Source organism: Chroicocephalus ridibundus, chromosome 15 (genome assembly GCF_963924245.1).
Source record: "Chroicocephalus ridibundus chromosome 15, bChrRid1.1, whole genome shotgun sequence".
NCBI classification, from domain to species: Eukaryota; Metazoa; Chordata; class Aves; order Charadriiformes; family Laridae; genus Chroicocephalus; species Chroicocephalus ridibundus.
The window spans coordinates 232,296-353,704 of record NC_086298.1 but is presented as its reverse complement, the minus strand read 5'-3'; the positions used below and the strand labels follow the sequence as shown (position 1 = coordinate 353,704).

General features: G+C 50.7%; 5 protein-coding genes across 13 annotated transcripts; 3 read left to right on the top strand and 2 right to left on the bottom strand.

Annotated features, from left to right (window-relative positions):
* The first annotated feature begins 1,423 nt into the window (after window positions 1-1,423).
* MAN1B1 (mannosidase alpha class 1B member 1) lies at window positions 1,424-23,112 on the top strand. The gene is made up of 13 exons (XM_063352628.1): window positions 1,424-1,658; window positions 3,970-4,078; window positions 4,724-4,860; window positions 5,905-6,065; window positions 7,777-7,886; window positions 9,676-9,861; window positions 12,138-12,286; window positions 12,928-13,116; window positions 14,102-14,292; window positions 15,711-15,831; window positions 18,751-18,948; window positions 19,239-19,370; window positions 20,226-23,112. The coding sequence occupies exons 1-13, from the start codon at window positions 1,527-1,529 to the stop codon at window positions 20,427-20,429; spliced, it is 2,019 nt and encodes a 672-aa protein (XP_063208698.1). The 5' UTR covers window positions 1,424-1,526; the 3' UTR covers window positions 20,430-23,112.
* A 3,640-nt stretch (window positions 23,113-26,752) lies between these two features.
* On the bottom strand, window positions 26,753-50,872 carry DPP7 (dipeptidyl peptidase 7). Its single transcript, XM_063352630.1, has 13 exons — window positions 50,717-50,872; window positions 50,451-50,564; window positions 46,562-46,701; window positions 45,778-45,941; window positions 43,865-44,000; window positions 40,646-40,727; window positions 38,819-38,985; window positions 37,578-37,638; window positions 28,938-29,056; window positions 28,700-28,856; window positions 28,321-28,385; window positions 27,452-27,522; window positions 26,753-26,939 (listed from the first exon to the last, which is right to left on the bottom strand). The coding sequence occupies exons 1-13, from the start codon at window positions 50,787-50,789 to the stop codon at window positions 26,798-26,800; spliced, it is 1,491 nt and encodes a 496-aa protein (XP_063208700.1). The 5' UTR covers window positions 50,790-50,872; the 3' UTR covers window positions 26,753-26,797.
* Window positions 30,079-37,568, top strand: LOC134523598 (kelch-like protein 9). The gene is made up of 4 exons (XM_063352642.1): window positions 30,079-31,113; window positions 32,417-32,669; window positions 34,505-34,665; window positions 36,350-37,568. Exons 1-4 carry the CDS (start codon window positions 30,079-30,081, stop codon window positions 36,746-36,748), a joined length of 1,848 nt encoding a protein of 615 aa, XP_063208712.1. The 3' UTR covers window positions 36,749-37,568.
* On the top strand, window positions 50,053-113,352 carry LOC134523595 (dual specificity testis-specific protein kinase 2-like). Of its 9 annotated transcripts, XM_063352634.1 has the most exons (12): window positions 61,189-61,300; window positions 64,762-64,868; window positions 65,658-65,793; window positions 78,433-78,632; window positions 83,152-83,273; window positions 83,426-83,474; window positions 84,208-84,357; window positions 86,360-86,533; window positions 87,131-87,214; window positions 88,304-88,390; window positions 110,426-110,534; window positions 110,662-113,352. In XM_063352634.1, the coding sequence occupies exons 4-12, from the start codon at window positions 78,444-78,446 to the stop codon at window positions 110,733-110,735; spliced, it is 1,038 nt and encodes a 345-aa protein (XP_063208704.1). In that variant the 5' UTR covers window positions 61,189-61,300; window positions 64,762-64,868; window positions 65,658-65,793; window positions 78,433-78,443; the 3' UTR covers window positions 110,736-113,352. The 9 variants fall into 9 exon arrangements, with proteins under 9 accessions (XP_063208701.1, XP_063208702.1, XP_063208710.1 ...); XM_063352637.1 differs by lacking the exons at window positions 61,189-61,300; window positions 64,762-64,868 and adding an exon at window positions 51,359-51,550; XM_063352639.1 differs by lacking the exon at window positions 65,658-65,793.
* Window positions 96,617-105,488, bottom strand: LOC134523597 (ficolin-2-like). Its single transcript, XM_063352641.1, has 9 exons — window positions 105,374-105,488; window positions 104,393-104,506; window positions 103,611-103,664; window positions 101,974-102,009; window positions 100,614-100,649; window positions 99,025-99,152; window positions 98,492-98,621; window positions 97,804-97,938; window positions 96,617-96,907 (listed from the first exon to the last, which is right to left on the bottom strand). The coding sequence occupies exons 1-9, from the start codon at window positions 105,450-105,452 to the stop codon at window positions 96,660-96,662; spliced, it is 960 nt and encodes a 319-aa protein (XP_063208711.1). The 5' UTR covers window positions 105,453-105,488; the 3' UTR covers window positions 96,617-96,659.
* Window positions 113,353-121,409: the final 8,057 nt, after the last annotated feature.

Genomic DNA, 121,409 nt, shown 5'->3' with positions numbered 1-121,409 from the left:
AAACAACAGTCCCTGAACGTGTGTGTACATCACCAAACAGCGCTCTTCCCTATTCCTCTGCGCCCACTGATGACGTCCCTCCGCCGCCCCAGTGAAGATGCAGAGAACTGTTGGCACAGGCAGTGACAAAGGGCTGGGGGTCACTGGAGAAGCGGGTGAGGGAAGGAATTGTGTGGGACGAGTGGATGCTGCTGAGTACCAAAATTCAGTGCTAGATCTTAGGGGTTTATTTACACAACCCCTTAAGTTGCTTTTCACTCGCTCACACACATCCTCTCACGAATTTCAGTTGTCTGCTCTCAGGCCTGTGTTCCCGTGTTGTCTGCCCGGGACCGTGTGTGTGTGATGCGGAGGAAGAGGGATGCCGGCTGCCAAATGTGTCTCTGTGGTTCTCACTGGCAGGTGGCAATGACACTGGGCAGCTCTTCTCTGTCCTCTTGGAGTCCACATTGTTTGGGGTTTTCCTTGGCTGTGCTCACCTTCCTGGCGGCAGTGTCTGTAGTGCATCCTCCTTTTGTCGGGGCACAGTGTCGTCTGCTGCCTGGCTGGTGCTTTGGCCTTACCAGCGCGGTTCTCCAGGCTGGTGGGAGCCGCACCTTCCCGAGCTCGACCGATGGGAGCGCGCAGGCCCTTCTGTTAATTGTCATTGAGCTGTTTTCCCCAATGACCTCTCACACGCACGTTTCCATTTATGTTTCTTTCAGGCCAATATTTCTGTGGCTGATCTCTATGTTATAATCTCACAACACAGAGGAAAAGTGATCGCTCCCAGCGTCTCCTTACACCTCATTTACTGTGCGGGTGGTGAGCCCCTGGCCCAGGTTGCCCAGAGAAGCTGTGGCTGCCCCATCCCTGGAGGGGTTCAAGGCCAGGTTGGACGGGGCTTGGAGCAACCTGGGCTGGTGGGGGGTGTCCCTGCCCAGGGCAGGGGGGTTGGAACTAGATGCTCTTTAAGGTCCCTTCCAACCCAAACCATTCTATGATTTCCCACAAGGGCCAGTAAAGTCCTTGCTGGGCAGGGACTGGCTCTGTGGTGAGAGTAGGTAAAGTGAGGGCCAGCAAAGGGAAAGAGCGAAAGAAATTCAGCCCTGAACCACCCCCCGCTCCCCGAGGTGCCGGCGCCAGGAGGACTGGTGGCTTTGCTCCGGCTCGGACCAGGCCCACACCGACGGCAGCGTCCCCCCGTGTCGTCGGCGGGTGCGCGGTGCGGGGCCCCCGCGGCACTAGCGCTGCATGAGGCGGTGAGGGCCACGGCTGCCGCTTCCCCGCCCGCGGTGCGGAGGACGATCCCCCGCGCTCCCGCCGGGCCTGGCTCCCCGCGGCGGGGCCGGCGCCCCCCGCGGCCGCCGTTGCTAAGGCGCGGCGCGGCTGTTGCTAGGGGCGCCATAGAGCCCCGGAAGTACTCTCGGGCCAGAGTGGCACCCGGAAGCGGCCGCTCCGTCGCGCTCTGTGCTGGCCGGCGCGGGATGATGGTGGCCGGCGCGCAGGGCGGCGGACGGGCGGGCTGCGGCTCCTGAGGCGCCGCCATGTACTCGGCTGCCGCCGCCGCCTCGCCGCCGCGACGGGACTTCATTTCCGTCACCCTCAGCCCAGAGGAGGCGGTGGGGGCCGGCGGCTACAATAACAGCAAGGCGTGGAGGCGGCGCTCCTGCTGGCGGGTGAGGGCGGGCTGCGGGCCGTGCGGGCACCCGGGGGCTCCGGGCCGTGAGGGGAGGACGCGGCCTGGAGCGGGTGGGGAAGCTGTGCGGCAGTGACGGGTACCCCCGAGCTGGGTGCGAGGTACCTGGCACTGAGGGAGCGCTGTTGGGCTGGGAGAGCCGGGCTGTGGGGAGAGGGGGATGAGGGATGGCCCTGGGTGCAACTGGGGTGTGTGCTGGGGTCGTGGCTTGGCACCCCCCGTTCCCAGCTAGAGAGGGGGCCCAAGCCGCGGGCCCTCGCCGATGGGGAGGGGTGGCCCCGGGCTGGGGGTTCTGCTTTTGGCTGCCTTCGGGTGGCAGCTACCCACCTGAGAGGGGTTTGTGGAGTGCAGGCTACTTCAGGGTGCTGCCAGCCATATCTTAATTTTGTGAGCAAAGCTGGGGTGGGGGGATGCGGAGTGCATTCGAGGGGAATCTTGGCCTCTAGTAGTGGGCATTTTTGGGGCGGCACTGTGCTCTCTGGGCAGGGGCGGGGTGGGGATTTGGTCTTAGTCCCTTTGCCCTTTTTTATGGCTTCAAGGAGGAGCCCTGTCCTCTGCCCTGGCACAGTAAAGGGAACGGTTCTGCTTTCTGTGGGAAGGCTGAGTGTGAGAAGAGGGGTCTCCAGCAGAGCTGTGTGGAAGTGACCTTCGCGTCTGCTTGGCAGTAGGGAGTGGGCAGGCAGCTTTACTGGGGGTGGGAGTCTTGGGCTGGAGAGGCAGGGTGCGAAAGCGTGGGTCAAAGGGACAAGATAACCCTTGTAGATAGGAGATGAGGTGTAGCCACCTATAGAGGCTTTACAGGTGGTCAGATGAAGCGTATGAAGAACTTGTTTAGGGACGCTGTACGGCAGCTTCTCCCTTACTAACAGATAGGGAAATGTGGGGACAGGGCACAAGATATTTCACCCTTCCTTTTATCCTTATTCTTTGTCAGAAAAAAAAAAAAAGTAAGATGGTGGTGAATGCCCTCGTGTATTCTTGAGCCTTATTCCTACCCATCCCAAGACACCACAGTCAATGCCTCTTTTCCCATTCTACCCTGAGGAAACACAGGGCTGCTGGGTTTCAACCATCCTTCGGCAGCAGGGAGATGATGATGCGGTTGGCTGTGCAGGTGGAGCCAAAGGTGAAGGAGTGGGATCAGCATCTTGCGGTGTGCATAGGGAAGGGTGTACGGGATTGCTGTACAGGGTTACTGTACTGTCAGCGGTGTGGGAGGAAAACAGGAACCGCGTGCTGGGGCTCGGCAGTGTGGGCACATTGACAGTTCTTCACTGAAACATTTGCAGCCTCTGGTTGTTATTAAGAGGATGAGGGCTATGGGAAGTGTAGAGAGGTTTGTGGGAAACTGCAGGTTGTTCCCAAGTGTAGCACTGGCACTGAGGCGCCCTCTCTGTACACCCAAACAAGTAATTAGAAGCAAAATGCTGCTATGGTGAATTTTGGTAGGACTGCTAGAAAACTAAAAAAAGTGATCATTTAGCAGTTAATGTTTAACTGCAACTGCTTTCTCTCCAAATGGAGGAAGCTTCTCTCTCAGGTTAATAGAGCATTTGCTGTCTGACTTTTAGTGATTTTGTTCTATATACTTCAGTTTTAAAAACACATTTTTGCCCAGGACTAAACTTGAAAAGACTGAGGTTTTGTCTTGTTTGTTGTTCTGTTGGTTTACTTAATTTTCATGTTGCTGTGGGTTGGTGACTTTTATTTGTGGTGGCAGGAACTATTCTGTGTGACAGTTCCACATGTGCTAGTCAGAAGCGGGATGCCCGGCTTTTCTTGTCCAGTGACCAATACTTAGCTTATTTTGAGCTTTTCTTTTTTGCTGCAGTAACATTTTTAGTTTTTCTACCACTTTCTTCTATTTCTTATGTTGCATGTGTGTTCTGCAGTACCTCCCCAGTCAGAAGGGAGGAAAGAGGCCCTTGATTTTTTTCCCAGTTGACATCTGGGCAGATGCACAGGTCAGCCAGCGAAGGTTGCGATGAAAGTCAGTGCACAGTAGTGCTCTTTGGGAATCTCAGCACTTGGCAGTCTGAGGTTCTTGCAGCAAGTGTCTCTGATGTTTCTCTCAGCCTGCTGTGCCATATGCCAGCATGGTATGTTTCTATTTTCTCTGTCATCAAAGAAAATAAGCATTGGATATCTGCAGTTGGAAACAGAGGGTAAAATTAAACCTACTCGGTTCTGTGTTTCTTGCGCTGAATGAACTGGTAAGAGTTTATTTTTGACTGAGTAGGCTCTTAATGTCATGCTAAATGTTCTTCCTTTTCCTATTTTCTCTCCTAAAGAAATGGAAGCAGCTGTCTCGACTACAGAGGAGCGTAATTCTCTTCCTGTTTGCCTTCTTGGCAGTCTGTGGAGTCATTTCATACACAAGCATGGGGGAACCGTGGAAAAGTATGTGTTCTGTATAGCTCAGAATTACTGGATTGCGGTGTTCTATTTAAGAAGTTGTTCTAATTCTTATAACTAGTTTTAATTTTTATTGACAATGATGGGGTTTGTTCACTGAAGCGCAGTTGTGAGGTGATTTTATGTGACATGTTTCAACGACTTGTTTCTGCTTAATCAGAACTATTTTTCATATGCCTTTTTGTTATTTATCTTGACTAGAGCAACAGTTTGTTCTAGTTGATTAAGATTTGGAGACTGTGGGATTTTTTTGTTGTGTTTGTCTGTAGATATTGGTAACCTAAACCTAAACAGTAGAATAAGGTAATCCTCTCTTGGTTTTCATTGTCCATCAGATTAGAAATTCTAATAATTCTACAATATGAAGGCACATGTAACTGTGATATTATCTTACTGCCTGTATTGAGAAGCTAAAATAATACCAATTTTAAAAAAGCATGTGCCTTTTAGCAGGCACGTTGTATATTAGGGAGGTCGTTAATACCAAAAGGAGCTTTCTTTCTAACAATTAGTGTCTGTTTATCAGTGTTTTGGAGGTGCATCTAGTATATGAACGCAGCAAACTGTTATAAATTTCTAGATGGAGCCTAAACTGTTGATTCCTTGTGCTGAGATGTTTTGCGTGTCTAGGTCTAACAAACAAATCATTGGATGATCAGAGAACGGAACCAGGAATTCCTGGATTAAAGCTGGCAAATCCAGCTGTTCTACCAGCACCCCAGAAAGCCGATGCCAACCTTGGAGACTACCCAGAGCTTTCACCACAGGTACTATGAGAAGAAATGAATTTTATAAAGCTCCCAAAGAGTTTGTGAAAGCTGCAAATAGCACTTGGTTCCAACAGTTGTTGAGGAGAAAGGAGTTACAACTTGCCATAAAAGTCTGCTCTGGGTGGAATGCTCTTCTCTCAGGAAGGGCTTTGGTATAGTATTTCTTGGCTTTACCTTTTTTATTTAAGTGTTCAGTATACTATTTCTTAATCACGGATTAGGAGTGCCAGGACTTTAGGTCATGGTGACCTCTTACTTGAGGCTTCACTTTCCTGCTATGATTAATTTGTTTGGACTTGGAGTACTCTGGATGTCAGTCTTGCGGTTGTGAGGAGCCTAAATAGAGTCGTGCCTGAATACGAGCTGAAGGATACGGTCAGTGTCACACTGAATTGGAGTAGCTTTTAAAATAGAAGCAAACAAACAGATGTTACTAGATTTTGAAGGGTTACATTTGTGGGGGAAGCGACAGGAGAGAAACATGAACTGACTGTGTACATTAGTGGAATAGAGGAATACTGGTTACTGTACATACGCCTATGTTGCATCTCCAGTTTATGAATAGGGAATTTTGTATTAAATCTTTCCCTCATTGTGCACAAATGTACATGCATTACTGCATAGTAATTCTTGGTATTACCTAACTCTGGCATTGTGTAAGCTTTTTTTTTTTTTTGCATGCTTTTTGCTAATTCTAGCAAAAATTTGCTGTGCCTAGTAAAATGGAATCCAATATCTTTACAGTCCTTTGGCAGCATCTTGTGTTAAATTACTGTTTGGTATCAGTAGAGGTAGTTTAAAAGTAATTTATCAATGTCAACTTAAAAACTGTATAACTTTACCAAATGTTTAAAACAAACAAAAACCCAAGGTCTTTAAGCGTACCTTCCATTCAGGGCAGAACTTGCATGCTGATACGGTATCGAAATAAGATTTATCTGAAGTTATGTTTAACACTGGAATTCTGTTGATTTATGGTTTGAAATTTTACCATCTCTGCAACGTACCAAGCACTTTTTTTTTTTTCCTTTATTTTCTCAGAAGCTGCCAAAACTGCCTCATGTTCGGCGTGGTCCTTCCAATCTTCAGATCAAGCCACCACGGAGGGATGTGAGGCTGAAGACCCGACATGGTACCAGCAGGGTCGTAGAAGAGCCGGTCCAGGCTGATAAAGAAGAGAAAACGGAGAAATCCGTTATCAGGTAGAAACGTTTTCAGCAAGTTACAGTGCTCCCCCCCGAGATCCACTGCATGTTGGAGTGAAAATTGTAAGGGCTTTTTGCTGTCTGTGCCTGAGGTTGATTTATTTCTTTGCATATATTTGTTCTCAGGTCTGGCCTGACAGCTGTTGATGTTCCTAGGCCAATTTATTTAATTTCGGGGAATGTGCGGCTTTTCTGTTTTTACTGTTTTCATCATAGAACTGTAGAGGCTTTTGGAGCCCTGCAAGGCTGTCTGTATTTCTAATGTGCTTAGACACTTAATGGTCAGGAGAATTCTCAGTATCTGTAGGTTTCTGCTGTTTGTTTTGTAGTAAATATTAAAGTACCAGTATCAATGCAATAATGCTGTCACAAGTGTCTTTGTCCTGGGCCGGACTTGGAAAATTATACCAGCGTCGGCGTTGGTTAGGGCTATGATGCCACTAAACACACTAAGCCCCAACTGAACTGGCAGAAGCCATAGACGCGTATGTAGTTGTGTGCACGTTTACTCCTTTCTTCTAAAAGATTAATCATACAGTTCAAAGACCCCTTTTGCAGACATAGTAGTATCTTTTATGGAGGGTCTATGCTGCTGTTTTTATATCTATACGAAGTTATTCCCTAATTGACTGAAATATTTTGATTTGGGAATTACTGAAGGGATGTGACTTGGATATAGAAAAGACTGCTACAAGTTCAGCAGAGGTTTTAAGATTTGGAACATTAGGCTTGAGTTGTTTTTTCGTGTTTGTGTCCTTTTCAGCACCAGCACAGCTGAGCTGATCGTAGCATCAGAGCTGTGCCTGCATCACCATTTTGGCTGTTGGTATTATCTGAAATCTCTCAGAATGACTTGAAATGTTTTATTCCTGTGCGTCCGCTATAACTTGTAGAGTTAAATGGGTGGTAACAGGAAAACTTAGGAGAGCAGTGAAAGCATAGTGAAGACTAGTTTACAAATTTAAAGAATAAAAGTAAGAGATGAAATGATGGGATTTACGTAAGTCATAAGGTATGCTGACTCTAAACAATATAAACTTTTAAAGGTCCTGTTAGCCTGGTTCCCTTAGGGGGCATACCATGAACTCAGAGGCGACATATCTGTACATTAAACAACATGGTTGAGATTGTTTGATCTTGGGATGAACTTGGCTTGACTTGAAGTCCATTCTGGAAGACTTCTCCTTCAGGAGATTCTTAATAAAAACCTGTAAAAACTGATTTATACGTCTGTGGTGGCAGGGAAGACTTGCATACCCCTTGGTAGTAAAGCAGGTACTTTAAGTGTTTAGTCCTGTGTGCTTACTCGTGATTTTTTAATGATCATTTGTGTGGTACTGTTTGGTGTTAGAGGCTCCTATGATCATTTTGGAACTGGTAGATAAAAAATACTTTTAATGCAGCATTCTCAGGTGTTTTAGTTATTTTTAGAAGTTTTTCTTAAATTCCATTGCCAAGATATTTAATGAAATTCCAGAAGCGTGTATGACATTTCTTAATCCAGTAAAATTTCTCTGATGAAAAGTACTCTCTTTGAACAGAAAAATTATCTAGTGCACAACATAGTTATTTTGATCTTTGATACAAAATCCAGCTCCCGTCTTATCGAAGTATTGTGAGAAAAAGGAAATGTAGAGATAAGTCTCCTTCATTTGCATGACTCTCTGTGATCAAATTAAGTCTTAATTACAATCCCTTGTATTTGCAGCTGGAGAGGAGCAGTGATAGAACCTGACCAAAGCACCGAACCTCCATCTAGTAAAATAAAGGAACCAGAAAAACCTTCATCTGTGGAAGATGTAGACCAGAAGGAACCAGGTAAAAGTACAGATAATAATACCTGTCTTTCTGTTCGCTTTCATAGTTGAAGTTGTGCAGTTCCTCCCCACACAGTTCTATTTTATTTATTATTTATTTTAATTAAAGGAAACTAAAAGCGTACGAAATATTGTTTACCTAGAATATCCAAGCCTTTCAGTGTCCTTATTCCACCATGACAGCCTTCACGCTTATTAGACTTCAGAATTTTCACTGAATTTCAGTCTCAGTTTTCAGTATTTAATAAACTTATGTGATGTGTCCAACGCCATGGCAGGAAACGGTTTGCAGTGGCTGTAACGGCCGGGTACTGTGTCAGTGGGTTGCAGAGCGTATGTTATATGCGCTGTTCCTCGCAGCTCGTTGCTGCCTCTGTCCTCTCCTAAAGTGCACGTGTCTGCTTCTGGAAAATGCATTGCGTGTCCTCTCTTAGGTGCTACATGAAATATTATCGGGACTGTAACTACCTGTCGTGGTTTTGGCCGGGTTGGCCAATGACAAGATGACAGATGCTCTCCCCCACCTCTTTCTCCAAGGAGAGGAAGAAGAGAGATAAAGTGACTTATGAGTTTTGAAAAAAACTAAACTACTCAAATGAAATAATAATAAAATAAAAAGGAAATAATGAAATAGATGCAATATCTACAAATATACACAAAACCATATTAAGCTCCCAGGGAGATGTCACTGGCAGGCACTAGGGAAGTTCCAGACTGGACTCAGTGACAAATAGGAAGGCAGACATTCCCATCTTTTCTCTGGGAAAGGGATAGTCTGAAGAGAAAGGGCTTGAAAGGGACAACTTCCTTTTTCAGCAGTGTTTTTCCTTTTGTTCTGCAAATACAGGGAAAGTGACTTCCTCCCTGAATTAAACTGAGTTATTTTTAAGGCTCCCCAGAAAGCTGTAGAAGTTGTTCTTGCAGTTGCTGTCCTTGTGGAGTAAAGAACCTGTTGTCCTGCTTTCTGGGATCATACCAGGAAGTTCTGATATGATAAAGGCGGCATATTACAATGTGATGTATTTGGCTTTTGCTAGCTTAATATATATGGGGTTGGTTATGCCGCTTGGTGCTTCCCACTCTAGAAATCTTGGTTTGTTTATAATTTTGCAAAATTTTAGCTAATGGGCTTGAAATTTTTCATGTTAGATGTGTAACGTAAGCTCAACTTTATGGCAAACAGCAAGCAAAAGTATCAATAGAGCTGTGGAAAAAGACATGGCTTTCCAAAAAGATGGAAAATGTAATTTTTCTTCCTTTTTCATATTAAATGAAAAGTTCAAAAGAAATAATTTTGTATAACTGATTTTAAATTTAGCAGAAAGCAATGAATAAGACAGGGAAGATGAAGAAAAAATGGTATGTGGTAAATTAGCCAAGGATTGTATTGTTAAGCATTATGCATTCAGCAGCTGAATTACAGTTGATTTGAGCAATCTTAATTCTGGTATTTCCTGACTTTCAGGTCTTTGAGCTTTAGTGATACTTATCTAACAACTGTGCCTGTGATTATTTTAATGTTTTATTTGCAGAAGTGACTTTTTTTTTTTTTGCCAGGGAGAGATCTGTTTTTGCCAGGGAGAGACTGGTGGAAACAGAAACACTGACTGGTTGTTCTGCAGAGGAAAGGCTGTCCTGAAAAGAATGACCTGAGGATGGTTTTTCCATTACACTGATCATTTAGTTTGGAAGAAAGTTTATTTGGGGTAGAACGCAGCAAAATGGGGCTTGGTGTAGCTGCGTAACTCCCCTGCAGAAGTCTTGAGCAAGGCGCTGTTTTCCTCTTGCAGTGCCCATAAACGAACGTCAGATGGCTGTGATAGAAGCATTCCGCCATGCCTGGAAAGGATACAAGGATTTTGCCTGGGGCCATGACGAGCTGAAACCTTTGTCCAAGTCCTACAGCGAGTGGTTTGGACTTGGGCTTACCTTAATTGATGCCTTGGATACCATGTGGATTTTAGGCTTAAAAGAAGGTAAATTTTTTTTCCTCATCCATTTTTTCCCCTCTAAAATAATTCCTTATTTTCTCTTCAGGCAGTTCAGTTCAGAGTTCTTTGAGGGAAACATTATTACACGTGGCCAGTAAGTTTAGTTTTCATGTGAGGCTAAATATGCATAGATATATATAAATAGTATGTATAAAAATAAATATAAAATACCCCAGCTATATTAAAGGACACCATTTTTCTTGGAATAGAATTTTGAGCCAGAAAAATATACTCTGCTGTTACATATAATGATGGATATATCTGCTAGAAACTGAGGAATGTATTAAGAAACTGCCTGATTTTTGTTTCTGTGCTAAAACCCTAGTGCTCTTTATGCCATTATATGGCCACTGTACGCCTTCCACCTTGCTTAATCAGTATTTAAGAGTTTGTAGGGTTTTTTGGTGGTGCTTTTTTTTTTTTTCAATGGTATTCAAAAATTTCCGAAACTGTATCTATTTAACCTTGGTAGATAGCCACCTTAGTAAACTTTTATCAATCTTGCAGGTTTTTGTGTCAAGGTAGGAGGAACAGAGCTGCTAGTAAGGGGACAATAAACAGTCTTTAATGGTTTCGTCTCTTCTGCCTTTGAAGTTTGTGTAAATTATTAAGTCAAACAAAAACTCCATATCACGCATTTGCAGTTCTAGGCCTGAGCAGTCCATCTTGAAGTTTCATCAAGCTGACAGTATGCTGTTTTTTTTTTTTCATAAAACATTAATTGTTAACTGCATAGAGCTTTTAAAATAAATTATTAGTAATTTAGATATGTTGAAAATGAGTTCTCGGTGCAGTCGTCTTCATATTTTATAGCAGTTCTTTTGCTGATTCCCTTAGAAAGCTCCTGGGGTTTCTTCTGAATAGCAAATGTTATACAAATTAAAGTTCTGTTTGAGGTTGCCAATATTTCATACAAGCTGATGGATGCTAAGGCTTCTGTGAAAGCGGGCCTTACCTCTTCTGTTGTACTGCTTGTCGCTGTTTGGCCTCAGACGGCAACAAAAGAACCGCATGCCGCTCGCTCGGGCTTTCCCAATACGGGAAGAATCAGAAGAAAAAGGCCAAACTAGTGGGTTGAGACAAAGGCAGTTTAACAGAACAGCAAAGTGAACAAGAAAAACAACAATAACACGGATGGAGGAATGTACAAACACGATTACAGTCCCACCGCTCACCAACCGGACCCGGGACGCTCCAGCCCGATCCAAGCGGGGACCTCCTGCCCCCTCCCCCGGCAGCTCCCGGCTCCAGCCTGGACATGGCTCCCATGGCATGGAATACCTGTGTCCCTGCCGGAGCCTGCGGAGAATTAATCCTATCCCTGCTGGAACCACGACACTGTTCGATGGCACTAAGTTCTGACGGCCGAGATTTTTCCGTTTTTCTTCTCAGTCTTCCCAACATCGAGATGCTTTTTTTTTTTTTCTCGTGAGGATTGAGAAACATCCTTTTGCTTTAGAGTTAGTCTCCTGTGGAATACCTTCCATTTCTGGGAAACTGGTTGCTCTTCCAGGAACTCCTGCTTGTCAGCAGGCACAGAAGGTGTGAGGTTCAAGTTGGCTCGTGTCCCTGACAGCGAAGGCTGAGCTAACTCACAGGCACCGTGGAGTTAGACCCTCTGCAAAAGCAATCATTGAGTTATGCTGCTGCTAAGGTGGCTGGTGAATCTGAAATGGCTGTTTTTACATTCCTGTTCAATTAGTAGTGTGATAAACAACGGGTTTTGTTTCTGGGGAAAAAATTGTGGACTGTTGGGATTTCATAGATTAAGTGCTGGAGTAGGAGGCAGGCTCCCCGGGACATTGCTGGACTGATGGCTATTAACTGAAAATGTTACCTGTTTTCTTCATGGATAACAGCTTTGGTTTAAAAAGATTTAATTAAAAAGCTCAGAAGGTTCTTGTGGAAGTGTGACTAATGTCTGATAAGTCAAATGCAAATGAATGGAATTAAAAGGTCTCCATTTCTGGACTACTTTAATAAAGAATTCCTCAATTTCTTCTTTTTTAGACTATTGGGAACCTTTTATTTTGCTGGGCGTTTCTGTGTGTATGCATCAGTGGTGCGTGCTGCATAAGAATTAAGCCAAGGGTAGTCAGACTGCTCCCAGCATATACTCTTCATTTTAGTTTTCCACCTAAAATTATGATCTTTGTGGACAGATATAAGTAACTGCCATGGCTATACGGAGTCCTGATGTCTAGTCTAGCTGTTGGGATATGCCAGAAGTTCATAACTGAACTACCTTTTATACTTTGCAGAGTTTGAAGAAGCAAGAAAATGGGTAGCGAACGACTTAGTATTTGATAAAAATGTGGATGTGAACCTCTTTGAGAGCACTATTCGTATCCTGGGGGGCTTGCTGAGCACCTACCATCTCTCCGGAGACAGCCTCTTCTTGGAAAAAGCTGTGAGTGACTACTCTTACAAATGAAATCGGATTATGTATTCCATATTGGACAAAGTTGAGGGAAGATCCATCAGGAAGTTAAATGCTGATGTTTTTTAATAGTTTCATGTTGGAAGTGGTGGGAAAGGGATTTACCATTAATCTCTTAAGCCTGTGCTTCTGTTTGCTCTCTGGATAACCTCAGAGCCCTGCTGTGCCTTATCAGGTATTCTTTTATGTCTGTTCTTCTGTTGGTGAAGAGCTGGCCATAATAAAGTTCATGAAACAAAAAAGGAAAGAAATGGTTGGCAAAGAGGAATAGTTGCCTTTTGTCACCCTTTCTATGTGTCTTAATAGCACCAGCCACCTCCTTAGATGCGCTAGATGCAGTCAATGAGTTCAGAATTGCATCACGTCGCGTAGGGACTGGAGCCATAAAGGCGGCATGCAATAGTAGTAACGAAGCAGAAACTCTGTACTCATGTATAAATCTGTGACCCTTTTTAATTCTTCGCTTTCTTGCACCATCTAAAACGAAGCTGCTGTTCACTCTTTTTCTGTCTGCTTGGTGAAAGAAAATCTGAAGGGATGTGCGTGTGTGTGTATATATTTATTTTTTGGTTTGCTTGTTGTTTTGTCCTGTGCGTTTGGGTTTTCTTTAGAAAGAAATTGGGAACAGGCTTATGCCAGCATTCAAGACGCCCTCCAAGATACCATATTCCGATGTCAACATTGGCCGGGGCACTGCACATCCACCTCGTTGGACATCTGACAGCACCGTGGCCGAGGTGACCAGTATTCAGCTGGAGTTTAGGGAGCTCTCTCGTCTCACCGGCGATGAGAAATTCCAGGTATGGCACTACCAGTCGATGTTTTTCTGTTTTTCTGCTTTTATGGCACTACCAGTGACTCTCCATCAACACACGCCGTCTCTCTAGTCTCTAAGTGACATTAAATGAGTTGTGAAACTCTAGATGAGGGAAGGAAAAGAAAGTAATTCCAATTATTTTCTTAAATACCAAAAAGTAGTAGTGAAGGTGAATAATTATTTTCCCCCTCAAAAACAGCTTTTGATTTAAAAAAAACCCAACCGAACCAAACCCTGTCCTCCCCCAATCCCCCAGTTTTATTATTGACATTTTTGTTTGACACTATGTTATCAGATTTTGAAAAAAGTATTAAGCTAAACAGGGGACTGTGAAACTGCGCCTTACTTTCATGTTGTTAGAATTCTGTTTGTGGTTTCTTGATGCCATTATCTGAACACAGAGAACAAAACCTTGCTGTTGCCCTCCAAGGAACTGAAACGTGGCTCACTAGAGAAGGATCTGACAGCAGGTCACAGTGTGAGGAGAAGTTAGTTGAAATAAACATAATTCCACAGAAAAGAGTATTTTCTACTCCTCTTCTTGTTTGGAGAAGTTGTTTTATTGTTTTAAACTGTATTCACAGCTGAAAGTTTTGAAGAGTGTAGTTAAATAAAGAAGTTTTAGCTATTGCGTGATTCGTGTAGTTATTTTAGCTGGACTTCTACTTTGCAAATATGAGTAAGTCAGATCATGGTCCCCTGCCATGGTACTGGCTTTTGAGTGGCCTTACTTGAAGGAAAGGAAATAGCTATAATTATTTCAGCGTACTTAAATGTACCCAGAACATCATGTTTTGAGAGTCAGAAAGCTTGAAATCCTGTATTTAATATAATGCACGAGCTGAACTTGATGTCCGTGCTGCTAATTTGAGGATGGATAAATATTTGTTATCGACCTGAAGCTACTAGCCACGGTTTTGCCCATCATTTATACCTGTAACTTATGTTTGCTATTTTCTTTCTTTTAGAAAGCTGTAGATGAGGTGATGAAGCACGTTCACACCCTCTCAGGGAAAAATGACGGACTAGTGCCTATGTTCATAAACACCAACAGCGGGCAGTTCACTCACTTGGGTGTCTATACTCTGGGAGCCAGAGCTGACAGCTACTATGAGTATTTGCTCAAGCAATGGATTCAGGGTGGGAAAAAAGAAAACGAGTAAGTGCTTTCCACTTCTCATACCGATGTGAAAATTACGTGAGCTGTAAAACTTTCTGTTGTAGTTTGCTGCATAAAGAAAAATAATTTATGTGCCCAACAGCGAGCTGAAAATATCACTGTTTTTAAAAGCAGGCTAAGCAAGCTGTGTGGTAATTCCATGTAAAAACAGCATGAGGTTGGGCTTAGTCTCCAAACTTCTCTTCCTCAGAAAACCTTTCTTCCTCAGCACATCAGATGTGAGGAGCGTTGCAGACAGAAGAGACTTAAGTCTTTGCGGTAGATACGGAGCATAATTAGACACTTCAGAAATAGTGATGATACTTCATTTCACCATCGATGTCTGTCCCCTCTGGGTTTGTTAAGGAAAGGTGAATCCTACAAGATGGTTGAGGTGGGAGATTTAGTTCATAAGGAATAACCGTTCTTGGAAAGAAGGACAGACTGAGTTTGATGTTTGTGTAGAATTTGCCTTAAGTCTCTTACATAAGTTTCTCTTATCTGCACTGGTTAAGTGGAAGAGAATGTTTGCAAGGAGCAGAGGAATTAGAGATGTTAGAAAAGAAGGTTTCCTCCAAAACAAGACAAAAAAATCCAAGCAGCTTTTGTCCGCTTATAAGCTAATTGCGTTGGACCTGTTCATGTCGAGGGGTTTAATGCATACAGTGACAGTGTGCCTCGCTGAGGCGTTTCTTTACATCAGAGCAGGCGCGTCTCTGCAGAGAGAGTTTGCGTGACTGCGTTTTCCAAGCCATACTTCACTGTGAATGGAGAACCGTTGCCTTTGGGACCGTGAACGATGGCATTTTGTGAGCCTCAAAATGAAATTATTCAAGGGGGTTTTTTCCACCACAAAGTACTTTAAAACAAGGGAATGGCCAATTAAATGCTGTGAAACAATGTTTCACAATAAGAGTGCTCAAACATTGGAAAAGATTGCGCAAAGTCATTGAATCTCCACCTTTGGATGGAGATAATACCATACCTCTGGATGGAGTTACTATAAAATTGCTCAGATTTTGATTAAAGTTCCTCAGGCAACCTGATCTAGTTGAATCTGCTTCAGAGCAGAGGGTTGAGGTAAAGACCTGCAAGAGGTCCTTATGAACCTACGTTTTCTGTGATTTGAACTACCGTACTTCTAAGGATTCCTGAAATAAAACTGGTTACTGCCTAGAAACAGAGTTGGTGTTTTCTGTAACGCTTAAATTCAGCTACATGGTACAATATTGCTACGTGGTAGCCACGACTAATTAACGTGCAGTTGATGGTGACAGAGGTATTTTTGTCAGTTTTCACATTTGATTAAATGTTGTTCTTTAGGCTGAAATAACAGCCTCCAAAAGGATTGTGCTGAACATCAGCTACGTTTCTTGCTGTGTGTATGGGAGCCAACTGGGAATTATTTCAATTCACAGGCTGTTGGAAGACTACATGAGAGCCATAGAAGGAGTGAAAAAGCATCTTCTTAAGAGATCACAACCCAAGAAGCTTACTTTTGTAGGAGAGCTTGCTCATGGCCATTTCAGTGCCAAGATGGTAAGAAGTACAACTGCATTTAAAAAAACAACCACAAACCAGAAAAATCACCACCACACTGCGCCCCCCCACAGATGCTGGTCCATATGTGGACCAGCAAATGCTAAGCTCCTGTGCTGTCTTTCCCGCTTCCCCCCTCCAAAGAAAAAAAATATCAAACCAACAAAAAACCCCAACAAAACAAACAACAACAAAAAACAAGACTGAGAAAGCCAAGACTCTACATATATAGCCAGCGCGGTGGCAGTACTGAGTAACTAGTTTATAGATACTAGTCACCTGTGCAAACCAGGGGCCTTCTATTTAAGTCACTTGAGTAAATTCATTTATGTTCCTGCAAGACTGAACATTTTGGTGCTGGAGCCAAATTTTCTTTCTCTTTTTCTTTTTTTTTTTTTCTTCGTTTTGGGCATAAAATTCCAGTGCCTGAAACTGTCGAGGCACTGCCTATTTTATATATTATTTATCTTCCGTAATTCCAAAATATATGTGGACGCTTGCTCACCTGGCTTTTCAGAGTCGCCTTCAGAAGAAGCAAGTGACATAATATTGTGTTACTGGGTCTACAAAAAACAAATCTGGTAATTTTGGAGGGTGCTGTCCATTCATGACATTTATTTCTTTTCCTACACGTAGGGTTAGTGAGTAAAACACTGTAGGGAAGATTGATTGAGCTTAACTCCCTGCTCTTCATTTGTGCATTTGTACTCTTTAACGTGTATTTTAAGATCTTTCAGTTACATATCTCATGCAAGCGTGTGTGGCCTTTTTGTGTGTTTGTTTTTTTTTTTGTTTAAGCTTAGTGCTGTATTATCATAGAATCACAGAATGGTTTGGGGTGGAAGGGACCTTAAAGCTCATCCAGTGCCACCCCCTGCCCTGGGCAGGGACACCTCCCACCAGCCCAGGTTGCTCCAAGCCCCGTCCAACCTGGCCTTGAACCCCTCCAGGGATGGGGCAGCCACAGCTTCTCTGGGCAACCTGGGCCAGGGGCTCACTGCCCTCACAGCCAAGAATTTCTTCCTCAGATCTCATCTCAATCTCCCCTCTTTCAGTTTAAAACCGTTCCCCCTTGTCCTGTCGCCGCGGTCCCTGATGAAGAGTCCCTCCCACGTACGTTATTAATACATGTGTAGCCTTACACATACTTTTTCAATACCTGAAGTGAGCTTTAGTGAATTCTTTGACCTGTTTGGTTACTTCTTGTAGCATTTTTGAGATGATCAGCTCTGGTTTTCAGTGTGTGCTTCTTGCATCTGAATTTCCCAAAGGCCCCCCAGACCTGCTGTGAGTGAGGCTGGAGTCTGGGTTTTGGGTAGAGGGGGGCTCCCCCATCCCAAGATATGACAGAATTGAATTCAGACAAATAGTTGTGGCTTAGGTTTCTGTATGTGTCAGTAAACTTGCTTCTATTCCGGGGAGTCGTTTTTGGTATTTAATTAATTATGAAAGGCCTGACAGGTACCCCGGCCAACTGGAAAAGTGAGGGATGTTCATCTCCTTTGTCTGTGCTGACCTTCACCACCCTCAACCATTTCCTTTAGGACTGGGCAAAGCTTTTAAAGGTCCATACGGGTGCTGCTTGTGCACCAGAGTGTTTTTATTATGTTTTTTGGGTGATGATACCTGAGCTTTGATTCTGAATGGTAAGAATAAACTGAAATTCCATCTGTGACATTAATCTGTGTTCTTACCTTCACAATATCAGTGGTGGATCAGCCCCTGAAGGGGGACAATCAATCTAGTATTTTTAATTGAATTTTGTTGGAGATGAATTTTGGTCATTTTTTACAATCTGTTTTCTGATGTTTTTGACTTTTGATGATCGAGCTTTCTTGGAAAGTTAACTAAATTAATCTTGATTGTTTACAGATGTTGCACAGTTCTTGAAGTAATAGCGCACTTCCTTTGAACAAACTGTTTGCTGTAGCTAGCAACAGCTAAGACAGAAATGTCCCTGCAGTCCTTTCATTGCTGGTTCTGTGTCTTGGGAAAGCAACCAGGAATGTTCTCCCCACCGTCACCCTCAGGTGCCCCTCTTCCATATGTACACGAAGAGCCGGAGATGTTTTGTTCAGGGTGCCTGGTGTCTGTGGCCTTCAGCCGGCTGTAAACACGAGAGTAAGTCTAGGAGAGCCTGCGGAGGCAATTTGAGCCAGCTGTATCCCAGGCTCTGGAGAAATGGTGCTCCTGCATCTTTAGTGCCCTATAGACTTGAGGGGTAATAGATTTTTGTTACCCAAATAACAAAGTTGCAAGAAAGGGGCAAGCTTTCAGGCAGAAGTATGCTTGGAAGCTTATCTGCGTTTTCCAGTTCTACCAGTGGATCTAATGATCTCTGCAGATGTTGTCTCTCGTACAGCGATGCTAAGGTGATTATTTCAGAAGGATGAAAATCTTCATCTGACCTCTCCGCTTCTCCAAAGCTTTGTTTTCTGTGGCTGACTCCCACCTCTGTTCCATTTTAAGTTTAAAATCAAGTTCAGATGATCAGTTTGTCCCTTACGTTGTCCCTTTAGGTGTCTCTGTTGAGAAACCTTGAGGTGATTCTGCCTGCCCCTCTCCGTGAGCTGGTATCAAACGTACACTTCTGGGAAACCAAAAGACACTCTCTTCCCCCTTGCCCTGTCCTGAGACCTTTTTTTTCAGACACTTGACATAAAAAGCACACAGTCTTGTACGTTTTCCAAATTAGTGGTGTCCCTGTAATAGTGCTGCCTGCCTCATGCTGCATGACATCAGACTATTAAAAGGTTATCCTCGAGTTCTTGGTACCTTAAATGTGTTTTGAAGAAGAGAAAGAAGCGGGGGGGAAGCAGAGACACATACATAGGGACACAGAGGCGCACACACACGCACACAAATACCCGTATTTATTTTTCCCCCCCCCCCCCCAGTAATAGTTGTCTTGTCTTGCAGGATCACTTGGTTTGCTTTTTGCCTGGTACTTTGGCACTGGGAGCTCACAATGGATTGACTGCTGATCATATGAAACTGGCTGAAGCCCTTATAGAAACCTGTTACCAGATGTACGCTCAGGTAGAGACGGGCCTGAGTCCGGAGATTGTACACTTCAATCTTCACGCACAAAAGGGCCACAAAGATGTGGAAATCAAGGTGAACAGCTAGCTGGCCTGAACCGTAATTTGATTATTCTTCTGTTTCTCTGTTCTGCTGGATGTTGGTGATGTGCTCTGTTGTGGAGCAGCTTGTTCTTTTGCTGCCTCGCTTTCTAGGTGTACCCTAGCCTTTGTTTTTAATTACCCCTCTAGTGTATTTAGAAGCTGAGATATGCATAATAAGCTCTCTGGGGTAGACGTAGATGGGAATAACTTTTTGTCTTCCTGCACGTTTCCTTGAGGAAATTCCCTGTCTGAATTTTTCTTGCCTTTTTTTTTCTCTTATAGCCTGCAGACAGGCACAACTTACTGCGACCGGAAACTGTGGAAAGCCTTTTTTATATGTACAGATTCACCGGTGATAAGAAATACCAAGACTGGGGCTGGGAAATCTTGCAGAACTTCAATAAGTACACACGGGTAAGGTCAGCTTGTCATGACCTTGTTTCGGTCAGGACCGTATTGGCTCACTTGCCCTCTAGCAAGAACTTTGGAAACCTGCTGTCTTGGAAGAGTCATCAAATACCTGTGGGGAAATTCATCAGAACAAACAGAAAAGTTCAGTTCATGCAGTGCCTTATGGGTTGCGATACGCTACTTGGTACTTCCAGGGAAAGGACTTGTATTGCATTGATTAAAATGCAGAAGTTGTGTGCAGATTGCTAAAGTGTCTCTGTGTCTTCTTGGAAGCTGTAAGATCTGCTACGACCTTCTTAGAGTTCAGAAGCTGAGAAGGACCTGGCTGGATGGAAAGAACCCTTTGGTTGAAGTTGCAAAAAAAAAAAAAAAAATTGCCACAAAATGGCATTATCATTTTAATAGAGGGGTTTTTGTATTCATTCTGACTCCAGTGCTGCCGGAGATATCACTCCGATATGCTGTAAAAGTGTGGCCGAGATGCCAGTGGTCATGAAATATCCATGGTCTGTTCGTAAGAGAACAAGCATGGTACTTTGATGAATTCTCATGTAGAATTTGCACTAGTTACTTTCCGTACCTTTGTCCAGAAACTTCAAGAGGATGTTCTTTGTGATACCTCTTTAAAGTAAGCATAAATAGACATTTTGCTTCATTTTATCCTTATGGTTTCTTTTAAAATGCCATGAGATTTTCTTTCATAACGGGAGTTTTATGTGTAAATGAAAAACATGCCGATCTGTTTCTTGGCACTTATTTTCTCCAAGTGCATCTGGATGATAAGAAGTGAAAATAATTTATTTTAGATTATCGAAATATACCAAATTTCTGCTTTTTTTTTTTTTTTTTTTGTCACAGGTTCCTACAGGTGGTTATACTTCCATTAACAACGTCCAGAATCCCAGTAATCCGGAGCCACGAGATAAGATGGAGAGCTTCTTCCTTGGGGAAACACTCAAATACATGTTTCTGCTGTTTTCAGATGACATAGACTTAATCAACCTTGACAAATACGTATTTAACACGGAAGCTCATCCACTCCCTATCTGGGCACCAGCATAGACTGGGTGCCAGTCGACCTTCCAATGGTGGCGTTTTTATCTTCGAGTCACTTTACTTTTCAGGGTTTGAGGAGAGATGCTGTATTGCACCTTTTTTGGCTTAAAAGAAACAAAACCTTTGGGAAAGCATCTCTGGTTTGCAGAAGTCATGTCAGTCTTAAATCTAATCCCTGGTTCGGGGATGGACAAGCTGTGCCATACTGAGCTGCTTTTCCTGGTATTGATGATGAGGTTTGGAGAATAATTGTAGCGTGGACCATGACATCCACTGGGCTCTGGTGAACCAGAACTCACTCGTGTCAGTCTTACTAAACGCTCATTAAATATCGGGAACGCAGCACGTTGTCTTACAGCACGGGATTGTCCCTGGAGATGAGGAATAAGCCTACAGGTTTCTGGTTTACTCTGGATTCGCTGAAACACTCGGTTACGGCGCCATCCGTTGTAAGAACGTGTAGTGTTTCAGGTGGGAAGTGGAGCAAACAGAGAACTGTAACGTTGTCCCAGGTAGAAGCAAAGCTGTCAGTATTGCTACTGATACTCTGATCTCATTCCAGACTGCCGAGCGATGCTGCATCACGGTAGGAGAAGGAAGTGGCAGCAAAGCCTCTGTTGTACCGTGTCTTAGTTTTATAGAGCACTTTGAACAATCTGTTCGAGCTGTGGCTGAAATGAACGATGGAAAAGAATTTGCTGCTGGTTTGGCTCAAAGTGGTATATAATTTTGTAGAGGTATTGCGGTTTTTTAACTTATCTGCAGGAATGCAGGAGATAATGTGAAACGCAAGCGAAACTACACGTGCATTTTATATATTATTTGCATCAGTTAGACTCAGGTATTCTGACTGAAAGCTGCTTTCTGAGGTTGGGCACTGGGAAAGCTTGTGAGCACGTATGGTATAATTCTGAGTCAGTCTCCTTCTGTCCCCTCCTGTCCAAGTACTGCATTGTAAGATGTTTGTTGATTCAAAACAAGCTTACAGCTGTATACAGCAAAGTTCACGCTATTCATCGTAGTTTAGACCGTGGAGAAATTGTCAATTTTTTCTTTTTCCTTGGGAGTACCTTGGATGGAAGTATTTTCATTAGTAGTATTAAAAGCAGACGGTCTAAATGTATTACAACAATTCCTGGTCCCAATACAATTAGTGAAATCCGTTCAGTCGCTGAAGACGAAGCAGACCCAGGGTCTTTTTTAAGAGTCTTACAGGAATATCGGGATCTTTAATTTTTATATGCGCAAATAGATTTTAAACCGTGAATTTGGAAACCAGCTTTCTGTAGTGCTTTTCCGTTGGGTTTTGTAGCTACTTGGACAGTCGTGTAGTTACAGATCAGTTCTCAGAAATGTCCTTGTTTGTATTTCCTAAAGAGGTTGTTGTCCCCAAAATGTCATTTCCCCTTACGTTAATGGGAGCGGCGGGAAGTGCACAGGTGCGTGGTAGCGACTGAGGTACAGGGCCCTCTACATCTAGGGCTGTTAAATGGGACTAATTAATTCTGACTGTAATGGTTAATTTTCCAGTGGCTGAGAGGGGTTTGTGTATTTTATATTATTTGTAACCTTTGATTTGTAAATTAAGATTCATCTTTATTTGTTGTATGCTGATCAGTTCTGTTTGCTGGAGTCAGAATTTACCCTTGGGACCACCGTGTAAGTCTCTTAAAGAACATTTATCATTCCATGGACTAACGATGGCTTATGGAAATGGAGAAATTCTACCGATTATTTAAATGCACCTTTTTCGGTCATCACAGGGATCCTGGGATTTGCGAGACATTACAAGTTTGTGCAGAATGTTAATGTTCCTCCAGTTCACGTGCCACCAGTAACTCTGGAAATTAGTTTCTCGCTGGCGTGCAGCGGAGTCCGGTCGCTGCAGCCTTTGTCTGCACAACTGATTTGCTCCTAAGACTTTTGTTTTCTTTGACATACCAGCGAAGAAAGAAAATGCTGTTGAAACGTGGGAGCAAACACCTTCAGTGGTTTTGTTTGTGGAGCAGGTTCGTGTGACTGAGGAGCTGAGCTCTGGCTAAAAGCTGGAGGCTTAAAACTGGAGATTAAAAAAGAAAAAGAAAAGAAAAAGAAAAATTCAGCGAGGCTACGCGGGCCCTGCTGACTTACATTCCTTTGGCCTTGTGCCTTTGATTGAAGCCAGTATTGAACCCTTAATTAATAACTCTGCTACGGGTTGTAAAACTTCCAGAGTTTGGTGTTTGGCAGTGCTACTGAGGAAACAAAGAGATTTATTAGAAAGTGGGATACGTAACGCACGCTCAACATCAGTCTTCTGTTTTTGAAGTCTTAATGTAATCGACTCTGCAAACGGGACTGTGGGAGTCTTTTTTTTTGTCTTTTTTTTTTTTTTTTCCTTATGATTGGCTTGAGAGTAATGATCCATTTCATCGTGAGTTAAAGGAAGGAGAGAAAAATAAATCATCACTTTCCCAAACACGTTTTTGTCTTTCAGCTGAGCCTCTCGGTCCAACTGGTTTCTTTTCTGCCTAATTCTTCCTGGGAAACTGAATCTCTGCAAAGTGCGGCTTTGCTGTCCTCATCCTTGAAGTCAGAGTTCAGACTGTTCAGTTCGCTCTGCCTCCGAGAACAAATGCTTGTTTCGGACTCCTGTGTAACATGTGAAATGGCACAAACCTACATAATTTGATAAAAGCTCATCCGCTTCTTCCTGTTCTTTTGCAAAGGTCACTATAATTACGTATTTATTTTTACTTCCTTAACATAATACGTTGTCAGATGAGCCTCTGAGCTTCACAGCCCCTCTCAATTCCGCTACGTGCTCCCCCGGCACGGCAGAAGCTTTGCATGTCTTTGAGTTTTCTTTTGAGCACTTTGTGGTTCTTTGAGCCAAAGCCGTACCTGCGGGGTCTGTGATCCGTTGCGGGGTGTCAGCGTGCTGGTAGACTGCTGCTACGCTTCTGACGCTGCAGGCGAACGCGGTGGAAAGGCCGTCTCTTCAGCCAGTGATTGTGTCCTTTTGCAGAAAGAGCTGCCTTGGTTTCTCTCTGAGCTTGAGTGCCTTCCCTAATTCAACTACAACCCCCCGGCCCCACGCGGCTGCCCTGGTCACGGCCGCTTTCGTACAGAAACAGGAATGGGGTGGGCACGGCCGGGGAGCGCTGCGCAGCTGGAGGCCGGGGAAGTCTCGCGCTCGGCTTTAAGCCACAGCTCAGAAAAATAATACGTACCTGATTGCTCGCAGAAAATTCAGTAGATGGAGGGGGCTGGAGTCTGATCTCTCAACTTCTGGAGAACTGAAGTCTTGCTGCAGGTCTTAGAAACTGGCAGTTTTGCAGGGTCTATGGTACTGGCTGACAGGGGCCCCTCCGTGTCTCACGTGGCTTTCCGTTACCAAGATTTTCAGCGTGAGGTGCCAACCCCGCATACAAAGGGCGAAAGAATCCGCTTTGTTTCCTGTTCTACACCCGTGTGCCGTGGCAGTGATGAGGGATGCAGACAGGATAGGTTTTTGCAGCTAACGCGTTTACACAGTTTTGTGCATTTCTCCTGCCCTTTAGGACTGCATCCCTTCAGCTGTGCACTCCTAGAAATAACCCCACGGGCAGTTCAGCTCCTGTTTTCCAGTGCCACGCTCAATGTATTTAACAAGACCAGTAAAAGTGACGTGTCGGGGTAGCTCCATGATGCTGTCTGGCAAGCTTGTTGCTTCGACAGAAGGGTTAAGAGTTTCCCGGCTTTGGAGTCGGAAGGAGTGCCCTGGGTGATTTCTGTCTCTCAAGTATTGCTAGAACTTACTGTCAAAGGCTGGAGGCCTCAGGTTCCGCTGAAAACCAACCCTGAGTTCTTCAGAAATGAATCACTTGTGCTTGCCAGGAAAACCTGCTGCTTTGCATGCCCAGTTTTCAAGCTCTGACTTAAAGGCATGTGACCAGAAAGATGTTTCTTAATGTTTCGTGCAATGGTCCCATCTTGGTCGCGCTCCTCATGCTGGTGTGGGATGACAGACCAGATAAGTCTTTTCTCAACAACCCCACTGGTACGGGCCTTAAGCCAGCACGGGGGCTCCGTCCATGGATGGTGCTCTGGGTCACTTGCTCTCTGCTTGCACTCCATTCTCCGTTGGTGTTCCCTGACGTTCAGCCCCGAGCAGTTGGTCCTGCCATGAGCTGCCGCTGTTGGGCTCTTCCCTTCAGCTCAGGGAGCACCACACAACCAAAGTTTTCCGCTTAGATCCCGTTCTTCCTTGCCCGAGGCTTCAAAACGTTATGGGCGTTGGTGGCACTGGCTTCAGACTTTGCCACAGTTTCTGATGCCTGTTTTTGTAATTATTTTTAGGGCCGCTCATCTGTCATCTGTGTGGAAGATGATCCATCCGTGATCCATCTATGTATAGCTTGTTTATCCCTTTGACATAACCTCTGAAAGCCTTTAGTTTATCCTTCCATGTAAATCAAACCATTTGTGTGTCTCAAACTACGTGGATTCCTTTGGGGCACGTACTATCTGTAAGAGGAAAATAAGACATCGGTGACGTCCGCTGTAAGAGAACTAAAGAACTCTTACCCTTCGGGAAGGTCCAGAGACACCTGGGCCTCTGTTCACTCAGGCACAAAACAAGCCATCGGCCAAAGGCGGTAACTTGCAGATCACTTTCCAAAAGCCTCGCACTGAGCTGCTTTACTGCCCTGGTGGGTTGGTGCAGTTGGGGCTCCTGCGTGCGGGGAGCTAAGGATGCCGTTAGAAAGGTAATAAACGCAGGAGGTAAATGCCCCCTCTCTGCAGGCACAGCCACCGCTGGCAGCTTTTTTGTACTGTGGTGCTCGTCCTGGATGATTGCCGGGGTACGGCAAATCTAAATTCAGAAAAGTCGTGGGGTTCTGCGAGCGTGGAGGGTGGAGACCAGCTTCTGGCACCTCAGTAAGGCAGGAAGCGGCAGCGTTGCCCTAAGCCGCAGTTTCAACAACAACCCCGAGGCCTGACTTGAGTGTGAGCAAAAGGGCGTTGACGTTTTCATGAGCACAAACGGGGACGATACGGGGCTTACTGAGGCCGTAGTTCCACTAACAGCCTGAAAGGGTATTCCTTGGGGGGCTGGGGTTTGACTAGTCGTGGCTTCCATATGTTGTCCTTCATCTGTGCATACCTGAGAGCAGATAAATGGACTTTGTCCGTTCCTGCTCTTCCCCGCACCCCTCGGCAGGCCGGGGGGGGAGCAGAAGCTTTGGCCTTTTGTACTCCCTTTGGTACAGGGAAGAGGAAAGTGGGTCATACGCAAAACCCCCTTTTGTCCCCCCTGAATATTGTGAAATAACCTCAGTGACTGATACTGTAGCTCCGGGAACCAACCCCACGGTGACGGCAGGGAGGGCCCAGCGGCGCAAACGCTGCACACAAGGCGTTATGTTTGAGCAGCGTAACAGCCGGGGAAGCAACGCCGAGACTTCGCCTGGGTAGGCAACGTAAGCCTTTGATCACCCTGGAGGCTTCTCCTCTAACTCATAAAATCCCTGTAAATGGATCAACTGAGGCGTCCAATTGATTACCAGGACTTAGTATTTTTGCACTTACGCTGGTATTTATTCGTACGTAGTAATTCCAGTAGGCCAGAACGCACCTGTTCATGGGCAAAGATGAGTTTACTCCACCTGGGAAGGGGAGAAGTATCCTGTTTTAGCTTCTTTGGTTATACTACCAAGCCACGAAATTATATCACACGCTTTAATAAACTTGTACTTTATTTTAAAAAGATGTGATGCTGTCTCAAGTGGAAGCGTGCTTGACTGGTCACTAACATGCAGCTCTCGAGTGACAGCAGGATTACTTTGTGTAGACCGGGATTACTTTGTGTAGATCTCCAGCTCGACAAGTGGAGATCTCTTGTGCAAATTCGAAACAAAACAAACAAAGAACCCAAACCCACCGCCCTGGATGAGGCTGACATACAACCGGTCTACTAGTGGAGTACGACCCTGTGTAAGTCATGACTATACCTCTGCTTTTCCACTAGTCACCCAGTATTTACTCTTTGTCTAAAAATAATTTAGCTTCAACCTTCAGGTGCCTCCTGCAACCACACTGTTCAGGACGGTGACGATTCTTGGACACTCAGACAAGCTTTTATTATTTCCACCTTTTTTAATGCCTTCTCATTCCGAGCAGGTGAGCACAAAATCCATACAATGCGATTTTGGCTTCAGTCAGTGATTTGGCCATTTGCTTTTCTTTTGACGCTTCATCAGGGGTGGGTGGGACACTTCAGAAAGGTGAATTTCCACCGTCGTGACAGAGGAGAGGACACTTCCTCAAGCGGCGCGGGCAGAGCTCAGCAGGCTGCTGTCGCTGTGTGTCCCGGTGGCAGCCTCACACCCCCGCTGCAGGGACGGACGTGATCACAGCCACGCGCCCGCTGGAGCTCCCGAGCGCTTCTCCCCTGCTCCTTCCATCCCCGCAGATTTCACCCAGCCGTTGATGATGCTGGCTTCCAGCCTGCGCGCCGCGGTGACGGATGGGGGGTCAGCTGGATTGTGTCCGCTAGAGAAAGCAGAGCAGCGGGACGCGTCAGCGGGCAGCAGCCCCGTGCCTCTTGCACAGGGAAAGCCAAGCCAGGGAACCGAAGGACAGCGATGGTGTTTTGTACTTGGAAAACAAGTCACAGTGTCGTCCCCACCAGGAGGCTGGGAGGCATCGGTGGCTGCTGCCCCCTCTGCTCCGGGCCTGGGCTGATGGCTAATGCCAAGAGACACTGGACTACTTCACGTGACTGATCGCTACAGGCTGTCACACGCTTGTGCCAATGCTCGTGCAAGAACAAGTTCTAATGGAAGTCCCAGAGCTTAGTGCTGCGTTCTGCACAGCACGGCTTCCCTGAAGGCTGCGAGAGCCCTGCGCGGGGGAGAAGGTTGCTCTTCCGTGGTTACGCTGCGCCAGGCTGGTGTCCGGTCTGCCTTAAGTGAAGTATCTCCTGATTCTTTCGGCTGTGGCTAGCTAAGATCAAACAGCCAAGGCAGTGGGATTTTGTCAGCTAAAGGAGATTCAGTACTTACCGGAGATCTAGGTGATGAGCGCCTCCTTTAATGGTCAGGGCAATTAGTGAAGGACTGAGGCTGCTGTTTATCTGGAAGAAGGAGCAGAGACAAACTCTCACCACGTTACCAGGCGGAACCGGACATGGGTTCTGAGAGCTGGAAGATGAGCTGGGCAGGACTGAGGAAAAGCACAGGAAGAGCTCCGTGCTATGGTGGATATCGCGTGGGTGGCCATCAGCCCTAATGAGCCAAACCCCCTGCCTCAAACGAAGCGAAGGCTTCCCCCAAGACGAAAGCTGTCAGCCCGTTCCAGTACAGGCGGTTGGAAGTAACAGGCTCCTTTGAGCCCGTGCCCCCCGAGCGGCCGGTTCCTTTTGCAGCTGGGATTGCCAAGGAACTCCTGCGTTACAATCGGGAGCTAAACTACCTCAAAGCCCAGTTTTAAGTGTTTAAGTTTTTAACTAAAGCTCTGCCGCCCTTCTGAAGTTTTGTTCAATCTAAGCCAAAATATGCCCCAAGTGGCTGCTTACAGCGACCACTTGGTCTCACACAGCGTGCGGAGACTGGAAACGGCAAGGAGCGCTTGGCTGTCAGCACTGGGACCTCCCCTCGACACGGAGACGCGGCAGGTCGTGGTTCGGAGCCTGGCTGTTGGGCAGGGAGGCTCCTGCTCTGTCTGCGCTGCTGCAGCAGCGTTCCCGGCTGATGGACTCCAGTCAGGGCATCTGTTGTTAATATCCTGAGGCTCCCGGAGGGTTCACATAAACCAGCCGCTTGCAGAAACTAAAACGGGCTAAAGATGAATCACCCGTGCTGCTCGGAGAGGGAGAGGGGAGGTGTGGCACCTGGAAAGGCTGTGCTCGGGCTGCGGGAGTGCACGTGCTTACCCCACCTCCGGCCCACGGGTCCAGGTCTCCATTTGAAAAAATGATGTTGCTTGCACTTTTCAGGTCTGAAATTCAGAGAGATAATGTTTGAGAGGCCTCTTTCCTGCCCGTTTACCCAAACGTGTTTCCCACTACAGCAAACATGGACAAGTACAGAAATCACACAAGAATAAAAGAAATTCTCGGCAGTTTTTAGGATTTCCACTTTTGTCTCAAGGAGGCACAGAAAGGCCTGTTTGGTTCAAGTCAGCACAAGGCTGTGACTTTCTGCCGGGGCTTAGAGCGCTGTGCCTGTCCCCACGGAGCTCAGCTGGGCAGAGGGGGGACGGGCAGCCAATTACAGGGTAACGCAAGGGGACGAGCAGCCGGCACGACTCACCTCCTCCCCAAAAGTTTGTCTGCAGCCAGCGTGCTCGCGGCTTCACGCGCCATTTGCTCCAACAGTACTGCTCTCGCATGGCCTCTGTGAAGGGCATCGCAGGGAACATGTCAGTCACGTTGTTGCTGTTGAAAGTTAAGTTGATCTCGGTGCAAACCTGAGAGGTACAAGAGCTGTCGTGGGGCAGGGGTGTAACCAGGGCAGCAGCTGAAACCTCTTGGTGCCACCAACACCTTACCTGGTAGTCCCAGGCCTCGGCGTCCAAGCCAATGCCGCAGCCCGTAGGGTCGGCACAGGACTGGTACAGCTGGTATATGTCGTAGCACTGTGCCGAGCCGGAGGAGTTGTAAAACACCCCTGCCAGGTGGAAACACAGCGCAAAGCCAACCCGTCAGTACCTCTCCGCTGTCTCACCCACCGCCTCCCGCACAAGCCTCGTGGCCAAGACCCAGCAGAGGGGTAGCCATCCCAGCTGGGCAAGTGGGCTGGGGCAGAGCTAGCAGGGTCTGCACCAGCGTTCGATAACGATCCCAACTCTATGCCACAGCTTTCACGTGGTCTCAAGCCCGGCTGCAGGATATCCTTTGCTTCTGCTGCATCCATGGGGAGGAAGAGGCTCCCGGGCGCTCCCTGCTCGTGCCAAAAGCCAAGCAACTGGCTCACTAGCCCTTGGAGAGCCGCAGCCTCCGATCCCCAAGGCCCCCAGGAGCAGGCTGTGTACAGGACGTTAGCTGGATGCTTCAAACCGAACGGGACACGATTGCTAAGACCTTCCCACCCCCTCCCTGAAAGTCGCTGTTGTCTGAATCCATCAGAGGGCCAAGGCTGGCTGGTCACAGGCAGGATTTTGTTTGACCGTTGTTGAAGAAGGGAAAGACAGCGTGTGCAGGCTTGCCCAGATGAAAGAGCACCTGACCAGGCGGCCCAGTGAAGCGTAGCCGGGTAGCTGCCCAGGAATGAGCTGCTTTTTGTGTGGATGGGTAGTTACCAGATAGCGAGGAGGAGGAATGCGGCTACGCCCGTGGCCATCCGCTGCTGCCAGTGTCACAGCCCGCAGGCAAAATCCACAAACACTGCGGGTTTTGTGCAATAACCAGCTCCAACGGCTCCGCTTGCAAACGGCCCCCGGCGGCTCCGCGAGGCAGGCAGCGCGCGGTGCCTGCAAAGCACCAGGCAGAGGCCGTGGAGGAGGGAGGCTGCTGCAGCCACCGGCTTCTGGATGGCTCTGTGGCGTGGGCAGCACAGCCACGGCCCCCCTGAAGTATGAAGCCACCGGTTCGGCTGCGGACGCCTGCCCAGGAGATGGACTGAGCGCGTGCGGCGGAGAGTCCGGGGGCTACGCCGCATTCAGAGCAAGGCTGCTCGGCTTGCAGGCCGGCATGGCCAGGCTCGTGTCGGACACCTACCTGGCGAAACTCCTGGAAGGGCTCAGCAGCCTTCGCTCGCAGAGCGCACTGTGCGACGTGACACTGGAGGCGGAAGGGGTCTGCTTTCCAGCCCACAAGATCATTTTAGCCTCAGCAAGTAACTACTGCAAGATCCTGTTTGTTGGAAATTTGGCAAGAGCGGGGAGCCGGGATGGTAATGTCCGGCTGAAAGCCGTCAGCGCTGCCGGGCTGAGGAATGTTCTCAACTTCATTTACTCCAACAAACTAGACCTCTCATTACAGAATATTGAGGAGACCTTCAAAGCCGCAGAAACCCTCCTGGTTCGGGAGGTGATCAAGCTGTGCTTTTGCTTTCTGGAGGGTTGCTTGAACTGTGAGAACTGCATGGATGTTCTTAACATTGCTAAAAAACTCGGCCCAGCAGAGTTGAGACAGAAAGCCATGCGCTACGTAGGGCAGCACTGCCAACAGATCCTGGCTGATCCTCGGCGCTTGAAAGACCTGGACCGAGGAACCCTTTGTGAAATTTTAGACAGGACCGACAGTGAGGGATACAGCGAGCTGGAGCTGCTCAGGGCCGCCGTCAGCTGGCTGCAGCACGACCACGCGCGGCTGAAAGATGCAGCAGATATTTTAAGGCGCATAAGATTCCCTCTCATTCCTTTACAGGATCTGCACAGATACGTCCAAGAAATGCCTCTTATGAGGCTGGATTCAGGCTGCCACAGATACCTGCAGGAGGCTCTGAATTACCACTCCCAGCCGTACGCGCAGCCAGTCCTGCAGACCCAGAGCACGAGCCTCCGCTCCGGTTCCGCCGTGCTGCTCGTCACTGGTGGCAGAACCACCAACAACTGCGTCTCCAGAGAGATGTGGGCTGCGGACCAGAGCTGCAGCACCTGGCACAAGGTCGGCAACCTCTGCGTGCCCGTGTACAACCACTGCGTCGCCATCATCAATGACTTCCTCTTTGTCATCGGGGGACAGTGCAAATTTGATCCCACAGGAAAGCAGCCATCAAATGAGGTAAGACACGAGAAGCCTTTAGCCTCGGAACAACATCTGGGTGAGGGAGGGAGGGAGAAAGGGAGTCATTCCTCTTGCCCACCACAGCTCTCCCACCTCTGCATATTTCTTAGGGCTCTGTGCAGTACTGAAGGCCCTGGGGAAAACAGCTTCCAAACCCTCTGGGAAGCAATCAGGTCCTGCCCTGGTCTCACCTTGCTCCCGCTCTAAATTGTCATCCTAATCCGTACACAGCTTCCACAGGGTGGGTTCAGCCACGTCCACATCACTCAATCAAGCAACCCCACGAGTGCTGCCCCCGTCCCCGTTGCTGCCGCCATGGGACTCACGCTGGGGAGGCACGGCTGAAGCCTACCGCTTCGCTTGAGAACGGCTCCTTCCTTGGTTTTGCCCTTGAAAGGCATACCTGCTTCAGCTCCCAGGACCTTCCCCTTCTGCCGGGAGAGTAAAAAGACTTGTGCAGGGTTTTATGTTTCCCTAGACGGCTTCAGTGAGCTTGCTAGAAACACCAGCATGTTTTTCTTTCCCATGCTCCCAGGGGGCTTATTTCCGTGTGGTGTTTAGTTCGACACTGCCACTGCAAACAGCCGCTCCCTTCCACCGCCTTGGAGGCCGGAGGCAGCTCCGCAGCAGCGCAGCAGAGGACGCGGGAGCAGCAGGGACGGGGCGCTGGCTGCTGGGCTACAGCCCAAGCCCGGCACTCACCCCATGTGGTTCTGCAGATGCTGACCTGGGCTTCCTCCCCGGGACTGACAAAACAAGCTTGGGGAGGTATTTACTGCTGAGGAAGATGGGGGTGAAAGCCCAACCTTAGCAGAGGTGCTGTGCCCCTGCGGTGATGCCGCCATGGACGAGAGGAGGGGAAGCCACTCCTGCCTTCTCCTGGGCAAAAGCAGCAGGCAAAGCTCAGCTGCTCCCTTTACGACACACTCAAACAGCAGCAGAGATGCAAAACGTGCTTGTTTAAATCCCACTGAAACAGTTTTCAGCTGACACACGCAAGCTAGTGTTTGCAACAAAGGTATTTCATTAAGCCAACTTGTTTCACCTCCTGCTTGCTCTAAACTGAGAGCGCAACCTCTTCCCAGAGCTCCAGACCCGCAGAAAGGCCTAATCCAGCCTCCAGCTCCACCAGGGAGGCACTGCTGCATCAGCTGGCGGGCACTAGAAGTCGAGCCTGTCTAGGTCTGAATATAAAACCTTCTTCAGACCAGGGAGAACGTTTATCGGCTCCTGAAGCCACAGGAGACACAAGCAGGCCAACTGCCCTGCGCTAACCATCACCCATCTGCTGCGATCCTAGGTTTTCCGATTTGATCCCCGCAACGCTTCCTGGCTCCAGGTCGCCAGCATGCTGGAGAGGCGGACACGCTTCCACGCGGATGTGCTGTCTGATCGCATCCTTGCCGTGGGTGGCGGGACGCTGCTGGGGGCCCTGACCTGCACGGTGGAATCGTACCAGCCTGCCGACAACAAGTGGGAGTTCACGGCTCCGTTCCCCACACCTATTGCTGACCACGCAGGCACAACCCACAAGGGAATCCTCTACGTTTCAGGTGACAGAGCTAGTAGAAAGCAGCATATTTTCACATAGTGTCATTGATTGTTGCTGGCATGTTAACGTCACAGGCTAAGCCTGCACCCGCCCCAGTAACACCCACGGCTCCGGCGTCCCTTTCCTGCTGTGTTAGCGCAGCCTCACTGCCCTCCTGAATGGCAGGAGTTCTTTTCTTTCCCAAGACATCAACGGTGACATCATCTCCTTGCAATCCACACCCCTGCTCGCCTCTGACCTTGCAATCCTGGCTGAATCCCAAAGCTTTGCTGCCTGAAAAGGTAAAGCAGGAGCGGGCAGCCGTGGTGTCGGGGATGGGATTAAACCCCGGTATTAATCTGAATGGACGGTGTGGGACTAAACCCCACTGCGCGGCTTTGTTCGTCGGTACAAAAAGAAGTATCGTGCAGGCTCTTACCCTCTGATCCCGCACAGCTCTTGCCCTACGAGGGATCCCGTCTTTCCAGGGATCGTTGCTAGATTGCGCAGGACGTTGAACAATAAAGCAGCATGGGTTTAAGCACATCAGGAAACTGCTGTAGGATCTTTAGCTTTTGCAGCTACTAATTTGGACTTAAAAGTTAACCTTTGGTTTGTCCTAGGGAAAGAACTGTGCTGTTTGTGTTACTGCCTCTGCAGTTAAAAGCCCTGGGCCAGCCTACCAACGCCGGAGGCTCCCTGCTTTGAAAACCAGCTACGGCCAGCTGGGATCACTCTACTCGTCCAGCACGGACTAACTTCAACCGCACAGCGGCACTTCTCTGTGCTGGACCGTGCACGCGAGCCCCCAGGGGCCGGGCGGGCTGTCCTACCCAGACGCGTGCCCGCTGAGGGCAGGGCTGGCCCCCGCTGGCAGCACAGATGGATAATGGGTTCCCTGGGGCAAGGGCTGAGGCTCAGGGGCAAGTCCCTGCTTTGACCCAGCTGGCCCACGGCACCTCTGTTGGTCTCTCTGTTGGAGAGCAAGGACAAATTGCCTCACGGAGCTTCACACACCCACACCCCAGGGTGACTTGGGCTGGATAACGCCGTAGCCCTTGGGTACAAGACCTTACCTACCTATAATAATCATTTTGTTCTGAATTAGTGGGGTAACGGCAAATTTGCTGTGGCCGGCCTACAGCCCTGCCCAAGCAAACTGAAAAATTATGCCCATTACTTCAGTACCAGATTTAGACACAAGTTCCACGCAGACAAAGCGTCCGCACCCAGGTGAGCTGGGGCTTATGGCCAACCTGAGATACCACCTCCCGTGTTGGCAAAGACTTTCTGCAGGCTGGGATCCAGCGGGCAGGCAGCTGGAGGCGCCTACCCCCCCCCAGCAGCACCCTCCTGCTGCACGGGGCTTCTCATAATGCACCCCTGCAACACTCAAGTGAGTGCTTCACCAGGAGAAAAAGCTGCCACCAGCACTGGCAGATGGGCTCTGACCTTCTGTCAAAAAGCCAAAGTTCAAAGAGCTTTGAACGCTTTTCTTTCAAGCCACCATGTTGTGACTGCGCATTCTGGAAGCAGATTCCCTAGTTAAAGCTGTTCCTGGTTACGCTCGAAATACTCCCAGAGCTTCACTCCAAAATCTTCTGTGGAAAACTGTTTACAGAAGGAGCTGGAACTGGTTTGGAGTTTATTATTTTTTTTTTTCTTTAAAATACCTAAGAAGCTCAGGTTTTAAATTTCACACCGCATCACCTCTGCAGAACGGTGTGAAATTTTAAAGCTGAGCTTCTTAGGTATTTTAAAGGCAAAAAAGATCAGCTCTGCTAATGTTTGCAGAAGGTTTGCTGGGTGTCAGAGAGGATGATGGATAGATTTTCAAGACTTCTGTTTTCCTTGTAGGGGGCTTCTCAGGGGGTAAAACCTTACGAGACACTTACAGCTACCTCCCTCGCCTCCGACGCTGGATTGGCAACAGTGCCATGGCTTTTACCCGCTGTGATCACGGGATGGCTACAGTCAGGGACAGGATCTTTTGCATTGGAGGAAGGACACTAAAAGGAGTAAGTTCATTTGCTCTTATAATCCCAAATGTGCTGCAAAATGGTGTCTCTACATTGCCAGGCTCTGAGTGTTTTATTCCGACAGGTTGACCAGTAACTTCATTATTTTTGGCCTCTTAGCTGACCGGCACAGTCAGCAAGTCAGGCCAATAAGCGTATGAAAACGTGCCTGCCGTTACAGCTGTGCACGTCGCAAGCTGCCCTGTTACCACACTCCATTTGCTAAAGTACAAAGGCTGTTCAAAGGGTTGTTTTTTTTTTTTTTAATAAAGAAAACATGGTGGAGGTGCAGCCTGCTGGCACGGGAAAACCTGAGTGTAAAACTAGTCACGTACTTGCCCCAACACACTGATTCCCCTTGTTCGAGCTGAAAAGGGGCGCAACACTGGCAGACGGGAGGAGGAACGGACTGCAGGGAGGACGCTGGCCTAGATTTTAGGAAAGACGGAATGCAAATGAATTCTCTTCAAACCTGTATTTCCCATCTCGGAAAGAGGAGGGAAAGCACTGCCCAGCCTCCTGGGGAAGAGACCTGACCATGACTGAAAGACTCGCTCTAGCAGAATCCCATTCCCTGAAGCCAAGAGAACTGAGTTTTCCAAGATCATTCATCAATTCCCATTTGAAAGTGTAAAGACTCAGGGCCTGGCCCCATTTTACCACGATGGGTACGGTTTCTTTCGAAGGAACGCATGGGCATCTCAGAGTACTTAATTGCTCACTGAGGAAAGGATAGAAATCTATAAAGAGAAACTGCACATCCAGGCGGACATCAAATTCATCCAGATGACACAAACTCAGTTGTGGTCCACAATCCGATGCAATATAGCCCTCTTTAGATGGGTTCCTTCGTAATGTGTTAAATATCTAGAGAGCAGGCAGGACTTGGGCTATGCCAGTCCCAGCAGGTCCCTGTGGCACCTTGCTCAGCTCGCTCCTCTGATTTTCCAAGAAGGAAAAAGCTCCTTTAAAGCCATGACATTCTGGTGTTTTATTCAGTTTCTTTTGAGGCTCTGCTAAATTGCTAAATGCGGTCAAAAATCTGGCACCTCGAGCACCGTGGTATTCAAACAGGAGTTTGGGGCCCCTCTGTACAGGAGGGACACTGAGGTGCTGGAGCGTGTCCAGAGGAGAGCGACCAGGCTGGTGAGGGGTCTGGAGACCAGGGCATGTGAGGAGAGGCTGAGGGAGCTGGGCACGTTTAGCTTGGAGAAGAGGAGGCTGAGGGGAGACCCCATTGCCCTCTACAGCTACCTGGAAGGAGGGTGCAGAGAGGTGGGGGTTGGGCTCTTCTCCCAGGTGAATAATGACAGGACCAGAGGAAATGGTCTGAAGCTGCGTCAGGGGAGGTTTAGGTTAGATATGAGGAAGAATGACTTTACTGAAAGAGTGGTCAGACACTGGGACAGCCTGCCCAGGGAGGGGGTTGAGTCACCATCCCTAGAGGTGTTTAAGAAACGTGTAGATGTGGCACTTGAGGGCACGCTCTAGTGGCAGAGATTGTAGGGTTTTTTGTGTGTGTATGGTTGGACTCGATGATCTCAAAGGTCCTTTCCAACCATGAAGATTCTATGAGTCTATGAAACACTGGTTTCCTTTATCGTCAACCAAGCGAGCCTGACATGACAGTGACGCCCACTCGAGGTGTGATACAATGGGTGAGTGTTGGTCTGGTTCTTTGCAGGCAGAGGAATGGATTCACGTCAGTGAGACGGAGTGTTATTGTCCTGGAAGCAACCAGTGGACAACGCTAACGCTATCCCCGTTCAGCTGCTGCCAGTTCAGCGTCACAGCCCACCACACTACGCTCTACCTCACAGGAGGTGCGTCACTGCAGCACATGCAGAAAGAAGACAGTGTTTTCCTGTATGACACAGAGGGCCGGGCATGGAAGAAAGCCAGTCCCCTGCCTAAAGCTCTGGTGGATCATGCCTCTTGCATGATTAAACTGTCCCAAGTGAACGTAGCTGGTGAGACGAGGAGAGGCATAAAGTGCTCCCCCACAGGCAGAAGGAAGAAATCTACTCTCAGCTTGTTCATCACAAAGAAACAAGAGTCCCACTTTGCCTCAGAAAAGAAGTAGGATGTGAATAAGTCAAGCAGATCTGACAGTGTTTGCCCACAGTGTAGTATTTTAACAACTCTTCCAGTTGCCAGCCGAACATCTCTAGCAGTGATATGGAATTGGTACATTTTTGACTTGGTGTTATTATGGTGACATGCATAATCTGCAAAAAAAGAATTAGTTCCCAATCCTACTAAGCTACATCAAACCCATAAGAATTCCTTAAATCAATTTTTTGTCATTAAGAACCTGTTTTTCTGAATAATGACCAATGTAGAACTTATTTTCCATGAGCAACTTCAGAGATTTTATGAGGAAGTCTTCAAAAGAGCTTTGAATTCCATCTCTAGTAATTTCCTTACGAACACTGCTGGCTCACAAATTAAGTACTGACAGAGACACATATACGCAATGTATTTAAAACTGTCTTGACACTGGATTAAGACCATAGGGCACTGCGATGACAACCTTGTCCTCAACAAGCAGACCAGAAAACTTTCTTCAGTGAACATGCATTGAACCCGTGACTGCTTGAGCCAGAGTATGGGTAAACTTTTAGAAAGGAACCAAGTATCTTAGAAGTCCACATCTCACAGAGAGTCAATGGGCTAAGGGGCTGGAATGGACAAAAAACCTGACGAGGATAAGTTTGGAAAGGTGTGAGAATGAATCCATGGCCACCATGGATACCCTGATGGACAGAGCCAATATGGGGCAAACCGTCCCAGTGGGAGTCATACCAGGTGCCACGATCCACAACCCACACAGCAATGCGACAGCTCTACTTACAGGTGCTTCTAGAAAACAGGGCGCTAAATAAAAGACGAAATGGATACTGTTAACTCACCGACAAGAGCAGCCAGGCCTTGAATTGGGTCTGTGTGGGCAAGGATTTGTTCGCAGCCAACCTGGATGAGACACATTACAGGCAAATTGCAGACAGGATCGTTAACAGTCTCTGCTCTGTGGAATGGCTAAGCTGGAAGATTCACTAAAATTACCACGTAGACATTTTATGGTTCAGCAGCTTTCCAAGGGCTTAATGGTTTTTGGGGTATTTTTCCTCCCTTCTAGCAACAAAATACATAGGAACAAGGAGACAGGGCTAGGACAAGTTAAGCGGCTGTGCAGAGGCTGCAGTGATACACTGCAAGGAGCTCCTTCCTCCTACAATCAGAATATTTCAATGCCCTCCTCAAGGGCCGGGGGCGGGGGGGCGTAGAATAATTATTTCCTTTTTACAGGTTGTTAAACAGACCCTAGAAGGGAACTGGATGCCCAGTGGAGCCAGAGACAGCCCCTCCTGAGTCCCAGTACAGCGTAGCCTGTATGACATGCGCAGCACGCGTGTCGCTCCAGGTAGGACCCGAACCACAAACGCCGCAAGGCAAATGAAGTGGGGTCGGCGTGGTGTGCTGCAGCGCAGCAGAGAACAGCAGCACCACGCTGACGGCACGCCAGGAGGAACCAAGGATTGCAGCAGCAACTGGTGATCTGGGATCAACGCTGGGATCCTTCCAAAGCAGCTGCTGTCTCAGAAGTCTCTGCCCCTGAGGACCAGGTCCCTTTCCCACACTTCCCCATCTCTGACTCTCCGGAAAGTTTAGAGGTTCTCCAGTCCCAACAGCAGAAGACATTTCTCTGCGTTATACTCTGAGGTGCATCATCTCCCTGGGCAATACTCAGAAAGGAGCCTGATTTTTAGGTCTCCCTTCTCACCCACCAAGAAAAAAAAAATCTATGAAAGTGTGTTGAAGTGGGCTACAACAAAATTACATTTTTTTAAAAGCTACAGGCTTTTAGTGTTTAAAAGCTGAAGTCAACAAGCTTGCACAGGTCTTTGTGTCTAAGGTAAAGGCAGAGCAGGGCAGAAGTGGCTCCAGCAAACCCTCCCTGACGAGCCTTACAGCACTTCAAACACTGCATTCGCCCTCACAGAGTTTAAAGTGTGTAGATTTACTGCCAGGGTGGATGGGCTGCAACATCCACCGCTACTTGCCCCTGTCACCATCACCGATGGCGTGTGCTTGACAGTGCACCGAAGTGCACGGCAGAAATTGCAACTCTCACCTGTGTCCTGGTACTCACCTTCACTGGATTGGCAGGGAGGTGACCCATGAAATCGGTTTTGTAAGGGTAGTCCATCATGGCCATCATGGTGAAGGCATTTCTAGCAAACCCAAAAAGCTGGTAAACATCCTCCTTGTTAGAGATCTTATTGCATGTGGCCATTTTCCTGCTAATTTCATCGAAGGCTGCAGAAAGAAGGAAAATTGAAAGACACAAACTTCAACAGGTGCAAATAATACCAGCCTTCAGCGTCTTCTTTCACTCAGAAGTAAGACGATGCTGTAACACGCAGATGAGGTTTCTAGTGGGAAGGACACATCACATCTAAATTTACACACAGGTAGATGTTCAGACACAGCCTTCCTGTGCAGCTTCACGCTGCCGTGTGGCCCATGGTCCCCAGCTGCCCCTCGCAGAGCTGCTGACACCTCCCTGGGGAGCCCAGAGGAGTCAGCACCCACCGCGACAGCAGCAGTCCCGGCTGGCACAGCGAGAGGAGCAGCTTGGTACGAGCCCGTCCTCGCCGGTGCCCTGCCTGGCTCCCTCCCTGGGCTCTGCTGTGCCCCCCAGGGCAGCCCCCCCGGCAAGCTCTCATGTAGGAGAGCAGGGTCCAGCATGCAGGTCCCGGTGGGATTAAACAGCTGGAAGAACTGTCAGGGAAAAAAACAACCAACCAAACCAACAAAAGAGCGAGTTCCTTGGGAGCTGGGTGCATTTGCAGTAAGAATTGCCAGTGGGAATAGTCCTCACAGAGTTACAAGGGGCTCCCGAGACGAGCCTTCAAACTTCAGTGTGACGCCGAGAGGTCAGCTGGAGTCAGGAAATCCAAATTTGAAGAGATCCCTTCAAGATGCACTCATATATCTTTGCTTTTCTACTGGGGAATGCTGCTGCTTTTCTTTTCATCCTCCGCGTTTTGGCGTCACAGTTCCTGTCTGTCCCTATCGTACTCCACAAGCCGCCCACCGCAGCCCGGCTGTCCTTACTTGGAAGCCCAAGGCCAGCAACCTGCCTCTGGATACTCACTTGAGAGCCTAAGCCTTAAATATGACCACCTTATCCACCCCACTGCAGTAAGTGTGGCCCAGGCAGACCTTGAGGATCTTGGCTATTTAACGGTAACATTTGTCCTGCTGTCACCCAAAGCTAAGTGGGATTTTGGACCCCTGGCCCCTCTGGGCGATTCCAGGACGAGCTCCTGCAGCGAGGCAGGAGGCACACAGCCCCTGAGGGGCAGCACCACAGGCCAAGCCAAGCCTTGAGACAGACCAAGAACCCACCACAGCTCCTCCAACACCATGCAGGGCTCCCAGGAGATGCTGCATCGGCCCACGATATCTGCTCGGAGGCATTGCAGACATCTTCACCAGTCTCTGTCCTTGGCTTCACCTGACTGCCCAAGGTTGGAGATGAAAGAGACTGTGATGGCTGCTTCAAAACCTAGATTGCCTTCCAAATACTTCTCAGTTGTCATATGGTGTGGGTGCTGAGGACAGGCATCTGGTGAAGCACGAGGCTTTACAAGCATAAAATGCAGGTGTTTTGCACCTGCAGGTGTTTTGACACTTTGGGTGTAGAAAAGAGAGTTTCATTAACACCGTTCCAGCCCCCATATAGATACTTTCGTTTTGGTGTTGGTTACTATCTTTAATGCCAACTGAAACTGTTCATTAAATCAAAAATCAATCGTGTAAGCAGGAAGAGGCAGCCAGGTGGGCATTTGCATTGATTTAGCTGAACAACTGAAGACCTAGCTGAAGTAAAACTGAATCAGGTCTTTTCCAGGCCGTGGGGACTGCCTGCTGGCTGCCCTTGGGAACCGTCTGCAGGGCTGTCTCTCCTTACCTCCACTCAGGCACAGATCTTTAATCTGCTGGAAGGCTTTGCGGACAGCTGTGACGCAGCCAGGGCTGGACTTCTGAAAATCCTGAAGGGACAGAAAAGACACAGGATTACGGTTGCGCAGAGGAGACGCATGTGGAGGCTGCACTGGTAAGAACTGCCAGAAGTACCGGGAGATGAGAGGGGTTACTGGCCCACTGGTCAGAACCTCATCTGCGTCTCCAGGAGCAGTGATACCGGTGCTTCTGCCTTGTCCCCCAGACAATCAGCACACCCCAGCAGAAGCCTGCACAGGTCAGTCCAAGCAGCAACTGTTTCACCAGCTCTCGCTGAGATGAGCTGTTAAGACAAAACACTTCGCACTTAGTGGAGCCATTAGACTGAACATGAAGCAGCGAGGAGACACGTGCCTTGGCCAGCAAATGGGAAGAGGCTGCCAGGCTGCTTGGCCTAAAAAAATTTTGTTGTGCCTCTTTTTTTTTTCCAGACACACCATAGATTTCTTCCAACTCCACTTTGTCTATGAGAAGGAGTCATGGAGAAGTGAGTTATGCATGGGGGCAGAGCACCGGTTTGGGAACCAAGACCTGCTTTACTTCTTAAGCCTGCCAGCGACCTGCCGGGTGACCAAGGCGGCCGTGTCCTTTTTCTTGGAAAAAAACATCACCGATGCTGCAAAAGCATCCTGGCTTGTATCAGGAACAGCGTGGCCAGCAGGGGCAGGGAAGGGATGGTGCCTCTGGACTGGGCACTGGTGAGGCCTCACCTCGAGTGCTGTGTCCAGTTCTGGGCCCCGCTGTACAAGAGGGACATTGAGGTGCTGGAGCGTGTCCAGAGGAGAGCGACCAGGCTGGTGAGGGGTCTGGAGACCAGGGCATGTGAGGAGAGGCTGAGGGAGCTGGGCACGTTTAGCTTGGAGAAGAGGAGGCTGAGGGGAGACCCCATTGCCCTCTACAGCTACCTGGAAGGAGGGTGGAGAGAGGTGGGTGTTGGGCTCTTCTCCCAGGGGAATAATGACAGGACCAGAGGAAATGGGCTGAAGCTGCGGCAGGGGAGGTTGAGATTAGATATGAGGAAGAATTACTTTACTGAAAGAGTGGTCAGGCACTGGAACAGCCTGCCCAGGGAGGTGGTGGAGTCACCATCCCTAGAGGTGTTTAAGAAACATCTAGATGTGGCACTTCAGGGCATGCTCTAGTGGCAGGGATTTGTAGGGGTTTAGTTTTTTGTGTGTGTGTGTATGGTTGGACTCGATGATCTCAAAGGTCCTTTCCAACCATGAAGATTCTATGATTCTATGAAAAATAGATTTGGGACCTTTCTTTTATTCCTAACTCTGCCTTTTTGTCTGATAGTTAGGCTTAGAGAAATCACTACGGAATTTTCCACAGTTTACCTGGGCACCCCTTTAGGGGTTCCAAATCTCCTTCTGGATGTGCTTATTGATCTTCATCTACTAATGGCTCTAATGGGAGCGTGGAGACAGATCAGCCTGGGACAGAGAAGCAGGTCTGCTCTGGCTGCTGTGATGGCCGAGCTCCCCACTGGGCAATGCTGGACTGCTGCAGGGCACTCCCGGCACGCTGGGGAACACCACCCATTCCAGTTCACCCCCACAAAGCCTTACGGACCCGGGAACAGCTCAGCTGAGCTGGTGCGGAAGCAGAGGCAGGAGGCATTACAGCCATTCCAAGGAAAGCTGTTGCCCCTCCAGGCTGCCAGCTTTACTCTTGAATCACACCGAATTCAGCTGTCTAAACTGACCCAAGCTGACGGCCCGAACAGCCCCTGCATCGGTCACCTAATGGGAAGCAGGGATGTGGCTGCGCGTGTCGTACTCACACAGGGGCATTCTGCCCGACCGCGTCATACCTAAATGCCTTCTGCAAAACCAACTTTCTGCCCTCTGCTCGCTTCCCCTGTGAGCTGGAGGCTTACGAAGGAAGCTGGAAAAGCTCACTAAAAGTCACAGAGAAAGCTGCTTCAAGACAATGCTCTCTGACTCACGGGAGGAGAGCGCTCCCGCAATGATTCATGAAAGGTTTGCGTCTTCATTAGTATTAACAGCTCTCAGGGGTGTTCTCTCACCAAGAGGAGCAATTGAATTCAGATTTCAGATGCACAGATTGCTTTTATGCAAATACACTGAAGGGGGAAGGAATTACTTTGAGAACAACAAAGTGCTTGCTTAGAATCTCAGCCCAGAGGACGACTTACTGCTGCAGAGAGAATATATTTTAAAATTAATTGGAAAGTTTTTCACATGAAAAGGTCAAAGCCCTAGTTCCATGGGTGTGTAGTGACTCACAGCATATTCACAGCCGAAGCAAGTCAGAGCTATCAGCTGCACAGGCTTCTGAGAAGGAATTACTTTCAATCAGGGAAGAATTCCCACTGCAAGGCCCGTTAGATGATTGTGGTATTACATTTTTTGTTTTAAAATGTATGATTTTATGTCTTTTATTCTCTTACACACTTAAAATTTCATTTCAATGCATTTATTGTGGTTATTTTCATATGATAGACTTTTCTTTACACTTACCAGTAATGCCATCTGTCCTGTAAGTCTCTGCATTGAAATAAGGTTCTCATATATGTCAATAACAGCAAAAAGACCAGTGCTACCAGGTAGTACATTTCTTTCCTTATAAACTAAATGTAAGTCAGTTCTAAGCAATACCACCTTCCTATAGGTCCTATGTCCTCAAAATGTGAAAGCTACATTTAAATTTTGGTTTTAAGTGAGCCCAGGACACCTTGCGTATTTTTAGTTTAGCTCTTCATTGAAACGCGACCATCACAGGATTAAGGAGCTGCTGTGAACCACTGATATCAATGCAAAATACAGCATCTGGGGAGAGGATTTGAAGAATAAATTATCCAAAGGGTGTTGGTCCAGGCACAAAGGAAAACTTTCAGGCTGTAATATGGTTAAGTCACCAGAAATGGGCAAGTGAATCCTTAGTGCTACTAAAGGTGCTGGAACCGAGCTGTGTTGCTCAGCAGAGCAGCACCTTTGGCCCTGAGCTGCCACAGCCAAGGCAGTGCCCAGCCATCATGTCTGCAGCTGCTGCTTTTCCTTACAGGTTCCCATTTAATTGCATTCCCTGCCCAGCACTGATGCTGTGAAGACAGCTGTCTGTTTAAATACATAGAAAAAACAAAAAAATCCAGCCTCATTAAAGAAAGAAAATACTGCTCCTGGAAAGAGCGTATACTTACTGCTGTTACATCTCTGAAGAACTGGGTAGGGTCTCCAAGCCCAGCCACAGACAACAGAGGAGCACTGGCAGCTAATGCTCCGGCCACAATGTTTGGGTATTTCATCCTCATGTAAGCGCTCAGCATTCCTCCATAGCTGCCGCAGCATAAACAAAAGGGTTACTTCCTCTAACAGGCAGCTTATAAACACCGCAACTCAACATTTCAGGCGAGCATTCACAGGCTTACCTAACCCAAGGCAACAAGAAGCTTAGGGATATCTAGTACATGCCATCTTCACGTAAAAAGACCCAGTTACGGTCAAGGAGGCGGCACACAATGTGTTCTTACCGGCCTTTTCCCCAAATGCTCACACCAGCTCTGGTGGGAACACAGCAGCCCAGTTTGCTTCTGCAGCCAAATGGAAACCCTGCCTCAATATTTAACTCTGCACCATCCTGAGTGTGTCCTGACAGCTTCAGTGCAAAACCAAGTGGGGCACAAGTGAAGCGGTCACTATTCAATGGGGGAAGTAGCCACATTTTACATACAGGATGATAAAGTCTAGCTAGGCTCTTAGCAAAGGGTGTCCTTGTACACTACAGAACCTGCAGCCCTCTCTAGTGCTGGGAAGTGGAGAGTATTCTCCCCGGGCACCCCAAATAGCAGCTGCATAGATGATCAGCACAGATCTAGGGAAGGGGAGACATTAACAAATACCACAATAAAACTCAAAGCCACCTTGGTAGCTTCAGTGCCAGGGCCACAATCTGCAGATATATCAAGGGTTGCTAGATAAAGCCATGGTGACAAAAGTTATTCATACGCTGATGTTTGTGGAGTTACTCTGAGGTCACTCCCGGGGCTGTGACACCCCCAAAACGCAGGTAACACCCGGTGTGACACCAAGCTTGCAGGTATTCAAGTTTCCCTCCCCACAACCTCAAGTGGTTGCAGTAAATACCGGTCCCACATCACCCACATGGAAAGCAACACGCATTTCCCTAACCCTGGTCTTGGAAGCTGGCATTAGCTGAAACCTTGCCACAAGTTTGGCAAAGTTATAAGCAAGAGAAGAGGCTTTGTTTCCTCCCATGGGAAACGCTGTGCTGCTCCATCCCTGCCCTATTTCAGCGTTCTTCACGTGGTTTAGCGCTGCTCAGGGCTGTGGCAGACTGAACTGTGATTTTGATTTACACACACATGTCTAACATGCAGCCCAGCCAGCAGATTCTGCCGAATCTCTCTCCCACCTCCCCGCCCCAGGACAGTTCCTGGCCCTTTTTACACTAGCCGTGGCCTGACAGTCACACTACAAACACCCCTGAGATCAACAGTCCAGCCATCACCGCAGCGAGCTGGAAACTTAACAACTGTCAGGTCAAATGCTTCTTAGCTCACTGCAGCTGAATTAGAAGCCTGGTACTTGGTGGGAGCTTTTTAAAGGGAAGCATCCCTCTACTGGAAGCGTGGGGAGCCATTCAAGAGACAAGAACATCACATCAACACAGCTCTGAGCTGCAACAGAGCAAGTGCTTTGGGGACGGAGCTGCTAAGAAGCCAGGAGCAACCAAGCAGCAGGTGCAGAGCAGAATTACAAAGGAGCCTACAATGAAAACGGCTGGATGTTGCAGGAGCAATTTCCTATTTTCTGCAGTTCTGTCTGACTCATACACTTAAGATACCTAGAAACATCCAGTCAGCGGTGCTTCTCCAAAGCAATCACAAATCCAGACTAACTCTTGATGGGATATCTGACTGGGACCTGGTGATGAGCTCTTGGGAACTCATGCACAGGCACATCTGCTCTCTATCAAAGATAGCTTAAAGCTCTGCCTTTAAGACTTACTTGAGAGACAAACAGATCTGTGAGAACAGCACAACTCTGGCTGGGAAAGGATGCAGAGAAGGGAAGGAGCACACAAAACCTTTACCTGCCTCCAAAAGCAATGACAGGGCAGTCCGCAGCACCATATTGCTGCTTAAGCTCAGTAATTAGCACTGCGTAGTCAGCGAGGGCTTGTTCCACAGTAAGCAGACCAGTCTTCTTCAGCTGCGTTGACTCAAGTCCAAATGGAAGAGACTTGCCATAGTACCTCTGAAAGGAAAGAGATATGCTGCAGAAATGCTGGTGTCAAGGTCTGGTTCTTCTCACTCCAGAACTGGGATAAGCGTGCACAAACGGGAAACGGTAACAGAGCACGTGGGGTCCTCTAACTTGTTCATAACTGAGGAAGTGCCTGGTCTCCTTCACCTGATAAACAGAGACCTTCAGGACATATCCTGTAGAGGATTGGCAGTCCATCACAAGCTACTTCAGTGGGTGCCAAGTGGGCCCTCAGCACGTATCTCTCTCCTGAAACCCCCAAGTAGAAAAGGGAACAGGGTAATCTCTTCATGCATAAGTTGTGGAACAGAAGATTTATTAGAGTGGTGTGGCCTGTGGAAACTACTTACAAAAGCTCTGCTCTAAGGCAAATACACCATGGCATAGGTTTTACTGAAACAGTAGTCTGTATCCAGGACTGCTGGCAGGCACAGTAAAAAAAGATTTAGAAGCCAAGGTTAAGTAAAGAAGAGCTGCTACCACGAGGAGAAAGCTTACAGCAGGTATAGCTCAGCTTCAAGAGATATTATTTCTCGACCTGCAGAAAGCTGAATTTGGTAATCCTGAACAGAACAAGACTCTGTAGCATGCATAATGACTAAAATACTCACATGCTCAGCAAAAATCACAAGTGCTTGCTGTTCCTCTGCTAATTCAAATATGAAGTCAGAGTTCTGAGCAAAAGTCCAGATGTCACCTTCATTGCCAGTATAGAAGAAGATGGGTCCAAATCCTTTGTTCCAGAACTTTTCTGAGTGAGACAATTGACAGAAGCAAATTTGAAAAAAAAAAACCAAAATAACAAAACAACATATGAGCATGAAATGACTACTTTTGGTAAGTCTGGGCAGGAACTTAACAAGGAATAACTCTGTGAACAGGCTGAGCTGGGGCATAAAGGTATTAGAAAGGCCAGGCTACAGAAATCTCTCATTTGAGCAGGGGTGAAAAGAGCTTCCATGAGATCAGCACATGGCCTGGAACTTCTGCTTCTGCCAGAAAAATCCCTAAAATCTCAGTTCTGCAAAGCATTTGGAAACACCTACCCGCCAAAAGAGCGGTTTCTGATTTATATACCCTCGTCCCAAGCAGATTTATATATTATATAAATATTATACATTATATTTATATACACAACTGATCCCAAAACACTTGCACAGATCACTTTTCCCACAAATATAGATGTTAGGGAATTTCCTGCATCTTTCTGCTGCTCCTGCTGTGACGTATAGCATAGAGCCAAGCTGTAAATCACATACCATAGAATGGTGTGGGTGGGAAAGGACCTGCAAAGATCATCCAGTTCAATCCCCCTTCTGTAGGCAGGGACACCTCCCACCAGCCCAGGTTGCTCCAAGCCCCGTCCAACCTGGCCTTGAACCCCTCCAGGGATGGGGCAGCCACAGCTTCTCTGGGCAACCTGGGCCAGGGGCTCACCACCCTCATAATAAAAAATTTCTTCCTTAAATCCAATCCAAATCCACCCTCTTCAAGTTTGAAACTGTTGCCCCTTGTCCTGTCACTGCAGGGCCTGGTAAAAAATCTCTCTCCATCCTTCTTATAAGCCCCCTATGTATATTGAAAGGCTGCAATACGGTCTCCCCGGAGCCTTCTCTTCTCCAGGCTGAACCCCCCCCAGCTCTCTCAGCCTGTCCCCACAGCAGAGGGGCTCCAGCCCTCCCAGCATCTCCGGGGCCTCCTCTGGCCCCGCTCCAGCAGCTCCGTGTCCTTCTGCTGTTGGTGTCCCAGCAGAAGGTGGTGGTGGGGGTCTGCTCTCCCCCCCTGCCCCTGCAGGGGGGTCTCCCAGAGCGGAGCAGAGGGGCAGAATCCCCCCCTCGCCCTGCTGCCCACGCTGCTGGGGATGAGCCCAGGAGATGCTGGTGCTGATATGACGATATACATTATATGTGTAACACACGCACATCTCTCTCTCATATATCATATACAAATACGTGATGATATATGAAGATGATGTGCTTCATCCTCCAATTTGTTTATAACTGAAGGCAAATTGAGACTGGTGGGACAAGCTGACCCTTGATGTCAAGACTTGCTTGTCTAACAAACATTTGCTTTAATGCCTGCTTGACTTTAACAAACATTTGATTTTAGCTTAGTCTTAAATTACACAGGAATTAAAAGGGATAATAAATAGCTTTCTTCAACAACAGACCTCAGACCATCAGTAAAGTGTTGATTTCAACACACTGCCACATGACCCAAAGGGACCCTCCAACAGTGGCTGTCCTACAGGTGCCGCTGCAGCACGTCACATGGGGCCATTTACACTAACAGAGGGGCCTGGATTTAGTCCTTGGCATTCTCAACACGGACTTGCCAAAGCAGGATTTGGCTTGGAAATGGGTTTGAAGCCTTTCATTTAGCAAAACCACTGCTCTTTGTTAACAAAGAGGCTGATTCTCTTTCTGTGTTGCATTTGCTGTGGGTACCAGGTGGGAAACTCAAGTGCTATCTTTACTCTGGCTTTTCTTCTGACGTGCTTTGTGGCTCCTGGAGCAATCGACCATTCACAGGAGCCAAAACCAAACCAGACAGGTTGCTTAAGAGGATATCTATTTTTAAACTGAAATCCTGGGCAGCTGCCAGTTAAACTCAAGACAGTCAGATGCCTGGTTGTGAAATAACAGTCTCCTTCAAGTTCTCGCTGATAATCTGAAAAGTCTCACATTGCACAAGCAGTAGAGGGGAAAGGAACTACTCACAGGAATTTTGAGTAAGAAACTCAAACTGCTGGTTTGTAAACCAGCAGGAATGCACTGTTAATATTTCGTTTCTCACAAATATTATTCAGCTCTGCTCAGGACACGCAGATAAAACACTTCAAAAAGAAAACAAATAAAAATTACACAATGCTTTAAACCAGGTGATCCCAAAGTTCTGTTCAAAAAGGGCCACTTAATTAGTGAAATTTCAGCCTTGGGTGTGCTATCAAAATTCAGTGGTGTTCCTATATCTTTGGGCTGAAGTGATCCATGAATTCACACTTGGTGAAATGTATATAACACATATGACTGGGTGCAGGTGCTGAACAAGCCGCAGAGCAACAGGTGATGTGAAGAAGACGAGGTGCTGCATAGGAAGCCCCAGAGGCAGGCGGTGTGTGAGGCAGGTGCCAGGCTGGGCAGCGCTCTGGGCTGGCGCGATTCACAGCTACACCTTTGCTCTCTCCCTGCAAATCTCTCCTTGAGTCCTCCAAGCAGGCAGGACTGAAAAACATGTGATGCTAGTTATTGAAATTGCTGCCTTTTAGTCACATGCTGTTTAGAAAAGCCTCCTCTCTCTGACTGTCTGTTGCACAGAAGATAACTCATTATCTGGCTAGAAAGGAAGACGCTGCCAGACTCCTTGCTGGAAGCCCCCATTGTTCAGCACAGCTTAAGCTATCTAAAGTTGCAGGGGTTCAAACAACACAAAACACTGACCCAAGAGGAGTTATCTTCACTCGTAAGAACAATGGGTGCAGAGTGCAATGTTTGGGTCACTATTTGTTTTTTCTGCTGCATTTGGAGCACCGAGTGGCACTTGTAAGAGACACCGTGGTCCACTGACAACATGCGTGCTCAGAGCCAGCCCTGGTGGAAGCCTAACGCAGCTGCTGTTCTAGTCAACTCCTGCTCCTGAAAGGCCAATCCCCACCCCCGCACCCCACACCGAACTGAAAGGAAGAGGAGGAGGAGGATACGGACAACACCAGGGGGAATGACTGGCTGATAAGGGGCTGACAATCAGCTCAAACTGACTCCTGGCTGCTCCTGTTGTGGTTTCAGTTGGGATAGAGTTAACTTTTTTATTAGCAGCTGGTAAAGTGCTATGTTTTGGATTTGGGATGAGAAAATACTTTTGACAGCACACTGGTGTTTTCAGTTGTTGCTGGGCAGTCAAGGCCTTTTCTGCCTCTCACCAGCGAGGGCTGGGGGTGCCCAGAAAGCTGGGAGGGGACACGGCCGGGACAGCTGCCCCCAGCTGCCCAAAGGCTGTCCCACGCCGTGGAGCATCGTGCTCGGCATGGAAAGCTGGGGGAAGGAGAAGAGGAGAAGGAAGGGGGGGTCGTTCGGAGGGATGGCATTTGTCTTCCCAAGTCACCGTTGCGCATGATGGAGCCCGGCTTTCCTGGAGATGGCTGAACACCTGCCTGCGATGGGGAGCAGTGAGTGAATGTCTTGTTTTGCTTTCCTTGTGCACAGCTCTTGCCTTCCCTGTTAAACTGTCTTAATCTCAACCCACGAGGTTTTTTTTCTCCGTTTTACCCTTCTGATTATGTCGTCCTCCCCCTCCAGCCCCGGGGGAGTGAGCGAGCAGCTGCGTGGTTCTCGCTGCCAGCTGGGGTTAAACCACACCAGCCCAGCCCCCCGAGCACTACGCAGAGCGGCTCTGCCCTGCACAGGGCCGGTTAAAGCTTAAGCAGACAGAAACTCAGCCCTGGGCCACAGCAGGGCCCTGCCGCGGCCGGGCCGGGCCGCAGCACACCCCAGCGCCTACCTGAGACCAGGTACCGCTGCGGGAAGGTCTCGTTGCCGCACGTCTCGAAGCTGAAGTGGTCCCGCACCTGCGGGAAGAACCGCTCCGCCAGGCCGGGCCCCGCTGCCCGGGCAGCTGGAGGAGGGAGCGTCAGCGCCAGGAAAACCGGGGGCCCAGCCCGGCCCTGGCAACTGGGGCCCAGGGGAAGCCGGGGCACCCGCCCAGCGCTCCCCAGGCCGGCGGGGGGCGCCGGCTCAGTTGGGAGGGGTCCCGCCCGGGGCACCCACCGGGAGCAGCAGCGGCCGGCGGCGGCAGCAGCAGCAGCGGGAAGAGGAGCAGGAGCGGCAGCAGCGTTCCCATGGCAACCCGCCGGCTCGCGCCTCCGCTCCACGCGCACCAAGCCGTCCTCCCGCGTGGGAACCCCAGGCGGCTGGTCACGTGATCCTAGGGCCGTGCGCATCACGTGGCGGCTTGCCTCTCCCTCACGTGACCGCGCGAGCGCCATGTCTGCCGGGGCAGCGCCATGTTGGTTGGGGGGGTTGCCGTCCCCGCACGGCCCGGGGGTGCTGCCGGCGGGGCTGAGGCGGGAGGGGCCGGGAGTCGCCTGCCGCGCCCCGTGGAGGGTGCGGGGGGTCGGGGTAGGAGCCTTGGCGCTGAGGCGGGGCCGGTGGTGGTGCCGGGCGGTGGCCTGTGCGCCTCCCCCCGAGGGGACAGCCTTGCCGCTGGCTTCTGCTTGTCAGAGCCCTGCAGCGTTTGCCTCTTGGCGCTGAAGCGGTGCGGGCCTTCGCAAGGACAAGTGGTGGCACCCCCGGTCCCCTCAGTGATGCGTTTGCATGAGAAGGAAGAGCTGGGGAGGAGGGAAAGCCCAGCCCAGGCAGCACCCGGGGGCCATGGCGGCTCAGCAGCCGGGGAGGTGCGGGAGGGGGAGGATCCACCTCGGCTGAGGAGCGGTGGGTGAGGGAGCAGCAGAGGGGAGGAGGCCTGGAGAACGCCCCTCACTTTCCGCATGAGGGTATAAGTGTGTGACAAGAGCCGAGCGTGTCCCTGTGGTGGTCGTGGACTGGTGAGCCACTGGTTGGGCATACTGGGGAGAGAGGGAGCTTACGCTACTCTGAGAGCAAGTAAGGAGCCGTGTGAAATCGTTTAGTGCGTGGTTTCCTCTAGGTTTTTGGTTTCAGAGGGAGGCCGCAGCAGATACCCCAAAGGGCCTGGAGCCCTGAAGGAAAAGGGGAATGGAGAAAGTCGCGTTGCAAACTAGGCAGGGCTGAACTGGCTGGTGTGGCTGTAAGTAAACTCTGCAGTACCTGTGATCTAGCTTGATCTTGTTACGCCAAGCGCTGTATAAAAATGCAAAAAAAGACGTGGTTTTACCCCAAAGGGTCAGTACATTGTCAGCTTATTCAGAATGTTGCAGAGACTTTACAAGATGTCTGTGAATGTCATAGAAGTTTATATTTTATAAAGGAAGGGTTTTAGTTCACAGAAGAGCGAAGGAGCTGTTATAGGAAGAAGATTTAAAGGGTGCGGTCATACGTGGGAAGCTGCAGCAGCAGCAGCATTCTCAGGTCTGCTGTGACCATCTGCAACCGCACGGTGGCAACCACAGCGCGGGAGCTCGGTCCGGTTCAGGCGGTACGAGGTAGGGAAGCCGGTGGAAGTCATGTCTGGCCCGTCCTGGCGTGATGAGAGAAGAGCACCAGGCTCCGAGGATGCTCTGGCCAGCGCTTCTCTCGGGCTGATTTTTGTACTCGGGTTCCCGCCTGAGGAGGTACAGAGATCCTGCCAGCTTCTTGTCCGAAACCTGCATAAGATTTATCCCTGATAGATTGGTCACTTGATTGAAAACGTGTTTTTTTTATACATTAGGACTTAAACAGTGTTATGCTTTCTTTATGAATTTAATAGAATAAAAATATATTCCGAGGAGTTCTGAGCAGTATTTCAATTACTTTATTTTTCAATTAATTTCCTGCACTCCCGGGTTTGTGCTTTCAGTAAAGTGTCATTCTAATTAAGACTTTGAAATCCCTGATTTTTGGGGGACTCTTGTTTTTAAGACTGTTTTGGCTTGATATTCCTGAGCAGGTTTATTTCTGCAAAGGATGAGGCTCAAGCAACTTTCCACCTCCCCAGAGAGGAGGAGGCTGTGACATAAGAAGCTCTTCTACTTCCTAAACCACTGGATAGTCTTCAGATCTGTTAGTTTAAAATGTGAACTGATACAAAGGAAACAAAACACATTGGCAGATACTTGTTTGCTTTTGCAGTGAAGAGGAAAGGCTGGAACTGGTCCTTGGAGCGGGTCCTGTGGGAGTTCAGCGTGAAGGCTGTGCTGCACGCAGCAGGATTAAGATCTTATTTTTAGACTACTGCTTATCTAAATTCTGTCCCAAAGAGCTTTGCAGAGTTAGGCTACAAGTAATGCCTATGAGGGGTGTAATCCAGGGCTTTCAGGTAAGAAGAAAGGATTTGTACTCGGTGCCAAGCTTTATGAAGAGGTGAGGGAAATCCATGAGGTGACATGGGCAAAGATCTTCATCCTGGGCTGAGGAAAAGGGTTTTTTCCCCAAAGCCTTTTGTGTAAACCAATCCTAAGAAAATAACGCCTCTAAAAAGGCTCTTAATATCTTCAGAAATGAGGATACTTGCTGGTGGATGGGACAAAGAGCCAGAGCTTTCCAAGATGTGAAAAGAGAAAGTAAGTCTGGTTTTGTCGCTCCCCTGTCAATAATATTAAACTCTCATGAAGACAGTAAACTGAGAAGGCAAGTCTCTCTCTGGTGGTACCTTCAGACTGTCAGCCCTGGGCAGCTCCAGCTGGACAAGCTCCTTCGATCTCCCTTGCTCGGATCCTTGGCCTTGGTGGGATAAAAGAGCAGGGAGTGGTTGGAGTGACCTCTGGACCCGAACAGTGCGGTCCTGTATTTATAGATGGCTGCATTTACATTTTTGTCTATTAATTTAAAATTCTGTAAATCCTCCTTCGATCTGCGTATAGTCAATTATAAACAGCCTTGCACATAGTAATTGTGTAACTTCAGTTTCCCTCTTCGGAGGAAGAGGGTTCTGTGTATCTTTGTTTACAAAAAATCCCAGAGCACCTTTGAGATCAAGCAATACCTATTACAGCCTGAGAGGCGTCCCCGGTATGCCTGCGTCACTGCTCGGCTCGGGGGCTCTGTGGGGCGGCTGTTGGGATTTGGCTCCATGGGTGGAAACTCAGCTCCCTGGTGAGCCACGGCTGAGACCGAGGGCTGTTGGTGCTCACCCGCGTAGTTCCCTGAGCGATGGCCAGATGGGAGTGCAGCCTCATTGAGTCCTCCGCCTGCTGCGGTGGTTCCCGGCAGAGCTGCCTGCCTCCCCTTCCCTGTGCTCCTCTGGCTGCTTGCTGTGACAGCGTGGAACAGCATCAAGACTTGGAGCAGCCTTGCTGAGAGACGACACAGTGTTATTTGCCTGCTGCCCCCTCTCCCTTGCTTTTACCTGTCAGCCTGGGAGCCTCCCCTGGGACAAAAAAATGCAGCTTTATTTTGGAAGAGGTCCCTGTGCTTCAGCGTGTGGAGCAAATGGAGGAAAATACAGAAGGTGGTCAAGGTTTCAAAAAGATGAGTGTCGGAGGTTGGCCTGTGTATTGCAGTGGTGGTGGGAAGCTGGCCCTGGAATTGCAGCAAGGCCAAGGTCACCTGGCCACTTGGTCTTGTGTGTGCCCAGGTCGGGGCTAGGAGAAGGGGGCACCGTCATGGTGCTCATCGTGGTCCGTGCCAGGCACGGCTTTGTGCTGTTCGGAAAAGGGCAGGACCAGGAAGATAAGCAGCTGAAAAATACATTTCCTTTCCTCCTGTTGAATTAATCCTCTGAGGGATTGGTCTTCAGGTCTGGCTCACAGGACCATTGGTGCGGAGGCTGATACCAGCAGAGGGTGGAGGGCAGGGGGAAGGTGCGGCCGTGCCTTCGAGCAGCAGCTGGATGTCTTCCGGCTTGCAGAAATGGTGTAGCCCAGGAAAATGCTGTGGGGCAGGTCTCTTAGCTGGCTGAGGATGTGATCATAGAATCATAGAATCTTCATGGTTGGAAAGGACCTTTGAGATCATCGAGTCCAACCAAACAACCTACAATCTCTGCCACTAGAGCATGCCCCGAAGTACCAAATCTAGATGTTTCTTAAACACCTCCAGGGATGGTGACTCAACCCCCTCCCCAGGCAGGCTGTTCCAGTGCCTGACCACTCTTTCAGTAAAGTCATTCTTCCTCATATCTATCCTAAACCTCCCCTGACGCAGCATCAGCCCATTTCCTCGGGTCCTGTCATTATTCACCTGGGAGAAGAGGCCAACCCCCACCTCTCTCCACCCTCCTTTCAGGTAGCTGTAGAGGGCAATGGGGTCTCCCCTCAGCCTCCTCTTCTCCAAGCTAAACGTGCCCAGCTCCCTCAGCCTCTCCTCACATGCCCTGGTCTCCAGACCCCTCACCAGCCTGGTCGCTCTCCTCTGGACACGCTCCGGCACTTCAGTGTCCCTCTTGTACATGTGATGTGGAAGGCTGCAGTGTCTGCCTGGGAGAAGGCCTCCCTGGAGAGGTTGTGCTTACCCTAATCTTTTTTAGGCCTGGTGGTTGTCAGAGGAAAGGTTTCACCTTGTCTTTTGCTGCTCCTATCCCTGTATCCACTGGGTGGATGTTCCCCGGGCCGTGCTAGCTGCTGCTTTGAGCCAGAGCTCGGCTCGGCGGCACTTGGAGGCACAAAGAAACCCTGTCCCCGAGGAGTGCGGGGAGCTGGGGGTGGCGCGGTGTGACGCAGGAGGCAGCATGCGCTTTGTGCCAGCCGGGTGACCAAGGGCAAACGTCAATCCAGCTGCAGGCTTGCCAAAGCAGAGCGCGCGTGCACTGTGCAAAGTGGCATTACAGCACCAGTCTCCTGATCAGATGCTTCAGGAGGTCAGGTTTAGTGGGACCGTGACCTTCAGGAGGCTGAAGGAGTGACGTGGCTGCGCTGCTGCTGCCAGAGAGCTGGGGGCTGGGCCTGGCAGAGCCTGGCCAGGGATGAGGAGCCTCCGCTGGCTGGAGATGCTGTGAGCGGAGCGCTGGGGTGCACCAGATCTGCCAGTGGCACTTGGTGGCTGGCTGCTGCTGGGACCCGCAGCTCCACCCAGGCAGGAGTGTGCATGAACTAGAGGGACCACCCGGCTGCTGCGCGGCCTGGGGAAGGTGTCGGTGAGAGTGCTGGTGAGGGGCTCTGACCCCACAAAACGCACTTTCATCACTGGCTTTTCTCAGCTTGAGCAATCTGCGCGCTTCTGGCGGGTGTTCATTGCTCCGAATTTACTCTGTAAGTGATGACTCCAAATCCAGTTGAGGCACCCCGTGGGGCACGGTTGGGCGGTGTGTGACAGATTCAGTACCACTTGGCTGCTGTGTCTTGCAGGAGGGCACAGTCTGCCACTGAGTGAGGTTCAGGGATGCCGAAAGCTAACGGTGATTTTCTTAAGGCAGAAAATGGGGGACTTGTCTGTGGGCGGGAGAGGGTGGGCTGGCGGTGCTGGAGGGGCCGTCCCTGCCATGGGCAGCAGAGCGGTCAGTGAGCGTCAGGTTTTGCAGGCAGGAGAGGTGGGGCTGGGGGTCTCCCTGCACATACCGCTCCTGCCAGAGTCCAGATTTTGCCCTTTCTGCACGGGCTGCAGCAGATCCTATGGTTTGGGAACATGCCAAGGGACGACGTGTGTGCCCTGCTCAGACTAGCAGGCAGGGATGTTATCAGTCCTCAAGGACGTTCAAGGACGAGGCCCTGGAGCAGCTGCTGAGGGGTGTGCATGGCCAGCACAGCTGTGCGGCAGGCTGGTGGGAGGGGCAGGCGTTGCTGTGGGATGGGGCTCAGCAGCAACCTCAGCCTTGTTTAAAGGACCAAAGTAAGACACACTGCCTGTGGGGTGACACATCAACCAGATTTTTCCTCCCCTGGGGACACGAGAAGGGTTTATGTACACAGTTTCTCAAGCTATAATCTTCCCTCTTCTGTCAGGACCCAGTTCTGCGGTGCGGAGTCTCCTGATTGTCCCACGTTGGCAAGAGGAGCTTCAGCAGGTATTTTGGCAAACATGGGCAGTCCCTGTGGTGCCTAGGGGCACTCGTCAAGGGTTTCTTCTAGTTGGGTATGCTGCTGTGCTGGTCTTGGTGTCTAAGAAGGTGCAGGCTCTTACCAGAGACTCTCCCGCTGCTGGACCTTGAGGCAGTTGCTCTGCGGTGTGCATTCTCAAATGTCTGCAAGAAGCTGCAGCACCTCCTGCCCTGGGAGCGCAAATAGGGTCTCACCTCCCCATGTGCTGCCTGTTTTCACAAAACCAAGCACCTCTGAGGTCTTGACCCTTCTGTCAAACAGGGCTGAAATGACGAGTGAGCCCCAAAATTGTCCAAGGCAGGACAAACAAGTGGAGGCAGTGTGACTGCACAAGCCTTTTCTAGAAGATACCTCCCAAGGAGCACAAAGGGAACAAGTATCTTGCACTGCACTGAATGACCTACAGAGTGATGTCAGGCTGTGCTTTGGAGGACACGGTCATTCCATGAATTTGTGTCTGAAAAAGGCAAGTGCTTAGACCCATCTCAAGTCTCTCGGTGTTCCTCTCTTTGTTGCCCTGGTCTGCAGGGCCAGCTGGTCCCCCATCCGTCCTCAGCAGAGGGATTCTCCCTAGGCTGGACCTTTTCTGCTAGGCTCTTTTGCACCTGCTAGAAGCTCCTCTTGGGAGCACATCCCAGCTGTGGCTGTCACACGTGTGGTTCTATCAATGATCTTTCACCATCTACCTGCAGAGACCTCCAGTGTTTGGGAGAGGCAGCTGTCACCCCACAAGTTCCCGATGGGGCGGTATGGCTGCTGGCTGCCTTGGAAATGCTCAGAAGCACTTGGCATCCTGGGCTGGGCTTCACATGAGAGGCTTAACTGTCTGCTCAGCTCCTGCAGGGACATCCTTTGACCTTCGTTTAATTCCTTCAGTGACAGCAAGCACAGAGAAAAGAACCCAGAGTCCTTGATAATCCTAAACTGATTGAAAGCAGGGGTGGAGGAAGGGTTGCAAGGCTCCATTAGAGCAGAGCTGCTGCCTGGTGGTGCTGCCGCAGCCATGCCGGAGCCCCTGCATACCGGCCTGGGAGGAGCTGGGGGCACCAAGGAGGCTGGGTGAGGTGGCGGCATCGTTTAAGATCTTGCCAGGGGAGAAAAGCACCTGGACAAACTTGCACGAGGAAACAAAAGTGGCACTTAACGCCTGGCTCCTGTGGTTTTCTGCAGAGCGATGCAGGGGCTTCTCAGCCATCCACACGGTGAAGTTTGTTGCTGGCAGTGTCTGCTCGATAGCGCTGTTCCTGGTGGGTTGTCTCTCTGGTGTTCGTTTGCCTTAATGATGTGGACGCTGGGGCCACCGAGCCATTGGCTGGTGTTGATGGTGCTGCTCGTGTGATGTTCAGCTGGATTGGGCCTGAGCATCGAGACAGCACCTCTGTCTTCGACACGTGCCGACGGTCGCTTGATAGCTCGCGGCTTCCCTGCTGGCTGCAAGGGCAGACAGCTGCTGCCGGGGCTGCTCTGCTGCCGCTGGTTGCAGGGAGGATGATCCGTGCTCACAGCTGAGGCAGGACGGCGTGGCAGGGTGCTCCGTGGAGCGTAGCTGGTCACGAGCTTGGCCGGGTGCATCACGCAGCCTGTGAAGGGGTGTCTGTGCTGGGAAAAGCAAAAGGGGAGAAAGGAGCCAGGGTTCCCCTCTTTCCTTAGCACTGGAGATGTTGCTATTGATGGACGTTGCAGAAGGAGCAGGCAGGAGGGAAGGCAGGACAGATGGCCACACCTGAAGGCGAGACCGCCCAGCAGCGGGGGGAGGCGTGCCTGGCACCGAGCACCAAAGTAACTGGGGATGCATCCGCATCCTAACGTGAGCTTTGGTCATGGGATCTTCACCCTGCAAATAGGCTTGCCTGGCCGACCTGTCGGATTTGCTGAGGCCGCTGACGCATCTGCCCTGTGAATGGAGTTGATTCTAGTCCCTGTGAATCCCTTTTCCTGTTTCCCCTGAAGAAAGTGGAGCCGTGGAGCTGTGGGTACCCATGGCACAGCCTGACCAACAGCCCCGGGGTGCCAGGCTGCTGACGAGCTCCTGATGCCACACGTACAATGTTCCCGCTGCATTTGTGGTACTGGTCGTAAGGAAAATGTCTGAGATGGTCACCGATTTGAGGGAGGAGTTTGTAGCCCAAAGTTGTAGCCTGACTTGTGAGTACCCCTGGGTCGGGCAGCTCTATGGGTTGCTGCTCCCCAGATCTCAGCGCAGTAACAGCTGCTCGTGGATCCCGTGCTGCCGCGGAAGGACACCTATGAAGATGGTTTCTCATTGTACAGCTGCATCTTAGCAACCGTGTTTACAAGATAGTAGTAAATGGGCAGTAAATATTCTTCAAGTCAGGTATCTAGAAGCCATTAAGAGCCTTAACAGCTAGTTATGTCGAAGTGCTGGCTTTCTGCACTAGAAGGTGGCTTTGAAGGTGCATCTTGTGCTGTGATCTGTAGAACCTGCCTTTCATGTGGTGAACGTGACCCCTGGACATCCCAGGGAGGGATTTCTGCTGCTTCCCCTGCCGGTGGTTGTCATGCAGAAGTACAGGGGGCTTCAAGACACCATGTCTGGGGCCTTGAGGAGATGTGGGCAGAACCTGTGGTCTGTAGCAGCTAGATCCTGCTCTTCACACGTCAGTGCCCTGTGCCAGCTCTGACGGAGGGTGTCTACGGTGCTTCAGGGGAAGAGGGTCTGTGACACCCCTGAAGTGATGTTTCCTGCTGTACCCAGCCAGCCGTCTTTGCTCCACCTGATCTTGTTCTTGTTGGAAACTACCCTGGCTGGTTAATGCCTCTGCAGAGAGGATTTAAGGACCCTCACCCAGGAGAGCCCGCGTGGCTGTTCCAAGCATCTCCCCTGTAGCCTGCGTTGCTGCTCCTGGCCCCGTGTGCCTCCGACCCTGGCAGTGCCAGGCATTCCCAAGGAGCCGGCGGGGCCAGAGAGGAGGGCAGGGGCTTCACTGCCCCTTCTCGCCTGCGCCTCTCCCTAGCCCCTGCTGTTTGGTGGGGACAGGAGTGCTGTGGAGGGGACGGAGGGCTAAGCACTTGCCTCGGTCACACATTGCTGTCCTGCTCGGGAGCACAGCAGAGTCACTGGTGCAGTGCAGATGTCACCAGCTGTGTTCCTCGAGTCCCAGCTACCTCCTGCTCCTGCATCACCCGGATTTTTGTCTTGTCCTCATCAAGTATCTGAAGTGAGTCCCGGGTGCTCTCGTAATGGGGTTGTGTGGCGGTGTGCTCTCCCCTTTTCCCCTTTTCCCCCCCGGCTCCTGCTCAAGCCATGGCCACCAGCAGGAGTTGTGATGAGTTGCACTTGAACTGTGGGAGATGGCTGGCAACATAAAACACTGTCTGGAGCGGAGACCTAGGTATCTTGCTCCCATGCGAATATGTCTATAGGCCAATTCTCTTACTCCATAAATAGCGGACAGCCCAAGAGCCCTTGGAGCTCTGCTGCATGGCAGCGGCTGCACGACAGGATCTCCCCTGGAGTGGGGACGCTCGCTTAAGGTTCTGCTCCTCGAGGTTGAGAGATTCGTTGTCGCAACAGATTCTTGGTAAGTGACTAATAGCATGCTAAACTTTGAAATCTTAGCTAAGGGATCTAAGGATTGATTGTGCATATAGAATCCTTTAGACATAAACCATTGACGAAGCCTGGGGCTGGGATTGGATCCAGCCGCAGCCAGACTCCTCTCTGAGAAGGAGTTTAGAAAGCCAGGGGGTCCTTTCTGAACCTCGTGACTCAATGGGAGGGTCTCCCTGAGAGCTCTGCCTGACCCTGGCCTCTATGCAGTAAATAACCAAGTGTACCCTGGCATTGAATCTCGTAAAACACTGTCGCATTCACTACTAATTTTGTTAAATCACTATTTTATGTTAATAAACATTTCACTACTTCTCTCTTACAAGTGGAGTTAATCACTCCGCCTGTGACAGGTTGCTGTAACCTGCAGGTCACCCTCGTCCTGTGTCGCAGCAGCGTCTCTCTCAGTGGAGAAACGCTGCGGTGCTGGTCACACAAGTGAGGGGGGTCACCCTGCTCCTGCCCCCTGGGCGCAGGGGGAGGCCAAGCGCATGGTGGTGGGTGCTGTTGTGGCTGCCCTCAGTGAGCACCCACGCCCCGGGGGGTGAAGGGGTGGGATAGCAGCTGGGAGAGGAGCCAGAGCTGGAGGAGAGGTGAGGAGACTCGGCCCACCGTCAGAGATGGGAATAGAAAGTCCTTTCTTTCCTCAGGCTTGGGGTCGCGGGAGCTCTTCTGGCTTCGTTCAAACGCTGGGAAGTGCCAGGGCCTGTCACCGTTTCATCTCTGGGGTCTAACAGCGGTGTCCCGGCGGGACCGGCCGCTCGGGCAGCCCTGGCCCCGGCGTGCAGCGGCGCGGCCCGGGCAGGGTCTGAGCCAGCCCGCCGCGGGGCGGGGGTGCGATGCTCGGGGGTCGCTTTCTCCGCGCTCCACCGAGGAGCTCGGGCGGGGGGGCAGCTGCGTCGCGAGGAGCCGCAGCGCTTTATCCCGGGAGGGGGCGGCGGCAGCGGGGGGGGAGCCCTGGGGGGTGGGGAGGGGGTGTTCGGGGGAGGCGATGCCGCCTTCGGAGGGGGCCGGTGCACGGCACGGGGGGTGGCGCAGCGCCGTGGGGCGGGCGGGGCCGAGCGGAGCCGAGCCGTGCCGTGCCGAGCCGTGCCGTGCCGTGGCGGGCCGAGCCGTGCCGTGCCGTGCCGTGGCGGGCCGAGGGCAGCGCGTCCTGCGGGAGCCGGGCCCGGCGGGGCCCATCCGGAGCGGGTGAGTCGGGGCGGGCGGGGGGCGCCGAGCCGCCGCCGGGGCTGTCCCGCGCCGTGTCCCCACCGGGAAGCTCCGGAGCGGGCGGGACGTGGAGCACCCCCGGCCCCGCTCCCCGGGCGTTCTCCACCTCCGGGAGCCGAGCCCTGGGCAGCGGCACCGCCCGCCGTCCCCACTGTCCCCGGGCGGCGGCGGCGGGCGGTCCCGGCGTGCCGGGTACCCAGACCCTGCCGCTCGTAGGGCGCTTGAGAGAGCTGCAGGGTGACGCGGCTTCGTTAATTAACCCCCTTGGGTTGCCCTGCTCCCCCCTTCAGGGATGGAGACCGAGGTGATTCCAGTCCCGAGGGCCTCCTCTGCGCCGTGTCCTGAAGCCTCCCGGGGGGAGGGAGAGCCGCTCCCGGGAGCGATGGCGAGGAGGGGATGGGGGAGAGCTGCTCCCGGGAGCGGTGGCGAGGAGGGGATGGGGGAGAGCCGCTCCCGGGAGCGATGGCGAGGAGGGGATGGGGGAGAGCCGCTCCCGGGAGCGGTGGCGAGGAGGGGATGGGGGAGAGCCGCTCCCGGGAGCGATGGCGAGGAGGGGATGGGGGAGAGCTGCTCCCGGGAGCGGTGGTGAGGAGGAGCAGCTTCGGGGGGAGTTCAGCGGTCTCCTGGCCTGGGCTGGTCCCGAGCCGAGCCAGAGGTGGTTTCCCATCTGCTGCCCCCGGCACCTGTTCGGTGGTCCCAGGAGACCGATGTCTCTCTCAAACTGTCCCTAGTCTTCATTCGGAGAAGGGCTCTGGGCTTTTTAGAAGGCTGCCAGAAAAAAGTAGACCCCAGGGGGGCGGGGGGGGAAATAGAGTTTGTGCTTGGCGTGGAGTTCCTAGGCTGTTGCTCTGTGTCACCCTTCCCTGCCTCCAAGCCAGTAGTTTGCCTTTGATGCTGCTTGCGCACCCTGTGCAGACGGTGGCTCAGCGTGGTTTGCTGAAGGAGAGATCTGTTTTCAACCCAGTCTCTGCTTTGCAGAAAAGGTCCCTCTTCCCCTGCTCTCTCACGGTGCGCCTGGCATGCCGACACCGCGCTGCCCCGGAGCAGCAAGGAATGGCTCAGGGCAGCTTGGGCAGGATTCTCCCACATCTGTGGCCCAGCAGCTCCAGTGCCTATTTCTCCCGTTTCCGTGCCAAGTTCAGCAATTCCAGTGCAGAAACAGTACCCGGGAGAGAGCACACTCGAGCTGCAGGATCCTGCCTCCTGCTTCAATCCCAAATGTATCTTGTTTTTCTTTTTTAAAAAAACCCACAACCACTCAGACAACAAGGAAAACTGAGGTGGAGGCCGTGTAAAACCTGCATGCAAAGTTGGGGTAAAGTTGCGGGGTAAACAAATGGTGAAAAGCCAGCACTCGAGTAGTGAAAGCATTGCTGACAGTCACAGCGTGGCACAAACGTGCAAGGGGCCAAACAGCCGCCGGCTGGAGCTGAAGTGTTCAAAGGGGGGGTACCTGCATGTGGGTGGGTGTGAATCACAGGACGGGAGTTACAGTGCTGCTGTCGCTGAGCAGGAACAGACTCTAAAGCCAAGCTGGACCCGAGCAGTGAGGCTGAGGGATGCACCGGGCTGCAAAGCTGGGATGTCATCTCATCACGGGGTGGGCCCGTCAGCGTGGGGAAGACCGGGCGGCACTGAGAGCCCCACAGGGACCTTGCTGGAGGGTCCTTGCCTGGCCCACGGTCCTTCCGCAGGCAGGAGTCAGGGCTGAGTCACTCAGGGTGGCACATATCTCCTTGTCCTTTTCCTGTTGAATCTTACTCTGCCGGGAACGGGCGCTGCTGCAGGAATGTCACTCTCGCACCTGGCGTGGGGGCTGCGTGGGGTGAGCTGCAGCTGTGCTTCCAGCATCTCTTCCGCAGGGCCACCAGGCAAGGTCCTCCTCGCACAGCAAAGCCCCCAGCAGTCCCCACTGCTCTGCTTGCTCTTGGTACACTCTTGTTATTTTCTCTCTAAATTATTAGACCTGTGATCATCAGGTTTGGTGCTTTCTAGTGATGTTTCAGAAGCTCCTGAAGCAATGTGTAAGCTCATGGGCTGAAACTGGAGGTCCTCTTGTAACCAAAGTACCTTTCTACAACAGTTGGCAGAGCTTTTGGGAGCATGTTCAGTATCTTCAGGCTGCACACAAAATGTACCCGCACCGGGGGAGCGGCACAGGAGTTACCTGAAAAGCACCTGGCATAAATGGGGAAGCCCAATTATGGCAGAAACTGGGATTTTTCTGCAACCTCCCCACCACTTGCTGTATGGAGAAAGCTGCTGCTTGTCATCCTTGTGAGCACAAGAAGCTGATTTTCTTCTGCTGGGGACTGGAAGCCTGGCGGCTTCCTGCAGTCAGAGCTAAAAACATCAGGGCCTTTAAAGAAAACACTTCAGGGTCATTCCTACTGTTCAAATGAAGCCTTGTGTAATCTTCTCCCCCAAGGGCAGATTTTGCAATGAAAACTTTATGTAAAGCAGCAGCCTGGGTTCACGTAAAGTAAGGCCATGGGGTTTTGACTTGGAGCACAGTTTCTGAGGCAACTTTCAACTTTGAGCGTTGATGGCAAATGCTCCTGCCCCATCTGATCTTCATCGTGAGTGCTTAAGGCTAGAGGTGTACATCTGGTGCCACCGAACATGGAGTGTCGTGTTGCTGCTACTTAGCAGGTGTTCGGCCCGTGCCGCGCTCCCCCCGTGTCCCCAGGGACAGCTGTGATTAGATAAAGTGCCTGTGCCGTGGGTCAGCTCCATCCTGCTGCGAGTTGGTGGAAGCTGCTGGAGTTACAGTGGGGTGGGAAGGGGCTTTGGTGTCCTGGGAGAGGTAAGCTGCACGAACTGCATCCTCACCAGCCTCCTACTCCTCAACCGCTGGGTCGCCGCTGGGGTTCCTCTCTGCTCCTCTCCCTCCTCGGTGGGGGAGTGGGCATCGAGCAAATTGCAGCGTAGGAACCCGCAGTGGGCATGAGCCTGCCGGCTGACGACGTGCCCCCACGCTGCCGCTCCGCCAGCGCTGGGTTAAGGGCTCTGCAGCGACAGTAGGGGATGGGAAGAGGCGGCTGCGGTGGGCAGCACTGCCGGCGGCGCAGCCCGGGCTGCATTCGGTCTCGGCAGGTCTAACTCTCCCTCCCCGTGCAGCGGGCCATGCTACCGAGCTGGGCAACTTCTGGACAAAGTATGTTCTGGGGCTAAAGATGCATGTAGTTTCGAAAGCTTTATTGGGCAGATTCACAGAAGAAAATCATGCATTAAGAGCTGTTCAGTGCAAATCACCATGTGCTCTGTGCTGAGCTGCGAGGGGGAGCCTGGAAGGCAAACGGGCAGAGCCGAGTCTGCGAGCCCAGGGGTTGAGGGGGGCCCTTCTTACCCCTCACGGCTCAGGCTTGACACCCCACCTTGACACTGGCTCATCACACGGCCTTGGGCAACTCACTTAATGTGCTTTTCGTATGTTTTAGCTTTAGTGATGGCCAAGTCTTCCTGCTTTGCAGTAGTGGACTGGTATGAGAGAACGTCTGCAGGGAGCTGGGCTTGCCTCAGGGGCTCAGCCTGCTGAGCTGCATTGGTAAGAAAATGCTCATCTCAGTATTTCTCTTTCCCTTTGGGAGCTGCTGAGTGATACCTTGTTCCCTGGAGAGAGACTTTACTGCGTTCGGTGTCCCTGGCATTAGCTGGCTGTGATGCTGTGTGCAGAGCTCTTGGAAACAGCTTGCTTGTCTTGAGAAACTTTTTATAACGTGCTGTCATGCAAATACTGCTTGTTTATCTAGCGTTACATGGAGACATGGATTTAATGGGGGCAAGTGAATGACTGATTTCCCTAGCAGGGTAACCTGACTTTCTGAGGCGTGCAGGAGAGCTGGGCGGCTTGTCAGCCAGCTGAAGTTCAACTTCCCGCAAGTCATGTGTTTTTTAACAGGCCGGTGGTGGATTTGATACATCCCGCCGTAGTGGTAGCAAGAGAAGGGCTTGGAGCGGAGAGGGGGGACAGCGGTCCTGGATGCTTGAGGCAAACTGGGCTTGAGGTGTTGCCCCCAAGGCAGACAGGCAAACCCTGCCCTGATGCAGCAGGATTTGAGCTTGCCCTCCTTGTCTGCCCTGGGAAGGACTCGTGTCTTGCAGGATGTATCCTGGAGGCTGTCGGAGCAGGGACCGTCTCCCCTGCATCTGCACAGCCCGGCTGCGGGGAGCCAGGGCGAGGGCCGAGTGCAGGGCAGGGATGCGGTGCCCAAAAGTGCTGCCGAGATGCTGAACTTCTGAGAAAGCACTCGGCTGTCGTGCTGAGATGGGGCCGGTTACCTCCATCTCAAAGTGCGGGCTTTTAAATTATTTCTTACCCACTTATCTCCTGCAGCCTCGGGCAGGAAGATCACCGTGGTTTTAGTCCCTGCCTACAGATGAGATGGAGCGGCCCAGCACCCGCGGGGTGCTCCCTCGCTGGCGTCCCACCATCAGCAGCGGTTTATTGAAGTAGCTTTTTTTTGCTGAGCGTGAGTAAATCTGTTGCGGGGGGGGCGGGGAAGTTAATGAATGTAGCTATGTTTGCAATTGAAAAACCTCTGCCACAGCTGAGACCTGGAGCCTCAGTCATGTTTCTTGTCACACAGAGTCTTGAAGATTGTGGGTTTTCCTTGCGCGCCTGTTGGTGCAGCCGGGGTGGCAGAGGTGGGCAGTTGGCCAGCGTTGGCCATCATGCCAGCATTGGCCGGCACGCCAGCTCCTGGGAAGATTTGGGTGGCAGAGACTGAGAAACAGGCTGGCTGAAACAAGCCCTCTTCAACGCTGGTGAAGCTAAGGCAATTTGTCACCTCCCGACTGTGTATAGTGTGGGAGGGGGAGGTTTGTTTCTGTGCACAGGTTACACAGCGCGATGAAAGCAGGTCTGAAAATGTGTTTTTTCTGGTGTTGAGAAAGCTTCAAAGCACAGCAGCATCTGCCAAACCCCTTGGAATAATTTTGCTCTAGCTTTTTGCAGGAAAAGGGCTAAGAAGCAGAGAAGGGATTCTCTGCCCCTTATCTATGAAAGGTTGAGAAAATTTGCTCCAAATTCTTTGTCTTTCGTTAATTTGTTTTAAGCTGCCTGGGAAGATCAATCGTATAGCTGCTGAAGACCGTAGCTCCAGCGCTGGGGACGAGCCAGCTGGGGTCGGTGGGGCTGCCATCATTAATTTTCCACTGCTGGGAAAAATAACGTCTGAGATGCTCTAACAGGATTTCAGCTTTATCTGCTGGATATTTACTACAGTCCTGCTTTGGCTGGAGAGCGGAAAACATGTAAGGCGAAACACGTGCTGGGGGCTTCTTAAGCTTGTAAGGGGCAGAATGTCTCCCAGAACGACCCCTCTGAAGCAGCAAGGTTCCACACCGGCTTTACCATGCTGTCTGCGTCCTCTGCTGGATTCAGGTCTGCCGCTAAGGTGCCACTTGCTCGGGGACCCACCGCCACCTCATCCCCTTTGCGCTGCTCTGCCCGGCACGGGGGTGGCTCGGTCCGAGGTGGCGCATCCGCAAAGGCGCTGGAGCGAATGTGGTGATGCGAGGGCTCGGGCTCTTCTCCCCCGTGTGCAGCCTGGGAAACGAGGCAGAGGGAGGTTGCGGGGAATGCGGTATTCGGCTGTGAATTATCTGGATAGTGCCCCAGGGGCTCCTGTAAATGATGGAGGGAGAGAAACACATCCAGAGGACAATTTGGGCCATGTAAAGTCCCACTGCTGAGTGAACGCCTCTTCACTCCGGAGGCGGCCGAGCTGAAAGGGCTGGGGAATATGGGTATTTTGGCGTGCCTCAGCCCATGGGAAGCTTGGCCTTTCCTCTCATGGTGGATCAAGAGTTAATTAAAGTTTCGCTCGGAGCCATCCCTTCAGGGAGGCACGTGCATCTTGCACTTGAGGCAGGATTAGGAAGCATGAGTCAAATTCACTGCTGAATTCTGCAGGCTTTAATATTCAGCCAGCTGGGGGCTGCCTGCTGGAGTGCCCCTCGCTGCGGCTGCTCCCGCAGCTGAGGAGGCTGGGGGCAGCTTTTGTCCATCTTCTCAGCAGCTCTTTGGCTTGTCTTTTTCCTTGAACTGCGACCTGCAAACGTGGAGAGGGGAAGAAAGGTCTCCTTAGGAAGGGAACGGGATGAGTGGCTTCTGCTTAACAGAAGGATGATGCTTTGTTTTTGCCTTGGATCTCATGGAGCTTGGAAAACGAAGCAGAGCCCAAGCGTTGCTGAACGGGGAAGGGCATCGGGCCAGGGTGGGACGCCGTGATTGTGGAGCAAGGGAGGGATTGTGGAGGAGCGCAGCGAGGCTGTTTAATGTACCTCTGTTGTCACCAGATCCAGTTGGTTGGTTGTTGGTTTGAGCCTCGGTTAAAAAAGCACGGCCACCGCTTTCCCTGCGTGCTGGTGCGTCTGCCAAGCCCGCGGGCAGCAACAGCAGGCTGTGCTCCCTCAGACGCGGGATCGCCCTCTGCCAGAATGGGGGTGGCCCTTAAATTAAAGCCTGGGTTTGCTTTGTTTTAATTCTCAAGTTCTTTCTGCCAGGTGTCTCTCAGCTGCTGTTCCCCTCTGCCCAAACAGCTGCCGTCAGCAGAAGGGCAAACCAAGGCCCAGAGCCTCGAGGGTATTTGGAGCCCCAGCTCGTCTCTCGCCAGGTTTAGTTCTTTCAGAGTGGGGTGCCTGGTCCAAGCAGGTCTCCCTGCTGGTTTTAACGCTCACTGGAGAAAGACCAGCACTTCCCAAGGAAGACTGATCCCACCTCCTGGGATATCTTTCTGCAGCGTCCTCAGTATGGGCTGTGTCCCACGTTGCCCAGGTTCTTTAGGGCACCGGGGGCAGGTGGGCACCATCCCCACAGCTGAGTGTCAGAGCCCGGCCCGCAGCTCTCTTCCTTTGCCCTGGAGCCACGGGTGCGCCCATGGCTGCGCGCCCACCCTCAGGAGCCCCTTGTGAGCATCCCCTCAGCCCCACGGGGCAGAGCAGCCTCTCCCCTCTGCAATTAGTGTAACGATCACACCTCTAACACCCAACATACGCCGCCCTCGCTCTTCTGTGCGTAGCTTCAAGCCTCCTGGCAGCCCCAGTGCACAGGATCCCAAATAGACCACGGCTTTCAGGTGCCCTGTTTCAGAACAGCTGCCTCCGTTGATTCTTGTGTGTTAGTTTCAACTGAACCTTCCGCTCCATCTATGCGCCTGCCGAAGAACGGCACGGAGCAGTTCAAAGAGCTTATTCTGGTCCCCATTTGCGCTCTGTTTGAATGCTGAGCAGTGCCTTGTGCTGATGCTTGGTGCCATGGTGTGATAGTGGTGCTCTTTGGGCAGCCCTGAACTTAAAATGAGAAACTTTGCTCACCTGAGGGTGATGAGTGGGACGTGCAGGTGATGAATGAGTGCTTTTCATGCCTGATGAGCCGGGGGTTGATTTGCTCTCCCTTAAACTGATCAAGTCCCTGAGGTGTTTGGAAAATGTACCGCCTTCCATCTGGCATTGCTGTGTCCCCGAGGTGGTGGGAAGCGATGATTTGTAAGTGGATGTGGGGCCAAAAGGCTCTTTGGCCTCAGAGAAGGCGCACAGCAGATGCTCCTTCCCTGGCTGGCTACAGCTGATGCAAAAGCCCCTGGTCCAGCCCTGGAGACACAGACGCCCTGTGCCATGTCCCTGGCTTTCCACCTTGGCTGCGGGACGCTGCGGAGTGTGGCTTTCCTGTGGAAACAGGGCGGCAACGTGTCCCTCAGGGCTGTCCCTTCCTTTCTCCCCAGCTTGATGCAAAGATGGCTTTGGGCAAATGTCAGCAAAGAGCCATTTCTCAGGCGCTGGGGAGGGTGCGGTACCCTGGCTCAGGGTGCTTTCGCATTGATCAGGAGGAGAAGAAGCTCTGGGAAGACCTGGCAACTGGGCTGTGCTGGCTCTGCACTGATCCAGCCTCCGAGGGGCTCTGCCGGAGCGTGGGCCAGGTCAGGAAACGCCCTGTCTCCAGCTTCGGAGCTGTGGCCCCTTTGCTCTGGACTAAGGCTATGGTAGATGAGACCGCTCGCCTGGCGCGAGTCCAGCCTGCAAAGGGAAGGGCAGGTGCACCGTGCCTGCCCGTGGTCCGGCACTGGAGGTCCTGGTGGTGAGGCACGTCAGGGAATCATCCGGCTGAGGACGAACCCTGCAAAAATAGTTTTCAGCTGAATTGATGCATAGTTAAAGCGGTCAGACTGTATCAAAGCAGGCACGTGAGAGCGGCTAGCACGTGTGGCAGGGCAGGGAGGCGGCAGGGCAGGGGGGCGGCAGGGCAGGATGCTTTAGCTGAGGCGGGACTGTGGCCTTCATCACCAGCCCAGGTACAGTGTCCTTGTGCTCAGCGTGTCCCGGGCCAGATTTTCCGGTCACACCGAGAGGGAGAAATGGGGGTAAACGGTTGTTTCTGGGGCAGCTGTTCCTCATGAACTTCTAGCTCTGGTAGCACTTTCCCCATTTTGCAAGCTCTGTGTGGGCTAAGAGCCGGCCCCTGTCCTGAAGGGCTGAGAAAAGCCAAGAAGAGGAAGGAGGAGGGAAGGTGATGCCAAGGAGATGCTGGCTGGAGCTGCAGCCTACGTGTCCCAAGTCAGCTCCTTACTCACTAGGCTGTGCCACTTCTGCAGGATTTTTTGGTGTCGTACATGAATAATCTCATGGAGCAGCATGGTCACAGTGGTGACTCTGGTGTCTGCCCACCTACAGATTTCAAAGACCTTAAAATGTTTGATTCTGTTTATCATGGTTAGTGTGTTCCTTGGAACAACCTGAGAAAAGCAGGGTTTTGTGGTCCCTCCAGGCTGCTGTCCCTGTCCCCAATGGCAGCCAGCACCACAGTGCTGGAGGATGCTGCAAGGACCCATCGGGTTATTCTTTCCATGATCCACTGGAAGCCTGTAGATACAGCAGTCAACAGGAGGTGGATCCCCATTAGCTATCTTCTTCACCCAACTCATCCCCTTGTCTCTGAGGGGTGGAGATATGGCTGCAGCATGGATCTCGGGTTCGCTAGGTCCTCTCCGAAATGGTGCTGGGGCAGTTTTGTGACTTCGAGCCATCTCCTGATGTTTTTCCATGTGTAAAACCAAGTTTCTCCCCACCTGGATCCCAAAGTGCAAAGCCCAGTTAATGCCCTCTAAGCATCCCCAGAATTAAGTGCTTTCAGGGGATTTGGTGCTGTTTCTATTCAGTGTTTTTTTTGTGGGTGTTACAAGAGCTGGTAGGAACCGAGTGACATACAGTGGTTTGAAAAGAGATAGACTGTGTTTAGGAGGAGAAGTGCTCACGAGGTGTGGTGAGAGCTTGTGTGTGAAGCTCAGCAGGGAGCTTTTGCATTGCTCAGAAACCACTGGCGAAGACCATGCACAGCTCCAGCAGCTTGTTGAACGTATAAAGCACTCTTAGTGCCAGGTACTACTGCTGCGGGGAGCTGCCAGTGCGCTCGCAGCACAGCGTGTGGCCGTCTCCAGCTCGGTGCGTTCTTATGGACAGGAGGTAGCAAACGCTTCAGCACTCCGAGCAAGACCTGCAGGAGAGGACCCGAGGGGTAGGAAACCGTGTTCTCCCTGATGAGGAGTGATGCTGGTTGTTGCAGGTGGGGTTTTCCTTGCTGAGATACCGGAATGTCTTGTGAAACCAGCAAAGTGGTTTTACTGCTTTTTGGCATTTGAGGTGAGATGGACACGGAGGCTCATTTACCGTGGGGCGGTCTGCCAGCAGTGCGTGGCAGAGAGCCCAAGCCTTTATTCTAGCTTAGGACTCTGGACATCTGCACCCAGAACAATCCTTGAGCTAAAAATAATTTCTTGACTTCTGGGAAGCAATAAAGAGTGGTTAAGATTTGAGATTTATCTTTGGGGTTTTGGTTGGAAACCCCGAAGATAAAGCGCATGGCTTTCACCTGCTGTGGAGCACATTTGGGTTTGCAAGGAGCGGGGCGGTTCCTTGGCTGTTTGACAGTATGGCCCCCACCTCCTGCCCGGTCCCTCCACAGCCTCCAGCCCTCGTCTCTGGGCTGCAACAAGAAGCAAGTTGCAGTAATCGCTATCAGATGATACCTCTTAACATTTCAGCAGTAAGGTCACGGTATCTTTTCTCATCCTAATGCGTTTTTCTTGATGGAAAGAGTGGGCTGGGGATGTTCTAGCAAGCTCAAACACTTGACAGTTCCCACATGCTGAGCTTCCTTTTAAACACCCACGTGCCCTGCTCTGCTTCTTCGTTTGTATAGCGTCAATTAAATATCAGGGGAAAATGAGGTTTATATATGCTGGTGAAATAAGTGCCATGTGACATCAATTAGGGGTTTGGTACCATGAGTCTTCAGAATTAAAACAAAAATCACAGAAAATGTATGAAGAATGTAGCAAAGGGAGCCGAGATAGACAGTAAATGTGTGGGATTAGGCTTGTGACTGATGAGCTGTTATGACTGTTTTTTTTTTCCTCTACTCTTTTCTGCACCTTTCCATCTCAAAGGAATCCATGTGCCTTGTTGATCATCATCGATTTTGCAAGGGGAGCCAACTCAAAGCCTTGTCTGCTGGCTGCCCTGGAGAGGGCGTTTTCACTTGTTCTTGTCTTGTTTCTCTTCCTTCAAACCACCCACCGATTTCCCACCTGGCAGGCAGCGCTGGGGCGCTTTCTGTGCATGGGCAGCGTTACTGGGGTGGACTCCACACAGAGACCTTCACAGATGGTTGGGTTAAACTTGCCCAAAACTTAGTGCAGAACAGACAAGTTCTCCTTGGAGGACTTAGGTGCCTGACTGTCCTTAAGCCTGCTAGAGGCCAAACTGCATCTTAGCTGCCTAAATGTCTTTGTGCACCCTGGCCTGACGGGTCTTTATCAGTTTTGTGAAAGCCATTTCAAGTGGGACTCGGTTTGCTGGGCGTGGGCACAAGGGAGCTGGAGATCAGGGCTTCTTGGGTGAGGAGGGGTGAGGAGGGGACCAGCTGTGTCTTCGTTCCCCTGTAGGCTTGTCTTTTGTGGAGGGGGACAGTTGATTGCTGGAGAAGCCAGTCCCTCTCCACTTATCTTCAAAAATGTTCATTGCACAATTAATCTCTTCCTTGAAGGCCTCGGGGAAATACTGCTTTTTAGGGCCAGAAGATCTTACGAGCTTGTCTCCCCCTTGCAGGTAGCATCGGCCATAGATCTTCACCTTGAAGCTTTATGCTTTTTGGTTAGGTTGCTTTCTGAATGACGTGCATCTTGTTTATAAGTTAGGTGGGATCAAGAGTGTGTCCTGATCAGGTATTTCAACGCTTAGGCCCTCCCTCGGCATAACGAGCATGGAGTCTTTCAACTATTTCAGATTTCGAAGGGGATTTATGTCACACAGAGGCCAGATACAACAAAGACCTGCGCTTACCTGTGCCAAGGACCTGCCGTCCTCGTGGATTGTCTAAGTTCCCATTTGCTGGATCTTATAATGCCCTTGTCCCTGTTACTTGGTGTTTTCCCCTCAGGAAAAGGACACTTTAGCTGTCCGTTTTCTCGTGACTCCTTTGTGTTTAAATATCCTGGGAAAGCAGCTTTCCCAGATTTTAGATCTTTCCTAAGGTTTCTTTCTTACCTGGCAAAGGATAGGTTTGAAATCAGAGCAGTGAAGTCAAAGCTGGGATTGCTACCCAGGGTGTGATCCCGGCCCTGCGAGCATGATGGCGTCCCAGGAGGGCAGGATTTTGTCCAGGTCTGTGGCTCACGGATGTCCTTGTTGACAGCAGCATGATAAGCACTTGAACTTGCAAAGTGAAAATGATTTATCCTGCCAGTAACTTACCCTGAGCTTTTTAAGTCTTTCTGGGCTGTATTTACTTAGTTCATTTTATGAAAAGTGCGTTCATGCTCAAATGAAACGCGAGTATCCCTTTATCCCTGCTGTGTATTTTACTTTAATTTGCCTTCCTGATTCGGTTTTATTTATTTATTTCCCCACCCGGAAGAAAATTGTCTAATTGTCTTTTCGACTGGGGAGATGAATATATTGAGGTTAGCTTGAGGGAAGCAGCCAGGTTTAGAGTAGATGTTGTCATGTATGTGAGCTTGTCTACGCAAAGCTAGCCGCTGACTTGTAACGATGGCACCCGGGGGAGGCCAGCTGGTTGCCGTTGGTGCTGGGAGCTATGGGCCGCCAGGCCGTTCCTGACACCCTTGCGCTGGTGAATGTCACTGTCTTATCTGTGGGAAGCCCACCTCTCGCTGGGCAGTAGGAGCTGTGGTCTGTCTTTAGCCTCCTCCCCGAGACAGGAGTATTCAGGAAATACTTTTTCCTTTGTTTTTGTGGGTCAAGAACTCAAAAATACCCATGACCTATTTTTAGGGATCAGCAACATAGCACTGGTCAGCAAATCCATTTTGGTTTTGCTTGTCCCGCTACATTTTCCTCATGCTACAAGAAGGTTTGCTGGTGTCCGTTATGAAGACAGCACGGAAGAAAGTTCCTTTCTGTTGACAGAGATAAATGCTGAGTAACTCTACTGAGGCGTTTTGTTCATCTGGCTTAGACAGATGATCTCATCTAATGTCACCGTCGTTATCTGGACTTGCTTTGCGTTTTCACCCGGGGGCTGAGGAGCGCTCACCCCGCCGTCTGCGTGAGCCAGCCCGGGGAGGGCAGGACGGAGAGGGCTGTAGGGAGCGTTGCAGGAGAAAACCGCTCACTGAAGTGGCTTACCGATCTATTGATGAGACGCAAACAACTGGCCCTCAGTGAAGCATCAGGATCGTTACCAGCAACACAACAGGTAAACCCTAGTGCTGGACACTTACAAAATATTGATAAAGCACCTACAGATTTCTAAACATCCTTCTGTACCCGATCCCTGCTAAAAGGCCAAATCCTGCACACGTGCACGCATACGCGGTCGGTGCCAACTCCTCCTCCACCAGGAGGGTGGGTTCCCCTGTTTGCGCCCCAGTGCTGGCACCCTGCTGTCCTGGCAAAGATATTTTGTTTACAGAGTGATCCCACTCAACAGCAGGTTTTTTGCATGGCATGTTGGTAAGCACCAGCTGAGCTTTTACACGCTGCTCCCCGGTGCAAGGCTCCCCCCGTCAGGCACTGGGCTTCCTGGTGCGGGGGGTGTCCCTGGGGCCGGTCCAGCCTCCTGCTTGCTGTGGGGAGAAGCTCTCTGCTTTCCTGATGATGAGAAGAAAAGTCCTGGAAACCGTGGCAGGGGAGGCAGGTTGGCTGTCTGGTGGGTGAGGGGAGGAAGAGTCTGTCCTCCCCTTTTTGCAGGAAGATTTGCTGTCTAGAAGAGGGGTTTGAAGCCTGAGGTTCGTGTCCTCGCAGCAGAGCCTGGGTAGGTTCTCGGGGCTGTGTCTGGCTGTGCGCGGGTCTGGGAGAGAAGCCGGTTTGACGAGTGGTGTCTTGCTGGGGAGCCATGGGTGCTGCATTGCCGGGCAGAAGGGACAGGCTGGAGCCAGCTGTGGCGGTGGGGCCGAAGCCACGCTTTTGGCTGCGCCATTGCTCTTGCAGAGCGCGTGCGTGGGGCTGGGTACGGCCCCTCCGTCAGCCCGGGCAGCGGCTGGAGCCTGGCTGAGCCCGTGTCATGGCAGCAAGGGTGGGCAGCCCCAGCGAGTCCTGGCAGGGAGCCGGACCCTTTCCTGCAGCCTGCGGGTGCCTCCCTGGTGTCTGCGGATGAGGAAAGCCCAGAGGAAGGTGGTGCCCCAGGTCTGCTTTTCAAATGACTGCTAATTTCAAGTTTTTAATCTGGCAAGGAGTGGGTTTCCTGCAGCGACAGCTCACAGCACCCAAACATTTCCCAGCTGCCTGTGAGCTGCTTCCTTGCTGTTCCTTGTGTCCCTGGGGAGCTGACAGGCTTGTGTCGGCTCATTCCTCACCGTGGGCACAGCTGACAGCTCGGGGACATGGGCAGTTTCCCGAGTGCGGTGGAAGCCAGGGGCACCCCGCTGCCTCCTCCGCCTCTGCAGGCAGGGCAGCCTTGAAGGGCACATGTGCCCGAGCCTGGTCTCCCCACCATGGGTTGAATTTGAGCTGGGAGCACCGGGAATAGGGGCAGCTTTGCCTGCTCAGGCAAAAGCATGGCTTTGGCTGCTTTAAACCTTGCTGGTGACCCCGAGGATGCACCCTGCCCGGGGCTGCGGGCTCTCCCCCGAGACTGTGCTTCCTGCTCCCCGTCCTTCTCCCATCCTTTCCCTCCCTCCCCAGCACCTTCAAATAAATCTTGGCATTTTGAAAGGCCATTTTCTCCCCCAGCCTACGTGTCAGCACTAATATGGGGACAAACAGACGCATTTATAAGAAGAAAATAAAGACTCGGCTCCCACTCGGCGGCATAATGTGAGGGGCCATTCCCAGCGTGCTGGGGATGCTGCAGGGATTCTTTACTGGACAAAGAGGCAATTGATGAACTAGGTCACGGCAGGAGGAGATGGTACGTGGGAAAAGCACTGAACAGAGAGGCCTCTGAAAAGGAAACCATTCCCTGTGGAAGAGGCAGCCCCAGACAGCCTGCCTTACTCAAGGGGACCTGTCGTGCCTGTGCCTGGGTCACCCTGCAGGCAGGAGGGGCTCCAAGGTGGCTGAGGATCGGGGCACCTCAGTCGGGAAAGGCTCCTCTTTCTCTTTCTTTTGTTACTGAGGAGTGCTAAAATGGAGGGAGAGGCTTTCAGAGCCTGCTGGGTAAGTGTGTCTCTGGTGGCTGGAGCAGCAGTTGGGGATGCTTGCTGGTGAGTGACCGGCACCCCAGGGTGACGTTGTGGCTTGCTGCGTTACTGTTTCGCCAGCCACGCAACAGGAGGGGGCAAATCTGTGTCCCAGGATTGGGGGCAGGAGTGGGTAAACCCTGAGAGTGCATCCTCACAGATGGGTCCGATGCTCAGGGTGACCCTTTGCCAGTCCTTCTCCATGTTTTTTTGGTGGCTTGGGGTCAGCAGGATCCATCAGACCCTGTCGTCGTCTCCTTATGTCCTGGCCAATTGCGCAGGATGTGGAGGAGCTCCTCTGTGCCTCGCTGGCTGTGTGTGAAGCAACACTTGCTTAGCCTGGAGCTGCAGCACCTCCTGCCCCTCGCCCCTGCATGCTGAGCATGGCCATGGGCAGGAGAAGCCCTTTGCTGCACCCTGCCACCAGCTTGTGCCGGTGCCTTGCCCCGCTGCCCCCGTGCCCCAAGCCCTGCCAAAGCTGGACCGTTTTGCACACCAGAGCGCGTTGTCCTTGTGGAATGTGGATGAATCGTCCCTGTGGGAAGGTAATGCCTTCAGTGACAAAGCCAGAGCGTGGTTGATGTGAGTCCTGTCCCCTGCTTCTGCACGAGCCTCTTCCCTTGTGCCAGTGCACGGCGCCTGGGTGCAGGCTGGATGGGAGGGGGCTGTGTCTCAGAGGGTGCTGGCTGTCAGTACCAGTGACTGTCCCGAGCCAAAAACCTCCAGGCAGGTCCCTGCAGCTGCATTCCATCATGGGATGTTCCTTGGTTGCCTGTCCTTGGGTCAGAGCAGGGGTGAACCTGTGGCCCTGTAACCTCTTCCATGTGCCCTGCCCGATCAGAGCGCTCTCCACCGATCACGGCCACAGGCTCCCCAGTTCGCCAGCAGTTCTGGGGCTTTGGTCCTGCGGGCGTTTGCTGAGCAATCAAGTAGGAGCCCGTGTGTCGTGTTGATTTTGCTGGGGCTGGATTCCTGCAGTCTGTGTGGGACTGTCCTGTGGTGGCAACTCTGGGGTCTGGCTGCTTTCAGAAGTTCGTGCTGGTTTTCCCCCGCCTTGCAGCTCCCTCCGTCTCAGCCCGGAGCTTGCCTGCTGTGTGTGTCGGGGAACCCTGCACTGCCTGGTACTGTCTGCCTGCCTGGCCCATGTCCCAGCCCTTGTCTCTCCCTGAATTCCTGTCCTGCTTAGCCCTGCCACATCTGTCTGTCCCCGTTTGGCAGCTCTCTCTTTGGACCTTGGCTGGATTGTGGGTGGCTGGTGCAAATATTTTATGCACGTCTCAGTGCAGATTTTGCCTTGCCCTGGAGGAGCAAAGTAGCCATGAAATGATCCATGGGATCAAGGGATGCTGATACGGTTCCTTGTTTGGTGCAAGATCTAGGAATGAAACTTAGGGAGGGCAGAGGTTACCTTTGCTTCAGCTGTAAGCATTGAAGAGCTACCTGTTGTTGTCTCATCTGGTCACAGTCTGGCAAAGCAGCTCGTCAGGCCCCAGGACCCAGAGCACATGCTGTGAGTGGAAGGTGCTCAGACACCTTTGTAGTGTGCCAACAATTGTTTACAATTATCCAGAAACAGGTGCCTTATTTGCCTTGCTGAGGGTGTCAGAAGCCCGTTATCCACTGGATTTACCTCCCCTGCATCTTTGGAAGTAACTAGAGACAAGCGATGCGGGAGAAGGGGAAGGATGACATACGGCTTTGGGAGAGTGAGAGCCTGCTGCTGTAGAAGGCAGAAAGGAGAACAGAGGGAGGGGACTGGAGAGAGAAGTGTGAGAATCAGAGCAGTGGAAAAGGAAGACAATTTAGCAGAGGCACTTGGGGCTTGGAGTCAAATTGGGGATACACGGCCTGGAGGAGGGTTGCTGGGGTGTTTCCTTGTTCTGTGATTCTTTAGGGCTTGCAATGAACTGTAGGCACCTGCCGAGGGAGGACCCTTTTAAGATTGAGTGTTTCCTGCTAGCACGCCCAAGCCGTGACCCTCTGCAGCAGTAGCTCAGCCCTGCCTGGAGCTCTGGGCTGACGGGGGTGGCATTAGTGTCTGGCACGTGACCTGTGCTAAAAGCCCAATTTAGACACAGTGGCTTTTAACCCAACGTAAGCTGGCTGAGCAAGCCCGAGTCCTCTGCACTTTTCCTGGGCTGCACTATCATGTGTTGAAAGTGATGTATCCTATCTATCCTAAACCTTTAGAAAGTATAAGTCAATATATGCTGATTTGGCATCTTTAAGTCCTAGTCTAAAGAAGTCCGAATACAACCTGCCTAGGCAGGCCTAAGCCCAGGGTGAATTATCCAGGAGACAGTGCCCATCGGTGCTTCCCAGTGCAACGTGTGCTGCAGGGTGCGTAATCTTGGTGCCTCGTCTCCTCTCCCCCTGTTCCTGAGGCTTCGTCCAGCGCTGGTCTCTAGTGTGGGTATTTGTTTGATGTCCAAATGCCACTCTTGGCTCACTGTGAAATACATTGTGTTTTAGCTGCTGCCCCCATGATGTGTGAGGCAGGGCTGATCACACCGGAGCCCTCTGGCCCCATGCAGTACTATGGCGAGTCGTCTGACACCTACTACCACGTGGACCGCTGGCAGAGGCTGCGCACAGCTGTCAGGAAGCTGGAGTTCTGGGAAAACTTCAACGCTGAGCTGATAGGCAGCGGCTTCTTCTCCAAGGTCTACAAGGTAAGACATGCAGGCAGCCCGTGACCTGCTCTGGGAGAGCAGCTGAGCAGCTGCTGAGGCTGTGTAGATGGTGTTTCACCTGAGGAACCTGTCCCTGAGCTTATTTCCTTCGTCACTCCAGTCTTCATCACTCCCAACTCACTCTGGCAGGTTGGATGGAGTGAAGGAGGAAAGGACACCCCCTTCTGCACACCCAGTACACCCCCTTTGATCCAAATCTCCCTTTCCAGAGTGAAAAAGGGGATGGGAGGACTCGATCAATCGGTGTTCATTGATACTGTCGTCTAGCCATACAACAGGCTCGTCAGGGAGCTAAACTGGGTATTGGATGAGATTAGGGGATATTTATGCTCTGTGCAGATTTTGTTGTCAAAACTTTAGCAAAATATATAGAGAAAAAGAATGCAAAATGAAGCTGCGTGTGTCTCCCAGAATACCTGCCACCCACACCCCATGGAGATGCCAGCGCCGTCACCCCTCTCTGGCTGCTGCCCTGCGTTACAATGGAGCTGGGGAGGGGCCGGGGACCCGGGGCAAGGGCGGGCTGGGACAGGCTGCTGGTTGTCCACTTCTACCTCCGCTGCCTTCATGTCAGGAGGCCCATGGCTCCCTGCAAGGCAGCGCGTGATGTGGATGGTGTGTCACCAAAACAAAACTGCTTTTCTCACTGGGACTGTTGTGAGTCACTCCCTGCACTGAGCTCCGCTGGTGTGGGAGTTTGTTTAACCCTCTCTGAGCAAGCACAGGGTCCGGGGTGCTGCTAGCTTTGCTCCCCCTGCAGTGCTGCTCCTCAGCCCGGGAGTGCCGCTGCTTATTTGGGGGGAATGGGTGGGACCTGGGGGTCTTTCCCGGCAACCCTCGGTGATCCCTGCTCTATGAACAGCAGAGCAAAAGGAGGTACTTCACGTTAGGAAATGAGACTCAGCCTTCATCTCTGACAGCAGGTGCCACGTTGCTTTGCAGCGTGGCCAGGTTTGCCCACCTTATCTCTCCTCCCAGCAGCCCTCCAGAATGTGGCTGCTGACACTGGTCTTGGTTGTTGGGGCGCAACAAACCCAATGGAAACAAACTGGACCTGATTCTACCATTGCCTTCAGCTCCTTAGCTTGATGGGTGCCACGATAAACATCACGACTGCACTTTTCTCCTGCGCCAGCACAAAATGCTTCTGCCAGAGGAGTGCTCCGACGTATTCTGGGTGAGATCCCTGGCTGGTGTAAGCACATGTGGCCAGTTGAAACTAAGGGAGCCAGGCTGGCAGGATCTGGCCATGGAACTGCAGAAAATACCCAAGTTGGATAGATAAACACACATTGCTTTCTCAAGGCTGCATCTCCTCCTCTACTGCATCTGGGCTTGGTGCTGCGATAAAGCCATTTGGTGAACGTCAGGTCCAGGGACAGTGCCCTGTTCAAGGGCAATCTCCAGCCAAAGGTCTATGACAGCGCTTTGCAGACTGGAGCAATACATGACAAATACCGCTCCCTCCCTCTAGTAATTGCTTTCCCCACCTACGCAGCATGCTGTTGCCATCGCTTTCTCTTTCCTTTATCTAGCAGATTTTCATAGTAACAGTTGCTGTTTCCTCTGTGCATGACATTTTCTTCCTGCCCTGGCAGTAAATGAAATTCCATCAGTAGGCAGGCTGGAGACACGGACCTTGAATGAAAATGAAATAATTTCTGAAGCAGAAGCAGAAAAAGAAATGCAAAAAACCAGAAAGTTTGAATGAAATGCTATGGGTCAAATAGTCAGAAGACCGCGGAGGAGGACTTGGGTCATGAGATTTGTCTGGGGCCTTGTGTGCGACAGTAACTAAGTGCTTTGATGACTTGCGCTCCTCTTGGGTCATCCAGTCCCCTGTGGACTCGTAGCCCTGAACAGGAGCGCTCCTGCTGTGAAGCCTCACTGGTGATGGTCCTTTGAAGCTCTTTGCCAACAGATGCTGCCTTCCAAAGCATTCCCACAGCAAGGACGTAGACTCCCCAAAGTGCTGGCACTGCCTGTGCTGGCTGCCTGTTGCTTTTGCCATCCTTTATCCTTCGGTTAAGCCCATTGTCAGGAGTTGTTATGTGTGGGTCAGCTGAGGAAGCAGGATTCACTTGGTTCTACTTGGTGACTCAGGCTCAAGAGGTCTGGGCACAGCCTTCTGCTCTGTGGGTTATGTATTGCATGACTTGGGCACAAGGTATTTTCTCTTTTTCCCTGCCTTAGTTTTCTGATGTGCAGTGAGGAGCTATTCAAGTATGAATTTCTCTCGGTGAAAGCATAAAGCTTCTTTCATTGGCAGCTCACTCATACATAGGGGTCTGAGATGCTCAAAAGCAGGAGCAAAATGCAACGTGACTTCTTTTTTCTGAGGCTCGTTTAAGGCATTACCCAAAGGGAGCCTCTGAGCACCCTCTTTCTCTGTTGGCCCTCAAAAAGCTTCATACACATTAGGAAGCACAGTCCTACTCCCTGTCTTTCTGCAACTTCCCAGTGCTAGATTTTCACCTTTATTCTCCACTCAAGGCTGACACTAGATCTTTACCCTTCTTAGCTCGTTAGCATGAAGTGAGACTACCTTGGAGGCTCTTCTGTGCTTTCCTGGTTCCCACACTGATCCAGGGCAAAACTGGGCACTTTGCATGATTCAGAGTGGACCAAGGGCTGCTCCACGTTGGCCAGAGCAAAGTCTTAGGGTTTGTGGTCTTGGAAGAGGCCTTCTGAGCCCATTACCTTTGCCCATCTCTCCCACTAATTTTTTAGGGGGGTATGGGTCTATTCTTGCTTTCTGGTCATTTCTTATCCAGCCCAGGCTGGACTTTGCATTGCCCTGTGGACAGGAACCCCCCCAGTGCTCACCGACTCCACCAGCCCAGGCAGTGTTTGTGGACTCTGGGACGTGCAACCTCACCTGGAAGGTCAGTGTAGCTCAGTGTCTCCACCAGAGTTTGTTCAGGGCTAGTAGATCTCACTGAAACTCGGTATTAGCTCTTCTGAAAGTTTTCCAGATCTTCCAGATTTCAGCTGCTCCCTGTACTCTGTCCTGGACGTAAGGGAACTCACAGTCTTTGGGCAAAGATGACTGATAGCATCTCTTAGATTTACATCTGTGCAATTACAGTTAATAATCAGTTACATCTGATTAGTGACCTGCAGTCTGTGGTTATGAAGTCCCATCAGGTGAGGGTGTCAGAGCCCTGGCTTCCTTATGGCCTGCTCGAGGCAGTTATTCCAGTGATAACATCGACTATCAGCTTGCGTTCCTTCAGAAAGGAAGCAGCAGTTCATGTTACTCCCAAGACAGTTTGTTTTGTGACCCTGAACCTTTCTGTCCTTCCAGCCCAGCTAGATCTTACATGCAGCTCTTTGTTCTCCTCCCCTGGGCTAGTCATCTTACATGTAAAGTAACCATCATGGAGAGCAATGGGGACACTTTGGGACTCAGAGTGCTGATAGCCAGCTCATGCTGGATCTAAACTATTCCTCCCTTAAAACAAACAAACAAGACCCCACAAACCTTAAACACATGGCTGGATTCTCTGCTGGCCCTGGGACAGCTGTCAGGACATCAGTGTGGGCCACAATTGACACATAAGTCTCCGTTAATTGAGGGTGGAATTGTTCAAGTACCACAATGCTCTGTGCTGTGGTCTGGAAACTGCTATTTGGATCGTTAACCCCAACTACGTGAGCTGTAGTGCAGGAGCCCGGGACAGTCCCGTCCTGGCTGAGGGCCAGGGGACCCCTCCATGTCCTGCAGCCTGCACGAAACCCCTGCATTCAGTACAGCCCAACCCCGGTGCCGCCAGGGGACGGCAAATTTCCTCCTAAAAATGCCTGCTCAGCCTGTTCAGTGTTGTAAGGCGGGGGAAGAGCGTTTTGTTTTCTGTTCTTTAGCTTCCAGTATCCCTGCCTGGCAGAGGCCCTAGGAGTGAAATGTCTGGTGGTAATCCATAGCGGAGGTTCAGGTTAGCATGTGGCTGGGAGGCAAACACAGGACCTCTGTCATGGCATGTGGGGGAGAGACAAGCTGGCTCTGTGCTTTCTTTTTGTGTCTGGCAGAGCCTGGGTGGAGAGTGGCCGTGGGCCGGGGTGCAGGAGGAATTGGGGATGAGGAGTGTGGCTAGCAGCCTTGCGTAGTGATCAGACCCAAGTAGGAAGGACAGATGGAGATGTGGGACAGGCTGTGGTTGGGAAGGGACATTGCATGCAAGGCATTGGAGGGGAGAAGGTCAGCTCCGCGGTAACCCAGTGTGGGCTGAAAAACAGCTCCAGCCCAAGGAACACACAGATTTTGGCAGAGAAACATTGTGATGTGTTGGGACAGGAGGCACCTAGCTGTCACCAGCCAGCCAGGCAGGCAGCATTGGAGCAGAGCGTGTGTGGAAGGGACAACACCTTGCACTTGTGCAAAGCTCTGGGCAGCAGGGAAATGAGATTCAGGCCTTTGGTTGGGAAGGGATGCTGTTGTCCAGAGGGGCTGGCAGACCTCTGGAAACTAAGAGATGTTCTACTCCAACCTTGGCTCCAGGTGACCCAGGCTGCTTCTTGTAAAGTGATGGTGGTGAAGATCTACAAGAATGATGTGGACCAAGAGGTGATTGTGCGTGAGATCAGCCTGCTGCAGAAGCTGTCCCACCCCAACATTGTCAGGTGGGCACATCCTGTGGCCATGAGCAGTGGGCGCTGGCAGGGGCTGGAGTTGGCTGGGTGTTTCTAAGGCAGTTCTGCAATGAGGGATTGAGCTGAACCTTGATGGTTTCTTTTCTTTTTTTTTTTTTTTTTTGGTGTGTTGTTCTGCTTAGGTACCTTGGTATATGTGTGAAGGATGACAAGCTCTACCCGATTCTGGAGGTAAAGGTTTCTCTCTTGTAAGCGTGCTGTGGGCAGGCAAGGACCCTGCGGTTCTTTGGCAGGGGGGATGGCAGATATCCTGTGATGCGTATCTACACCTCTCTGACTCCTGCGCCTGTAAATGGCTCTGGACTAGCAAGATTGCCTCAGAGTGGCTTCTGGTCCTTTTTGCCCTACAGCTGGTCACAACTGGAATGGGGCACAGTCACTGCAGGAGCATGAGATTCAGGCAGGATAGCCTAAAAGTGTTTCAGGTTGGCTTGGTACCACCAAAGGGCCAGAATGGGTCAGCTGGTGGGGAGAAGAGGAGCCGGGGATGGAGGACAGGAGTAGAGAGGAAAGCAGATGGAAAGAGGCAGGGACCTCCAGGGTGGCTCTGGAATGGTTGCGTGGTCTAATGGAAAAGCCTGGGCTGGAACCGAGGAGGTCTCCCCTTGTTCCTACGCTGTCGGTGGCAGAGGAGGCATTGACTGAACCGCTGCCATGCATTTTGCCTCGAGTTCGCTGCCTGTGAGTGAGGACCGTGGCTGGCTTATACAGCCGTCCCTGCAGTGGGGCAGAGCCCAGGATTTGCACTGTGCCACACACAGGGGCCCCCACGTGCAGGGGCATTCCCAACCCCCATCCTGAAGGAGGGGCTCCTGGGTTGGCGAGGGAGGGTTCAGCGCCCGGGAAGCTGCAGCGGAGCTTGTGCGCAGCCATACAGCCACTTGCTTTCTCTCTCTGCTCACAGTACGTGAATGGGGGTTGCCTGGAGGAGCTCCTGGCCAGCAAAGACATTGCTTTGACATGGAAGGAAAAAGTGGACTTAGCTTCTGACATCACCAGAGGCATGATCTACCTGCATTCCAAGAACATCTACCACCGAGATCTCAACTCCAAGGTATGCAGGTGGAAAGGGGATGTCATCCTGGGACTGCTGAAGGTGTTAGGGCACCATACGGGGACCCCTTAGGGCTGTAACCAGGAGGCCTCATGCTGGTTCCCTGCTCCATGCTAATCCCTCTGCAGGCAAGGATTTCTTGATAAAACCTGTCATTACATTGCGTTCATCGCTTCCCAAGCAGGAGACCCAGATAGAGATAAAAATATATTGCTCCTAGTGCTGTTGCTGACAGAAAAGATGGAAATGTGTGCAGGATTACACATGGCTTTCTTTGCCTGTGGTTGCAGGAGAAGCTCTGCCAGATTTAGAGATTTCCTTTCCTGCTCACAGCAAGGAGGAAGCTGTTGCTAACAGGAGCTGGTCGCGGGCTCTGGGAGCAAGCGCCATGTGAGACGGTCCCTGTCTATGAGCAGAGCACCAGCAGAGCTCAGGAGATGTGTCTCCTCACTCAAGTGCAGGGAAGTTTTCTTCCTTGATACAGGGGGTCCAGGTCACCAATTTTAGGGTGGTCACCTCCGGGGTTTCACACCCTGGCCGTGTGCCAGCTGTGAAGACTGATGTCCGGAGACAGGCTTTGGGTGTAACGCAAAGGCACGTCGTGTTCCTGGCGTATTGGCCCTCTGGCTGGGAGGCTGTTTTCCTCAGCATGGGCTCATGCTGCTTGATGAGGGCAGGAACAGCACTGAGGCATTGCCATTCTCAGGTTCGACCAGGTTTGACCAGGCCTGGGGACAGGCTTTGATGTGGCTCTTCCTCTGCCACTGGTATGGCAGTAGGAACATGGTGGGGCAGGGCCTCGTTGATCTCTTTTGGGCAATACTGCCCAAACCTCAGGTAGATCTGGAGCATGTCCATGATATCATAGGGAATGTGGGCTGAAGGGTTGCCCACCAGCCTGGACCATATCTGTGTCAGCTGACGCCAGAGCTTGGCTTGGTGATTCATGGAAGTGGGGCCTACACGTCCTTGCAGTTGATGCTGGATGGTGGTGTATCTCTTACAAGCCATTTTTATTGGTGCTCTGTGAGCTTTTTAAGAGAAACCTGAAATGTAGATGAAGGTTGGCAGTGGGGAAGCCAGTCACATGTTACAGTCTTGAGAGACATCAGCACAGGAGTTAAACGCGCCTTTGTAATCTCAGGCTGTTTACTTGGCTCAGTCATTAACCATGAAATCGCAAACACCAGGCAAAGACAAGGCAAGAGCTTGCTTCATTCTGACTGCAGGTTTCTTGGACGATGTGCTCTGAAGTCAGGTGAGATGTAATTTCCTATTTGGTGGTGACCAATGAGCTCAGGACCTTTCCAGATCTGCGTGTGGAAAGTTAGTGGGTGCTGGAGGTCCCTTCCTGTCCCTTCTGTCTCACTGTGGTGCTTCAACCATGAAAGAGGTTCATCCTTCCCCAGGGAAACCTAGTAAACCTGCAGTGATGATGGCTGAAGGTACAGGACAGAAGTAAGTGTACGTGCTCACTTCAAATCTAGTTGTTAGTGAGAGCCATCTGGAGCAGATCCCTGTTGTCTCTGCTAGTTCCCTGGGAGCAGATGCCAAGGAGGAAGTCCTGGGGAACTGAACAGGCTGAAACCGCTGGGATTTTGAGAAACCTTAAGATAATTTTACAGGAATTCCTCCAGAAAGCTGTGTTAAGGATGTGTGGCTGCGGGCAGTGAGAAGGGCTGTGGCTGTGATCCCACCCACCTTCGGCCGAATGGTGACCAGGGTCAACACGCACGTTTTGAGGTCATTTCAGATGAAAGGATGTGGATCACCCTGTCCATTGAACAGCTTCTTCAAAAGACTTTTCCTGGCTTCAGATGTGATCAGTCCACCCCTAACCTGCCCCGCACACTCCATGTGTGCTGCCAGGATGCAGCTCTCTGGGGAGGGGAGAGGCTGTGATGGTGAGGTGGAGCTGAGGGATGGCGAGGCACTGCTCAGTGAAGTATCCAGGCTCTTCCTTGTCAGGCATCTCATGCCATGCCCCATGGGGTCCTTTCAGAACTGCCTCATTCGAGTGACGCCGCGGGGCCGCGAGGCGCTGGTGACCGACTTCGGGCTGGCCAGGGAGGTGGTGGAGCTGCCTGTGAAGGATGTGGAGAGGAAGCTGTCTCTGGTGGGCTCTGCTTTCTGGATGGCTCCTGAGATGCTACGGGGAGAGCCCTATGATCGGAAGGTATGGCACTGCTTCCCATCCCCCTGTTCAGCCTCAGAGCTCCCGAGCGACCGTGGAGGATGTCTCCTCTGCTTGCTGGTGACATGTCCCGACAGCAGAAAAGCCCTTCCCTCCTTCCCCAGGAAACATTGCCCTGCTATCCGGACCTTTGCTTAGTAATGCTCTGCTTAGCAACTTGGAAGTTCCTTATGTGGCCTTGTTAAGTTAAACTTCTAGGGAAGTGGATTGCTGCCATGGACAAACACAGTGAAACCTCTCTGAGGAAGATACTTGGTGAGTTACAGCCCGATGAGCCTGTTGCAGGGTCTGTGGGGGTGCCAGAGCTGCGGGCGAAGCACCAGACATGTCGAACAAGAGCACGGGGCCAGGCTTTCCGAAGACGAGTCTGGACTCCAAGAGGGGCTGTGGTATTTCTGGGTGAATTCAGAAGCCCAGATTCAGCAAACCCAGGGGTTTGCTGCGTCTCTCTCCAGTGGGCTTTTTTTGATGGGCTTTTGCATAACTAATGGAAAGACCTTGTTGTTGGTACTCCCCTTTCTCATTCTTTGCTTTTGTGCACGTCCTGTCCCACCTCCCGCCCTCCCACCCCTCCTGCAGGTGGACGTGTTTTCCTTTGGCATTGTCCTCTGTGAAATCCTGGGCAGGATCCCAGCTGACCCCGAAGTGCTTCCCAGGACTCAGGTAATGATTCCTACAGCCAAATCTAATGGTGTTTTTTCCATGGTACCAGATTGTGGCTTCTCTTTGGACCAGACAGACTGTACACATGTGCACATATGTGTTCATGCTGAGGTTTCTCTCTAGAGGTTTTTCCATGAGAAAACCTGATCTCAAAATTTTCAGTGCACAAGAGTTCGGTGCATCTATAGTTTCAAAAATGTTGTTAGATCAACAATTTGATATGAATTTTAAAGACCTTAATTCCAAATACTTCATTTCGCTTTGATGTTTCAGCTTCTCCACCGAAGTGGCAGGTTAAACACAACTTTCATAAAAAACGTTTATTTTCAAATACATTTCAGTTAATACGCAGTTCGTGTGGAAACAGTGGGCTTCTCTAAAGACGTGGCCTTTTTTGTTTCAACCTTTGCAACATTTCCCTTCCACAAAGTGGGAAGGGAAAGTTTATCCTGAACAGCAATGAAAAATCCAGCAGGAAAAACAGCAAATTGCTGCTTTTCGAGGAGCAATGCAAGGGACCCGCAGTGACCAGAGATTGTTCCATGTTTCTGTGAGGCTGAACAGGAACTACCGCTCTGTCCATGTTCACGAGATGAAGGAGAATTCCATATCAGAGACTCTGATAGTCTGGAGGGACCAAGCTGTAGTTGTGGAAACAGCTAGCTGGACCACTTTGGCTCTCAGCTGCTGTTGGAAGAGCAGATCGCCTGCAGTTCCTGTCCTCCGCAGCCGCTGCTCAGCACCTGGTGCTGGTTCCTCTGCTGGTTCCTGCCTTTGTGGCTCTTGTTGCCTTAGTCTGAGCTTTTCCAGGAGGACACATACTGCCCCGCAGGGGTAGCAGAAGGATCAAGCGAAAGGATGCTGCAGTCTCCCAGCTCTGCTAGTGATTTATCGTCTGTGCAGTCCTGCCAGAGCTGATGTTGCCCAGTACCTTTGCAAAGCCATCAGTAAAATAAATAGCTGTGATGGAGACCCTCAGAGCTTTAAACAATGAGCGTTTTGTGCTTTAACACCTTAACGAGGATGAAGAGCTTTTAAAGGACTTTATAGCTGAAGTCTTTTCTACATACTCTTCCCCCTTCCTCACAGGATTATGGCTTGGATGTTGCTGCCTTCCAAGGAATGATCAGTGAATGCCCCAAGCGGGTGATGGATCTCACTGCTAGCTGCTGTCGGGTGAGATTCTTGCTTTTTTTTTCTTGTTTCCCTTCGGTTTTATTGGATTTGTATCACACTTGTGTGACCGAGACCAAGATTGTGTGAACCCTGGAGAGCTCGAACCTACCGTTCTCAGCGCCAGCACACAGGGCTCTACCACTTGAGCTGTGAAGTGATGAGATCTTCCCGGGTCACTAGGATGCTTTCATCCACTGTGCAGTTTTGCCCCTAGGAGAAGTGTTTAGTTTGTGTATTACACCCCGAAACATCCCATGGTCCTGTCTGTTCCCTTGCACGTTGACCGCAGAGTGGGAAGCAGGGTGGTGATGGTGGCCGGTCCCTCCTTAAGCCAGGCTGCAGGCAGAGGCACCCGGCTGATCCTCTCTGGAGGGCGCTGCCTCGCTCCTACCAGCCCTGGTGTGGTAGATGTCGGAGCATAGTTCTCCAGCCTTTCTTGCTTTGGCATAAAAGGTGATGGTGAAAGCTGGGGGGCCCGCACATGCTGCCCAAAACTTCAGGAGGCAAAGCAGAGAGAAAGCGAGGACTCAAGTTAGTCTCTGAAAGGAACAGAAAGACAAAGGTGGTAATCGGGGAGAGAGCAGAGAATCTGGGTGATCGTAATGCACCTAATTGCTAGGAGCTCAAGGCAGCAAATGGAAGTAGATCCTTGCATGGGTCCTGAATAACTTGTCCTGAATCAGAGGAGTGATTCACGTCAGCAACTGGCTTAGATTTTATGTATATTCAGATCTTGTACCTCTGACGGGCAGCTTCCTAGTGCTTCTGCCCGAAATGCCCCTTGGGGCTGTTCTTCTCTGCCCTTGTGTGATGTGCAGGTTTGGGAAGTTTCTGGCGCAGCTCCCCAGGCTGGCATTGCGGGGGCAGACACAAAGGACAGTCCCAGGACGGCATGGTGGGGCTGCGGGATGGGGGTGCCCCGGGCCATGTTCCTCACTTTGGGTACACCCCAGTGACACTGGGAAGGCTGGGGGATCACAGCCCACTGAGGGCGAGCCGCATCAGGGAGACAAGACAGGTCCTGAGCGTCACAAAAAAGTTCAGGGAATGATACATCTCCCTCCTGATACCAACCTGCAGCCTTTCCTGCAGACCGCCCGCCTCTGCACCGTTTGGGTGGGCTTCGGAGCGAGCAGTTCCCACCCCCTGCCCAGGCCGGGGTGTGTCAGGCTGGTTTCCAGCGTCTCACTGCCTTTGCTTGAGCTGCGCCCCGCGCCGTGGGACCTGTCCTGCAGCTGCTCGTTCGCAGCAGCCCGGGGCTGGGTCACCAGGTGCTGGGTGATGCCAGAAGGCTCCACCACCAGGCTTGTGACCCACACCAGGGCTAGTGGTAGATGGATGCCATTGCCCAGACTTGGGGGACCCGGCAGAGCTGCTGCAGAGCAACCGCCTCCTGTCCCAGGGCGTCCTCTTCAGCTTTCCCTTCTCATTCCAGGTGGAAGCACTTAAGAGGCCATCTTTCTCTGAAATCCTGGATGAGTTGGAGGATGTCGCGGAGCGACTGGAGCCTAGGAGGGACAATCAGCTTTCAGGCTGAGCTGCCTGCCTCCTGTGAGGCTTGGCAGAGAATCACTCAAACTGTAAATGAACTGTCTGGGGGGTCAGGAGTGAAGAAGGAAGGTGGCAAAGGGAAGAGCTAAGTGATGCGCTGGTGTTTATTTAATCATAGTCTTGGTCTCTAATTTCTTGGATGGAAAACATGGTTAAAAATGGAGAAAGGACTTACCAAGGGTATATTTTTCCTAGCTAAGGTTTTTAACAGATGTAACTAGGACACCGAGCAGCCTTGCCTGTTTGCTTGTCAAAAGCAAATGATCCTGGAGGGACCTGAATTCCCTTGAGGATGCTTTCCAAATCCCCGACAGAAACATCATCCTCTCCTGCTTCCCCGGGACCCATGGCCTTGGGGAGTCGCCCCCCGGGGGCAGGGGTCTGTGCGGTGTGAAGGAGAGGGGCTTTGTGAGCTTCGGAGTCGCCTTATATTTCAAAGCCTTAACGCACCCATCCGGCAGCCCTGCAGGAACGGGTATGATCTGTAATGTCTCTGGCTGGGTCTCCTGGCATCGCGCTCGGGGTGCACGCAGGCACGGAGGCATCTGGCGAGGTTTTGGAGAGTCAGCTCGGGTCACCCACGGGGTGCTGACCTGCAACCGTCCGAGGCGATGGGGAGGGTGTGCCTTATCGAGACATGAACTAACCAGCTATATCTCCTCTCAGAAGAGCTTTGTCAGACACAAGTCCCAGCATCGCAGCAGTCTGGATTTCTCTCTGCTGCCCTCGACTGGGACTCAGACATGGAGGGGTCTGCCTGCCCCCTTCTCGTCCTGCTGCAAACACGGCGATGAGCACAGTGCCAACAGCTTGTGAGGCCAAAATGGGGGGAGAACATCATCCAGCATCTCGCCTGTTTCTCTGCCCAGCCCAGCACCCGTTGCCTCCTTGGTGATGTGGGACACCCTCGCAGGCCCCAGGGCTCGTGCAGCTGGGAAAGGACTTTGTTTTGACACCATGTTTTCTTCTGTGGGCCAGAGGGTGCTGGGGCTGCAGATCCAAACCAGAAGCGGCAAGAATAACAGCTAGAAATGGTCTGGCATTGCAAATCAAGAGAAAGAGATGAGCAGTCGAGTCCCTGCCCTCACATCAGCTGATTGCTGGGCCACTGTTCTGAAAGAAGTGTTCTGCTGGGACTAAAATGTTTGTGGGTGTAAATAGGTGTAATGTCTGTATAGTGGTGGAGCTGTGTCTCTGTTCCTGTGGATTGTAAGCTCTTGGAGCAAGGATCATTCATGTGTCCACCAAAAAGTATTTGTACAGTGCTTAGCGCAATGGGCCTTCAACCTACAGCTTGAAGGCTGTTCTCCCACATAGTGGTAGACCTACCTGGGGCCCTCATCTCAAGCTCTTGGAGCTGGCTTTGGTGTCATATATAGTCCAAGGTCTGTGCCATGGTGCCCGCAGAAGGGAGTGTCAGTGGTGTGCTGGGACAAAGTGGAGGACCATGGTGCATTTTCACCAGGGATCATAAGGAATTGGGAGCTGGCATGGAATGCAGTGAATGGCACCAGGGTCACCAGCTCAGCCACATCTCCAGGGGGCATCTGCAGCTCCTCGTTTCCTGGAGGTGCCATTTTGCTTTTGTGGGCTACTAACTTATTTGTACAAGAAACCTCCTGCTCAACAGTAAGCTGCCCAGAAAATACCTTCATCCCAGCTGGATACTGCCAGCGGGGGGGAAGCAAAGCCTCGAGAAGTAGAATACTGAAACTAAGGGAGGCTTTTCAACCTGGAGGGGGGAGAATGGCCACTTTTTGTCCTGTAGCAGTTTGGGGACTTCAGACCAGTGAAGTGAAATGGACTGCAACAGCAGTGCAAGCAGCGCTGATGTACATGTGTGTGTGTCTTCAGTGAGAACAACCCACCACCAGCATCACAGCAATGTGTTGGATGAAAATCACAGGGTGTATATTTGGCTACGAGGAGATGGACCTGAGGAGCTAACTGCAACCCCCTAAGGCTTCCGAGGCTCCCTATTCCATAGAGGAATAGGCTTGAGAATGAGGAATCCAACAGTATGTCCTAACACCCAAAGCATTAAGGACACACAGCCTTTTCCAAAGGCCACTGTGGATGATGGATAGCTGTCCACCTTGGCTCAGTCCCACAAAGCCTTTCCCTAGCCTTCCCCATGCTGCCTGGTCTGCCAAGCTGAAGTCTGTTCTTCCTCTGCCCCTCCTGCACAAGAGGGGGAAGATACAGAGGAAGATCCCTGAACATACCGATCCCTCAAATGTCCTGTTACGGGGTGAAGGTGTCTTGTTCCAGGGGCACTTCCCTGCAGGGTGGCTCCGCTGCTGGCCAGCCCCTTCCCAGGACAAGCAAGGCTTGGTGCCGGTGGTGCCCTACCGCAGACTGGGCTGATGCTTCCTCCAGCCGTACAACCTGCTGAGCAACAACAGAGCAACTGTGTCTAGGACACAGTAGAAAAGGCACATGGAGTTGTGTATCCTTTGGTGATGCTGAGGTATGGAGGAAGATCTTTTGGGTTTATTTATCTGCTCAGGGGTAAGGAGCTCAAAGATTAAACAGATCCACGGTGGTGATGGTGGATATTTTCTGCACAGGGGATAGCATTAGCCAGCATGATCTGAGCTGCAGTGGATCAGAACTGTGTTTCTTCTGGGCTTGCCATGCAACCCATCCACTCTCATGGTGAGGCCCCATGCTGGCTCTCAGGTGACTGAACGATAACAGGTCCTTTGGTGCCTGCTGCAGTGGCAGGTGGGACTGAGAGTGTCTGCAGGCACCATATGGACTAGAAAAGCCGATGTGGGGAGTCTGCAGACTGGTGCATCTCTTGGACCAAGAGTTTCTCTTCACTGGTCAGAGCTGGAGGGAGAAGTGAGCATGGAAAACCTGCTGAGATGCCCTCCGGGTACGAGCCCCTGTGCTGGGAGCGCAGTGCCTGTCTCCCCCATGCCGGTCTGATGCAAAGTCCAGGTCAGTGGTTGAATTTCATGTCTCGGAGTCCTGGCTCTTAACTGAAGCAACTGTGATGGTGGCTGGAGGGTCTGGGCAGCGCAGCAGCCTCGCTGTTGCTGGACCTGACCTGAAACTGCCTCCTCTGCCTCTCTTCCCGCTGTTGGCTGCCTGCCGCAGGTGCTGATGGCACGGACCTGGCCATGCTGCATCCCACAGGCCATGCATTCCCGTATCCTCCATTATGTGTGTGTCTTTGTTTGTTTTTATAAATGCCATTTGGGAATAAAGTCTAGTGGTTCTTTTCCACGTCAGCCCTGGCTGCTGTGTTTCATCATCCTGGGTCTGCTGAGTGGTGCTGCCGAAATGCCGCGTTTCCAAACACAACTAAGTGAACAGCTTCGTGCTCTGTCAGCATAGCTGGCATGATAAGCCTTTAGTTAAAAGTCATTTACAAAAGAGTATTACCTATGCGAGAGTGGCATTTTGAGGCCATTGCTCCCTGGCGCCCTCGGTTTATGGCAGGGTCAGCTGGTGTCTTAAGTCACCCCTTCACATCTGTTGGCCAGGCACAAGGTAACAGCAGCAGCACGAGCATTGTGTAAAGGGTGTTGGATTCATCTTTTCCACCCCAGCAGACAATAAGCCAAAAGGACCAAACCACAGTGAAATGATTTCCCTTCCTCAGCTGCAGCTTCTTTTATGCTTGTTCATACAAGGCATTAGTTACTCACTGGATGCAACCCTCTCACAAGGACACCTCGGAAAATTGGAGGAAGGTGTTCGCTATGCCAGGACTACTGGGTCTGCTGCATCCAAACACAAATCATAGAGCAGTGCTGAAGCTCATTTCTCTGAGCTCCTCGCATGATAGCCATCAGCGTTAGGTAGGAAGAAGAGCTTTCCTTCTGAAGTCCAGTTTCTTAAAGTCAGTCAGCTTTCAGATTTACAGCTGTGAAATCTCCGGGCACTTGCATGTGCCCAAAGTGCCGTGTTTCTCCCTGGAAAGAGCATCTATGCAGCCCTTGGAGGCTGTCAGTAATCCCATCAATGGTTTGGAATGCTGGGTCTTCCCATGTCCCAGACAATGCAGGAGGGTATTGCTGGAGGCAGCCCTGGTCTGTCCAGGAGGTTGGTCTGGGTGGGGCCTGAGAGGACTAGGAGGGCCGCTTTTGCTTTCAGATGGCTGTGCACCAACAAGCCATCAGAGATGCTTCCAGCCTCTTCTCCAGGCTCCCTGACATGGCAGAAACCAGGTCCTCTCCCCACACCCCATAGCCTGGCCCACTCTACTCCTCTGGTGACTCCCCAGCCTCACTTGTCATTATTTGCAGCAAGGGAAATGTCTAGAGAAGCTCCAGGGATGTTGTCATTTGTAGCCTTCAAGGTTGTCCCTTTCCAGATCCGCTAATGAGCAGAAGAGGGTTTTCAGACACAAAATGCAAACCCGATCCTTGAGCTTTCCAGGACACAGAAAAAGCCCTGAGATGAGCAGTCACAGATTGACTGTGGCTATCCTGCTTTTCTTCTGGGGACCCTTGGCAAGAGGATGGAAAGCAGGAGGGACTGGACGGTATCCTGGCAGTTTGGGGAGCATATTCCTTTAGAACATCTCAAGCCTGTTCTCTGCCTTTTCCCCCAGTGGTCAGGAGCGTGGGCTGATGGAGGAGTGGGAACCCTTCTGCTGAGGAGAGGTGGGAGCTCCAGGCTGGTGGTATGTATCTGTAACTAGGGCACTGGATCCTGGCTCGAGTGGTTCAGTCCTTCCTGGGGGGAGTCAGTGCAAGCCCCCTCTGTGATTGCTGCAAGCATAGTGCCTGGGATGGACCATCAGCCCCAATGACCCTCTCCCCCATGTGCCTGTACCAGCACAGGGAGCATTTTTCTGTTTTGCAGTGTTTGGGGCTCATGCTGGAGGGGAGGCAGTGCCAGCCCATGGCTCACTGCACCAGCTGAGGGGGATGCAGGAGAATTTCACTCTGCAGCCAGGTCCAAACCGCCTCACCTAGCACTGGTGGTGGCTTGTCATACCTGAATATTTCCTCTATGGAGTCAGATGGCGGTCTGGGAATATTGACTAGATGGGGTTGGGTAAACTGTTCTTGGTGTGCTCTTAATTGCTCTAACGTTGGTGTCCTTCACAGATGACATTTAAATGGTGGAGGTTTCTGTGTAGTAAGAGGAGAAGATAGAGGGGAGCAGAAAAAGGCGATCCAGCACTTCTAGCCAGGTTAAAGCTAAGGGTGTCAGCACCAGCTCAAACATCTCTGCAGACGGTTCTGTGGTTCTGCAAAAGAGTCTGTGGCAGCACCTTGGGCCTCTCTGGTGGGGTGAGACACAGCTGGATGCTGTGGAACCTTGCTCCTGCTCCTGCTGAGGGCACATCAATCTGACTGGGAGTGGGAGAAAAACAAAACAGAGCTCCTGGAGACGGGGAAATGACTATGGGACTTTCGGTGTGTGCTTCTCTGCTCAGGCACACGCTTTCTCATGTACCTGAAAAGGAGAAGTGAGCAGGGACAGGACCTAGTGAATAGGAAGATGCAAAACCTCAGATTTATTTCTTAGCACACCGTTGACCCGCTGTGTTGTGCTGGGTGAGTCACCTCTTTGCTCTTCTCACCCACATGGTTTGGATTCAGTGTTGTAGGGCTGGAGCTGTACACAGCTGAGCAATAAATAACGTGATAAACCCGGGACCGCTAGGAACATAACACAAATAAATATTCTACTTCCACTAACTCTGGGGTGTCCCTGCAGTGAGGAGTTAGCAGTAGGCTCTCCTCCCCTGCATCAGCTGTGGGGAAGTCTGGAAGCAGGAGTCCTGGAAGAGACCCTTTAGCTAGTTCTGCTAATAGTCAAATAAAACGTCACACAAACTGGGTGAACTGCCTCCGTCCGCCAGCAGATAGCCCATCTTCACATGCTACTGGAAACAAGGTGAAATGGAAGATACTGATACCCACTGGCAATTTACATGATGTCCACTCGTGCAAGGCTTGACTTGGGACTACTGTAGTGTCGTGGGACCACACATGTTGCTGCACAGACTGTTTTGTATCCTGGGTCTTGGTCCACAGCGGCTAACGAATGAGATCTCGGAATGTGCCCTGGAGGAGTGGCTGAAGCTGGCTGTGGTCCCAGCTGCAGCTGTGTTGTGGTGGGAAGTGCCGAGCAACGCTACTGTGGTTTCAGGAGCTGAGGTCCCACCCGAGGTCCTGGAGCACATGTTGTGTGAGGAAGCAGGGAGGGAAGGTGGAGTCCACTCCGAGGTGGCAGTGCTTACAGCCCTGTGCTGGAAGTTCAGTCCTTTCCAAGCTTGTCTACATCGTGGCTCCATCACAGCCTGCAGGGAGAGTGAGGGGGTTGGGAATTCACTGCCTTTCAGATGGCTCTTGGGTCCAATGGAAAAAGAGGCTGCAAGAACACTGGAGGCTTCACATATGTGGATTAGACTGAAAATTACCAGTAATTACCATTTAGTGTAATAATATTGAGAGCTATTGAGCAGTAGCCTCACCATCACTTGGTCTTTAAATCAAAGATTTAGATGCTCAGGCTCAGTCGGCATCTGTGGCCCTGCTGGAGATAGTCCAGGGTGACAGTCTGGTGTTTACAGGACCTCAAACCAGCACTGATCTCTTCTGGTCTCTAAAAGTCTGCTCTAGGCTGAAGGCACAACCTGTAATATCCTTGCTAGTCCAATTTTGCCCTCACACAACGTTATGTTTTGTGTCTTCTCTTGGCTGTTGAGTGGCACCTGTTGGTGCTAGTCAGGCACCCGCTTGCCGTGTTAAACTGGCCTGAATTTCATTTCCGTTCGCTTATGGGAGTAATGGTATTCTTTGCCCGTCTTCCAGTTTATGCCATCAGCATAACTCCCGTGAACGCCCGGCCAGTACATGCCATTCAGGTTGGAGTAATGGCAGTCGTTGTACCACCATGCTCCCTTGTATTCTGTGGCGCAGTTAAAGGAGCTCATGTCGTTGTCCTGGTCTGTTGTTGAAAATGGCATGTCCTTGTGGTATGATAAGGAGTCTCCTGCAGGGAGTACAGTTCACAGTTACTGCAAGGGAGAGCACAAAAGGGAACCTAAGGTGTCTGCAGCACTGCAGGGCATCACTGGGCCTTGCTGGATGCAGGGCAGATTTTATAAATCCTGCTGTTCTCTGGGTTGCCCAGGTTTCCTCGTTGGTCCTGGAGAAAAAGAGTATCCTGATCTCTGCTAAAACACACGGAGAACTTATCTATGCCTGTGAATCAAATGGGCCAGATTCTGCTCTTTCACCACTCAGATTCTCTGCAGACGTACCAAGGTCTGGACTATCAGACAGAGTTGCCGCGTGCATAAACATAAACACGTAAACCCAGAGCCCTGCTGTCTCAGGTGTTGGTTTCACTCATTCCTGCGAGAGGGGTACTGAATTTTGCAGAGGATTTGTTCGCTTTTTAAGGAAAAACAAAACATCAGGCATTAAGAGGACGCAGTGCTGATGCTGCAGGTATTGAACAGCACCCCAGCCCTGGAAATGCCAAACCTCACGGGCAAATATTTCATTCCAAAGAACTGAAAGAAGAACTTTGCCCAGCTGCTGCAGAGCTGTTGGGAAGGTTATGTGGGATGAGGTGCTGCTCAAGACCAGACTCCACATTTGCTGCTAAAACATATGACTGGGCCTGTAGGTAATGCTCTGGGTCACACTCTGTGGGTGACGGGTGTCCCTGTCATTCACTGCACCAGAGGTCACTCAGCACCTGGGGTACCATATTCGCTCATGGGAGTAATGGAACTTCATCTTACTCACATTTTTAAAACACTTCATCAAGAATGTTGATGGTACAAAGAGTTTGCGTGATACAGCTGTTCATTAAAAATGCTGAATGCTTCTGAAATGCTCTAGACAGCAGCCTTTCCCAGTGAGCTGCTGCTAACTTACCAGCATTTCCACCAAGGAAGTCTCCCAGAACCAGTTTATATTTCTCAGACTCTCCTAAAATTCTGAAGGAAGCGTACTTGGCAAAGTAATAGTTGTTTTCAAAGTCTCTCAAGTCAATGCGGAGTTCACAGGGTCCTAGAAGAGAAGGTTGACAAGTGGTGGTGCAGGGCTGATGGTAAATACACACCTGGATTTTAGGATGGAGGGTTTAAGGAGCCCTGAGCTAACTTGAGAGGAACTTCCACTACTAGAGAGGTTATGATTTGTTTGAAATTCCTGCAGAACCTCCTGTACCTTTGATGGCTTTCTTGTGAAGCACCTTTTCTGATCATGGTGTTGGGCGTTCATAGGCACTGAGAGCTACACGCCCAGGAGTCCTGCACACAACTCTGACTCCAAGCCTGCGTGTGGACAAGGTGTCTGCCATCACAACCAGTCCTAGTAGGAAGATGTGTTGGCCTATCTCCAGGGTAGGTCACAGCCAGCTCATCATCTTCTGTGGCTTCTAGATTTCCCTTTTTTAGAGTGCAGTTCCCTGTGTGCAGTGGGCTGCAAGAGCCTGCATGCTGTTTAGGATTAACTGTTGGGGCCTCAGACGGTTGTGAGAGGTTCAGCATCCTTTAATGACCAAGTGTGGTACAGGGGTCGGACTCTCAGGGCCCCAGCGCGGGACGGAGGCAGACCTTACCCAGTGAGGTGAGGAGGTGGATGTTGTCATTCCCCAGCCAGAACTCTGTCAGCTGGTTGCCAAAGCCTCGTTTGTATGAGTCCCAGTCTCGCAAGAAGTTCACTGACCCATCCCAGCGCCTTTGGAAAACCTGCAGGAAAGGAGAGCCTCAGCCCCGCCAGCTCCCCCCTGAAAGCATCTGCAGTGCCCGGGTGGCACAGCCCCCTGCAGCACGCTCCCCCTGCGGCAGGACACTCCTGCGGGTCTCTGGGGACCAAACCCCAGGGGAATCCCTCGCTTACAGATCTCCTCCATCTGCCCTTGGAAATAAGAAGGAAATTATTTGGGAGTGGGTATGTGGTGCTCAGCCTGCTCGCAGAGACATCTCCCGGGAGAATCCCCTGCACCCATAGGGACTCATCCACCCTTGCTGATGTGAACCTCAGCTGTCCCCTCCGTGTGTGTTTTCCTCCCTTTTTGTTTCTATTTTGGTGCAATCCTTTGCAGCCTTAGTAAAAATCTCTATAGGGACATAGAAACCTCATCTTACTCACAATCCATCCTCCGCCATCTGTGTCCATGTCGCAGAAGACGGTGGTGGTGTTGCAGCCTTGGGGGTAGATGGTATACCAGCCACTCAGGATCTTTCCTTTACCCAACAGCTCTTGGCAATTCCTGGCTTCTGTGCAAATCAGGGAAAGAGATCAAGCAGAAGGAGTTATAAGATGCTCACTGCACATCAGCCTCATGCCCTAAGCCGGAGGCTTTGACCCCTTCAGCCTCCCAGATGGCTCTTTGCACTGCAGGACTCTGGCGCAACTGGGAACCAAACCCTGCTGTGGTTTCTGAGTCCGTATGTCGCAGGGGAGATGGACACCTGAGAGATGGTCTAAGATGCTCAGACTCCTCTCATCTGCAACAACTCCTTTGGGGATCTGAGTGATGGAGTTGCTCTGAGTGGGATGAAAAACTCACGATCCAGGAATTCGTCCAGGCTCAGGTACTTATGGAGGACACGGAGTGTGTGTGGGCGTACTTGGCAGCAATGGAGTGGTGACCAGAAAAACACATACCCGTAACACAGAAAACAGCGTTCAGATCATCCTCAGTGGATTGGACAGACGGTACTTTTGAACATACACATATATATTATGTATACATTTTTTTTTTTAGTCCCCAAAACCACACCTGATGACAAAAGCTCAGATTCACAGATGCCGAAGGCTTGACTGGAATGGTCCCTATTAGACATCCCAGCTTATAGGTGTGTCTGTGGCTTTGACAGGGAAGAGCCCTGGGAGATGACCTGAGACGGTGGTGCTGGTGGTGCAGGTGTCCTTGTGTGCTGTATTTGATGAACGGACGTGCAGCTGTACCAGGCTGTCTTGTGGGCATGGGTATCCTTCCTAATGGAGGGATGGTCCTGGACTTGGCCTGTTCTTTATTAGCCAAATGTTTTTACATAAAAGGGCAGAGGAGTGCCTGGGGCAGCAAGGGGCCAGTTCAGTGCTATCCCAGTCTCTCTTTTTCAGGTGTTACAGCAGCTCTGATCTGCCCAAGCCTCTGCACGTGGCTGTGGCCCTACGGCTTCCGTGTGGAGCCAGAGCAGGTTGTAGCTCTGCTTTGGCTTTAGCTCATGGAGACAGATGGGCCAACTGAAGCTTGTTTGTTTTCTTTCTTTCATTTTTTTTTTTTTAATGATTAAGTTAATCTGACACAACTATGACACATGTGGACTCTGTGTCTATTGAACATGCCACAGCAAGCGTGGTGGTGTAACTGCCTTTGAAGTACCAGTATGCCTATAGAGATGTTTCTAGTTGTTTCATCTTGGCAACCAGGACACTGAGGCTCTCAAAAACTAAGACAGGCCTCCTCCAGGACACACAGAGTACAGGCGACTCGAGTAATGCTCAGAGGAGATGACTTTCCTGGCAGGTCTGGATTACATAGTAGACACACAGAAGCTGCATGTGGCTGTGAGAAGCAAATGGGTTAACAGTGGTATTTCCTTACTCAGTCTTTCAGTGTCATTCTGAATTTGTTTTTATTGCTGGTCTGTCCTGACTTCTGGTGCAGGGAGTCCACCACCACCTGCTCTGCAAAGCCAACGGTGTCATGAAGGACCTAGGAGGAAACTCACCCCATGTTTCTGGAAATCCAGGCTCTCCTTTCATTCCTGTTGAACAAACAACACCATCAATTGCTCTTCACCTTCCACACCCGCCCCCTCCCCCTCCCGCCAGCACTTGGCATCATTGCTCCTCAAGACAAATCCTGCTGCACTGGTGAACAGCAGTGATGTTAAGGGAAGTGTTTAGTTCATCTGCGCCCACAACAGAGGCACAGAGAAACCAGGCAGGAGTAGAAACTCAATATACGTCCTGCCCTGGCTGCTCCCAGGCCCACCAGAGGAGACCCACCAGCCCATCAAAGGCACATCTGCACAGAGCGACAAGTGCAGGTGGGAACCCAAGTCACAGACTCCTGTAATTACAGCAGTGATACCCAGCATCCTCAGTCACTGGGAGCAGCTCTACAGGTCACCTAGCAGTCACACGAGGTGGCTGCCAGGGGGTGGAACACATTATAGATGCACAAGGAGTAGCAGCCTTGCCTCTCTTAGGCTGTTGGACCCAGCATGATATATTTTCCCCTGACATCTGATTCGGGGCTGGGAGGTCCAAATGGCAAGGCTGACAGATGTGTCTCTGTTGGACCTGGCTGCTCTGCCCACGGAGTTGGGTACCAACATGTTGCACCAGTGAATCCCATTGGGCTGGGACACATGGGACAGAAGCAGGTAGGTGGGGAACGGAGGAGGCACCGCGCACATGGGAAGGCAGGGTCAAAAGCCCCAGGAGGGAATGGTTGCTGCTGGCAGAGGGCTTTAGTCAGTGGTTTGGGAGCAGCTGTGGCAGCTGGAGCAAGTGCACTGAACTTGGCCGCCAGACCAGCAGCACTGGGCCCCCAGCTATTACAAGCCAAGCTCCAGTGAGGGAAGGCGCAGTGCAGACCATGTTCAGCGATGGGTGCCCGTGGTCCTCGCGTGCAGGATGCATGTTTTCCCTCTGCTGCTAGCGCTGGTAGGGAGACCTCTGGCACTAGCAGTGACTGAGCTTCAGCCGAGCCCTTGCCTTTTGCCATAGCCTGGGAAGCTCAGAGCTCTGCCCGAATCTGGCTGGTCCCTTGGGCTGGGGCGTGTGAAGTGCTGCAGTTTCTGTAGCTGACGGTGCTGGGCAGCAGCGTCAGGCACCCAAGCTGGGGGCAGCTCCTGTTGCCGAACAGCCGATTTGCCAGTGGAGCTGCTCACACCACCCACGCCGGGGGCTGAGCCTGCGCTAGGGCACAACTGTCACCAAACAGCCCCACCCAGAACCTGGTGGGGCACTTTTCTTTTTTTCTCTATAGTTGCTCCCACCTGGTCTGTTTTCCCAGAACAGCACAGGGTAGAAGTTTAACTAAACCAGCTCACATGACAAAGTCACTGCATCATGATTTACCTTTTGGTCCTGGGAAGCCAGGCTCTCCAGCTGCTCCTGCAAAAGGCAAGAGGAAAATGCTCATCACAAATGACCCAATCCAAGTGAATCACTGTAGCTCCCCAGGTGGCTGGTCCAACCCCTCCCTATGTCCCAAATGTACAAGAGAGGCTGTCAAGTGGTGCAAAGCCATGGTGCTCTGCTGAGTGTCCCAGCTGGTGCTGCCACCCCAGCCTGGCCGCTCCCTGGATCAGCAACATCTCTCAGGAAGAGCAGGAAGAACAGGACAAGGACATGGGAGAGAGCGAGCTGCTGGTCCATCTGTTGGAGTGCATGGGGGATTCACGGCTCTGTCTCAGTGACTCTTTGTGGGGGCTTTCTGTGAAAAGCCAGGCAGCTGTGAGATTTGGGGCAACAGCTGCTTTTTCAGCGGGTTCATCCGTCTCCTGATGGGGTTTCAGCTGAAGTCTTGGGTGCTGGGCTGGGAAATAGCTACAAACTCAGCATCAGAGGGCTGGAGCACCTCTCCTATGAAGACAGGCTGAGAGAGCTGGGGGGGTTCAGCCTGGAGAAGAGAAGGCTCCGGGGAGACCTCAGAGCCCCTTCCAGTACTTAAAGGGGGACCCATAAGAGAAATGGGGAGGGACTCTTTATGAGGGAGTGTAGCGATAGGACAAGGGGTAGCGGTTTCAAACTGAAAGAGGGGAAATTTAGATTAGATGTTAGGAAGAAATTCTTGGCTGTGAGGGTGGTGAGCCCCTGGCCCAGGTTGCCCAGAGAAGCTGTGGCTGCCCCATCCCTGGAGGGGTTCAAGGCCAGGTTGGACGGGGCTTGGAGCAACCTGGGCTGGTGGGAGGTGTCCCTGCCCAGGGCAGGAGGTGGAACAAGATGATCTTCAAGGTCCCTTCCAACTCTAACCATTCTATAATTCTATGTAAAGGGGCTGTTTTCCCAGCTGGTCACTGCACCTGTGCTCAGTTCCTGGCTGCCACCTTGTGCTGGGAACTGGTTTCTTTAGAAGAGACGCTTTTTCGACGCCTGCAGCACGCAGATCCTTCTGAAGACCTTAAGCACAGCCTGGATGGAGTGAAAGCTGATTTCTCAGCAGACATCTTCCTCTTTTCAAAGAACTGCCCCCCCCCCATTCCTTGCTTCACCCTGTGCCAGCTGTTTCCTGGTGGTTTGATCCCATCCTTCTGGTCAAGTGGGCTAAAATGGCTCCTCATGCCGAGTCCAGGCCTGGAGGCTGCAGGAAGCACTCAGCGTGGTGTCTCTGCATCAGACGTCCTGGCCGAAGTACCCCAAAGCTTCTCAGAGAGGGGGGGCATTTGGGCAGGTTTGTCATGGTGGAGGCAGGTTAGGGCAGGAGTGGGGAATGGGGAGAGGCCTGATTTTAGGGGGCTGGGAAGGGTGAGTGGGGAACTTCGAGAAGAAGAGTAGTGTCTTCCTCTGTGATGTGGTCCCACTCAAGGACACTGTTTCTCGTACTGACCCCATGCAAGATCCATCCCCCCAAATCCTGCTTTGCGTACCCTATTTCAGGGCTGTTTCTCGGACTATGACCAGCTCTACAGTTCATCTCTGTAGACTCGGTCTCCCAGTACATGTCCTGAACTTGGGTAGATTTATGGATTAGAGCTGAATATGTTATGCATTACCTTTTGCGCCAGGTGGTCCTGCTTTCCCGGGGAATCCCTGGGCTCCCATTTCTCCTGCAAGGAAAGACTCAGTTCATACGCGCACGTTGCAAGCCAACCCGAGGGGAGATGATACAGAAGCCCGAGCAGCTGGGCCTTGGATTTCGCAGAAACAAGGAAGCTGGGTTTTGTTAATTAGATTCAGTCTTGCCATGTATTTTAGTTCTTTTCTTCTGTTGAAGCTACACAACACTGCTACTGCCAGTGTAAGTCCTAACCTGCAGTTCATGTATGAATTCCTTTGAGCTTTGCGCATCTTGGAGCCGGCCCATGGATTTTGCTGCAGTGGATCTGCTCCCTCTGCTAATGTGATTCACCTTCTCTGTGATTTGGCTATGAAAACCCTGAAGACCCCCATCTTCCTGGCTTCCTGGGGTATGGGGTGCCAGTACAGTTCCCAAACTGTTCCTGGTAGACGTGCAGGAACGCCGCAGTCTCCCTCCCGCCCAGACTGTTCAATAAAGACTCAGAAAATTAACGGATGTTTTTACTGTAGAAGAAACAAGTGAGTGATGACACTCACAGCCCAGGACCACTTCAGACTTGTGACAGGACTCAGGAAAAAAAGACGACTCCATATGATCCCATCCTTCTGGATCTCCAGATGGGGTGTTTTCCACTCTCCAGCTGCTCAGAGAAGCCAGTGCCAGGCCAGCCTGCTCCAGCCTCAGCTTGCTTACCCTACCCAAAGCAACAAAGCCACCTCACATCACAGCGTTCATCACTGGTTTTTGGGGCCTTACCTTTTGTTCCTGGGAGACCTGGTTCTCCTTTTGGGCCAGAGGCACCTGGGATCCCAGGGCATCCTTGGAGAATGGCGAGCCGGTCAGCATCACCAAGTCCCACTATTCTCACGTCTGAGGAAATGGAAACAGTCTTCATGGAGATTATTAGGGCTCTGAAATGTCTTGGAGAGGAAGCCAAACCCTCTGGAGTTGAGGAACAGTGCAAGCAAAAGCAACAAGGGTGGGAGTTTTGGAGATGTTGTGTGGATTAACAGATGGTATTGAGGATATCACGTATTACAGGAGCCAGACACTGAACCTCTCTTTCTTCAGGAGAGTCCAGTGGAAGAGGAAGCTGTTGTATGTGACGTTACATGCATGACAAATATACTGTAGCTTAATAAAACAAAAGCTGAGAGGTGCCCTGAGGGGGTATTGACAGCAGAGTAAGTGACACTGGCGGATCAGTGGACAGTAAAGGTTCTACTAAATTTCCTGACAGTGAGTCTGTCTGAAATCGCCCCTATCGCCTTCTCCAGGAATACAGACAGAAAGCTGTGTTGTGCAGCGTCCCCAGGCTGCCAGCATGCCTGGCACCCAGCAAGCACTCGGCTGGTCCTTTGTATTGCTCTGCATCCTGTGCTAACTGAGCCAAGGCACCATGAACCTTGAACCATGAGCCCTTAACCAGGATGGAAAACCTGGTATGGGCCAGCCTGTTCCTTGAGATCCCACTGGGGAGTGGGGGAGGACGAGCCATCTTTGGTTGGAGACAGCGGTTTTGTGAAGTGGCTGATGAGACTTCAGCCCCCCCCTCCCCCTCCTCCCACTTGCAGCTGAATTAAAAAAAGCAGAGAAGGAAAAAAAAAAAATCATATTCTGTCGTGTCGTCCATCCTCCTCCCCACCTCTCCCGCCCCCCCTCCCCGCCCCCAGCCCCCAGCTCCTTGTGTTACGGGCTGTCTCAGTGGGATGGCAGTAGGATTTGTGCCCCACTCACCTGGACAGGTGTCCTGGGCATCACAAGTAGTCACTGTTAGGCTGAGCAGTGCCAGGAGGGTTGGGGCTGCCCTCCCCATGGCCGGCACCGCTCTCGGCTCTCTGCGCAGCTCCCCTCATCCGCGTCCCGGGCACTGTGGTTAGCACTGACCCATCCGAGCCTTTTATATCTAACAAAATAATCCCGACACAAGCTCCACCTCTGCGCTTGCCCACTGCCTGCTCTCAGGTCCGAGGTTCTGGCTGAGTCTCAAGCTGTTTCCGAGACAAGCCATTTTCCACAAGCCTGATGGGAAGGTTCATGCCCAGCTGCCTCACCTCCATCCTCTGCAGATTTTGGATGCCTTTGCTCTCCCATTTTGTACTTCTAGAGGAAATGAAGCAGGAAAAACATAGGTGTAGCTAAGCGCAGACACCTCCCCTCATCCTGCCTTTTACAAAGAGCAGAGCTTATGGTATAGATTGGGAAACTGAGGTACGGGGAGATGAAAAGCCCAAGGTCATCTGAGGCCACTGGCAGAAAGGAGGTGCAGAGGCTGGCTCACGCTGCGGCGCTCTGCCTGCCGGGCAGCCCAGCACCGCTTCGCAACCCTTCAAAGAGAGGTTTCATGACTGATTCGGACTTAAAACTCTGTGTATCCAGGCAAGGTCAGGTGGGCAGAGCATGTTTGATTCTTTTTTTTTCCCCTACCCGTTTTTTCCTTCGGTCCCTGTTCGTGGTAGTAGCGAGCAGGATTTCTGCTTAGCTTTGCTGTTGCTCTGCCCTGTGACACTCCTGTGCTCATTTGTGCAGCATTACTAGAGGTCCGAACCCATCGAGTTTGACCCCCATGTTACCGTCAGACACCGAGCCCGTAAAGTTTATAAATTTTAGCAGAGGGCAGAGTTTAAGTTTTTTTCTCCCTATTGTTGCATCCTGGTTCAGAGGAGACTGATTTTTTGGAGCCTTTCCCAGCTATCAGGATATCAGAGGCAGAACATAGCTCTCCCCAAGCATTCCCTTCTATCATGAGGTCCCTCTAACATCCCAAATTCCAACGATATATGACAGCCTACTTTAATGCTAAGCAAATGGGAGGAGGCAGGGGAGAGATAAATATTTGGTTGTCACTTAAATTCTGTGTCCCCCAAACAGCCCGTACATACACACACTCATGTACGTGTTCTTACACGTATTCATACATGCATGCATATAACATAATAATTCAGTAGATGCTCTGATTGTTGTTGTTCCTGAGAACTAATTCTGGCAGGGAAACACACACCTTGCTTTCCTGCCCCCGTCTGAAAAAAGTGCAGGGAAATGAGAAGGATTGTGGTCAGACTGGTTGCGTTCAAGTTTGGGATTCACTTTACATGGGAAGAAGTATCTCATCCACGGCAAGTGCTGCGTGTGCAGTTCTTGAGGCAAAACGAGAGGGACTTCTTCCTTGAGCCTTTCAGAAGGAAAGAGAAAAAGGATGAGCAGGTGCCTCTGAGCTGCTCGGAAGGGAGAGGTCTGTGTGGGGCAGCTATAGGGTGACTGGAGACTTGTGCACCCCTCTTCCCTCGTCTGTACAGCCTGTGCTGCCCGCCTGGGGCAGGTGGAGATGAAGAAGAGCCAGAACCGACCCCGAGAAGCCTTCTCCATTCCAGTGCCTTGCACCCTGTGCTCTGTGTCTGGAAACAGCTGCAATACCTTGTTCCAACTGTCTGGAGGCAAAAGGTGCTGCCATCAGCCGTTTCCAGCTTTTTCCTTTGGTAAATCACTCCAAAAAGCAATGGTAAAACTGGCCTTGAAGATTACCCCATCGTTACCGTGTCTCAAGGGCTCCAGGCTAGATCTGTCCTGCCAAAAAACCCCCCCCAAAAATAGTAAGAATGGGTTTGCCCAGCTTTTCCCAGTTGCTCCGTTGGCGGAGTGGCCAGCTCTGGGTTGGGCTGAGAACGCGTGTTGTGGAGGCAGCTGTGATGGATCTGCTTGCATCCCCTTAGATGTTACCAGCTGCAGGCTCCATCCAACATGGGGGACATGTGGAGATGTCACCCCATTTCCGTCAGAGGAGAGCAGCAGTGTCTTTATGGATGCAGCCACTTTTGGGAGCCGGGGGAAAACTGCCAATGAACGAGCTTAGTCCAAAGTAGGTCAGGCCCCGGAGGGTAGATTTTGAAATTGGCCCAGTGATCAATATGTCCTTAATTGCTTTTCCTCATGCCAGGACTCAGTGAAGATTGCAGGGGGCTGATCATTTACACCATCAGCAATTCTTCTTTCTATGCAGATTCTCCCTCGAGCCCTGGGGAACGTCCCCTGTGAATCTCGAAAGTCCAGAACCACTTTGGGGATGAGAAAACAAGAATTTTAGGCACACTTGGTGAACGGGGAGTAACTCTGAACGCTGTGACCCATCGCTTCACCTCTAGAGACATAAATGCCAAGAGTGAAGTCCCCAGGAGTGAACTGTGCTGCAAATCCCCAAGAAATGAAGTTTAGCAAATCAGAAGGCACAACCAGATGACAGAAGAGCTTCAAAATGTTCATGCGAGAGCATTGTAACTGTGTGAACAGGTGGTTTAGCACTGGTTAATGCAAAATTGCAGGTGAAATTCTGGGTCCTGGTGGGGCCCTGGGGCTTTGCTGCCACCAGGATGCTAAAGCTTTGCAGGGAGGATGCGGAAAGCTGCAAAAGCTGTAAGGACCTAAAACAAGCAGCAAGCCCCAGTCATTGCATTCCTCTGCTCTGTGCTAACCTAAGGACACCACCACGCAACTCCTAAAGCTGCGAGAGGGGCAGGCAGTTGGCACTGGGGAGCTGGGAGGTAAACTCCGACAGATCTAACTTTAAGCAATGTGAAATCAGAGTTAGCTTGTGTGGTGGCACCATTACGTGTGCTCAAGAGGAGCGTCCATGTGCTTTGGAGACTTGCCTTGCTGGGAAAGGAGTGATGTTAACCTGCAAGAGTGGGTTATCATCCAAAGCCACGAGGAAAGATGTTCTTCTGGCTTAGCCTTTTGTGGCTTGTGCTATTTATAGCTCTTCACCATGTGCAAATAACAAAGTTTTCAGGTTTTTTTTGGATGAACACTTGTATTTACAAGGGAGAATTTCTTCAGCCCATAACCAGTCTTAGAATCTGTGGTGGGGACATTTGCCCACACTAAGATAGCAGTTTTTTCAAAAGATGTTCCTTGGTTTTCCCTTTCTGCTTCCGGGTTTCGTGAACATATGCTGTCTTTGAGTGCCTGAGCCCCTCAGCGCTGAGAGTTCTGCTGCACATTTCCCTTGTCCTTACTACAAAACCAGTTCTGAAGCTCCAAAAGGGCAACAGGTAACAGGTAGAGTTTCTAAAGACAGTTGTCTTCCCCGGGGAGGGGAAATATGGAGAAGCAAAGATAGGAGGCTTCCCCCTGCACACCCCTGGGGTTTCACACGCTGTGTTGCTGAACAAGGTTTCACTCTCTGCTTTTCCAGGGCAGCTTCAATGGGAGCTCCTGGCTGTGAGGAGCTCAGGCTGGTGGTTTCACTGGTCTTGGCTGATGTCCACAGAACCTTCCTGCTGGGCAGAGCAGGGAAGACAGGCAGGGACGGGATTTATAGGATAGGCAGAAGCTGCTCTGCACCCTCCCTGCTCAGATGGATCCTGAAGAGTGTAAAGGCAATGCCCAAGACCTTCTTCTTTGCTGATACTGATTTTCCCATGTACAGAGCTGTGGAGACAGAGGTGGGACTGGTTGCTCTGGCACAACTGGTTGGATGAGGAATGTGCTCAGGAAAGGGGCAAAGGAGGTTCTTACCGCAGGGGCACCTGGTGAGGGAACGCACACCAAACGGGCGAGGATGGCCAGAGCTAAAAAGCAGAATAATTTTCCCAACAATTTGCCTGTTGTTGGACCAGACAAATGTCACGCAACTGGAAGTTATACCTGCATGAGGTGAACTATTTGGTTCTTGGTGAAGGTTTTGCTTATACTTCTCCTATTACCCCCATTCAGGCCTCAAATGTCAGCAGCTCTCAGTTGCTATTTAAAGTGTCCAATAAATTTCGTACCTAGGTCCCTCTTCAGCAAAGTGTTGCTGCATCAAAGTTTCCCGTTGCAAGTGGAAAGCTTAGGCAGTATGACTAAATCCAGATACCTGATGGAGTGAGAGCTTTGCCTTCACAGATCTCCAGAGAAATTATGCTATGCCTTTTTATTCTTTAGGATTAGTGACCTTGGTCTGAGGAGAACTTGTAGCCCCAGGAGCACGGGTAATGTTCCGGGGTGGTATTTCACAGGGCTCTGTGATTATGCTCGATGTTCTATTACCTGAGCATCCCTGGCGGTGCCAGCCCATGGAAGGTCATGCACGGGCCCTTACAGGACAGACGAGACAAGATCATTTACGTGATGCAAAAAGCATTTCATGTCTTGACACTATATAATACAGCATTTCATCTGCAGATCACCCTGCCTTGCTGGAAGCTCCAGTTTATCCCGTGGACCCTCCATACCTGCATAGCCACTGCCGAGTTTTCCAAGGATCAGTTTTTAATTTTCAGCCTCCCCTAAAATTTTGAGTGATGGTATTAAGCAAAATGATGGTTGTTGTCAAAGTCTCTCAGGTCAATGCAAAGCTCATTATTGCCTAATAACAACAATTTACTGACACACACAATTTGCCCGTGCTTTGTTGGGTTTTCTTTATTCTGTATTTTTATTTCTGTGGTCTTTAGGAGTTCTGATTTGTTAGTGAAGAGACTCCTAACCCCTGTTTATCTCACAGCCACTCCTCAGTTCTCTAAATATCCATAGCACAACTGCAGTCAGTGCTCCTGGATCTTAGCTGACTCTCCTGCCTCACCTTTAGACTTCCAGGAAAAGCTGATGACTTTTTTAAAAAAAACAAACCCGGATTTTGTCAAATCTTTTGTTTTTTCTCTTTTGTTTATAACGATTTATTTCGGTGTTCCATCTTTATCTTGTTCCCTCTAAAATTAGGGCCTTCCTCCATTGTCTTTCTCCCTCTTGTCTTGGAGTAAAGCCGCACTGAGTCAGCCAAAATAGCAGCCACATCCATTTTCTCCCTCACAGGCTCTGCTTGAAGGCAAGGGGTTGGGGACATGGCTGTTTCCACGTTTCCCTGGCCAGGCTCCGATGAAGAGCTGTTGCATTTGGACAGATATTTTGTTCCTGCTGCCAGGTGAGAACAGTGTTAAGAAAACGCGTTAGCAGTTTCTTTACCCTCTGATGTCAGCATGCGAATATTGCCATTCCCAAGCCGGAATTCAGTCAGCTGGCTCACAAAGCCTTTTTTATATGCATTCCAGTCTCAGAAAAAGTCCGTGGAGCCATCCACTCATCTCTGGACAGCCTGCCAGGGCAGAAGGCAGATGGGTCTTAATGGAGAAGGAGAAGGAAAAGTTACGCCTAAACCAATTAGAGGATCTTCAGTGCAAGATGAACAACGACAGGGAGATTTTCACCCAAGGTCATTTTATCATGAGGGTGTTCCAGTTGTCACGTGAGCTACAGCAGATGGATTGACAAAGTCCCTTTTGGGGAAAAGGTTGTTTGTTTGTGTGCATTTGCTGGGGATTCCGTAAAATATAGCGGTAGTCCCTCCTCGCGCACCTCTGGACTATGGGTTGGTAATAACCATTAATCGTAACAAAATATTGGCATGGTGATTAGAATTAAGGACAATATTTACTTTGATAGTTTAGCAATGTATGCATAGTCCTGGAAATTCACTCCATAATTTTAACACTCCTCGTTTCAGTGCCATTAAAGAAAAGCATAAAATAAAAGTCTGGGATTATTTTGGCTCTAACTCAAACCAAAAATCCTCATACAATATATTTCCAAAAAAAACTCGAGGTTGATATTTATTTCTGTGTTTTATGCTTCACACATTAAATACTCTAGTTTAAAGACCCCCAGACTTTCACAGTCAAAAAGCCGGTGTGACAAGATGTTTTGGAGCTCTTTTTGCTGCTGGCCGGCGCAGGGGCAGGGAGCTGCGCGCCCGCAGGGGTCGGGACAGCCTCACTCCTCTGCTCCGGGCCACTCACCAGCCAGCCGCCTGCCACCTTAAAAGGAATGTAGCTTCGATATCTGTCTGTCAGAGTCCCAGGACTTTCACTGATTTGTTTATCGAGAGTCCCAGCAAAGGACCTTCGCAGCATCAGATTCACAAGAATCAAAATTAGTTATTTATTGAGAGCGACAGAACAGATTCGAGATTGCCGTTGATAAATTCACTAACTACAATAGCGCTATTAATGAAGGTTAATATTGCTAGCAAACACAATAACAATACAACCTGGGGTAACACTCCCCAGAGGGTGAAGGCACTGACCCAGCACGGCGTCTGGCCTGGGGCGGAGGGAGAGAATGCAGCCTGTCTGCTGGTCCGTCAGCTATCGAGTTTCTTCTCTCCCAATTTAACAGTCATTTTCACCATCTCCTTATCCCCAAAATTACAAGGTTTCCCTCCCCTAGGTGACGTGTAGTATGATTTGGGTTGAGAGACAAGTGCTAGAGTGCTATATATGTTTAGCATGATCTCTATAATCTTCATTAGCACATACAGGGGTGTCAAATTTAATATGCATTTCACAGGTAACGAGACAAAGGTCAGTCATGGGGCACGGTAGCCTTTCAAAGAGGCAAAGAACTACACAGGTTCCTGTTACCTTGATTTTACTGTCTTTGCTGACGAGAAGTAGGACTGTCCTGTCTACACAAGGCAGCTCCCTCCTCGTCTTCATCCCACGATGGCTGGACAAGCCTCCGCTCCCCTGGGTTGCACAAGCGTGTCCAGAGGAGAGCGACCAGGCTGGTGAGGGGTCTGGAGACCAGGGCATGTGAGGAGAGGCTGAGGGAGCTGGGCACGTTTAGCTTGGAGAAGAGGAGGCTGAGGGGAGACCCCATTGCCCTCTACAGCTACCTGAAAGGAGGGTGCAGAGAGGTGGGTGTTGGGCTCTTCTCCCAGGGGAATAATGACAGGACCCGAGGAAATGGGCTGACGCTGCGTCAGGGGAGGTTTAGGTTAGATATGAGGAAGAATGACTTTACTGAAAGAGTGGTCAGGCACTGGAACAGCCTGCCCAGGGAGGGGGTTGAGTCACCATCCCTAGAGGTGTTTAAGAAAAGTCTAGATGTGGCACTTCGGGGCATGCTCTAGTGGCAGAGATTGTAGGGCTTTTTTTGGTTTGTTTGGTTGGGTTTTTTTCGTTTTGGGGTTGTTTTGGTGGTTTTTTGTTTTTTTTTTGGTGTGTGTATGGTTGGACTTGGTGATCTCAAAGGTCCTTTCCAACCATGAAGACTCTATGATTCTGTGATTCTAAGAGTAGCAAAGCCAGTCTTAATTGTTCTTTGAGCACAGAGATTTCACCTCATTATCCAAATTCCAGAGCACCCCATCCAGGTCCACCTCGTGGAGCACAGCCACGGCGCGGCAGTCCCGGGGACGCACCAGCCACGTAGGACCCACCTCTGGCTACCAGCTCCTGGCAGCTTGTTGCTCCCACGTAGATGTAAAACCAAGAATTAATTACTGGTGAGTGAACTGGAAAAGGAAACTAGAATTGCTGGCAAGGTTGTCACAGTTTTAGGGGTTTTAAAACTGTATAAATACAGGGAAAGGAAAGTGCTGACAATAGTTGGGTAGAACTCAGCTGGGCACAGGTCTTATTCTCAGGTTGTTTATTTTTAGATGGAGATGTACACAAGAATTTATTCAGAGACACATATTTCTGTCTAAAGAGACTGACCGAAGCACATGTTCCCCAAATCCCATCATTTCATTTCAGCTCGAAGCAGCTTTTCCGTTTGGCTTTTTTTTTTTTTTAGGTTTTTTTTTAGATTTTCTAGAATTTTTTGTAGATCCTTGTAGATTTGTGTACCTTCAGTTGCAAAATGAAATTTTATTACAGACATGATATAAAAGACCAGACGATATAAAACACAACAAAAAAAAGAGACAACAAGATGGGTTTTTTGGGAAACACCCACCTTTTCTACACAATAGGTCTGGCACATCTGCCAGAAAAAACACAAAGCACCTAAGTAAGTAGAGATTGGAAAACCTCTTTATTTCTTCTGTGCAATAAAATAATAAAATCATCAGCCCATAGTTTCTGTTGTGCAGTTATTACTAAACAGATCTTGAGTTTTCTTTCTGAAAAGAGTATACTTTATTGGACATGTAAGTCTATGAGTTTTAAGAAGAACGGGAAAGAGGAGACCAGTCTCCACCTGGAATGTCTTTTTTACGTCACCACAGGATCGGGGATAGCTCAGGCTGTGAAGGACCTCAGGAGGTCTCTACTCCAAGCTCCTGCTCAAAACAGGTTCAGTGCTGAGCTCAGACCAGGTTGCTCACAGCTTTTTGCAGTTGGGTCTTGAAAATCTCCGCGGATGGAGACAGCACTCCTCATGGGAGAAATGTGCTTGAATTTGTTTTATTCGGATGATGTAGACCCAGAGGTTTCTGTGGAACATTGACCAGGTGCCCCTAAGGGCTGCGGGGAGTGGAGGAGCCACTCGCCTCCCCGAGGGAGACAGATTTCTCAAGTTGTATGTCTCAGTTTTGCTGTCTGACAACAGCAATGGGGAGCCCATCACACCTCCCGGTGCGCAGGTATCTGACTCCTGTAAAGCAGGTACACTGTAACTTTCTTTCCTTGATTTATGGAATAATGTAGAAAACCCATACGCTGACATCTTTTAGACTTCCTGGTGGGAAAAGAAGTGAGCAGAAACCTCTCACCAAGACACACCTGGACTAATCCTTACCAGTCGATACTTGCTGGGTTTCTGGCCCAGAAGCTATAAAGGGTTGTAAAATAATAGGAAAAGTGCAAGATATTTATTAAAAAAAAAAAAAGAGAGAGAAAAGAAAAAAAGGGCGTGTGTGAGAGAGAGGAGCAAAAAATTAGTTTGGCAAGGGATTAAATACATTCTTAGCAGAAACCAAACCCCAAAAACCCCAAGGCTACATCAAGATGCTCTTCTGCTTCAAGGAGCATCACCGTGACAGCCTGCGGGACGTGGGACACGGGATGTGGGAGGGCTTCCCTGGAAGAGCACCTCAGTGTCCGTGCTCTGCCCAGGCACTTCCCACGGCACCACGGGCTGTCACCAGCAGCAAGCATCATGGCCCTCAGCAGTCTGCCCTGAAACTATTTCTTCAGACAAAACAAGACCCTGAAACACGCTTGTAGTGACTTCACGCGCCTGAAATCCTATTGTAAAACTACATCCTTAGTCCTGGGGACGCTCCCCACCCTTTGTCCCTCAGGCACTGCACATTCAGCAGACTTGAGAGGCACCTCTGCTGACTGAAGGTCCGTAGGACTGGTGGGGAAGGAGGTTCACCTTCACTTACCTGGACACGATTCATCAGCACTACAGCTGCTAGGCAGAGGAGAGCAAGAGGTGTTTGCTGGCCAGTCCTCCCCATGGTGGGCGGTGATTTCTCCAGAATCAGCTCAGTGTCTTTGCCTGTTCTTTCAGACCTCTGAGCCTCTTATAAGCAGTGGAAGAGCACTTCCCAAACGTCAGACTCCCAGCTTGCCTTCCCCCCCCCCATTCCCACTTGTTACCCTGCGACAATTTGTGTGGAAAGGTTTTGTTTAATCACTAGCTGAAGTCTGTTTTCGGTATGAAAGTGATCATTATCTAGTTGATTGCAAAGCTGCTGTTGAGTGTTTGGTCCTGTTTCCAAGTGCATACTCGGAAATGCTGAGAGCAGAAGCAGTGCACAGACCTGCTGCTGGCTCCCTGACCTACTGTACATTTCACCATCAACCTCGGGCAGGTTAGGGAAAAAAGGCTTAATTTGGTTCTCTCTGTCAAATCAAAATAGAGTGCATTTTGTTGCCCAGAGAAGCTGTGGCTGCCCCGTCCCTGGAGGGGTTCAAGGCCAGGCTGGACGGGGCTTGGAGCAACCTGGGCTGGTGGGAGGTGTCCCTGCCCAGGGCAGGGGGTGGCACTGGGTGGGCTTTAGGGTCCCTTCCAACCCAAACCATTCTGTGATTCTATGGTTCTATGTAGAAACAAAGACCCAGAAACCTTAGCATTGTCTGGCAACAGAGACATGTCATCTGTGAGGGCAAGGAAAAAGTGCAACCCTCAGCACAGCTTACCCACATATGGGAACGAAAGCTTCAGTCTTCATCTCCAAGCCATTTCTATGCTGGTAACACAGGGTATTGCAGCCCCGAGGGGTCTGGTGGAGAACCATGCCACATGCATTACACGTGAAGAAGGAAAACAGAAAGTGTCTACAGGCTTTGTAGATGACACTGACTGTCCTCTGTCTTTCTTTCGCTCTTTACAGCATGTATTTTCTCTCCGTGTTTTCTCACCTATCTTACTGATTCTACTAATTCCATGCAAAATCAGAGCAGGAAATAACTTTATTTTATTAGATTTTGCTTTATCAGCTCTGAGGCTGTGTCAGGAAGCCCATGGGAGATTCTCATTGTTTCACACAGTGTGTGAGCCGATGCAGGCAGGACGCAGGAACAACCACAAGACCACAGATGAAAGGCAAAGTACAAATTTAATCTTGATACCTCGGGGATCGGGGAATCTCTGAGGCAGCACCCGGGCAGAGGCACACGAGCAGGGGACGCAGGCACCGCGGAGTGAGAGGGAGACCTTATTAGCAAGAGAGGCCTTGTTAGCAAGAGAGGGAGAGAGTGAGAGCGCACAGACTCCCTGTTCTTGACGGTATTTCAAGAGTTCCAGCAGGCTTAGTTTTCCCACTGCGCTTCGATCTTGAACAACGGGCCAGGATTCTCAAGCGGATAGATGAGGTGTCCCTGAGCCCATAGCAGACTCACGTTATCTAAGTGAAATGTTCTACTAGCAAGCACATAAGACTGGACAACAATTAGTGTGATATATGTGTTTCCCAGCACCCCTGGTGCGAGTCACTTGAGCGTATTCACAATCTTCACCTGCCCTGCTTCATGCTATGGGAATTCCCTGACTTAACTCATTTTCAGAAGAAATGTTCTGCACAATGCAGGGGTTGAAAGATCCTTTGTGCACTTGCCATTACAGCAGATATAGATAATGACTGATAATAAGTAGATGGAAGTTTCTTTCAATGCTATAGCTTACCGATGAGTGGTGTAACAGGTCTCAAAGGGGCCTTCTATGCCATAAAATCCAGTCTGTGCTTGTGGGTAGCTGCATCAAGTCCTCTCATTTGAAGTGTAATCACCAGAGCTGGCAGGAGTACATCACTACATGAAACCAGCAGGAAAATTATTCTCCTAGACACCTCCCAGCTGGCTGCATGTGCTTCCTCTCTTTGCCATCTTCCCGAAGGGGACACAGGTTGAAGAGGGCTTTATGGGGCTTGGAGACGGCAACCCTGCCCCAAGCTTCCCCAGCACACAGAGGGCGGCTGTGGGGGCCACCAAACCCACCTTAGTGCATGAGCAGTGTCCACACAGCAGGTGTGAGGCTGTTCACCCACGTGCAGCTGGTGGCAGTGGGGGAGCCTGGACGAGGGCTGTGGACACTCATGCTACCTCTCCCCAGCGAGGACCTTCTGGAGCTGGCTGCGCGGAGCTGTGGGCACCTTGCACATGGGCAGCTGCTGCTGTCAAGCAAAGGCAGAGCCAGTCACAAAGCTCTGGCCATGGCAGACATGGCAGTAAGGACCTGCCAGTGCTGATCCAGTGGTGTGGGTGAAGGCTGAGCCCTGGCCGAAGCACTCCTGCACTGCACACAGCACATGGCCGATCCCTGTGCACACTCTCAACCGGGGTCTTGTGCACGCTCTGACGCTGTGTGCATGGGCAGCGCGTGCCCAGGGCAGCTGCACTGGCTAGCGATGGCAGACGATGCTTCCCCATGGGGCTGAGCGGGTCCAACCTGCCTGTTTTCCTGGGGTTTTCTCTGATGTCGTCATCATCTTAACCAGAGGTCCCCCTGGTGTGACTGCTGGGCCTTGACACTGGGATCTTGCTCGGCAAGGCTTGGGAAGGTTTATTTGCCCAAAGCTGTTATCCAAGGAGCTCTGCTTCTTGATCTGTGCTGCAAAGAAGAGACATCTCAGGATGGGTCATTGCACTGGAGGGTGTTGGACACAGAAGCCACCAGAAACAAACCATGGAGTGTATGTCAAACCCTGACTCACCAACCCTGCCCAGAGGTACGACGAGATGGGGAGAAGAGGGTGGAAAGACAAACGTGACAAGGATAAAGTGCTGGTTACTCTGGTGAAGGGGAGGGTCTGCAAAAGCTGGAAGGGTTTGAATTTTTCCTTCCCCTGTTTGTACACTGCTCAACACCTCCTCGTAAGCTTGACTGTCAGGGCTCATGGCTCTCCAAAAACTGCTTCGTATTTAAGATGATGCTTTCCTCTGCAGGAAAAAAGACAGTTGAAATTAAGATTTATGTAATTGCTGACACACACTGAAGACTCAGTGGAAGAGATATCTCATCAGTAACCTGGGCAAAAATATTATTACCGAAGACTGTAGGAGTAGCAGGAACAGAACCTGGCCATGCCTGTGATAGGAGGAGGAGTGGTATTTGACAGGTCCTGAAATAACTGAAATGACTGAAATAACCATCACACTCGGTGAGAATTACAACTGAGTCAGTTGTCCTCTGGGTGGTAAAGGAGCAGACAACTCCATTTATAGGGAGAAAAAACTTATTTTCTGGAACCCATGAGTTCAGAATCCCTTAAAAAAAGATCTGTAGAGACTGAATAAGCTGCAGAAATAGCAGTTTAAATTTCAGCCACAACTCTCAAAAAATTATTTCGATATTGCTCAATAATCAAGAATCAAAAGACATGCCACTTTTAATCATCTGACTCGAGAAAAATCACTCAGGTGCCCGTTGTTCACATTGCGGCTTGCAGAACCCACATATGGCTGGAGGAAGATGCGAGAGTTTGTTGTGTGGAAGTGATCAGATTCAGATGTGCAGCAGAATCTGCTCCCCGAGAAAGCTCAGAAGACGGGGGAAATATATCTGCTATGCCCTGAGCTATGGAAGGAACATACATTCAGTCACAGCACAAGAATGGAGCCAAATAGGAAAATAAAAATGCGGATGCAGTATTTCCAGTTGGATTTGCAAGGCTGGATCGGACTAAAACCCCACCCAATGGGGAAGCCAGAATCGGATATTTCAAGAAAGCACGGATTACATGAAAATATGTGAACTCTTTAATTACTCCTGGATAACTGGGATTTCATCATTCAGTAAAACACCCCACAACCATCATACTAAAATTCCCAAGTCACAGAAAGAGCTGTGCTGTCATTTCAGTCGGGACGGACAAACGACAAGACTCTCCTTGAAGAGTTAAGTTAAGCTCTCTCCTTTGTTACAAACTTGGCTTTCTTATATATCTGATCTTTTGTTCACGCTCCGTTCACGCGTTCTTTCTACGCATTCAATCGGTTAGGTTACACAGCACAGGCGCTCGTAGCTACAATACGATTGGTTATCGAAATCCTGTTCACATTGCTTAAAATCTGCCTTTCTCACAGCCTAACTCTCCTTGTTCTTTGAAGCAATCTTCTTCTTTCTCCTTTTTGTTACATTGTCCTTATATGACACAACTCGCGGCCTTCTTATGGGTACACTGCAAACTCTATCTCTTCTGTCAAGGGGTCTACGGACCCGCCGTATCCCCCAACACTGTGCCATGATGAGGTGCTGTGCTGACTCTTCTGGTGTTTCCTCTGGGGTATGCTTCTTCTAGGCAGAGGCAAGTAAGTTGGTTTAGATCCTTTCTCCTTGACCCTAGGTTAAAAAAGACTTATCTGCCCAGGGACAGGGCTAAATACAGTAGCTTGCAATTCATTCTAGCCCCTATTTCTTGATCTTCCCCTTTCGGACAACTATCATCTGCCTTCATTAATTTCAGAAAACTATCATCCGCCATCATTAATTCCTCTCCAGCCCCTGCCATTCATCAGTGTCGTGGTTCCAGCGGGGATAGGATTAATTCTCCGCAGGCTCTGGCAGGGACACAGGTATTCCATGCCATGGGAGCCATGCCCAGGCTGGAGCCAGGAGCTGCCGGCGGAGGGGGTGGGAGGTCGCCGCTGGGAGCAGGATGGGGCGTCCCAGGTCTGGCCGGTGAGCGGTGGTTCCGTCATTGTGTTTCTACATTCCTCTATCCGTGTTGTTGTTGTTGTTTTCTTGTTCCCTTTGCTGTTGTGTTAAACTGCCTTTGTCTCATCCCCAGAGTTTGGCCTCTTCTTACGATGCTCCCGCACAGCCGTGGAGGGGTGAGAGAGCGGCCGCCTGGTTCTTCTGTCCATCTGAGGCCAAACCAGGACAACCAGCCAACGCAGAAGTCCCCCTGGCTCTGCAGGAGGGCTTGTTCTGAGATGACAGGGCAGGGATGAGGTTTCTGTGACAGCCAATATCAGAGGTCGAGGGAATTTGGGTCTGGAAAACAAGCAGCATCCATCTCTTGCTATCTGTTTTCCTCCTCCCTGTTTTTCCCAGGATAAGGATTGGGGAATTCTCCTGGGAGCTGTGCCAGCTCCCCTGGCGTCTGACAACTGTCTGCAGCCATTATCAACCCAGCCCACCGCCATGACCTCCCCTGGCATCACGCTGGAGCTTTTACAGAGCATTTCATCAAGGGAAAAGCATTCATTTTCCTCTATGGCCAGATGTTATATAAGGAAACCTACCTGGAAATAGACGTACATTACCAGAGACAAAGAATTTTGTCCCTGTATTAAAAGTCTATCCTGCCTTGACTGGCTCAGCCTGCTAATCCCACTGGATTTTGCAGGGCAAGGATTTAAGCAGCTGAGCTTAGAAGGAGAAAGAAAGGAAAAGAAGGGAAAGGGAAGGGAAAGGGAAGGGAAAGGGAAGGGAAAGGGAAGGGAAAGGGAAGGGAAGGGAAGGGAAGGGAAGGGAAGGGAAGGGAAGGGAAGGGAAGGGAAGGGAAGGGAAGGGAAGGGAAGGGAAGGGAAGGGAAGGGAAGGGAAGGGAAGGGAAGGGAAGGGAAGGGAAGGGAAGGGAAGGGAAGGGAAGGGAAGGGAAGGGAAGGGAAGGGAAGGGAGGGCAGAGAAGAGCAGGGCAGGGTTATGCAGGGCAAGGAAGAGCAGGGGAAGGGCAAAGCAAGGCAGGGCAAAGCAAGGAAAGGCAAGGCAAGGCAAAGCAAGGAAAGTAAGGCAAGGCAAGGCAAGGCAATGACGGGCAAGGAGAGGCAAAACAAGGCAAGTCAAGGCCGGGCCAGGAAGGGTAGTGCAAGGAGAGGCATGCAAATGCAGGCCAGGGCTGGGCAGGGGAAGGCAAGGCAAGACAAGGTAACGCAAGGCAGTGTAAAGCAGGGAAAGGAGGCAAGGCAAGGCAAGGCAGGGCAAGTCAAGGTGGCAAGGCAAAGCGAGAGACGGCAAGGTAAGGCATGGAATACAAGGGCAAGTCAGGACAGGGCAAGACAAGGGAAGGTAAGTCAGGGAAAGGCAAGGAACAGCAGGAGAATACAGGGCAAGGCTGGGCAAGACAAGGTAGATCAGGACAAGGCAAGGCAAGACAAGGAATGGCAAGGCAAGGCAAGTCAGGGAAGGCAGGTCACAGACGTGCAGGAGAAGACAAGGCATGGCGGTGCCAGGCAAGGCAAGGCAGAGCACGGCAGGGCAAGCTAGGGTAAGGCAAGGTGAGGTGAGTCAAGACAAGGCAAGGACAGGGAAGGGAAGGCAAGCCAAGGCAAGGAAAGGCAGCGCAGGGCAGGGCAAGACAGGGCAGATCAATGTAGGGCAGGGCAAGGTAAGGCAATGCATGGCAAGCAGGAAAGGCAGGGCAGGGCAAGTCAGGTCATGTCATGGCAATGCTGGGCAAGACAAGGCAGGCCAAGGCAGAGCAGGGTAAGCAAGGCGAGGCAAGGCAAGGCAAAGGCAAGGCTAGGCAAGGCAAAGGCAACGCTAGGCAAGGCAAGGAAACGCAAAGGTAAGAAAACGCAAAGGGAAGGCTAGGAAAGGCAATGCAAGTCAAAGCAAGACAAGGCAAGGCAAGGAGCAGCTACCATTTGTCTCCTGAGCAACTTTTAATCCTCTGAGTCCCT

Bases quoted from the DNA above. Each gene is read 5' to 3' on its own strand.
- MAN1B1 (XM_063352628.1), top strand. From the start codon at position 1,527: ATGTACTCGGCTGCCGCCGCCGCCTCGCCGCCGCGACGGGACTTCATT. The intron at 12,287-12,927 runs GTGAGTGACTAC...GGTTTTCTTTAG, and splicing joins GCCTCTTCTTGGAAAAAGCT to AAAGAAATTGGGAACAGGCT. The intron at 19,371-20,225 runs GTAAGGTCAGCT...TTTTTGTCACAG, and splicing joins ACTTCAATAAGTACACACGG to GTTCCTACAGGTGGTTATAC.
- LOC134523598 (XM_063352642.1), top strand. From the start codon at position 30,079: ATGGCCAGGCTCGTGTCGGACACCTACCTGGCGAAACTCCTGGAAGGG. The intron at 31,114-32,416 runs GTAAGACACGAG...CTGCGATCCTAG, and splicing joins GAAAGCAGCCATCAAATGAG to GTTTTCCGATTTGATCCCCG. The intron at 34,666-36,349 runs GTAAGTTCATTT...GGTTCTTTGCAG, and splicing joins GAGGAAGGACACTAAAAGGA to GCAGAGGAATGGATTCACGT.
- LOC134523595 (XM_063352631.1), top strand. From the start codon at position 50,088: ATGGCTGAACACCTGCCTGCGATGGGGAGCA. The intron at 84,358-86,359 runs GTATGCAGGTGG...GGGTCCTTTCAG, and splicing joins ACCGAGATCTCAACTCCAAG to AACTGCCTCATTCGAGTGAC. The intron at 86,534-87,130 runs GTATGGCACTGC...CCCCTCCTGCAG, and splicing joins GAGAGCCCTATGATCGGAAG to GTGGACGTGTTTTCCTTTGG.
- DPP7 (XM_063352630.1), bottom strand. From the start codon at position 50,789: ATGGGAACGCTGCTGCCGCTCCTGCTCCTCTTCCCGCTGCTGCTGCTG. The intron at 40,728-43,864 runs GTAAGTATACGC...CTGTCCCTTCAG, and splicing joins TCTTCAGAGATGTAACAGCA to GATTTTCAGAAGTCCAGCCC. The intron at 28,386-28,699 runs GTGAGTCGTGCC...TCTGAATTTCAG, and splicing joins GACAAACTTTTGGGGAGGAG to ACCTGAAAAGTGCAAGCAAC.
- LOC134523597 (XM_063352641.1), bottom strand. From the start codon at position 105,452: ATGGGGAGGGCAGCCCCAACCCTCCTGGCACTGCTCAGCCTAACAGTG. The intron at 102,010-103,610 runs GTAATGCATAAC...TGCCTTTTGCAG, and splicing joins AGGACCACCTGGCGCAAAAG to GAGCAGCTGGAGAGCCTGGC. The intron at 96,908-97,803 runs GTAAGTTAGCAG...TACTCCCTGCAG, and splicing joins CTTCCTTGGTGGAAATGCTG to GAGACTCCTTATCATACCAC.